The sequence below is a fragment of the Calliopsis andreniformis genome, chromosome 7, assembly GCF_051401765.1.
Source record: "Calliopsis andreniformis isolate RMS-2024a chromosome 7, iyCalAndr_principal, whole genome shotgun sequence".
Lineage (NCBI taxonomy): Eukaryota > Metazoa > Arthropoda > Insecta > Hymenoptera > Andrenidae > Calliopsis > Calliopsis andreniformis.
The window spans coordinates 2555360-2699538 of record NC_135068.1 but is presented as its reverse complement, the minus strand read 5'-3'; the positions used below and the strand labels follow the sequence as shown (position 1 = coordinate 2699538).

General features: G+C 38.2%; 2 protein-coding genes and 1 non-coding gene across 3 annotated transcripts; all 3 read right to left on the bottom strand.

Annotated features, from left to right (window-relative positions):
* Positions 1-8031: 8031 nt before the first annotated feature.
* Positions 8032-11930, bottom strand: LOC143181365 (uncharacterized). The gene is made up of 11 exons (XM_076381748.1): positions 11923-11930; positions 11839-11854; positions 11738-11792; positions 11080-11137; positions 10995-11017; positions 10821-10924; positions 10509-10739; positions 10070-10436; positions 9352-10008; positions 8817-9297; positions 8032-8737 (listed from the first exon to the last, which is right to left on the bottom strand). Exons 1-11 carry the CDS (start codon positions 11928-11930, stop codon positions 8032-8034), a joined length of 2706 nt encoding a protein of 901 aa, XP_076237863.1.
* A 14970-nt stretch (positions 11931-26900) lies between these two features.
* Positions 26901-116750, bottom strand: LOC143181679 (homeobox protein rough). Its single transcript, XM_076382213.1, has 4 exons — positions 116529-116750; positions 114035-114299; positions 71849-72083; positions 26901-27114 (listed from the first exon to the last, which is right to left on the bottom strand). Exons 1-4 carry the CDS (start codon positions 116748-116750, stop codon positions 26901-26903), a joined length of 936 nt encoding a protein of 311 aa, XP_076238328.1.
* A 15633-nt stretch (positions 116751-132383) lies between these two features.
* Positions 132384-132456, bottom strand: Trnar-ucu (transfer RNA arginine (anticodon UCU)). The gene has a single exon. It is a non-coding gene; the product is annotated as a tRNA-Arg (tRNA).
* Positions 132457-144179: the final 11723 nt, after the last annotated feature.

The following is a 144179-nucleotide window of genomic DNA, read 5'->3' as shown; positions in this document are numbered from 1 at the left end:
GCGCCGAGGATAACCTCGCTAACGACCCTGGGCGCACTGGGCGTCGAAGCAGATGCCAAGGCAGACGATGTGCTCGCCTTCGGCGCCTCTTCACCAGTAGCAGTGCTGTGAACACCGTGGCCTGGTGGTCTACCACGGTGTTCTCCCGGTCGATGGATAACGACGCAGGGGAGCCCGGTCGGTTACTCCTATCCGCGCCGGTACTGAGCGATCCGAAACCCTCTGCATCGTAAACTTTAGTTCCGTTCGTCGTCATATTCCATGATCCGATGCCCCATCGCGGGTGGGCCCGTACCCTGTACTGCGTACTTACTTGCATGGTCGAGGTCGTTTTCCGTCGCGTTGCCAGCTCACCGCGTTCGCCCTCCGCGTCCAGCAAATTGGCCCTCTCAAGCGAGTTCCAACTACTGGGGCCGGAGGTCCAGGGACCCCACGTGGAGGTGCGGTGAGTGAACTTGAGCCAGTCGGACCCTCAACTTCGCCGAAATTCCTGTCACCTGGCGAGCAAGCTCGTCAGTGCCGTGGTGTTGGTAGAACATCAGCTCCATCGGAGTTCTCGCCAAAGCAGACGTGCCCGGACGAGACCCTTCCAGCCCTCGTGTCCCCTCTCAGACCTAACCCAGGCCTTTTTTTTTTTTTTTTTTTTTAAGTTTTTCCCACAGTTTATTTAACTCTTAAAGCCTTATTCTAACACTTGTGTCCAGCACACATCTATAAACTTAGTTTTAGGGCCTAGGGCCCCTAAATTGAATCCGATTTAAAATGCCCCATACATGGGGGTCGGGATATCCCCCCAGGGACCCCGCGCACTTAGGGAGGAGTGAAGTCCGATATCTGGACGGTGGACGTCCGATATCTGCGTCACTGATTCTCGGTTACTTAGGCTTCTCCTCGTCGCTCCGCTGGGTATGCAGGTGGACATGCCTGCCCGCTCGCTCGCCTGTCGACTCGCTGAGGATCGCTGCTGCGCCTCCACCTCCTTCGTACGTCCTCGCCAAGCCTCACGCAGTGGCACTATTTGTGTTCTTCTCACACCCGCGGAGAACTCGCTAAGGCGTCTTTATCGCACTTACACTAAGTCTTATCCTAGGCTTATTCTATCAGCGTCTCTATCGCAATTATTTTAACCGGCACTGTGTGTCCTTACTCACTTGTTGCCTCGAGTCCGCGTATTCACTCGCACCGATAGGGGGTCCCCCACTCCAAAAATTCGGACTTAGTTTTATTTTACTAAGCCGAGGTACACATATAGTGGGCTTCCTCACCTATGCCTGTCCTCCTCGCACCCGCACTAAACACCTATATACTCTATTGAGCTATCTTTGTCTAAGTGTTCGCAGAGTAACGACTCACTATGCACTTGGAGAGAGGTGTTCCCTCTCGCTCTCAAGGGTCAATCCCCACTCCAAAAATTCGGACTTAGAATTTTTTCGCACTTTAGAAAACGATGTGGACTATAAGGCCTCTCTATCCGTTCTCAGACCTAACCCATTTTTTTTTTTTTTAACGTGGAGAAATGCCTAACGTACACCCCGGGGTGGGGGAATCCCGGGGTACTATGGGGCTTGCAGCCACTGAAACTCCACGGTGGCCATCTTCAGCGCATGAGGGGGACTCCGGGAACTCTTTCGAAAACTATCGGAGCCCCCCGCGCTACCCCCGCCGCTACCAGCGCGGCGGAGTGCCTACTTCTGTGGGGAGTCGAACCTCTCCATGTGGCCGCAGACGCCTCGCGCTACGCGCCCAGCGCTCGCGACCACTTCTTTTCCCATGTTGGGATTGGCGCCGTCGAGAGGACCAACCCCACACCAAGCTCGACCAGCGTCTGTTGCAGTAAGTCCTGCGACGCGGTGGAGTGGTTGAGGTAGGCCTGGAAGATTTTGGCCGTGGGGGTGAACTTCAAGCCGTTTCCATGGCCTCCCCACGGCCGGACCCTCCTTCCTGCGTTTCGGGCTCTGGTGTCCGGGTCTTCTCCGTTGTCTGCGGCGATGGTTCCCTCGGTCCCGAGGCGGCCGGACAAATTTGTCCGGACGCCCCGGTTGAAGGGCGGAACTTTCCCCCCTTCTCGGCGGTGGCGGCGCGCAGGCTTTTGCGCCCAGCCTATGGTTCGCTGGGCGGCCCAGGTCCGTGCACACCGGGCACTTCGGCGGGGCCGAGTAGTGCCGCGCCATATGCTCGGTGCTGCCACAAGTGTAGCACCTGGCGCGGCGGTCTGCTTCGACTGGGCACTTTTGCTGCACGTGCCCCAACTCTAGACATTTGTAACACCGCTGGGGGCGTGCAGCCAGTGCTTCGACCTTGGCCGACGTCCAACCGACCCGTATGCGCCCAGCGGCCACGGCTTTGTTCATGGCTGCGACTGGACACCGTATCCAAATGGTGCCCAGCCCGGACGCGGATCGGCGGACAATGCCGGTGCGCACTTCCTCTGTGCGGCAACCGGCGATGCCTGCTACGACGGCCGCCACCGCCTCCGCGGTCACGGACTCGTCCAGGCCGCTTATGCGCGCTTCGGCGCATTTTACGGGCCTGGACACTTTGACGTCCGTGCCGCGGAATACTTCTGTGAGCCTCTCCGCGAGGCGATCAGCGCAGGGCGCGCTTTCTGGGCCGGGGACCTCGAGGATCGAGGACCCCGTGCGGCCCTTTCGGTATTTGATGTCGGCTATACCGACATCCTGCAGGCGTACGCCCGCCACCGCGCGCGCCATGACCTCAGCGTAGGTCATGGCGCTGTCAGGGGGCAGGGTCAAGCTGACCGCTGCCCTTTTTGGTGCGCGGGGCGGACGCACGCGCGGCGCCTTTTTGGGCGCACTGGTCGGCGGCGCGGGAGCAGCGCGTGCTCGCTCCGCGGCCGCAAGCTTCCGCCTCTCCTTCCTGCCGACAACTCTTGACCAAGTGTCGGCAGAGGGGCGGGAGGGAGCGGGTGTGACCGGCTTTGGGCCGGGTTGTGGCGGGCGCGCGCTCGTGGCGGCCTTACCGCGGCGTTGGCTGCGGGCCCTCGACGGGGCCGTGGTTGTCGCAGCGCGGGCACGCTGAGGTGTGGCGCGGCGGGCGACAGGAGGGGCGGCGCGGCGGGTCGCGGCTGGAGGGGCGGCGCGGCGGGTCGCGGCTGGAGGATCGGCGGCTCTACGTTTCGCCGCCTCCCTTTCTTTCTTTCTCTGCCGCCTTGCTCGCCTCCTCTGCGTTGCGGTCAGTCCCCCGGATGTTGGTGCGGCCGTAGGTGGCCGCGGGGTAGCCGCAGGTGGCCGCGTGTGTGCTGCAGCAGGAGCGTGACGCGGTAGGTCGCGCGGCGCGCGTTCAGGCCGCGCCCGCGCGGTAGAGGCGTAGCTCGCCGGGCCGCGTGCGGCGGATGGAGGTGGAGGTGGTGGTGGCGCGCCCAGGCGGGCCGCGAGTCGCTCCTCCATCTCGCCACAGACGCGGCGTATCAGGCCCTCGACTCCGGCGAGGGGGTCCTGATAAGGCGGGTCGGATTGCGGTCCCGATGATCCGCGAGTGACGGGCCGGTGGCACTGTACCCTCGGCGATGTAGGCGCCGGAGGGGTTGGTGGCGTTGGTGGCCGCGGCGGTGGTGGAGGTGGAGCTAGCGCAGCCGGAGGGGCTTTCACCCTTGGCGGCGATGGGCGGCGTGATGGGGAGGTGCGACCCATGAGCTTCGCCTCGAGCTCGGCTACGCGCGTGTTCAATTGCGCGACTGTGCGCTCGAGCTCGGCCTCGCGGTCTGTGGTCTTTGACTTCTTGGCCTGCTCTGCCGCGGCCTGGCGGATGGTTATGGCCGCCATTCGAAGCTGCCGCACCATGGATCCTTTTATATTGTTGCTGCACTTAGCAACTTTGAGGATCGTTCCCGAGCCCTCAAATATCCGCGCACCGAGGTCAGTTGTCGGGGCACGACGCATTTCCTCTGCGAGCTCGTCCTCCCGTATTGGCTTGCAGGATCTGGAAATGGGCGGCGCCGGCACTGCGGGATCTTCGGCGTCGAGCTTCTCCCTCAGCTGACGCTCCTGAAGCGTCAGCTGAATAAGCTGACGCTTGGCCTCGGCGAGGCCGACGTAATCTCCTGTGGTCGGGGGACGACCCCGTTTTTTCCCCGCTGGTCGTGGGGCACGGGACAGCCGGACGAACCGGATGGAACCCGCCGAGCTGGCGGAATCCCATCCGTCGTCGTCTGTAATTCCGGCTGACGCGGATCGCCATGGGGACTTTTTGCGGCTGCGACCGGAACTCGGTCCCGGCAGCCGCTCTAGTCGCACCACAGGGCGCGCGAGGATCACCTCGCTCACTACCCTGGGTGCGCCAGAAGTCGAAGCAGACGCCGGGACAGACGATGTGCCTGCTCCGGACGCCTCTTCACCAGTCGTAGTGCTGAACGGAGTGGCCCGGTGGTCCACCACTGCGTTCTCCCGGTAGTCGGTTAACGACGCGGGGGAGCCCGGTCGGCCACTCCCATCCGCGCCGGTACTGGGGGATCCGACGCCCCCTGCACCGTAAACGTTGATACCTGTCGTTGTCATTTCTCATTAACCGATACCCTCTTGCGGGTGGGCCCGTACCCTAAACGCCAGTCTTACTTGCCAAAGTCGCCGCCGATGTTCCATCCCGTTGCCAGCTCACCGCGTTCGTCCTCCGCGTCCAGCAAATTAGCACTCGCAAGCGAGTACCAACTACTGGGGCGGAGGTCAAGGGACCCCACGTGGAGGTGCGGTGAGTGGTCTTGAGCCAGTCGGGCCCCCAACTTCGCCGAAATTCCCCTCACCTGGCGAGCAAGCTCGTTAGGGTGTTGGTAGAACATCAGCTCCATCGGAGTTCTCGCCAAGGCAGACGTGCCCGGACGAGACCCTTCCAGCCCTCGTGTCCCCTCTCAGGCCGAACCTAGACCTCGATACTCTATATTTCCCTCTGAAGTTGGTGATAACCCTATTCTATGACCTAACCTCCAGCACGCACCTTATTATTACCTCTAACTCTCCCGAGGTTCCCCGGAGGAGGGGGGGATTTCCGGAATCGTGTTCCTCGTTCGATTCCGGTTCCAACGAGCCCTCACACGCTGGGGTCAAAACAGACCCCTATGGGCCTGCGCGCCCTTACGAAGTGACAAAGTCAGATATCTGGACGGTAGACTTTGTCACTTCGTAAGGGCGCGCGAGGCCTTCCTCGCTGAACACATAAACTAACAAAAATATATTTCTAATAAAGAAAATATTTTCCTCAGTCGGGACGCCTCTATTTTATTTGTTCAGTCGGTAGCCGTTCACTCCCGTCGCTGGTGGACGCGCCTTCGGCGTCTCCGATCGATGAGTAAGCGCCGCCTATGTCCGTCCTTCTCTCGCTCCCAGCTCACTATATGAGCTGTGGTATTGAGCCGTCTCTTTCTTCGCGCACTTTCAGTGTCTTTATCGCACTCGCGTGTATACCTATACCTAGCAGTATTAAACTGTCTCTATTTTATCGTGCACTATCAGCGTCCTTATCGCACTCGCGCATATACCTATATCTAGCAGTATTAAACTGTCTCTATTTTATCGTGCACTATCAGCGTCCTTTCCGCACTCGCGCATACACCTATATCTAGCAGTATTAAACTGTCTCTATTTTATCGTGCACTATCAGCGTCTTTCTCGCACTCGCACATACATCTATAACTAACAGTATTTAACTGTCTTTCTCTTCGCGCAGTATTCAAGTGTCTTTAGAGCACTTGCACTCGCGTTTTGGGTTTCCCCACTCCAAAAAATTGGTACTTATAAAAATTTTTGACGGGTTCCCTCACTCCAAAATTTTCGTACTTATAAAAATTTTTATAGATCTTCGCACGTCTTACTCGCATGAGTACCCGAGCCGTTCTCAGGCCGAACCCAGACCTAACCCAGACCTAACCCAGACTAACACAAAACATATGCGAATTTATGCGAGTTTTAACGGGGGGGAGGGGGGGGGGGGGGGGGGGGGGGGATCACCGATGTGACTCCCAGGCCACTATCAGACGAATTCTGTCCGACTTCATGCCGAAACATGGAGACAATAATCCGTTCGTACCCTGTGCCCCAACCTCCGGATCACTCCTGCTTTACTGGCCCGGGCCTATGCAGGGTGTGCCTTTGGCCGAGAGTACGTCTTTGTCGAAGCCGTGCCATGATCCCTCCCTAGTTAGAGCTATGTGGTTTATGACGTTGGACGAGACGACTCCTCAGAAGCAACCGACCACTGCGAAGAAATCGACACTTGACTTTCGTCGATTATCGATTGGAAGTCCTCGATTGGAAGTCTTCCTAAATTAGTGCAAAATTCACCCCATGGCGACCTAGGACCAGCTATCCTGGTACTGAATTTGAATTTGAACTAAAAGAGTGGTTAGCTCTTCGTACGTGAGTAGAGCGTCACCAATTACGCGTCGAAGATGAAATTTGACTGATTTTACTCCGGTTTCCCATTTCCCGCTGAAGTGAGGTGCGGAGAGCAGATTGAACTTCCAAACGACTCCGTCGTTCGCAAGGATGTTAGCGATGTGAGCCCATTCGCGGGATGAGGCTCGGAACATTCTTTTCAGTTCCGCGTCTGCGCCTACTAGATTAGATCCGCAGTCACTCGTAATTGTGGAGCAGAGTCCTCGTCGTGCGACGAATCTCCTGTAAACAGCAATGAAGCCCTCTGTCGAGTAGTCGGTTGCGACTTCGAGTTGGATGGCGGAGGTACTAAAACAAACAAATATGATGAAATATCCCTTATAGGTTTTTGAACCTCGTCCTTGATGAGTCTTGAGCGTAATTGGTCCTGCATAGTCAATTCCAGAATGAAGTAATGAACGACTTAGAGTCACTTTGGAAGACGGAAGTTGCCCCATCAGTGGCTGGCTCACGGCTGTCCGATGATGTGCACAAACAGCGCACTGACGTATAAAAGACCGGACTGGAACCTGCTCACCGATAATCCAAAATTTCTGGTGGATAAATGATAACGTCAATTGCGTCCCGCCGTGCAGCGTTCGACGATGGTGGTGGTCGATTACCAGTCGGGTCAACTGAGAGGCACCAGGCAGTATTAGTGGATTCTTTGTATCGGACGCCAAATGAGAACAGTGCAGCCTGCCTCGTAAACGCACAAGGCTTTGTAAATCGAGGAACGGCGCCAGTCGGAATATTGGATTGGATGAAGATAGTGGTTTTTTCGAGGTAAGCGTTCGAATCTCTGAAGCAAAGTAGGCCTGTTGAGTGAGACTGGTCCACCAATGGAGAGCGGATTCTAACTCCGCCGGAGTCAAGGGATCGGCAGAAGAAGGAGAGCCGGAGGATTTTCGGAAGCGGGAGATGGATCGACGAAGCCATGCGGTGATGCGCAGAAGTCGAGAGATGAATAACGTTTGATCATCTCGCAGATTTCCAGTTCTGGTGGTCGTGATGAAGTAATGCAGCTGACTGGTCGTTCCTCGAGATTGTCTTCAGAGTTGATGACGGAAATGGAGGATGGCCACGAGTTTGAATTTTGTCGTAGCCATTGGGGTCCAGTCTACCAGAGTTGCTCTTATGGAAGTTTGAGTGGAGAGACCCCCCTGGATGCTATGTTCGCTGGATTTTCCTTTCCTGGGATGTGATGCCAACGAGAGTTTGGAAGCTCTTGGATAAATGCGACTCGATTCCGTACGAAATCTTTCCATCGAGAAGGATGTCCCTTGATCCAGGTGAGAGCAACAGTAGAATCGGTCCACAAATGAATTGGTGTATTTGGTAATTAAAGAATATCCCGAAGTTTAATTATTTGTTGCACTAAAAGCACGGCAATGCAAAGTTCAAGTCGCGGAATGGTCGTAGGTTTGAGCGGGGCCACTTTTGTTTTTGAGCTAAGAAGAGAAACGTGGATTGTTTGCGAGTCTGTATGAACGCGAAGATGCGTCTGAAAACCCGTGAATTTGAACGGAAAGGGAGGACGCAGTCACTCTGATCCAGCGAGGAATTGTAAGCGTGGCGATACTGTCGCAGTGCTGCATAAAAGTTGTCCAGCGAGATCGTAATGGTTCTGCAATTTCTTCATCCCAATCTAATCTAATTGCCCAGAGCTCTTGGAGAGCTCTTGGAGAAATATTTCTTGGAGAAATATTTTGGCGGTGATGGTGGTGATTGGAGCAATCCACCCAAGAGGTTCGAATATACGTGATATGAAAGAAAGGACTAACCGTTTAGTTAAAGAGTTTGCAGAAATGAACGCCGATGGTGCAACAAAATTAAAGGAGTCTGCCTTGCTGTTCCACAGAAGCCCCAGCGTATGATGCACTTCGCCACCTTCGACTGCTAACGTGGTAAACGACGCTAGATCTGGAGATGAGATATCTGAGAGAAGCCGTTGGGTATTTGAAGTCCATTTTCTTAGTTTAAATCCGCCCGCCATGAGCACTTCCTGCAGTTGGCACATCTTGAGCTTGGCTGCATCGATGTCTGAAGCGGTGGACAGAACATCGTCAACATAAGTGTCGCGACGAATAATCTCAGCGGCGAGAGGATAATTCGCGTCGAATTCGATGGCGAGCTGTTGTAAACAGCGCAGTGCGAGGTACGGGGCGCAAGCTAGGCCGTACGTCACTGTACACAGTTTATATTCTCGCGGTTGTTCGCGCGGCGAGCTGCGGCAAAGGATTTTTTGTAACGGCTGATCGTCGTCGTGAATGCGAATCTGTCGATACATTTTTTCAATGCTGCAACGAACACGAATTGATACCTTCGCCAGCGAAGAAGGATGTCGGACAGATCTGTTTGTAATTTTGACCCGGTGTGAAGACAGTCATTCAATGAGATTCCTAGATTTGTTTTTTGCGATCCGTTGAATACAACTCGCAGTTTGGTAGTCGAGCTAGTTTCGCGAACAACTCCATGCTGCGGCAGATAAAATTCCCAAGGATTTGACCGGTTGCACAGGTCACATAGTCGCACTCGATATGATCGAGTTCACGATATTCACGTAAGAAACTTAAATACGCGTTTTCGAGAGATGGATTGAAATTGAAGCGTCTTTCTAATCTAATAAGAGCTCTGAGTGCTGGAGTGCGAGTATCGCCTAGATTATTTACCATTTGTTTGACGGGCAGACGTACGATGAAACGTCCGTCGCGACCGCGAAAATGAGTCGACACAAAGTGCTTTTCGCACTGAGCTTCTTCTGGCGTTAATGCGGATGAGGGTGCTATTGATATTTCTTCTTGAGTCCAAAAGCCACGAAGCAAACCGAGAAGTTCGACATCAAGCGAACATTGCAACCCGTAGACAGGCGCGTGATTATTCTTTTCCGTGCACGTCGAAGGTCCGAGTGAGCCTGATAACACCTATCCGAGCGTCGTCTTTTGATCGATAGGTGAATCCGCTTGACCCTTCCGAATACCGTCCTCGATAATCTGAGCATAAACTCCAGCTCCTAATATTAGATCGATCCTCCCGGGCGTAGAAAAATGAGGGTCCGCAAGCGGAAGACCGCGAAGATGCGGCCAATGATTGGATTGAATGTTGATAGTCGGCAAATAGGCAGTTAACTTTGGTAATATGAGCGCGTCGAAATTGATTGATACTTGTGGATTAACGTTTGATACCATTTTGATTGCGATGATGCCGTTAGAGATTCTTGGAGTTTCCGCGCCGATACCGAGTATTGGAACAGCGGCGGATCTTCGGGGAAGCCTCAAGAGCTGCGCGATCGATTCCGATACAATTGATACTTCGGACCCTTGATCAAGGAGCGCGCGAACTTTGTAATATTCTCCGGATCGAGATACGACATTGATGATTGCCGTAGCCAGTAGCGCGGATGAGCTACGAAATGATTGAGAGTGCGCAACGATGCTGTTAGAAGTCACTTTTAACGCTGGCGTTTCCTCAGGGGACAACTCGGCATTACTTGTGGATGGTGCTCTAGCGTGATACTTCAGAGGTGAAGTCGAGGCAACTGGCTTCGTGCAGGTGGTTGACATTGTTGCAGTGGAATCGCGGTTCACAGAGTGCAAGGTGGAGTGGTGTTGCAGTGGAATCGCGGCTCACAGAGTGCAAGGTGGAGTGGTGTTGCTTATGGCAGACGCGACATCATTTTAAAGTACGACAGGCTTTTACCGAGGGAGGTCCAAGACAATTAAAACATAATTTTCTTGAGATAACGAATGTTTGACGTTGTTGAGTGTTCTCGAGGAACTTCGGACACGAGGAGATATAGTGGCCAGCGGAGCAGAATGCGCATTTTTGTTCGAAAACGGCGGTTGTGTGGACTCTCGCGCTCTGAGAAGGTCGTACGAAATTTGAATTTGTCAACTTAGGCTTACGGAAGTTAACCAATCTTTCAAGGGCGTCTAACGTATGAATTCGGTTTACAAGGAAAGTCTCGAGATCGGCGAAAGAGGGTGTGGTTGATTTGGCGCCGAGCGATTTCTCCCATTCTTTTAGTGACTCCCCGTCCAATTTTGAATCCGGCTCGAAGGACCATTTAGTGTTTTGAGATTACCCGAGGTTGAGGACCTTTTAATTGTTAATATCGCTGGTGACGTCGCAAATCGCAAGAGATGGAGACAAAGAGCGCAGAGATAATGGAATTTGAATAAATTGTATTTCTTCAAATACTGAGCGCGAATTCGCGGAATCAATACAATATATAGAGGTGTAATCCCCATAAGGGGGGAGCGCTGAGTGGATGTGTGTGTGATTGTTACTGATCGAGTATAGATAAGTGAGTGAATGAATGTGTATTGGTGAATGATAGAATGAGATGATGGGCTTCTATTACATGTGATGAATAATGAGATGTATTAACCGAAGAATTAAAATAAACAGAAATAATATTTAAGTTTATCTCTAAACAATATCAATGTTTAAAAAATCATGGAGGAATTCCTGTGAAGTCTCCACTAGAAAGTCTAAATCTGTTTCTTGATGATAATGACGTGTTGAGGATGTTAGAATCGCTGAAAATTCAGGGATCTAACGGGGTCCGGATTGGGTGGCTGAGAGAAGGGTGTCAAGAAAAAATTGTACACGTAATCAAATTTGAGTCGGCCCTAAAAAGGGCTTAAATACGACGTTTATTGATCAATTTGGTTCCGTGGTCTTCAACCAGAACTTTTGGGGAAGGGTCCCTTGGTCTGACGTCGGCCGGTGTCCCTTAGCGACGCTGGCGTCTGGAAAAGAAAAGAGCGGCAAAACCGCACTGGTCAGCGAGCGTATTGCTTTCAAGCCAAACCGTTGTCTTCCCGACTCCAGGCTTCGAAACGAGCCTACGTGGAGGGGGGAGCAGTACCTTGACGTATCGTTAAGGTAGTGTAGTGGACTGTAATACCGACGTTTCTTCGCTCTGAAGAAAGCGTCGGCAGACGAGTGTGCAGAGAGGAGGGATCCTCCTTTTCTCTGCTCAACCTGCCTTCCAAGAAGGCTTGCCTCGTACGAATCACGGTTGTAAGCCGAGATTCGCGAGCGTTCGACCCTCGGTACTAGCTCTAGCTAGCCTTGGCGGCTGATAAAGGCCAGAGGTTGTAACACTCACCGTTCACCGCAACGTACGCATCTATTCGTCGTACGCGGGCTGCTACTAAACGGGCGATACAACACGGGCAACGCAGAGGTGATACACTTACGTTTACCCTCTCTGTTGGTGCCAATATCGGGGCTCAACCAAGAAGAGGTCTTGATTGCTCCTCCGACGAATAGCAAGCTCAGGGAATCGAGGTAACCACCGATTCCAAGAGCGCAGTTACTCGTCTTTTAAATTATCGCGACTAAACAATCGCTTTTCCTTCGCACGTGTAATACGTGGTTCTCGAAGGGAGCTATGGCAAGCTGTAGTGCGGTATTACAGCGTAGAAGGCGTCACGAGCTAAGGAACTTGGTGCCCAAATTTCCTAACTCAGCAGACTCTTCTATAAATGCTGTTCCTTGCTACCGTGCGAGCGTTCGGTGCAAGACTGACTTCGACATGCGAGCGCGAGACGCTCCGCGAAAATCGCGGAGTCCCCGAAAATCCGCTACGCGGCGCTCGCTTATCATTGTCTCTCTTTGTCTAATGTACTGATTTTGCTCTCTCTCTTTGTCAGGCTCCGATACCCCCACTCGGTATCGGGCTTGAGATTCAAACAGCTGATCGTAATCGCTCACTTGTTCGAACTTCAACCGCATCGGATGAAAAACGAGTCGCAATTCAAATGTATGGAGTTTATTGTCAACGCAACTGAATTTCCTACCGAAGGCGACCTTCGGTCGGTCACAGTACGTTAACGTACTGTGATTCTCGCGGACGAAACAAAGCTTCGAAATTTAAATGTATTTTAAACAAGGAGGTGTCAACGTTGAACCGTTGTCGCGGTAGGACGTGTTAACTAGTGCTCGCGAGTATCTGAGTTTGTTTATATAAGGCTATGTATCATGAGGAAGCATCGTGTCGAACAGCATAGGCTGGACAACCTCGGGGCCCCTCAAGACTTTGCTAGGCAAGTTGTTACGTGGTGATACGCCGCGCCTAGGAAAGGTGCTCCACGAACCTCCGGTGAGGCTTCGTTCACTCATACATGCACCCACTCATCTCCCAATCATGCTACACCAGAATTGACGGCAAACGCAGAGGTCGATTCAGCCGAAGCCGGTGTCGGGCGGTATCTCGTCGTCATGTTATTAAATCGACGCCAGTTCATCCACGAGCCCCATAGAACTCTCGTGGTGAGAGTCCGCATCTGAGCTGAAGTCAGCCCAAGATGCCACAACTCCCGCTCACTCTGGGACGACCAGACTCCTCTCCAAGATATCGTAATGGAGGAAAAGCCGACATTGCTCCTCGGTACTCCTGTGTGCTCAGCAACCCTGCACACTAGATCATCATTTGAAGCGTACTTATCCACCTTTCGACTGTGCGCAAGGTTCTATGCTGTTTCGCTAGAAACTACTTGCGCGTCAACCACGAAAGCCACACCATCCTTGGCAATCGTAAGGTCAGGCCTGCGCCTCCCTGCAGAGGTCGAGTAGGATTGCTCCTCTTCGATTTGCCATCCCTTCTGTCTAAGAAAGCCAGCGACTTGACGGCACAGGTCGTTATGCCGCAGGATTCTCCTTCCGTGCGATCGGAAGCAACGCTGCACGCAATGTGCCGGGGTCTCCCTTTCGGGACAGCCGGCACGGCAACGCACATCGCGCCCCTCACGACCTCGAGAGACTCTCGCTCTAGACGGTAAGCAGTTGGCTCGCACGTGATGGTAATGCACGTAATCAGCCCCAGGAATGCCAGAGGAGCCTTCTGACACCCAGTAGGACGACAGCCGACTTTGACCGGACTCGCGGAGACCGGCGCCATCGACTGAAGCGTGCAACGCGTTCGCACAACTCCGTCTGAGCTCAGCGGTTGTGGTCACCCTGTGCCCACGGTAGAGCATCCGGTTTTCACACCGTACTAGCTGGCGAGCCACACATGTGGACTCGGCAGCTGCCCTAGCCGCAGGCAGTGAACTTCGGCACAACCGCTGCAGTCGCTTAAACCTCAATATAGGGATAAGGATCTTGAATTGAGGCAGTCCAAGCCCACCTTCGGTTATCGGCGCATGAAAATATCCAGCAGGAACATCATGGGGAAGCCGAAGCCAGGCCCGTACCGAGGCACGAACCTGAATGTCCATCCTTCTTAGGGTCTTAGCATTCACGTTCCCCACTACACAACGGTGGTTAAACCGCGGTAGGAGGAACTCCCGAAGCAGCCGCAACCTCTGTTGAGGCTTAAGCGGTGCCCGGGTTAAGCGGTGGAGCGCTTCACCTATTGGGATGGGCTCGATGACGTCCCTAGCTTCACATGTGGCTCCCAAGTAGCTCCAGACGTCGGTCGGGGACCTCTGCGGAAGCATATCGTCCCCCAGTTGGGTGGGTTAGCACCCTCACCTTCTTCTCGCGCCCGGAGGCTACCAGCGAGAGCACACCGGTCTTCTTGGCATTGATTTCCAAGCCGAGCCTTTGAAAGGCAGCATGAAGCCGATTTAAATTCTCCTGCATGCCTTGAGTTGTCGATGACAGGAGTACAATGTCATCTGCGTAGGCCAGGGCATTGACGCTTTCGCCACCCAATCTAAAGCCAACATCCTCCGAGAGAACCTCCAGCGCTCTATCTACGACCAGATTGAATAGCTGGGGCGATAGAGGATCCCCTTGCCGAACTCCGCGTCCCAAACGTATCGGCTCTCCCAATTGACCACAAAGGTGTAACCTGGTCTCCGCGGCGGAATAGATTGCGCGTATATAGGCGAGGAACCCTGGCGGGAGTTCCGCCTCCTCTATTGCCTTAAATATGGCCTTGTGTGAAACCGTGTCGAAGGCCTTCGACAGGTCCACAGAAGCCATATGAAGAGTTCGGCGCTTCGCGCGAGCCTCTTGAAGAACGGTGGTGAGGATAGTGACGTTCTCACACACCCCATCCACCGGACGAAAGCCGCGTTGGCGCCGGTCGGTGACATTAAGCGCGACCAATCTATCCGCCAAAATGCGGTGGAATTGCCTCAACGCAACGGATCCTACACTCAGGGGCCGGTAGTCAGAAGGTGCAGGCACCTCTGGTGTCCCGGATTTCCTGATGAGGACCGTTCTGGTGGCGTTGAACAACGAAGGAGCCTCTCTTTCAAGGAGCAGTATGTTGTAAAGGAGCGCCCGCAGCACTGCTGGAACTTTGTTCCACTGCCGCGGGGTAACTCCATCTATCCCGGGAGAAGAACCAGCCCTCAGAGCATGCTTCTCAACGTCCGAGGACGAGATAGGCTGCCAAAGGGAGGACTTATGGGGCCCACAAGAACGCAAAGCGTTCAGGCCCATGGCCGCATCGACGCCCTCGAGATGAATCCCTCGAGCGAACGATCCACTGGCTCTCTCCTGCTGTCTTGGTCCTCTAGAACACCTAGGGAGGCCCGCCATGTCTCCATCGGCGTCACTGGTCCGCTCTAGGAGCGGGCGCCAGTAGGCGTCGAATTCGACAGGGGACGGGCGATTCCGGTCGGTGTCTCCTACGAGGATGTGGTCAAGACAGCTGCGCATGTTGGTATTGAAGAGTCTTTGCGCGATGGCAAATTCTCTCCTGCGCTTCTGCTCCCTATTCTCTCTGGTTGGAGGACTGCGTCGTCGACGTCTAGATGTCGTTCGGAGGACCCGCCTCGCCTTTTGGGGAAACACATCGCCGAACCACTTGTTGATGGAATCGGTTACTGCGTTTCCTTCCAAGGCTGACTGCGCGATGTCGCGCAGCCTATCAGCCTGAAAGCTTTCGATCCTCAGTGACTCCTGCATAAGTTCACTGATCTTCGATCGAAGCCTCTCCAGAAGATCTTCAGGAGGTGTAGGACTGGGAGGGGGAGCGCACGGTGTAGACTCAGTGGCCGTAGAGGGTCCGGCGACTCCTATCATCATCGCATCGGACCCTGCTGTGCCCTCATCGGGTACGGTTGGCGGATTCAACCGTCCCTCCTGGCAGAATCTCTGGACCATCTCGCGATAAGCCTCTTGTCGACGCTTACCCTTAATGGCCTCAAGAGTTCGGTGGGGGAATTTCTCCTGCAGGTGTTGATTCATGAATCTTATTCCCCCGGCTAAGGTCGCGGCAGCCTCAGCACGTGTCATGAGCCTACTTTCCTCCTCACTCCATCGGGCTTTCACCCTTTCAACGTCGATAGCGCTGTTGGCCTCGACCAGGTGGGTACGTCTAATGTGTACCGCCAAGCCTATTTTGGTCGGGAAGTCCCGTCCGCAGTGCTCGCAGACTTCACAGGCGGCCGACACGCGGTCATCACCCCGACTGCTAACACTTGGACCGGCCTCGGACCTAGCCGATGCTCTGCCGCTACCGTCAATTCCAGATGTTTCACTCGCTCTTTCACGCAGTGCTCGGGCCATTCGAGAACCCGGGCGTTGGATTCTTTTATTTGTACCTTCCAGTTTAGCTGCGTGAAGGGGGACAAATCGGAATGGCACCCGATAGCCCCCCAAATAGCCTGTTCCTTTTCTGGGCCCACAACGTGCGTGGAACTAGGCGCTTGGGCCGAAACCCTTTGGGCCGCTCCGCTACACAACGATCTGCGAGGCTCTTGCGCCCTGTCATATGAAGGGGTAAGCCATTACCAGCGGAGCCACTAGGAGGCTCGTGTGTAACTTGTGAGCGCGAGAGGCTATGTAATTGCGTCACGCCACCAGGGACCACATTGCACCAGCCCGTGCCGCCTCACAAGCCAACTACCAGCGACGTATTACAACACGCCGCCTTCCCCTAGTGCGAGACTAAGTTCCAGCGGCGTATTGCTTTGGCAGAGGCAGCCGGCATAACGACTCTCCCTTTAAAGTGCCAGCGGCGTATTGCGTTTGGCGAGCATGCACATAAGACGCCCAACTCCGCGGCGTATTGCTATTTTTGGGCGGACCACGAGTCCCAGCCAACCCGTTTTGATACTCTATTTTTCCGCTCAAATAAAAATAAGCTCCATAGTCGAAGGGCGGACACCAAACCCCTTCGAACTATGGAGAAGCAACTCCATAGCCGAGAGGCGATGCCCGCCTTCCCGAACTATGGAGCTCATAACATGTGGCACTACAGTGCACGCTCAACAGATAGTAAGTCAGGGAGAGTCGCTGCTTGGCCAACACAAAACCAAGAGCAATGCAGTCCAGTAACGTATGCTCACTTGTCTCGGATACTAGATCGGGCAAGCCCGATCCGACACCTCAAACGACTAAGGGAGTCATAGTTACTCCCGCCGAAGTTTGTTTATATAAGGCTAATACAAGTAGTTCAAGTGAAGGTGAGCGGTTCACCATACTGGTACAGCCTTGCTGTGTCGGTATTAAAAGAAGAGGATAATCATTACAAATGAGTGTCTCTGACTACAGAGAAGCTCATTTTCAGAGTGCAAACAACACTGTTAAAAACACCATAATGTCTTCCTTGAAGGTTTCTTACGCACAAGTCACTGAGGTTGTAGAAGTTATCACAGTAAAAGAATACACTGAATACACTACCGATGGCTATCGGAAACATAACAGGGCCCAGTAATATTCGTTTTGTCTCAATAATATCACACAGTAGAGTCTGTTTATATCTCAGTAATCAGGAAACAGTCGACAAGCTTCTCGAAACTCACAAGGTTATAAATATAAACAATCACACCTTGCAGCTCCGACCCTTGGTGTCCAAAGCTAAACGAATAATTTTATCTAATGTGTTCAGCACTAATAGTTAGAGAAAATTAGTTTTGGAAATTAATAGTGTTTATTTCACCCAACGGGTTCGTTGTTAAAAGTCACTGTACAAAAAACTTAAATATGTAAGCAAAACAAGGTTTGAACAGAGAAATTGATTAAATTAATAACCTGACTTGAACAGTCCTTGATTATTGTTTCTCGCGTAAGTGAAATCACTGGTTTCGCAGCTGCGGTTACCGTTTTCTTACGACCGGTCAAGAGACGCACGACGTCGCGAAAAAAGGATTCAGTGCGGCAGAGAGAGAGCACACAACACACGAGTCGTCTGGCTCCTTCGTCAGCCGGTCGGGCGAGCGAGATGGAGATCGACCTGGAAGCCTCGTTATTTAAACTTGATTGGTTAATCCCAGAATCGATTATCGATACCCAAATCGCCGCCGGACGGTGCTGACATCTGACTCAGCGATAGGCCAGCCGACTCGGGAGCTCATTCGCCACCGAATGCTGCCGGTCGCGCGGTTGCGCAGTAACTTTGTGCGCATCCGCCGCCGACCCACACAGCCAATCCGCAACATAATGTATGCCCAATAATCACCATTTAATCGCACCATTTAATCGAGGAAAAACTCGCTGAATTAAATGTTACAAGAAAATCACAGATATCCTTTATAAGAGCCGGGATGTCCGAACCAGGGTACTTGCATATACTGAGCTTTAGAAGACAGGACTATATCGAACCAGAGGATGTCAACAAACTACCAGAAGTTATACAAATTAATTTCGAGAATACATTGTTCTGGATATATATATCTAAGGAGAAATTGTCGTGTTTTCTTTGCAAAGAAGAAGGGCATCTTGCCAAATTTTGCAAAGATACAGAGAGTAACAATCCAGAAGTTTCAAATACTCCTCATCAAGAAGGACCTTCTCCAGAAACATCTACAGCCTCATCTCCTCAAGAAAAACTTCAGAACGTCAATATTGTTGTGCCAGACAACGCCCATCTGAGTAACATAATTGCGTCACCCGAGAACGCTCTAGAAAGACACGTGTTCCGCTAAGCACGTTCCGCTAACTCAGCATCGACACCTCAACATTGTTACTAACAAAACCATATATGGTAATGTGCAACCTCACCAAAAAACGCCGAACAGAACTCGAGAGAGTCGGAAATCGAGGAGTTCGAGAAAAGCCACGGCTGAGAGCTGGTCGAAGCGATCACTGTAACCTTCCGAACTGTTTAGTACTTCTGCTCAATAAACGGAGTTTTGTTGAAATCACCCGGTGGATTCTAACCCTTTAACCGCTCGCGAACCCTAAGGCCATATCCAGTCCCTGGTCCTGCGAAGTCACCACGCGGGGCACAACAATCCTGTTTAAACAAAATCAATAGACTCGCATTATCGCGTATAAAGTGTTTGGGAATTTTTGCATACATTTGACAAAGATAGAAACAGTCTACCGTTGAATGTTTGCTCATTACAAAATACTCTCTTATCGTATCTTGTTTGTCACATGCTACGTCATTGTTGGAATCGCTTAAAATAAGAGATCCAACGGAGGTCCGGATAAGGTGAGATTGAGGGTATACGAAAGAAACGAATACACAAGTTTTAATCTTTGTCTGCCCTTAAAAGGGCTTGTAAACGACGTTTACTGAAACTTCGAACTATTTGGGTCGGGGCTGTGGACTCCTTGCTCCTCTTTGGAAATGGGGCCCTTGGTGGTGACGCCGGTGCTCCCTTCAGCGACGTCGACGTCTGAAAACAGAAACGCGGCGGAACCGCAGCGGTAAGCAAGAGTGTAAGTCCAGCTATACCGAAGATTCCCGACTCCAGGCTGCGCTCGCGAGCCTATGTGGAGGGGATAGCAATACCTCGCCTGTAACGCGAAGGTAATGCAGTGGACTGTATTATCGACTCTTCTTCTGGTGCGAAGAAGAAGTCGATGAGCGAGTGGCTTGAGAGGAGGGACCTCTTCTCTTCGCCTTGCACCTTATAGAAAGGCTCGTTTCGTACGAATCCCGATAACTTGGGGATTCGTGAGCGGAGGGACACGCTATAACTAGCGAATTGCTAGTCCTGGAGGCTGAGGACGGCCAGAGGCTCCGCGACTCCGTTCACCTCACCGTGTGCTTCTATTCGTCACACGGGGGTTGCTTCTAAACGGGGTGGCAGAGCACGAGTAACGCAGAGGTGATAGGCACGTACGTTATCTCTCTCTGTTGTAACCCGTCTCTCAGGGATCCAACAGGCAGCGGCCTTTGTTGCTCCGAGACGAAGACGAGACTCAGAGAATCAGGGCAGGCCCCGATTCCAAGAGTGCAAATCTCGTTCAATTGTCCCCCAAGGCAAACCAGGTGCTCTTTCGTACGTAGTATACGTACGAATCGAGCAGAGCAGAATCCTAGTTTGTCGGCGACAGTGTTTCAGCTTTTGATAGCTAGTGAGATTTCAATTGTCTGGCAACCAAACTACTTGAAATCTGAAGACTGGCTAGCTGAGATACGCTTGACGAACGGTCGCACTGACTGTTGCAAGCTTGGTTGTCGTAAGACGACTGGGGCGAGAGCCGCGCGTGTCTCCGCGAAGCGGAAGACGTGCCAAATTTTACCACTACGCGGCGCTCACAAATTATCTTTTGTTTCGTGCTAATGTAGTACGATGTACTCTCTCTCTCCTTCAGGCTCCGATGTCCCCACTCGACATCGAGCCTGGAGTTCAAAACCGTTGCTCGACAACGCTTACTTTGTTTGAACTTCAATTTTAACGATAAAAACAAGTCATACGACAGCTGACCGTGTTTTGCTGCTAGGACAACGGATTCTCCAACCGAAGGCAACGTTCGGTCGGTCACGTATATTAACAAATCACGAATCTCGCGGACGAGCCAAATGCCCGTTATATAACCGCTTTTTAAACAACCTACGTGACAAGATTCTACAGTTTCAGCGTTAGCTACAGAGACAATGTAGTGATGTGTTATATGTATATTCAGGAGCCAAGATCGTGTTCCTAATCATAACAGCATCTTATTAATACTATATTAAGTGATTGTATCATTATTGGTTTACAAATCAATCATCAGTCGAATCATGTTGAACAATAATCAATTTATATCGACCTATGATTGAAGCGTAACGAACAACAATTGAACCACATTGAACCATAATCAATTTATATCAAACCATCATTGCATCACATCGAACCACAATTGAACCATGATTGTACCACATGGAACCTTAATTGAACCATGATTGTACCACATCGAACCGCAACTGAACTATGATTGTACCACATCGAACTACATCGAACCATGATTATACCACATGGAACCTTAATTCAACCATGATTCTACCACATCGAACATCAACTGAACCATGATTGTACCACATCGAACCTCAACTGAACTATGATTGTACCACATCGAACTACATCGAACCATGATTGAACTACATATCAAATAGCAATTAAACCATATCATACAATGATTTATTATGATTAATGTTATACTTCAAATTGTTATTAAATAACAATCGAATTCTATTGAACAACAATTAAATTATTACATTAAAGTAATTAAATCATTATTACTATTGCCTTGAAGGAAATGTGGGAGGGAAAGAAAAAAAACAAACATATGCGTTGATAAAATGAATACATATATTATGCAATTTCTCTTAAACATTTAAAGTTAATAATTGAATAGTTAAAAATACATGTTTTTGCGCTTATTTTATTAGTTCATTTTGCGTACAATATTTGTTAAGGGATTGTACTCGATTACACTCGATCATGTAGAATAAGACGATAAGCTGTAGTATTTGCGGGAATATTTTCACCACAAGCACATTCTATACGCACATCTACAGTACTGTTCTTGATTGAATCATTTTAGTGCGAAAAATCAATCACCACGAGAGGACCATGTTGTAGAAACTCATCAATCGTCAGAAACGCTTGTCTATTGCTACATCCGTAATATGCTTAGAAAAATGTATATACATGTTATATAAAAGAGCATATTTATTTGTGTTGAAGTCAATGTTTAGATCGTCATATGGATAAAATTCTGAATTGAGATAAATTTTCACGTTGGATAGCTTACAGTTATCAAACTCTGTAGCATTTTCACTCATTATATTTTTTTTACCAGTTTGCAAAGCAAAAATTACATATCGCGGCTTTTCCAATTGTGTAGCCGTTTTAACAGACCAAGAATGCTTAGTCGTGTTTTGTAACAGAGGATACTCATACAGATCCCACGAACGAAAACGCATGCTCAGATTTCGTCCACTTTCTAAAGCACGTAGTAATGATAGTTTAGTAATATCATTCAATATCACATGTGGTATGCGCCATTGTACTTTAAATAATTCGATTTCAGGTTGTAGCATTGAAGATCCTACAAGACAATTATTATCATTGCGTGATCGTATTAAAATTAACTCGTGACGAGCATTAATTACTATGTGTTTATAATCTTCACAAAATCCCAGTAAAATTTTTAGTGGTACGCAAAAATTGAAGTGGTATTTTACATTCTTCTCATCGTTCCATCTAATGTTCCATCCAGCATTCTTCATAATTTTATCTTCATCGCATGTAAATGATATGTAGTTCTTAAGTGTGCTAGTTATTCCAACGTTTCTATTGCGATCAATTTCCACACCATTCAGTTCATATCAATTTCATCAAACATGAATGCTATGCAATTATTTCCCAACTTTATAATTGATTCATCATTTGGATGTTTTATCACCACCTTGCCTTCCACATATAGAAAACTCTCACATGGTAATGTGTATAGATCTTGTTGTTGTATAGGTATTCTTATCTCATCGTTATATCCAAACGTTGAGTTAGCATACGGGTTGTATGTATGAGTTTCAAACCTGACGATACGATCGTCGAACATGGGTTGCTCAGCAGTATTTAAAATATCCATTTTTTTCTTTTTAGTAATTATGTACAATGAATCCTAATGATTTCAAAAATGCGATATTCACTACACTTAGCTTCTCTCTTATTTTCTTTTCAATGTATTTAGGGGAGACCTTAATGTTGTATGCAGTTTTATTTATAAGGGAAAACGTTTTTTGATGCTGTGTTTCGTTGAATACAAGCATCTCATTTACATGCAATACATGTATTATCGACGTCGCCGTACGTATAACCTTACAGTAATTTCTTCTCCACGAAAATCAATTAATCGTCCAGTGTGATCTATGATGCGTATTGTTAGGTCCGTAATGTTCTGTGCAATGACTGGAAGGTAAATGACTTGAGCAGGTGTTTCAGGTATTTTATATCCTGGTGGTACGTTGGGGGAAAATTCATGTATCGTATGTGCGCACTTATCATTGTTGTATGCGCCAGTAGTTATATTGCATTCTACTCGAATAATGTTTACATCCATGATATTAATTGGGCTATCCGATTCATGCCACTGTTACGTACGGAGAATATTTTCCGTCTACTCTCCCAAATATTCAAGTCTCTGTCTGTTAAGAGAAAACGCCCTAGCACTCTCGTTTTTTTTCCGTTATCTTAATGTAAGCGCGACTCCGAGCAGCTGGGTACCAACCACGACGCTGTACCAACCGTGAGAAATTTCCTTATATGGAAATTTCTAACGAACCCCCACTCATTTTTCGGCCTATATAAACTCAGAGATTTTAGCCCTAACGGGTTCAGAACAGTACCGTCACGTTGATAGTCAAGTTCGTCAGAGTTGGTTGCTATCCAGTTAGATCGGGCTAAAGTTCCCTTTCGAGTCTACAGTTAACCTCATAGAATCCGCGAGTCGGCATAAATTCCTACGACCACTCTGTAAGTCCCCGCATCGCCAGTGCGTTAACACCGTGCATTAATATCATACACTTTACGCGACAACACTACACTGTACACTTGTACGTAAAGACTGATTTAGAATATATTTAAGTGTTCATTGTAATTTTGCGTAGATTGCTTACAAACCTATAACTACCTTAAGCGATCCCATTCGAAGTCGACAGATCCACCACGATACACCTTAGCCGCTCAAGTTGTATCAATTAGTAATTTAAAAGGTTATGAGGCTTACTAATATTTCCTGCGGCTCTCTGATTTTACATCAGATTCGTTCGCATACCCCTACTTTCAAAGAAAATTGTATTCAACCTAGTAGCTCCTCGATTTATTCGAGTTCGTCCACGGAAGCTAACCTATCCTGCAGCTAACTGATTTTATATTAGTTTCGTCTGCTTCCTACAGCTACCTGTAACACCAGGTTCGTCTGTTCATTATTCAACTTCCTTACAGCACTCTAATTTCGCATCAGGCTCGTCTGTTTGAATTTGCCAACCTCCTCAACAGTACCTCAATTTAATTTGAGTCTGTAAAACTGATCCTAGTGACTCCTTGACTTTGCATCAGGTACGGTCACACTCCTGCGGCTCACCGATCACAGATCAGTTTCGTCCGCAAGCACACCCATCCTCAGTGGCTTCATGATTTTACATCAGGTTCGTCCTCGCCTACAATAATTGTCGCGACGTATATTGGGATGGCGAGGACAACGAACGTAGTCAATAGCTTTTGTCTGTAAGGCTTTATTTGACGGCGGCAGAATGATTAAACGAAAAGGCGCCTGCAAAATACAGCAGTGTTTAGATCACTTATGATGAAGCGACAGTGACTTAACCTAATTATTGCACGTGTACGAGACGCGAAAGAAAAGAAAAAAAATAGAAATAAACGTACCTTTTTACTACACATAAATCTTACGAACATAACATGTTTAATTTTACACTATTTACACGTCTTTCTCGCCACCGACACGTTTTGCGCGCACATGCGGCTTGCATCCTTCGAACGGCTTACCCAAGAACGGAAGTCAGGATTTTTTTTGTTTCTTTCGTTACGCCCGACTTCGGTCGAACCTTTCGGCGCGCAGTTTGAACTTAAAGTTAACTTAAAAGTAATTAACTGTCAACAATAATCCCAACGGCTAACCGATTTCGCATCAGTTTCGTCCGTTGTACCAACTAACACATCAACTACTATATTCTTTGGAAATATTCCTACCCTCAACGGTTTCTCGCGCTGCTCGCATCCCGTCTCGTAACAAAATGTTGAAGCAATAGCCAAGGATTATTCATCATCTGAGTCACCAAATATCCTGCCATTGCGGTAAACTACAGGGTGTAACAAAAATGTCGCAGTTCCTTAAAAGGGGTGATTCAGGGGGTGATTTGAAACAACTTTTTCCTTAGCGAAAATGTAAGATGAGGCTTCGTTAACGAGTTATTAATGAAAAACACCGGCCAATGAGAGCGCGAGTTTGCCGCTCGAGCGACTGCGGTAGCGTTGGGTACGCGCTGGGCGCTACGGTTGTACTCCGAACAAGAAAGTCGACATGAGTCGAAGGAAATAGCATTAGTGTGAAAATATTTGCATAACGTATAAACGTTTATGGCAGGGTAGAATTTTTCCAAAGAAGCTCTTTGTACCCCCCACGTAGTTTAAGCACCTCAGACCTTCCTTGTTCGGACACTCCGAGATCATGTCTCCTTCGAAACCAAAGCAATAAAGCCATAAATTACCTAAACGCGTGCCCTAGCATAAACCATTTCGACGGTCGATGACCAGGATCGGTACAGTGACCCAGTGACACAGGTTTACAAACTACAGGTGAAGTTTGTTCTCTTCTTCCTTTATTTTTCGTTGTATTACTTTTTCGTTTATACGTTATGCGAATAAGAGATTTACATATTCGTATTTTTACGTTGCACGTAGTTTTCCTCGATTTTAAGTAATTATTCACTTCAAGTGATAAACAGAAAAAGGACTCGGTGTTATTTATTATGTCGCTTTCAGTTTTCATACTAATGCTATTTTCTTCGATGTATGACGACTTTCTTGTTCGGAGTACAACTGTAGCATCTAGCGCGCGTACCCAACGCTACCGCGGTCGCTCGGGCGGCAAACTCGCGCTCTCATTGGCCGGTGTTTTTCGTTAATAACTCGTTAACGAAGCCTCATCTTACATTTTCGCTAAGGAAAAAGTTGTTTCAAATCACCCCCTAAATCACCCCTTTTAAGGAACTGCGACATTTTTGTTACACCCTGTATATTTGCTGGATTTTCAAGCTTTGGGAAGCAGACATGCGCGTTTCATGACGCCGCAGAAGTCGCGCGTGCGCATTAGCTCCATTCTGCCAGTACTGTATATCTGATATAGCGGCGCCCTCACTGTAATATGAACTTTTATATCTCAAAAGCAAGAAGCGAGCGCTAATTTTTCCTTTCAGATTCTTAATCTACACATCAAAATCTACAATGTAGCAAAGGCGCAAAAAAATTGATGGGGAGACCCTAAACCTAAACAATTACCGCAAATCCTTTATAACGACGCATATGATTAGATTCTTTAATTCTGTAATTATTATATGGGTTCATGTCATTGTTATCATAGTTGTTACTTACTGTTTATCATACTTTCTTCACTATTGCATTGTAATTAAGAGTAATTATATAATTCAAGTTAGAAATTATTATTAAGAGTTGCCAGTAAAGTCATTTTCTAATATGTGGTGTACATGCACCCGCGACATGCACGCGAGGTGACCGCGACCAATCACGACCGAGGATCACAACGGGCGATCAGTAAGATAGGCGGGATCGTGATCTAATTAGGAGACCAAACAATGCAATGTAAAAAACAGCAAAACTAGGTCAACGACACCAAGATATCGGCTCGGAATCGAATGTAACAGGTAGGCGAGTCAGTCTTGTCCTACTCAGCAAGGAGAAATAAACTGCGAAACTAGAATACAAATATTCGTAATTCACCTGTCTAAAATTCCTGAACCTACAAATAAAATAAAGAAAATCATTAAATAAACTAATTATCGTAAAACATAAACCTGTAGATTTTAATCTTTAACCTAATATGACCCGAATTCTCCTTTTCGCTTCATGGAAAGCCACTCTTCCATAAGCAAGCGAGTTATTCAAGTGGCCTGTTTTAGATGCACCACCTTGTCTGTATGTAGGGGAAACCTTTACAGGATAGTTTCCTTCTAGATATTTGTAACTTCTTAATTTAATTTAAATTTAAATTGGGCATATTAAAATGAAATTAATACAAGATAGTCTCTGTTCAGATCGAGTGTCGTAGAATTCTGCTGCATGAGTATGAGGTGACTGCCTTCTTAAATCATTCACTGTAACAGTCCTTGCTTTCTTCGTCATTTTGAAATCTACAGTTCTTTAAATGTTCCCACCATCTATATTCGAAACTCTGTATACATCTACATTTTCTATGTTATATATAGTTTCGTATTGTTTTTGTAAATTTTTGAATTTTAATGTAATCATACCATTAATTTTCTTATCTTTTGTATATTTATTATCAAAAAACTTTTTACAATTAAGGGAGATTAGATCTTTTTTGTATTTCCTGTTTTTACACTTTCATTAATTCTTCTTACACAGTAGACATCTCTTTTGAATGATTAAAATACATTTAAATTATTATCATATTTGTTACATAAATTTCCACGTAAAATATTTATATAATTTCTACATACACTTAAAAGTACTGTAAATGTAAACTGTGTTTCTCAAAATAATTAAAAATAAATTTATAAAATATAATGGGGCTTTTTTAAATTAATAAATTATTTACATTTATTTCTCTCGAAACTTTAATTATTGAATTGTACTGAAGAATAATCGATTTAATAAATTCAAAACTTCATACAGAAGATAGTATATTCGGTGTATTTTCTGATGATCCACTTGCAGTATTATATTGCGGCTGTTTAATTAGAGTTTCATTAGCAGAGTCTACTGAAGCACAAGAATGGTTAGCTGTTGATCTAAATGTTTCTTTATAAAAACAGACCTCACAAAATCCATCTCTACCATAAACTGGCAAATTTAGTAGACCACTTGAGACTGCAAAATTCCTGTAACATATGAAATATTTTAATTAGTGTTGAAAACTGATATTGTTTACATTTTGATAATTAGTTATAAATATACTGTATGTATTCAATTGTTTATTACAGAAATTACATTTTTCAATACAGTAACGCTGATAACTCTAGTTATCTTTGTCTTTTTTGTCTTTTCATTAGGCATACAGGTTCAACATAAGTATCCATATTTAAAAGCGAAAGTTTTTTTTTCTTATATGATATTTCGTTGTTTAGTATAAAGTAACCCAACTTTTTCTTTAACACGCCACTGTTACGTTATCTCTTAAAATTCTGAAAATACTTTTAGTTATCAAAGAGCTATTATTAACATGTTTAGTATAGCACATTTTTATTTTTTCATTTCTGCTTTAAATTCTTTCGAATGTCTAAAATAAAATAAAAAGGAAACAAGTACAAAATCATTTAATATTGTAAAGTAAGAAAATTATAAACGACAATTTTAAAATTGGATGGTTTTGAGATTGCCTATTTCAAAACTGTGTAGCCGTGTTCAAAATTAACCACTGGTAAAAAAGATCATATTAAATCATAACTTGAATATTCAATTAACTGAAAATATAAAATGATTACTTTCGACCCAAATGCTTCATAGTGTGTCGTAAAATGCATGCACTATTTGCATTTTTTACAGTTTAACCGTTTAATGTACTTTTTTCTTTTTTATTTCGTTCTAACTATTTGAAAAAACTTAGAACTAATTATTTAGAAAGTAGTTTGCATTAAAGATCTATTTTCAGAAACTGTGTTGGTTTTTCGGGCACTCATTCTTTTTCCAATAGCTGGACGGCGGCCTTGAAAATACCTGTACATATAAACCTGAAATGTAAAGGTGCAGGATAAGATAGGCAGGTTCTATTATACTTTAAAATTAATAGGTTACAATTCTTTTAGAAATCACCTTTACTTTACATACTCTCTACAACTGGTTATTATCAATTTTCAATTGCAACTAACTTGCTTACAAGAAATATGAGATGGGTAGGTTGCTGTATGTATTCGAAAGTAATTAATTATTACAGTAATAAATAGCGTCGTCATCTATAGTTAGTCTATGTTGATATGTTAATAGCTATTTAATACTGAAGAGAATTTTCGAAATTCTAAAACTTAGGGAATAGTAGCACGTTAAAGAAAATATTTGGTTATATAGGAAAAAAATTAATTTTCTTTTTCTTATAACTAAAAAATGAGAAATTGTATTGAAAAACGCTGCCTTCGTTGCTAGGTATGGAATCTTATACACACGAATATGTACGTACGAAATTCTTTAAAAAGTCGCTACCATAATTTATCTTCCATTCGTACGCACGTTTTTCTATTCTTCGCGTGCGTTGTTTCTAATGTCCGTATAGTTCGACAACTAACCGCTAGGAACGTCTCTATCGAATCTGCCTCGCTTTTGTAACAACTATAGATAATCTCCCTACTCGTATCTAGTCGAACGTAGTCTGAATAGTTTCGAGAAAGACTCATTTAAGGGGATAGGGAAGTCATGTGACGTTTCAAGATTGACCGGTCGTTATCTGCTGTTACAATTTTCGTTACAAGAATAATATTACTTATAGACGTGCAGCTGTCGAATAATGGTAATGATGCTACTCTCTCATTTGCTTGCGAGAGCTAGAGTGTTTTATCTCCGATCGCCGTTAGAAAAAAAAGAAAAGAAATACGAAATGCGGCCAATCTTATGAAAAAATAAGACAATGGAAGTACAAAAACGAAATGTCGTTTTTACTGTCATATTATAACGAAAGGCAAACTTTAACATCATTAGACATTTTAATTACTAATGATGAAAAATCAAATAAAGAAAAAAATTGAATAGAAAGCGTACCAGACAATCATTCACTTTCTTGTTCGGAATACAACCGTAGCGCCTAGCGCGTACCCAACGCTATTGCGGTTACTCGGGCGGCAAACTCGTGCTCTCATTGGCCGGTGTTTTTCGTTAATAATTCGTTAATGAAGCCTCATCTAACATTTTCGCTAAGAAAAAAGTTGTTTCAAACCACTCCCTGAATCACCCCTTTCAAGGGACTGCAACATTTTTATTACACCCTGTTTAACGTGTGGAATTCATCCTCAGTTTTTCTAAAACATAAACTTCTGCGTATCCAATATCTTCTTTTCCTTCTTCTAATATTTTCATCTTCATTAAGAAGCAACGCTATTAAACATAGTTCTTTAGTACTAAACTCTCATATTTGCTTGCTTTTGAATAATACCGATATGTTGTTGGTACGGTGTTGACGATGATCCAATGTCAATATGTTACTGTTAAATATGCGGCAAACATCATTAACGCTGGACAAATTAACATTGTTTCTCTGATGCTGTACTATTAAGCGGGCAACGGGCTTTATTCTCTCGCTCTTAAAATGTTGAGACTAAACTGTGTAGTCTATAATCAAATGTTTGTAAATAGTAAAAGTTAATTTTAATTGTAGAACCTGTGTTGATTAGATATTTTTGTACGGACCTTTTTTCTACCAATCAGTATACATATTCCGGATAAAAATCGTAATTGATGAAATAAGTGTTGATGAGAACATTTATCAGTCAAATGAGTGTCGATGTAAACATTTGTCGACGACTTGAATACAATGGTATATGAACAGTATTGACGAAATTGGGCGTCAGTAAAACTGTGTCGATGTAATTATTGTGGGTGCAATGATTGTCAGCGATTTAATGCTAACCCATTTTGATGAAAGTAAAATATGTTATAGAAATCACCATTGTGAACAACTTTCTTCCTAGAGATATAATCACCAGTCGGCCTCAGTTTTCGAGGTGTATCCAAAAAATTGTTATTACTGTAGGAACAGAAAAGAAGTGCAAGTGTGAATGTGAGAGTAAATGTAGGCGTGAGTGAAGGCAAGAAGCCAACGTACGCAAATAATAACAAACATAAGAAAATAGCCGAATATGAAGAAGCATTACGCGGTGACATTATTAAAAACAAAGGCCCGTGCGTTGAATTCAGGTGTTGACAACCCGCGAGGTCGAGGCATGACCGCAAGGCGAAGGAAAGAAGCGCAACCGTCGTGGCGATAAGTCGAAGCGAGGCGATAGGAATTTAGCGTAGGGTTATTATAATTGTAAGATCCAGTTTCGAATATAGTGATTAAGACAACATAGTGCAATTCATTTTATATCGTCAGCCACTACACCTCCAAATCTCTGATCCTACACTACTATCGCATCCAATTTTGCTTATACGCATGTATCCTTGGCAGCATATGAGTTAACTATCGAACTCAGGCATTGTCTTCGAAACCTTTACATATTGTCAGTGGTATAAGTTAACCCAGTGGACAAATCTAAAAAAAGAAAAAGATCTCCTAGGTGACCAAACACCCCATAAGAACCCAGTGGGTTAGGTTGTTGATTTAGGTTGTTAGGTTAAGTTGACTCAGTGAACAAGGGTGGGGACACGAGGGCTGGAAGGGTCTCGTCCGGGCACGTCTGCCTTGGCGAGAACTCCGATGGAGCTGATGTTCTACCAACACCCTAACGAGCTTGCTCGCCAGGTGAGGGGAATTTCGGCGAAGTTGGGGGCCCGACTGACTCAAGACCACTCACCGCACCTCCACGTGGAGTCCCTGGACCTCCGCCCCAGTAGTTGGTACTCGCTTGCGAGTGCCAATTTGCTGGACGCGGAGGACGAACGCGGTGAGCTGGCAACAGGACGGAACATTGTTGACAACCATGACACGGCTTAAAATTCACCCCCACGGCCAAAATCTTCCAGGCCAACCTCAACCACTCGGCCGCGTCGCAGGACTTATTGCAACAGACGCTGGTCGAGCTTGGTGTGGGGTTGGCCGTCGCGGCAGAGCCATATAGGGTACTCGACCGCCCAAATTGGGCGGGAGATGCCCTTGGCTCCGTCACGATAATCGCCGACAGCTCAGCGGCCCTCTGCGCCTTTGCGCATAGCCGCGGCTATGTCTCGGCGACGTACGGCGGCCTAGCGGTGGTCGGCATATACGCCCCGGCCAGTGCCCCCCTTGCGACATTCGAACGGCTGCTGGACGAGGTCAGGGACGTCGTGTCCCGCTCTCCAGTCAGCCGCACTCTAGTCCTGGGCGACTTCAACGCCAATGCTACGGCTTGGGGTTGTCCCGGGACAGACGCGAGGGGAGAAACGGTGCTGGAATGGGCGGCGGGCGCGGGGCTCCTCCTGCTTAACAGGGGCTCCGCAAGCACATGCGTGCGGTGGCAGGGCGAATCTATCGTCGACCTTTCATGGGCGACGCCCTGCGCCGCGCGCTGTGTTACCGGGTGGAGGGTGGAGGGTGGCGGAGGAGGTGGAAACGCTTAGCGACCACCTCCATGTGCGGATGCACATATCCGCCGAACACCCCCACCCAGCCCGTCGCCCCAGGGGCGGTCAGCCGCCCCGTAAATGGGCCGCCAGAAAGTTAGACGAGGACGCGCTGATGGCCGCCTCCCTCGCGATGGCCTGGCTGGAGCCGTCGGCTGGGCCCGTCGCGGACGTCGACAGCGAGGCAGAATGGTTCGGGGAGTCTCTGGCGGCGGTCTGCGACGCCGCCATGCCCTGGACCGGAAAGCCTCGCAAGTGGGCCGTATATTGGTGGTCGGGCGAAATCGCCGCCTTGCGCGACGCAAGGGTGGTGGCAGCCCGACGCCGTTACACCAGGGCCCGCAGACGTGCAAACCGCGACGCCGCGAGGGAAGAAACGCTGTACGAGGGCTACCGGCAGGCAACGGTGGCCCTCCAGGCGGCCATCAAAAAGGCCAAGTCCGAGGCCTGGCACGAGCTGCTGGACTCGCTAGACAGTGACCCATGGGGGCGTCCGTACAGAATTGTACTAGGGCGATTGCGACCTGCGGCGCCTCCGGTCACTGCGAATCTAGACCCCCCCACTCTCCGGCGTGTCGTGGACACCCTCTTTCCGGTCGATCCGGAGGAGCCACGGCCGCCAGAGCCGGCTGACTCGACCACCTGGTCCGCCAAATTGGGGGTCAGCCAAGGGGAGCTCGCTGCCGCCGTTCGACGCTTGGGGGTACGCAACACCGCCTCCGGCCCAGACGGAGTGCCCGGACGTGCCTTGAAGAAGGCACTGCGTGTCCTCGGGCCCAGGCTGCTAAGCCTATTTAATGGCTGTTTGCAGTCGGGGCGGGTACCGCTTCTCTGGAAGCGAGGACGGATGGTCCTCGTCCCGAAGAAAGGCAAGCCCGCGGATTCACCCTCCGCGTACCGGCCCATCTGCCTCCTCGATGAAATTGGCAAACTATTCGAGCGCGTGCTCGCTCGCCGACTCGAGGAGGCAGTGTCCCGTGACGGTCCCGGCATAGCCGACTGTCAGTTCGGCTTCCGTGGGGGAAGATCGACGCTAGACGCGATCGATCATGTCAAATCCCTCACGGACACGGCCGTCTCCCAGGGTTGGGTCGCGTTGGCGATCAGTCTTGATATCGCCAACGCGTTTAACTCCCTGCCCTGGGGGGCAATAAGGGTGGCACTCCGAGAACACGGGGTGCCGCCCTACCTCCAGGCCGTGATGTCGGATTACCTGCGGGACAGTGAAATCGAATTCCCGGGCTGGAACAGCACCCAGCGGAGGGTGCTCAGCCGGGGCGTGCCTCAGGGTTCCGTTTTAGGACCACTCCTATGGGACCTGTGGTACGACTCCGTGCTCCGCGGGCCCCTCCACACCGGCACGAGCGTTGTCTGTTACGCCGACGACACGCTCCTCGTTGCCGTGGGGAGAGAATGGACGAGGACCGTCCGTCTGGTCGAGATGGCCGTGGCCCTGGTCGTCGCCAGGATCCGAGGCTTGGGGCTTCGGATCTCGTCGCAAAAGACGGAGGTAGTCTGGTTCCACGGGTTGCGTCTGTCGCGGCGTGCCCCCCAGGCTCGGATCTGGGTCGGTGATGCCCCCATCCAGGTCGAGGGAAGGTTCTAATACCTCGGCCTGAACATCGATAGCCGCTGGCACTTTGAAGGACACTTTGACCGCCTCGTCCCCCGGATTGTGGCCGTGTTGACTATGCTGGGTCGACTTTTACCCAACCTCGGGGGACCAAACCTGAAAGTACGCCGCCTATATGTGGGGGTAGTGCGGGCCATGGCCCTATACGGGTGCACCGTTTGGGCCTGCAGCCCGGTGGTCAGCCGAAGCGCGCGGCGCAAGTTGCGCAGGGTGCAGAGGCTAATGGACATCCGGGTCGTGCGTGGCTACCGCACCGTACCCCACGAAACGGCGGCGGTCCTGGCGGGTGTCGTCCCCTTCGACATCCAGGCGGGGGCAAGCGCCGATGTTTATCGGCGGCTGTAAGCCCTCGGTCTGGCTGGGGACGCCCCGCCGGACATGGCGGTCGTGTCAGAAATGAGGCGTCAGTCCCAAAGATCCGCCCGCGAAATAGGGCGGCGTCAGCTCCAGCGGAGTGACGCCGGCCGTCAGCGGGCGATAGGGGCGGTCCTGGCCAGCTTTGATAGCTGGCTGGACCGTGAGCACGGCGGGTTCACCTACCGGATAAACCAGGTGCTCTCCGAGCACGGTTGCTTCGAAGAGTACCTGGAGAAGATAGGCGTAGAGGAGACGACCAGGTGCCACCAGTGCGGAGCGGAGCTGGACTCCCGCCTTTGCGACTCAAAGGCGGGTCCTCCGGAGAGAGATGGGTGTCGACCTCTCCCTCCAAGTCGTGGTGGTCGCACCGCCTGGCAAGCGTTCGCCTCCTTCTGTGAGGCAGTAATGTCCCGGAAGGAGGCGGACGAGCGCGGGCGGGAGGTCGCGAACCCCGTCCGCGCAGAAAGAAGACGGGCGCGTCGGGTAGCCCTGCCACAGGCGGGGCTGGTCCCCCCTGAACTGCTCGCCCGTCCCTCGGCCGCAATCCGCCTCGGATACGCAATCCGCCCGGCAGAAACCAGCGGTTCCCGCGCGCTAAGATACCCAGCTGCGGACTCGGTCAATTGAGCCCGTCTGCCGTGCGCGCGGCTGCCAAGGCCTGAGGTCACCGGGTTGGGGACCCGGTGGCCTCCTCTGAAAAGGCCCAGAAAGGGCGTCGTCGAGGGTGTGGCCCTCTCGGCGGCGCCAGTTCGATAAGGGAAATGAAGAGCTCGCGGGCGCTGGGCGTTGGACGCGTAGCGCGAGGCGTCCGCGGCCTGGTGGGGAGGTAAAACTCCCCACCCAGAAGCCCAGAAGGCACTCCGCCGCGCTGGTAGCTTCGAAAGAGTTCCCGGAGTCCCCCTCGTGCGCCCATGACGGCCACCGTGGAGTTTTAGTGGGTGCAAGCCCCACACTACCCCGGGATTCCCCCACCCCGGGGTGTGCGTTAGGCATTTCTCCACGTAAAAAAAAAAAAAAAAAAGGTGAACGTTCACTTTTTCCGGGAACTCTTTCGAAGCTACCAGCGCGGCGGAGTGCCTTCTGGGCTTCTGTAAGTTTGTCCACTGAATCAACTTAGACCCGTTGGGTTCTTATAGGGTGTTGGGTTATCTGGGGAACTTTTTTCTTTCACACTTGTCCACTGGGTTAACTTATACAGTGGATAATAAGTAAAGGTTTCGATGACAATGCTGGAGCTCCATACTTAACTCATACACTACCACAACGCATACGAATAAGCAAAATTGATTGTATAGTAGCAACAGTTTTTTACAAATATCTCGAAAACTAAGGCTGATCAATGATTATATGTATAGGAAAAGGTTGTTGAAAATGTCGTTTATAATATATCCAAATATAAAAATTGGTGTGAACAGCTGACCCTTTTATGCAGAGTTGGCAAAGAATTATTTCGTCTGTTACGAATAGAATTAATTTATTTATTATCATAATATACATAAAAATATATAAAATATATAGTATGTAAAAAAATCTGAGCATTTTCTCTCAGAGTACATCTCCAGTAGTTCGATCTTCCTCGCTCTAACGGTGTTACTAAAAGAGTGAAGAGACATGTTACTAAACCACTTGCCGATGCACGGGCTGCTACATACGTTGTTTTTTCGACTATTATTGATATTTCCATTAGTACATAGAAGAAGGTTCGCAAAGTTATACTTAATCTACCTTTGTAGCGAAAACGGTTCCTAAGATACTTTTAAAACGCTTAAAGTTTCAACATGCTCATATTCGTTACGTCCTGTATAGTCTCGGCGAAGTCTCGCTAGTTCGGCCTCACCACTCATTGTGCGTACATATTTGATGCGAGTATCTATCGAGATTCGTGTAGTCAATATTTATGGGTAAAAGTAGCATTTATTATTGTGGAGTTTATTCTTCATTCTTATTTTTTGATCGCAGAGTTAAGTATGAACTGGTATATGTACACAGAGTGGACCACGCTATTGTATCAGGTCATAACTTCACTATCAGTGCACCTACGAAAAAATGCCAAACGAGAAAGATGAATGGCTCGAAAAGTTCTACATCTGTAAGCTTTTAGTTTTTGTTTAAGTGCAACGGTTTATGTGCAATTAACAGAGTTGCATCGCATTTTATATAGAAGTGCATATTTTTTACTGAACAAATTGATTTTTCTCTTCGTTCTACGTAAACAATTATCAGGGTATAATGACAAGAAAACGATTAGTTCTCAAGATATTTTCAAAAAATGTCTTTATTGAAAAAAATGCTCAAATGCTTCATGACAATGTTATACCACAAAAAAATAGAAGGCCCCACAAAAAAATAGAAAATTACAATATAAAAATAATATGTGAAGTCAACATAAGCTGCAAGTACATACCCCACAAATAATAGAAGATTGCAACATATCCCCACATAAAAATAGAAGATTACAGCATAAAAAAAATATGTGAAATCAAAATGAGCTGCAAGTACATACGATATGAATCACAAAAAAATGGAAGATAATAATTACAATCTAAAAAAGGATGTGAAATCAAAATGTGTTGCAGGTACATCAATGTGCTTTCCAGCAGCGTGTAAAGGCGACAATGTATAACACAATGTAAGATTCGGTGCTTTCCAACTGCGCTTATTAAGATGACATTACTACATATACACAGTTAAAATGCTGTGTTCAACAGAGCTACGCTAAAACTCTAATGACACTCATATAAACTGACTGCTCTGCACTCTGGGGTGAAATGAAGAAACTAAATAGCGTTTCAGCTGCAAACTGAGATTGTGTAACACTGTTCCACACAATGTAGACTCGTGTTCGATGGCTGGAAAGCATTCAATTCTTAAAGAATAAGTAGCATATTTCCATCGCAATATGTCAAAACTGCACTCGATGCATTCCGTTACTCATATCGCGGACATTTTAATAATACGAAGATAAAATGTAACATTTAGCCATTTGCCTAGATGTCCGAGGCCTGGAAGTCGAATACTTGGCGTGGCCAATATCTAAAATTATACTTTACAACCTATAGCAAGCCCGTGCGCATTGTGTCCGATCGAGGAAGTTGTTTTACTTCCCGAGAATTTGAGGATTTTATGAATGAATGCAGTATACAACATGTAAAAGTAGCGACTGCTTCACCGCAGGCGAACGGTTAAGCGGAACGGATGAATCGTACTGTGTTACCGATGATTGCCAAGTTAAGTGATGATAGAAAAGTTCAGTGGTTTAATGTTCTCGAAGATGTAGAATATGCTTGTAATAATACTGTAAACCGTTCTACTGGGGAATGTCCTAGTATACTTTTGTATGGCGTGAAGCAGAAAGGAAATGTTAACGATAGTTTAAGAAATTACTTGGAAGAGAATGACGTTGTTGTTGAAAATAGGGATCTGCCGAAAATACACGATATTACAGATAAACGCATTCAGAAAGTTCAGTTGAGTAATGAAAGTCAATACAATAAAAAAGACAAAACACCCATAAAGTATGAAATGGGCGATAAAGTGATAATTCGAAATTTTGATTCTATACCCGGTGTATGTCATAAATTAACGCCATGGTTTAAAGGCCCTTACGTGATATTTAAAGTTTTAAGAAATGATCGGTACGTTATTGAAAACATTCCAGGGCATTAAACGTCACAGATGCCATACCAAGGCACTTGGGAAGCTTCAAATACGGCGTTGGCTACCTGCTTAAGCTAAATGTATTAGTGTTAAGTTAAGATATATTACTCTACTCATGTTATTCTAAGATTTTATGTTATATCACTTACTGTATTTCTTTTGCATCAATTACATATATTTATTACTGTAAGCTATGGTTAATCGGGACGCTTAACCGTCAGGATGACCGAAATGTAGGGATGGCGTTGGGCAAGGCGGCTGTGCACGCCTATTCTTGTTTTCAAGGAAAGGGTCGAGCACAATGACAAAAGCCGACATTACGTTGTGAACCGTTGACAAATAAACACGTTATCGGATTTATGAATTTCAATTCGTTCCGACTACAATATATAATTCATGATTTAGATTTAACGGTTTAGTCGGAGAACAGATTTTCTTTAAAGTTTCTTCTAAAGGCAAAGGAAGGTGGAATGTTCTCCCCTTTACTTTTGGAAACATATGTTTATGTGGCATATTTTTATGCATTACTGTAACCATTCTTACAATCGTTTGAAACGGTTTAGCTTCTTGAATGAGAATTCGTTCGAACTCATTCAACACTGCTATTTCTGGAACTGAACATGTATCAAGGTTATTTCAAATACATCTTGGTGGTATGGAATCCTTGTGAATTTTATCGTAACAGTATTGGCAAATAAAACGCATGTCACCACGTGCAAATGAAGATGCTTCTCCGTTCTACAGTATGTCCCACGAAATCCTGCACAGTCGATTATTTGATAACCTATTAAAGATACGAAAAAACTTCTTATATGAAATTGAATGGCAAGAGGGGGCTGATTTATTGGCCGTAACAATTTTTTTTATCGTTATTGTTTACAGAGATATGAAAGTTAAGTTTGGTTTTTTAAATAGGATTATATATTTTTTATTTGATCAACAGATAGTGCATTTCAAGACGAATTCAGCAAACATTAATGTATACACCCTTTTTCAAGTAGTTTTTAAGATATTACGCATAAAAGTTTACAGCGGGCGAAGAGAAAATCCTTAACGTCCCCGAAGAAGAAGAGCAAAATTTTTAGCAACACGTGTCGAGTTGTCGCTGCTAGGACCAGTCTAACCACCTTAGCAGAGATCCGGGGCACGCGTTTAGGTAATTTATGGCTTTATTGTTTTAACTTCGAACGAGACGTGATCTCAGAGTGTCCGAACAAGGAAGGTCTGAGGTGCTTAAACTACGTGGGGGTACAAGGAACTTCTTTGGAAAAATTCTACCCTACTATAAACCATTTCGATGGTCGATGACCAGGATCGGCACAGTAACCCAGTGACACAGGTTTACAAACTACAGGAGAATTGCATTTAATTCATTAACCTTTTGCACTCGGAGATTCTGATTTTCCACACATTTTGTCCCCTTAGAAGGGACAACCGAGTCCAAAGGGTTAATGATTATTATTTTTTAAATCTAATGCAGACTACTTTCAACGTTTCTATCTTCAACGTTAATTCTCCAATTCTCCGTCTATTTTTTGGACAATTTGACAAAATATTGCATAGCTGTTCCTCTATTTGATATAAAAGCAGAAACAGTAGTTCACGCAATGGTCACACATTTAATATTGCAGTACGGTGCGTCCCGTGTAATCCTAACGAACAGAGGTACTAGTTTTATAAAAAGCTTGATTCGAAATTTAATATATATACTACGAATACATCATATCACAACTTCAGGTTACCGATTACAAACAAATGGAGGCGCCGCCAAAAGCCCAACTAAATTTGTCACATTTTTTGTTCTGTTTTATTGATAACCCAGCCAAAAGCAATACTGTGGTATGGTTTTACGGCCTGACACTTTTCGTCCTTATATAAGAACATTTTGAACTACGAAAGGGTTCATTCGATAGAAAAAAGTACAACGCAGCGCAGTAAACTCGCGATTTCGTTCAAAACACTCTCTAAATTACATAAAAATGCTTAAATTTCTATAGCTGTCAATGGTAGATTTTTGCTCTACTTTATAGCGCTCGTTTTACGAAATATCAGTAGAATTTCGTTAAATCGCGAGTTGACTGCGCTGCATTGAACTTTTTTCTTTCGAATGAACCTATTCCCAGCTTAAAATCATCTTATATAAGGACGAAAAGTGTCAAACCGTAAACCCCTGTTTTTGCCTAATTTTGTCGGTAATGTCGCCGCACTGACATATCTGATCGTACCCTCTTAATATAACCTGCCTACTACATTTTAATTGTAATTCCGAAAACTCGTAGCGTTGCAATCTGCTCTGAGACTTCGCCGGTAATATTGGCGGTGACACTACATGATAATGGGGTGCTAGCACCCCAAAAATCAAGGACAGAAAAATACATAGGATGTTAGGTCTATTATTATCTAGTCGGTGGTTCTATATATACGTTTCTTCACCACATTGGATAATGTAGTTGCGTTGCAAATATGATTGATAAAACAATCACGACTGTCGATATCGCAGTTTTCTGTGGCTACAGATTTACCTTTACACGGTGGTCTCTGGGACCCCCGAAATTTATGACCCTCGAAAACAGGCAGTTTGGTAGCTTGGTGCCATCTATAGTCACTGGTATAAATTATATATTTTCACTAATGCCTGTTTCTTCGCAACAGCGCTACGATCGATTCGGAGTAGGCCCGAAAGGAGTCTGCCCCTTAAATACTGCGACATTGGGACCAGTCGTTGGCCAACTAATTTCGAATATACATCGCAGAATCAATTCATACAGTATATCCCACGAAATCCTGGACAGTCGATTATTTGGTAACCTATTAAAGATACAAAAAAAGTTTTTATATGAAATTGAATGGCAAAAGGGGGCTGATTATTGACCGTAACAATTTTTTTTATCATTATTGCTTACAGAGATATGAAAGTTAAGTTTGGTTTTTTAAATGGGATTATATATTTTTTGTTTGATCAACAGATAGTACGTTTCAAGACGAATTCAGCAAACATTAATACATACACCTTTTTTCAAATAGTTTTTAAGATATTACACGTAAAAGTTTACTGATTTTCGGTACAAGAAAATCTGCGAGATCAGGAAGCACAGTAAGAGGTCTCGATTCTCGACCACACTTAAAATGCTACGGGTTAAACGGGTGCCTCTTGAAAGAGACTGGGGTAGGAACAACAGGCCTAAATTCTACATAATAGTTTTTTTCACAACCGTTACCTTTACGGCATGCAGAAAGATATGGCCCATGTATTAGTAAAGAAATAAAGCTAACGGATGAAGCTAAAGCGTTGCTCGTACTTTGAAGTAATTAACAAATTGGCAATACATTTGAATGGAAAATACTTATGATGGCAAGATATTATGTACCACAAGAATTTAATATTACAATTTGAATATAAATTCGTACAAAAGGGGTAGAGAAACTTTTTCAGATGTGAATGGTATTACTACGGTGTATACAAAACTATTGTGTAGAATTTAGGACTGCCGTTCCTACAGCAGTCTCTTCGTATCAGTTTCAAGGGGCACGATTTAACCCGTAGCATTTTAAGTGTGGTTGAGAGTCGAGTCTTCCTACTGTGCTTTCTGGTCTCGCAGATTTTCTTGTACCGAAAATCAGTAAACTTTTACGCGTAATATCTAAAAAACTATTTGAAAAAAGGTGTATACATTAATGTTTGCCGAATTCGTCTTGAAACGTATTATCTATTGATCAAACAACAAATATATAATTCCATTTAAAAAACCAAACTTAACTTTTATATCTCTGTAAACAATAATGATAAAAAGAAATTGTTACGGCCAATAAATCAGCCCCCTTTTGCCATTCAATTTCATATAAAAACTTTTTTCGTATCTTTAATAGGTTACCAAATAATCGACTGTCCAGGATGTCGTGGGACATACTGTATACATATATGATGACGACAAGCCAGATATAATAATTTCTTTTTTAATAATTCTTTTAGGAGAACGCGCACACCATTGTGTTCACCTATTTAAGAAGAATGAATTACGTCTGCAACTGAATCGTAAATTGAGCCAACTGTTTTGATATACATGATTTATTGAAACTACTGTTTTGATATACATGATTTATTGAAAAATTACTTTTTTTGCGATAATTCCGAAAATATGTATTTTTTACAAGTTTTTATAGAAAGTTTCATGTCCACCAAAAAAGCTCTCTCATAAAATTACAAAAAATTTAATATTTAACGTATTATCTTTGAAAAACCGATTTTAAAAAAAAATAAAATACTCCAGTTTAATAAAAAAAAAATTTTTTCAATAAATCTTGAAATACTCATTTTTAAAAAATTCTTCAAGAAAAAGGGCCTACCAGTATTGACACTAGTATTGTCAAAGCATAGAGCTTCAACTTTATCAGCAAGATTCCATTCTTTCAGCATTTCAACTATAACTTTTGCTGTATTATGTCCTGTTCCTCTTTCTAATTTAGGTACTCCTAATAATTGTTCACAGTTCAAACCAGTAACAATAATTGGAAGCCTTACAACTTTAGCCGAATCAGTCACTTCTTGAAGAAGCTTCCCATCCCAATAAACTGTTAATGTTCGAGATGTTTGCGAATTTGTTTCTAAATTTTCTCCAAAAACTTCTGTTTTTGAAACGTTATATAGGGATAGTACTGGGACAAAGATTGACAGTTTCAGCAGGAATACCAAGAGTCTTCGTAACAGCAGACAAAATAATAGTTGCATTCCTATCTGTTGTATTTGTTCGATCTAGTGCCGCAATAACTTCTGGGCTCATAAGGTTTATTTTTCGCGTGCCAGAATTTTTGGAAATTTCATCAAAAAAATTAGAACATGTTGGTTCCAAAGGATCCAAGTTTTCACGAAAATTTTGACTGAATGGTTGACTTGAAACCGAACAGTTTGAAAGTGTTCTGCTAATTTCTACAATGAAAAAAGAAAATAGCGTAGATAAAACAATGTATCAAAAATAAAATAATGAAACATTTTTAAAAATTATTGCATATGATTTAAAATCAGATATAGATTAAAATTTTGTTTATTTAGTCATTTAATAAGATTTAAGTAATTTTTTTGAAATTCCAGAATGAGTTCGATTATTTAAAAAAGAAATTAATTACGAAGCATTTCTTTTTTTAAACAACACATTATAGAGAAATGCCATTTTGTATACTTAAATTCCATTATAGAAAAATTATTTGAGTTGAGAGTGTTACAAATTGTTTGGATAAATTAAAATAAAAAACCTTGAAGATAAAATATGCGCAAATAAAACTCCAAAATGTTCATAAGCTTGTTATTAATAAATATAAATTAAATTTATGGTCAAATATTTAATATAGAAAAATGCTTTACTTGAAATAAGTCAGATCATAGCCTAATAAAAGTTTTAAAGTAGGTTTTATAAATGAACAAAAATTCAAAAGTATGAGCTAATAATCCGTTGATCAAATAATATTTTTTCATTTACAATAAATAAAATCAAAAGCATTAAACATCATTGTACATAAAAAGTATAAATTATCTTCTACGGATTCATCTGATTCACTATTTGTTTCACCTGACAATAAATCGAAGGGTATGAGACCTCGACGTTTATTTTTTCTTTCACTATCAAAAAATAATTTCTGTGCAAGTGTTAGTATTTAACCCTCGATGCGGCGACGAGTTAGTCTCTGTCAGACATTCGTTGACCAACAGTTTCAGGGCAAAAGAGTTTCCCCACCTCGCTTTTTAACAACTGGTAATTCCATATTTCATCCATCCGAATGTCTCGAAAGGACTTCCATGGTAAGCGTGATGCGACCCTCGCAGTCTTCGGTCTCGGGTACCGATGGCTCTTTCGAACTTGCATGGCAATACCTGTGATCATAAACGGTCACATCTGCGAGACACTGGTTACGGTTTCCTACACTAATCCGATACGCCTTTGTTCTTTTCCTATGAATTTCCTTGCGACTTTTTCGACCCAAAGAAGAGACTAAAAAAAGTAAAAGACCTCCACTAAAAAAAGTAACCGAGGAAGACCCAACCTCATTGTTCTCAACTAACAAATCAAATTCGAGTATTTCGACGAAGCTACAACCCCAGAAGTCACGCTGGAGGGATGCGAGGGCACGAGGAAAGATACTTCGGAAAACATCGTCAGTGGAGGTAAATTGGTATGCCAAGCAGGCAACGTCAACGGTTATCAATATACATTGCCTCCAAATCCTGCACAAGCAGTGGTTAAAAATACTCCGCAATCTGTTGTGAGCGTACCTTTACAGAACCAAAATAAAAGTCAACCGATTAAGCTAAACGTATTGAATAACGCCAATGGCTCTCAGGGTAATATACAATTGGTCGTAGACTCAAGAATGGGAGTTATTCTAGGTTCTGTTGCTTAACCCCCAGGGACTACCATCACAACTGCTTCAACATGTTCAATGTCTGCTTCGGCATCTACATCTGCCTCAACATCCACGTCTATGGCACCAGCTGTATCAACAGCCACACACTCTCAGACCGAAAATTACAAATATACTCGATCCGGCTCGAAGGACCAAAATGTTGCGATATGATCAGCGAGAATATGTTAAGTTGGAGTTATCCGCTGATCCTCGCTTCCTTGGTTTCAATTAAGAGACGAAGGATAGTTGAAATTTGAATTTATTGTGATGTTGGGACAGAGCTTCTGTCCGTGTGAAGTAGATAGTTGGAATAGCTCCTTTTTGATACATTGTACAGGCTTTTATACATTTTCGTGTAGTTTATGTTAACCAATCAGGAAAAAGTCGAATTCTTATTGGTTCGGGTCTAGCTTTCGTTGTCGCATTGTCAGGTCGCGGGAAAACCTGACCTACGATTGAACAACTTAATTACGGTACGGTTTGGCGCAGCGCGATGGTGTACAATTTTATGGTGTTTTGTCGAAAGGTAATCGAATGGCTTTATAGAGGTAAATAACAATTCTTCACAGATGTTTGGAACTCCTTCAAGTTTCAACAGTCAGTATCGATCGTAATTTCGCCGCCGAACTGTGTAACATCTTGTTTTTATTTACGGAATGCTGCATAACGTTTCAAAATAATCAGTTGTTGATAATTAAAAGGTCAAATGCTCGTTTGGTGAAGTTATCAGTGTTAGTGGCCGCGGAGTGTTATAAATGCAAGGTGGCTTCCTGTGGTGTTGTATACCTGCGAGCAGCAGGACCTGTGCTGTCCGCTACCCCAACGACCGAGATCGACACAGTGACCCAGTGGAGCAAGTGTACAAGCAGCAGGTGAATTCCTCTCCGAAAGGATGAGTTTTACCGATAGTAATGTTTACCTACTCATCATCCAATAAGGGTGAAATTGAATTTGGGAGTCATATGATGAACTTCATTCTATTTAAACGTTTTTTGCTTTGGTCCGTTATAATTCAAATAATAAAAACCGATGTTCCCGTACTTTTTACGGATTACAGCAACTAATACGTACAATTTTCGTTCATTCGTTATGAAATAAGTACTTTTGTACAATTTTCAATGTTTTGATACCCAGTAAAATAATGTACAATCTGTAGGAACTACGAAAACATTGCTTTTCTTACTATGGCATTACTTTACTTAAATCGGCATTTTTAAATTCTTTTCTCTCGTCTTTTATTTTTTACAACTTGGATAATTTGAAAAAATTCCATAATATGTGTCAGAATAGCTAACGCGTCCCCGATTTTTTTTATAATGATCCATCTAATAGTTTAAGAGAAATTGCGGAACAACGTAGAGATCTTGAGTTTCTTGTACAAGATTCGAACACAGCGAGTAGTAAACACTATGCGTAGCTTACGCCCAGTCACTGGACGGCCAGCGCTATCCGCGCTATCTGATTGGTCCATGTTTTTCGTTAGTGACTCGTTAACAAAGCTTCAAAGAACATTTTTGCAAATTAAAAGATTGTTTAGAATCACCCCAGGAATCTCCGCTTTTCGGCTCCGTTACCTTATGGGACACCCTGTATTAGGTAATAATTTATAATTGATAATTGTTATAATTACAATTATATAATTATTGTAATAATAATGAATATATATGAATTAATATAATAATTATATCATTACAATATATAAATTATATATTTATTATAATTATATATATTATATATGTTATTTATTATAAATTTATTATAAATAAATTATATATTTATTATAATTTATATTATGTTACGAGCCGAGGGCTAGATGGTCTGACCGAGGGTCAGGGTTTTTGGAATATTGTTATTTTTTCGTGGACGAACCAACGGGTAACTTTGCACTCGTTGGGAGCCACCTCACGGATGTGGACGAACCAGTGCGCAACTGCCAACACCGGGAGCCACTTGTAGGTTAGGAAAAGAACCTTCGCAAGGATTGCGAAGATGTTAATATAGTCTCGTAACTTTTAAATTTACAATATATATCTCGGGCGGTAAAGATATATTATTTGTGGGATCGTTTACGCTTCTTATTGGATTTAGGAGAGGTTTTGATTGAACTAAGTCCAATTTAACAAACCTTATAAAACTGTATATAATTACACGTTTGAGTTGACTCGAAGGAATACAAGTGTTTATGATTTTACGTGTCGCGGAACTAAGTCCTCTCTCTCTCGATTACGCACAGAGGTATGCGGGGGACGCGTCGTTAAGACTACGTTACAGTGAGTTTTACGTACTTTACTCAAAGATCTTGCTTTCCAGTCTAAGCCACGTACTAATCTCGAACTGGATTACGAATGAGCCCGCTAGATCGAGTTTTTTAGCCTTTTTATAGTCAAAAATCTATGGGAAAAATGGTGGGGACTCGGTTGCATCGCAGAGTTTCCGAGAAAAGTTGAAAGATATTAGTTTCAAAGAATTCTATTAATTGGGTGCAACGGAAATGCCTATCGACCCTTACATGGTGACTTCCAGGCAAAGTCAAAGGTCAGCGGAAGGAGCTTTGAATCGAGCCCTTTCATACTTACTTTACGTAACTCGTCTGGACTCGTAACAATTAAATTAAAGTTAATTAAATTATGTATTAAATTAAATTATATATTTATTATAATTTAATATTATAGTTGGAATAATATAATTATTAAAATATATTATAATTATATATTTATAATTATACATTTATACATTGTTTAATAATTATATATTATAATTATACATTTATACATTGTTTAATAATTATATATTATAATTATTATAACATATTATAATATATTACATCATATACTTATAATATATTATAATAATTTAAGAAATAAGATTTATTCGTTTGTGAACTTACGTTGACGAATATTTTTGTTGGTCGGACAAATACTGTTTTTCAATTACAATTTCGCTGTGTTAATGATTTCTTATCGAAAATAAAGAAAAGCTTGATCTATTTTTTTTGTGTTTACTAGACATCAAACCCATCTAATGTACCGATATGTTTATATTCATAAGATAGTATTTTACGTTTCGAAGACATCAATATGTTAAAATAATTTCGTATTGTTTCATTCAGCCAAAAACTTTTTATTAGATGTTGTATATCCACAACGAATATCCGTAAAAGAAACTAAAAAGAAGCGTGCGTTCGATCTACTACGTCAGGTTGGGAATTAAGTTAAACAACGGGGTAGGGGGAACACTTTTGGTCTGACCACTGACTATCTGTACATTACGTTAGAAACATTCCCCTTACCCTAAGTACCCTTCAGGCACCCATAATTGTACTTCCATACACTTATACTCGACCACAATTCAAACTTAATTTTCTCGGAAACGAAGTACAATATTAAAAAAGTTAATTCCACATTTTCGAATTGTTTTTTTATGTAGAATCACTCCCTTCCCGCTTGTGCCAACAGTTCTGGGACACCCTATATATATATATTACTTACTTCCAGTTATAATTCTTCACATTATAAATCCACAAATTATACTCCTCATAAACTTTTATTTAATAATGAACCCTATTTACCATCTGCCATTACTTAAGAACCAAAATTCCACTACACTTACGACGATTATGTACGATCATTATAGCATAAACTAAATACTGTTTTTAAAATAGCCTGTGAAAGAATTCTGGGCTTTAAAATAAAAAGTAAACAATACTATAACAAAAAGAATAATCCTGTTAAGTTTAAAGAAGTCGAACTTGTTTTAGTTTATCAACAAAATACTAAACCAAAAAATTATTTCCTAATTTCGGAGGCTCTTGTAAGATTTACATTTATGCAACATATACATTTAGGTAAGAAGAAATGAAAATAATTAAAACATCATTTTTCAGATGAACGCTCCTGCTATTGATTCTTCTTTCTTATCCCATAGAATTAGCCAGCGTTACATTAACACCCAACTTTATCATTTAAGCAGAATATTTTTGTTACGTATACTTTTGCATTCTCTAGACATTAGTATGTACAAATATTATCGCGTTCTATAAATTTGATTTAAATTAATCAAAGCTACATATTGTTGTTGCTGTTATTATAATTAAGAAGGTGGTCACGTGACTCCTCACAGACCAATTTAATGTTATACGAATGATTTATGGTAAATGAAATAATTCGTTTGAATAAATTCAACAAACAGAAAATAATATATTTGCCAAATACGAGGTACCAGGTGCTTGTTTGAACGTTGGCTTCAATCTGAGCAAGTGTTCCAATCTCAGTAAACTTCTTTTCTCCTAAACCTCGTTAGAGAACTAAGAATGGGGAAAAATGCTCAGACAAAGAGGCGCATGAAAGAAACAGTGCAGTATAAAAAGAGCAAGCTAAAAGCTAAAGCTCAAGTATTTGGTACTAACTCCTTCGCTTCTTCTCAACCCCGATAACCCAAGCCCAACCTGAACCGTGTACCAGCAAACAACAACTACTGTGTATGCAACCGTCCGCTATAAAACTTGCAATCATGGTGTGTCTTGAGCGAAACCACGAAACTCATGTACACTGTGTCTCAACATTACAGATGATATAGTCTCGCTATTACAAAAAACGTGATGCAAATACCGTATAATTAAGCATCAATTCCAACAGTCCATTCGACCCCATGATTCGAAAAAAATTCCAATTAAATCCTGTGTATCTCATTCCAACTTTTGCCTTTGGTCGACTTTTTGAACTTATGTATAAGGGGCCATCGAAAGCACCGTTTCAATTACACACTATCTGAAATTACTTTAATGAATGCTTCGAAACCTATTTGATATAGATGAAAAGTGTAAATTGGACAATAGGGTATCTTGAAACGACAAATCAATCTGTTTGAACAATTTTTAAAACCAGCTATTTGTTTAAAAAATATATTAAAAAGTGATGTTTTTCTTTATTTTCTAGATTTATTTTAATTGACTTTTTTATAAATTCGCATGTAGATATTGTATACTTAAACATAAGATACGGATATTTTGGAACTTTGAATTTTTACGATGTAAAAAAAATAGATTCAAAGTTTAGCTGCGTTTAGTCGTGTATCTGCGTAAATCGTGTACTAATAGAAATTATTTCCAGAAGAGTAAATAACCGTATGTACATAATTATATGCATTATTAATTGTCCATCAAACAAAAAAAATACCATACCTAAAGATGATTGGTCGGATCAAAATCCTACTGTAAAGCATCCGAAAGATTTAAAGTATAAATTACCTAACCCTGAATCGATTAGTGTAGTAAATATGTATAGTTGTTGGAATACTTTATGTTACTATTTATTAGTTATGATTAACAAATTGTAGATAATGAAAATCTTTACAAGGAAAACATTTAAACTGAAGCTGTTTTCGAGAAATGATTTTGACTGATTGGGAAAAGTGGATATTTCTCGAGCGGAAAGTTGTGACTTCTAATATTCAGAGAGATTTTTTTTATAAATAATGCTTTTCTTATATCATTCCTAATTAATTGTACTCAATCCTGTTACAACCTAAAATCATTTTTCTCTTACACAAGATTTGTTGAGTTGCATAATGTATCTAAAAAGAAAATGCATATAAATAGATATAGTACATAGAACGATGTCACCTGAACAATCCAATTGTGAGATTCAGTTATTGTCACTCCATATAAATAAAATATTGGAAGACTACAGTACGAAGACTGTCACCATCAGCATCGAGACTTTGACACATATCCAGAACAACTACTGGATTATATTCTGTAGAAACTGTACTCTGAAGATCATTTGCAAAGGGAACCAGGACTACATGGAAGATATAATCTTACATCAAACAGGTATGCTGTTGTCGCTGGTGTGGATGTTCGAGATTATTATAACGATCTTTTTGTTTTATAAAACATTCAAGTAAAGGAGAAATTGTATTATTAGTAATAACAAATTTTTTTAACTATAACTTCGATTCAGACATCCATAATAAATACTGCCAGAAGTAGCAATTTCTTTGGATGAGTCAGAATGGACCTTATATTCGCCACATGATCAGTCTTTCCTACTGGTTGTTAGACAATTCATTGTATAAGGATTATACACTAATAAATTTATGTTAAAATTTTCAAAATATACAAGGTGAAAGTTATAAAGTGTTACAGACGAATATCTCCAAAAATATTGATTATACACAAAAATGTTTCAGATGAGAGTTGTTCAGCACCGAGAGAGATATTATGTGGTAGAACTTTCATTTTTCCTGGTGAACATGCAATGGTGAGATGGTCACGACAATTTTTTCAAATAGAACCATACTTACAATTACAATTGTAATTGCAATTACGTTAAAGTATTAATATATTTATTTCAATCAACTTTTCGGCATTTCCCTGCAAGTTTGACCTTGAATGACCTTGTGCAGATAGTTTTCAAGATCGTCTTAAAATGAGCTACAATACTAGCAAAAAATAAAAGTATACCATTTAAAAAAATGGTCGTGACCTTCACCTCACCTTTTCGCGTCCACCGGGAGAAATAAAAGTCCCGCCACATAATATTCGTCTTGGTGCTTAACAACTTTCATTGGATACATTTTTGCGTATAATCAATATTTTTGGAGATATTCGTCTGTAACGCTTTATAATTTCCACCTTGTATATGTATCGTACTATAAGAAAGTATAGTAACGTAAGATAGCAACGTAAATATAATTATGACCGTGAATTGTATTTATTTTTATTAAGATTCTTACTTCATGTACTCACGTAACTTTAGATTTTGTTTAGACATAACAAGTAACAAGAGTTAACATCAGAAAGAACTGAGGGAAAGTTTTATAAATAATCAATTCTAGAATTTCCTTCGGATGAATTGTTAAGTCTTCATAAAACAATAGTTAACAAAAACAGATATAATAACTCTAGTATATTTTTATTTACACAATAATCAACGTATCTGTCGAAAAAAGGATTGTGATTTTGTAGGGTATCTAAATCCCTTTCATTGTGATTCCGAATTTGAACGAAGCAGAAGATTTATAGAGCTGTGCTCCGTTCCGACATTTAACTACACAATAGAACGAATAACGGTACACGAACTCCACCCTACAAGACATGCGAGTGTAATCCTATTTAAGGCTATCTAGTGATGCGTCACAGAAATCGCCCCACTTTCCCCTGAATTATACTCAGCTTGTTTCCCCATCCCCTATCGCTGATGATTATTTAGCCCCTACTGCTGAAGGCCTTACCATTATACAGTCAATATGCATTCGACTCTATTAGAGTGTTTCTCAAGCACCTATTAAGCCAAAGATAAACACGAACTGTATTGAAACTTATTGATCGTATACGAGTGGATTTTCCAAACCACTTGTGACAATTCCAACTTGACCATATGAGTTTTCCCAGGCGATTAAGGTTTACATCCATAGAAGGCGGATGGCGTTTAGATTTTCAAACGTTGGAGCTAGCAAGTCATGTAGAATATATGTACTTATATGTATATTTTTCCTACTATTATATGCATATTCTTATACCAAATCTTTAACAATTATTTCCAGTTATTATAACAATTTCTTGTAATTTACTTTTTCTGATTTATCGAATATGCGTGCATAATAGGCTTATATGTATATCTATAACACATACACATACAAAACGATATCATTCTGAAATATTATTTCTCGTTACTTGATTCTTGAATTAAAAACAGGACTATGTAATTAATTTCTTCACTATATCATCATTAAGGTATTAAATAGTAACGATAATGTAACGTATAGAACATTAAAAATTGAAACTTTATAATATTAAATATTGTACTTGTGACATTACAAGGAAGTTCTTTAAATTTGTTTCTACTGATGTCATACGTGATAAAGATACAGGGTACCCCAAATGTTCCAATAAAATATTGTTATATGTTATAATTAATCAATTTATTGATGAAAAACAATAAAATTTTTGTTAATCATTTACGTACTTTCAGTATTCTATATCAAAACCCTTGCCACTCTTAATAATCCAAAAGAAATTAAATTTAGTAGACATAAAATTTAAACAAGTGTCATATCTATGTTTTACGTTAATTTATACGACATATCATTTCTTATTAAGATTGTTTTGTAAACTTGCACTACTCTGTGTGTACTGCTTTGATAATAATACTCGTCTATAATAATATGAAATTTGACATCCAAGAATAGTACTTTAAACACCTTTTCTAAACTTTTTATTAACTAACCATAAAACATTTGCAGAGCGATAATCGTTTGCTTGCGTTTGTTGTGTCATCAAAGCTCGTTTAATTACGACGCCGGTCATTGACTCTTCACGTCATTGTCTCTTTGCTGGGTTATTTTACAATGACCCTGTCGTGTCGCTTACGATGGTCAATCCTACAATTTTCAGTTGAATTGGGACTGAAAGAAGGGGAAAATTGCCTCCTCGACTCTTAAGTCTATCTTGAGGAAAATCTGCACAATGTCACTGTTCCAAGCCAAGTCATATTTAGTAGACACTGTTTCAGATCTCCTGGACCTGAACGCCTCACAACAACGTAGCTCGCTAGTACGCACATTTGCAACGTAACAGCGTTATTGTTGAGATTCCCTAACAGTGAAATATTTCAAGCAATAGTTTTCGATACGTTAATTAGTCAAATATTTTTGAAAATTATTTAATGATTATCGTAATGACCGAAATTTGCTTCGATACTATTTGTAACTTTTGTTACAAACAAATTTTCATTTCCATTTAAAAAGTTGAAAACGACCTCGACGTTTCGAAAAATACAGATGATAGGACCAAATAGAATACTTCACTATCTGTCCTTCGAACCACACAGATTTCACCTGAAGTAGTTTTCATTAAAGTTATTACTTTAGGAGTTGCCATGTTATGCGCATTCACATACTTGAAGTTAAAATATCTCTTAAATTGATAGTTGTTTCACATAAATAGGTTAATACTTTTTTACCCAGATTTACGAGTTGCATCATAAAATCTCACAAAAAATATATAATTCCACCTAGAAAAATTAACTTGACCTTTATATGTCATTTATATGTACTTATAAAAAAACTAATTATGTCAATTTGAAACATTTTTCATTATCCTTTTCGTAATGTTTGACGAGATATGTCGTGACTCGATAACCGATTGTTTAACGCTTCTGATGAAATATTTCGCAACTCGATACTGACCGTCTAACACGTCTGAGATATCTCACTAATTAGCAGTAGCTGTTTGACTCTAAACGAAATATTTCATAACTAATTCTATTCGTATGGCTGAAAGAAAGTAATAATTGCAGATCTTATTATTTTTTCGAAATTAATTATATTTATGTTGTACATAATGTAACTCGAAACATGATATTACACATAAAGCGTACACAAGGACATTCTAAATATGCGTGGCTCAGGTAACTAGATATAAGACGCAAAATATTTCGGCTAGAATCAAACAGTTAGTATTAATTGGCGAGATATCTCATCAGAAGTTACCAAAGGATTAAAATCAATACGTATGCCATAATTGAAGTGGTTCTAATTACGTATTTCACTCTGTATACATGTACGTACACATGTATAAGGTGTTTGCGGTAATATGGAGCAGCGTTTTTTACGCAAACGGTAACTATTGTAAAAAATGAAAGACAAAAATGTATTGTTATTTATGCAGAAAAGGACCCACTTCACCGATTTCAGTGGCTTTAAAATATATTAGAGAACTCAACATTCCAAATAACTTTCCAAATAACCAAATGACTGCGCCTATAAATTTAGTGATTTTCGTCGAAAGAGAATCTTAGTATCGGTTTCAAGGAGTAATGCCTAAAGGCCGCTTCCCATTGCTGTAAGTTCGGGCCGCGAGCTCGTTCGCCGTGCACTTGAAACTGTCGACTCTACGAGCAGAAGGGTCTGAAGTATCCAGCGAGCCTGCACCGTGATCTGCTTAATCACCAAACGAGCCCGGCAGACCCAAAGCGACCATGCACCTATGTTGGCCTAGTGGGAACGTCTTTTCGAATAAAATTCGCCGAGCACGCACAATTTATGACCGAACGAGCCCGTTACAGCAATGGGAAGCGACCTCAACACGCGCCATCGGGAGGGAACAATAGACCGCCCGCAGTACCTGCTGGTCAGAAAGGTTCTCTTCCGACGAAAATCACTAAATTTGTAAGCGCAATGTCTCGAAAATTAATTTAAAAAGTACATAAATTAGATGTCGTTGCATTCGTCTTGAAATACACTATCAACTGATCTGTAAAAAAATATATAGTTCCATTTAAACAACCAAACTTGATCATCACATCTTATGTAATAATAATGTTATAAAAAATTCGGCTTCTAAAGCTAAATTTTCTTCGCTTATTCGGCCTGGCTCGTAGTAGTTTATACCAACGCTTCTTCGTACCGAAAGCAACGGGTAATCATTATTTTGCGTTCTGTTAATCTTTTTATATCTCTGGATAATAATCCCGACAGACCAATGTTCATACTAGACACGGCCCGAACTCCATTTGTTGCAACTTCGGTATTTTTTTTAAAAGAATATTTAATTTATTAAGAGCAGTTTTCAGTGACGTGTATATAGGGTGAGTCACCTAACGTTTGCAGCTCAAATATCTTTGCTGTGTTTTAAAATTTGCCAAACATCTCAAGGAGAAAGTTCAATGGATCTCATACAGTATTAAAAGAATTTTTGCTTTTTTGTCATTTTTTTAGACGTATCAAGGTCAACTCCATTTTTTAAATGGAACAAACTCCTTTTTAAACACTTACAATAATAGTCCCTTTCATTACGAATTCAGTGACTATAATTATTCAAGGTCATTCAAGGTCACGGACAGAGAAAACCTACAACATTCAAAATATGAAAAAGACAATGGAGCGTAAATGTGTACTGTGGTATTTTAAACGACAAAGTAATCGGGTCACACTTCATTACCGGAACGAGGACAGGACAAAAATATTTTCAATTTTTGCAAGAAGATCTGCTAATTTTATTAAAAAATTTCTCTGTACAAAACCGTCATGATATGCGATACCAACATGACGGCTGTCCTGCTCAATATGCACGAATAGCAAGAGAAACGTTGCATTCTAGATTTCCAAACCGATGGATTGGACGAGGTGGAAGAGTTTCATGGCAAGCACATTCGCCTGATTTTATCCACTGGATTTCTTTTTGTGGAGTCTGCTAAAAGAGACCGTATACATGAATGTTCCAACAACAGTCAATATTCCTTCAGAGCGTGTTTCCAGTAATGTATCGACGTAAACGGCCATCTTTTCGAACATTTATGAAACACAGATATTCCGTTTTCATATTTTGTATCTTATACGTTTTATCTGTCCGTGACTTTGAATGACTTTGAATAATAATATACACTAAATTCCTAATGGAAGGGACTATCATTGTAGGTGTTTAAAAAGAAATAGTTCTATTTATAAAAATGGAAGTGATCTTGATATTTCTAAAATAATAATAAAGAACAAAAGTTTTTTGGCATTGTGTGAACTCCATTGAACCATTCAACATCGTCCTTAATACATTTGACATATCTTTAAAAACAACAAACATATTTGTGGTGCAACTATTAGGTGACTCACCCTGTGAATCTTCTCTGGTAGTAGTTCCCTTCAATGGGACTAAAGATGCTAATTCTTCTGTGATGTTGAAACTAGAATCTGTTTCTCTAAAAAAAAAACAGCAAACTGTGTCATGTCACTGATATTACAACTTTTATCCAGAGTTAAAGAAATTCACTCTAACTTAGAAATACGTGCCTACAAATTTTCCTGAATACTTTGTGAAAGATCATTAATCCGTGTCACGACTGTAAATCGCGATAAACTTATTTTCGTAATTATATGCTTTTTATCAAGGAGAACAACATTTGTTATTGCTAGTAACCATTATTTTACTATTTCTCCATCACGGAATAGTTTCATTGTTTTTACTAAAATTTGACTAACTACGTAGCTTGTACAAACTGCCGTCTCTGCAGTTAATGAAACAGCTCTGAATGCATTCTGCATTCAGAATTCTTGTCCTTTCACAACTGTCCTTACAAATTGTTAAATTTTGAAGAATATTTAGTTTTGTAATACCGCTTAATATTATATTTCTTAAGAAGAGATATTTTTTCGCCACACATCATACAAACATCATTGTCTTTTATGTAAAAAAAAAAAAAAAAAAAAAAAAGTTTCAAGTTAAACTGACAACATTCGACCTCAACGTTGCATTTTCCAGATTTTGGACTTATGATTAAACACAAGATTCTATTTGTGAAAGAAAACAAAAAAAATTTGCAAAGATGCAATTTAAGAAATATGTATATACATGTATAAAAAAAGTATATATTACCATTATAAGTTTATAATGTGCTGAATAAGACACAATCAAGATTAAAACAGGGCTTAAAACGGTTCCGAAAATAACTGTTTCAAACTGTTATACAGGGTGTCCCAGCATCGGTGGTACAACCGAGAAGGAGGTGATTCTACATAAAAAACAAATCGAAAATAAGGAATAAAATTTTTTCATTTGAGGCTTCGTTCTCCAGAAAATCCATTTTGAGTATTCAGCGAGTACGCGTACACTTAACTATGGCCTAGATAGATGGATCTATCTACTGGATGGATAGATCGATAGAGACTTTTGTTTATGTTTTCACTTCTGTACATTCCTGTTGACATAACTGTAACGTCCCTAAAGCGATGCTACGTTGTCCATGGAAGAGCGGCTTTCCGATGGACGAAAAGTGGGGTTCGTGTGGCGTGCGGTTAAGGAGTTAAAATCCAAAGCTTAGATCTTTCTTGACAATAATTTATTCAGTAAAACCCTATTCTAATTCTAACGTAAATACAATACTAATGCCTATTCTAATTCGTTAAATATTTATAAGAACAAATAAGGTTAATTATTATGTACAGACGAGGTTATGTTGATCGTAATCGTTATGCGATATACTTCTATCATTTATCTCGATAACGCGAGAGTTAGGTTATGTGTCTATGCTTAAAATTCGTGAATAGAAGTTAGGTTATGTGTCTAAGCTTTTACATTCGTGAACAAGAGTAATTATGCTCTTATTAATTATTAATCCGTATTAATTGCGGTAAAGGATCCTCTATTTTAGACGATACGCAGTGTAAGTGTGTGTGTGTGTGCAATAGATCTTGTCTCGTATGCCCTGGTCGCTGCCGAAGTTATAGGTGGCTATAACCTAAGAGCGGTCTCAAGGTTTCATGAAACATATAATCTTTGCTTGATTGCCTAAGCATCCGTAAGCCCTTCGTTATCCTTTCTACATCAGTCGCTACCTTGGAGAAAAGACTCTTCAGGAGCGGTCTTAGAAATGCGTCCGACTAGGAATGGCTTCTAGCGCTTGTTGGCAAGCGATTCGTCTGCTTACGGCAAGCACGAACTCTATATTAAAGGAGCATCAATTACTATTTGGTAGAACGGTCGCTACCCCTAAAGGAGCGGTCTCGATATTTAGTATATCAGCTACCTCCAAGATGTCGCCCGTACTGCACTTGCTTAGAATCGTCGTAGTGCACCTGTCATAAAGTTACTCAAGATTGAACCTGTAAAGGAGCATCGAATACTCTTGATCTCTGGAAAACGGTCGCTACCCCTAAAGGAGCGGTCTCGATCTCACTGGACGAGTATCTCAGCTGCCTCCCAGATCTTCGTCTATTCGGAACCTGATGCCAGAGAGAAGTGTGTTCCTGCTGCTTTCGCAGCTCCTTATATACCCGCCAGTCGGAGTTCGCACATGCGCAGTTGTTCTAATTCTAATGGCGCTCTTATTCTAATAGTGACTGTTTTAATATGAAAACGTACGAAATATGTTATACTTATAAAAATGTCTATTAGTAAATGGATGAACAGAATACGCGCTTATATACAGTAATAAGATAGAAATAGAAAGAGATAGACATATTTACAATAAGATGGAGAGAGACAGCGATAGTAGAGAGAGATAGAGTGAAATAGGAAGAGACAGAGACAGAGTCGTGGGGCGTTACATAACGTTCTGAGAACTTCTCACAGTTTGATTTGGTATCTTAGTATGTTATTATCTTCGGTTTTGACCAATAAACTGGCCACCAAGATCTCCAGATTTGACACCCCTTGATTTCTATCTATGGGGTCATGTTAAATCAAAAGTGTACGAAGAGGAGATTACAAGCCTTCCTCAACTAAAAGCGAGGATCGTTTTAGTATTTGAAGAATTAAAGGTACAGAATACATTAGAATGCGTTCATACCAATTTAATTCGGTGAGTACAGTTGTGTATGCAGCACAATGGGCAGCATTTCCAACAATTTTTGCATTAATAAAGTAAATTAGTAACTAAATTACATGTCTTATTTTTATTTAAATTCACTCTAGTTTCATAGACAGAAATGAGTAATATAGCGCATCATCTTGATACTAATGATATTAGTACTACTTATAAGTGACATATGACTTGTATCGGGATCCATCCATCTAAATCATAGTTACGTGTACGCATACTCGCTGTATATTCAAAACCGATTTTCTCGAGAACGAAACCTCAAATGAACAAATTTTATTCTTTATTTTCGATTTGTTTTTTTTTTATGTAGAATCACCCCCACCTCGGTTGTTCCACCGATGTTGGGACACCCTGTATATATAAGGGTACTGACTGAAACAGTTACGAAGAACTTTTATTTTGAATAACTGTGATAAGGAACTAAAATTTCGGACTATATCTCATTCAGTTACGGTTCTACGTCAGCACTCATGTCGGTTCTATAACCGTTATTTTTTCGGTTCTACATATATTGCTTCCAAAACAGTTACAGAATCGATTCTCGTACTGATTTTATTACGGTAAATCAAATCGTAACATATCAGAGGTGAAATCGTAACATGTGAAAACTGTCTCTTTGGTTTTGATCACTATTGCATATGTCATTTGTAGTGTTTGAGCTATCTTCACACAGAGACACTAATTTCAATATTGTATCATGTCGCGTTATTTCCTTGACGATGGAAACGGAGTGGGAAACTCACAGGGCACACAAGCTCTCACGTGCACAATGCTAATACGTCCAATATGTGTATACAGGGTGTAACAAAAATGTTGTAGTTCCTTGAAAGGGGTGATTTAGGGAGGGATTTAAAACAACTCTTTTTTTAACGAGTTATTAACGAAAAACACCGGTCAATGAGAACGCGAGTTTACCGCCCGAGCGACCGCGGTAGCGTTGGGTACGCGATAAGGGCGCTACAGTTGTACTACGAACAAGAAAGTCGGCATGCATCGAAGGAAATAGTATTAGTATGAAAATATTCGCATAATATTACAACGTATAAACGAAAAAGCAATGCAACAAAAAAATGAACGGAGAATTGGAGAATTAACACTGAAGATAGAAACGTTGAAAGTAGTCCGCGTTAGAGTAAAAAAATACTAATAATTAATGAATTAAATGCAATTCACCTGTAGTTTGTAAACCTCTGTCACTGGGTCACTGTACTGATCCTGGTCATCGACCGTCGAAATGGTTTATGCTAGGGTAGAATTTTTGATTCGAGTGTTCGTCGGACACTCCAATCAAAGTGCTCCGGTTTTCTGCTAAGGTGTTAGACTGGTCCTAGCAGCGACAATTCAGCACATGTTGCTAAAAATTTGTCTCTTATTTTTCGGGGACGGAAAAGACTTTCTCATACTAATGCTATTTCCTTCGATGCATGCCGACTTTCTTGTTCGGAATACAACCGTAGCGCCTAGCGCGTACCCAACGCTACCGTTTCAGCTCGCGGCAAAAACTCGCGCTCTCATTGGCCGGTGTTTTTCATTAATAACTCGTTAACGAAGCCTCATCTAACATTTTCGTTAAGGAAAAAGTTGTTTCAAATCACCCCTTTCAAGGAACTACGACATTTTTGTTACACCCTGTATATATATGTATCTGTGGGGGTACCTGTGAATAGCGTAGCGGAAAAATTTGTGCATCGTCGCAGGCAATGGTCACATTTGCCAAACAGATGTTTTATGACTTTTGGCGATCGACCTTCGAACGGAATTTCCCAGAGCCTGCGAAGCGTTGGGTTTTTCCAACTTCGCGTTGTCGCTAAGGGGTACCATTACTCCCACCAGTACGCCTTTTTAGAAATTTGACCTGGTCATCCAGGGTGAAGAGAAAAGCGAATCGGGTTGTCGAGGAGTTGAACTTGAGGATTGACTTGAGCAACACGTCTTGCAAGTCTCACATTTTTACGTGACTTAAATAAACCCACTTTGTTGATTTTTAAGTCCGTGCTTTATTTTTCCCGACACGAATATCCCATATATCTATTTTTATAATAATTTTCTAAAAAATATACTTATGTACATGTAGGATGTTAGATGTATATATCTTTATTAATAATAAAATTAAGTGACCACACTCGCCGTTGCACACTCTTGTCTCTTGTCTCTACGCCTCTGCATATGAATATGACTCTTTCTTGTGTGAATTGACATCTCTATATGAGATATTTGATTTCTATTAAGAGTGGACTGTTTTGGATTATACCTATTGGTTGATTAAGATTTTTAATTATGTATTTGGCATCAGTAATTATTTTGCATGAGTTGTGTCTACTATTCTTAAAACATGTTAAGGCTTTTATGATTGCTACTGCTTCAATTGATTCTATTGTGTGTTCACTGTTTAGCTTATAGGTTTTCGATATGTTTATTTCTGATATTGTAAAATGCTACTCCTGCTTTATTTTTATTTGTGTTTGACTGATTTGTGTTATCTGTTTCTTGTCTGGATCCGTCTGCATAGATGTCTATTTCATATGAGATTAGTTTTTTCGTGTTCGAATTCTTTGCGTTTTTTCCTATTTCTGTATTTGTTTTAATTTGTATGAATTACATTTGAAAGGGGTATTCATATCGAATTGGTAAGTTTGTGTTGTGGAGTTTCTGTATGATAGTTTTTAAATGGTTCCATTTTTGAAGTAAAAAGAAGGAACTGTATCTCTGAGTTTTGTTTTTTCTACTTGGATTTTCAATATATCTTAATTTTGGTTTCAAAGTTTCTTTAATTCGCTCTCGATCATTTCTCGATTGTCAAATTTTCTCTGGTTTTCTTGTTCACTCTCATTCACTGACTCTTTCTCTTTCACTCGTTCGCTCTGTTCCATTTGCTGCTCAAACATGCTTTGATATATTGTTTTATATCCATGGCAACGTTTATTCAACATTTTGTCATTTTTCTGCCCTGTGCCTTCTACCTTTCGTCCGCTTCTACAACATTTTGCTTAAATTTTGAGGAAATTCGTATTGAATGTATCCTTCGCTAACAAGATTTTTACATTCCAACCAAATAAAGTGTCAATGCTTGGCGGGCCACAGGCAAAAAGTAATTAGAGGATCGTATGCGGCCCGCAGGCCACAGGTTGCATTTCACCCTTCACTCCTCTAAGGGTTGCCCAAATAGTAATATAGCAGTTACGCAAGGAAGGGGAGAGGTCAGACACAGTCAAACAGTTGATCGGACAATTTACGACACTCGACAAAACTACACAATCCAAAATTCAGTTAAAATTAATGAATATCAATGAATAACAATAATCTTGTCTATTTATGGTAATACATAGGCCAATTCAAAACACTCACTACGAGACAGAAAGGATTAATACTTCACGTAAATTGTCTGTTCAATTCACACATCCACACAGGACGATTCTCCCATCCGCGAATATTGAAACAAGTCAAAACACGTCCAATGAAATTTTGAGTAGAAACAGTTAATGTGACCACCCTTCGATTAAGCTTCTGGTCAAAATCTACACATGCAAAAACTGTACACACTACTAGAACTCTTGGTGTAGAATCTGGAGGAAAACCGCACATAGAACGGGAATATCGTGAAAAAAGATCAAGAGGCATGGTCGTGCGGCGATGCCAAGTCTATGCAGAGCGTAGCCGGCACTACTGTGTACATTGTTTGGAGTTTTGCATAAGGAAAGCTTTACTCGTGTATATTTATTGGATTTGTATCTCAGATCTAAAATTCAAAGGTATTATCGCAATATAATGTGGGTACGATATTTCAATTAAGCCTAGTCTCATAAAAATCAGTGTATTTATTACTGAAATATCATGATGCAATCCTGAAAAGTGTAACTTTCAACATCATTTTCCAAGATTTCCTTCTCCATAGTATAGAGGGTGTAACAAAAATGTCGCAGTTCCTTAAAAGGGGTGATTCAGGGAGTGATTTGAAACAACTTTTTCCTTAGCGAAAATGTAAGATGAGGCTTCGTTAACGAGTTATTAACGAAAAACACCGGCCAATGAGAGCGCGAGTTTGCCGCCCGAGCGACCGCGGTAGCGTTGGGTACGCGCGCTAGATGCTACGGTTGTACTCCGAACAAGAAAGTCGGCATGCATCGAAGAAAAAATAGCATTAGTATGAAAACTGAAAGCGACATAATAAATAATACCGAGTCCTTTTTTTGTGTATCACTTGAAGTGAATAATTACTTAAAATCGAGGAAAACTACGTGCAACGTAAAAACACGAATATGTAAATTTCTTATTCGCATAACGTATAAACGAAAAAGCAATGCAACGAAAAATAAAGGAAGAAGAGGACAAACTTCACCTGTAGTTTGTAAACCTGTGTCACTGGCTCACTGTACCGATCCTGGTCATCGACCGTCGAAATGGTTTACGCTAGGGCACGCGTTTAGGTAATTTATGGCTTTATTGCTTTGGTTTCGAAGGAAACATGATCTCGGAGTGTCCGAACAAAGAAGGTCTGAGGTGCTTAAACTACGTGGGGGGTACAAGGAGTTTCTTTGGAAAAATTCTACCCAAACGTAACCCAAACCATTTCGACGGTCGATGACCAGTATCGGTACAGTGACCCAGTGGCACAGATTTACAAACTACAGATGAATTGCATTTAATTCATTAATGATTATTATTTTTTGAATCTAACGCAGACTACTTTCAACGTTTCTATCTTCAACGTTAATTCTCCAAGTCTCAGTTCATTTCTTTTGTTGCATTGCTTTTTCGTTTATACGTTATGCAAATATTTTCATACGAATGCTATTTCCTTCGACGCATGCCGACTTTCTTGTTCGGAGTACAACCGTAGCGCCCAACGCGTACCCAACGCTACCGCAGTCGCTCGGACGGCAAACTCGCGCTCTCATTGGCCGGTGTTTTTCATTAATAACTCGTTAACGAAGCCTCATCTTACATTTTCGCTAAGGAAAAAGTTGTTTCAAATCACCCCCTGAATCACCCCTTTTAAGGAACTGCGACATTTTTGTTACACCCTGTATACGCATGCCCGGATGTTCGTCACGTAAAAGCGTGGGCACGCCCATACATTATGGGAGGTGTATTTGGTACGTCATAGGAGGGATAGCCAGCCCGGTAAATCACTCGCTCATTCTGTCGGAGCAGGTTAGACGGTCCCATAATGCCGTGACATCAAGTAGACGTACTGTAGTGGTCATTAGAATTGCACCACATTATAAGTGGTATCACGTTTAATTTAACTGTCATTGATTATTAAGGATCAAATTTCTTCTTTCTTTTTGCTTTAAATCATCATAACAATATAATTACTTTCGTATTCAACAAATATTTTCAGTGTGTGCTGCAGTTTTATTTTCTGGAACGTCTATACCGATTTTGAAGTAAAGTGGAAAGCCTTATACATATTTTAATGTATTGTAGTGGTCAATAGAATTACAACAGTAGCGAAAATTATAATCCTTAATTTATAATTATAATCCTGATAATTAAATACATACATCTAAATTGTTATAAATACCAAAATTTCGAGTAAAACAGGAGAATTCGGCTTTTAATAGCTAATAACACAGACGATTATTTCTTATATCAGTCAAACCAAAGGCATCGGCACCAGTTTGGTAGTGCTATTTCAGTGGCTACTACTGTGTGCAAAGCATAGCCGGCACGATCGTACATATTTACTGGAGATATGCGCATGAATACCTTTAATCGTGAATATCATTTGATCCGTAATTCAGTTCTAAAATTCAATGGTATTATCTTAATATAATGTTTATACGATCTTTCGATTAGATCTAGCCTCAACAAAGTCAGCGCTTTTGTTCTTGATATCTCATGATGCAATCTAGAAAAGTGTCGCTTTCAACATTCTATTTTCAAAATTTTTTCTGCTGGGCCTGAATGTCCGCACGCCTGCATATCCATCGCGTAAAGGCGCAGGTACAACTATACATTATTCGAGGGGTACCTGGCGCGGCAGATTATTTACCAGTACTCGATGCTTCGTTCTTAAAAATCAAAATTTCATTAATATTTAATCTACATTTCTGTTGGATGACCAACAATCTCCTTCAGTCAAAACTAATAGATAAGTGCGATATTGGATGACCAACAATCTGATTCAGTCAAAACTAATAGATAAGCGCGACTGTCCAAAACATCTTAGTCATCCCTGTACACGAAGTCCGAAATCTTGTAGAAAGATGACTTAGTCACCCTGTAAGTAAGGGCTACAATCATCCTTTCCCCACCAATGTAGCTAGGGTATATAAGATACCTAAAAGTACTGTATTTCAGCATTAGACTTTTTACTTGTCGACCAGTCAGTTGTTTCAGTTACGAGCCATAGTTGTTTCCGGAGTTGTATACAGAAATCTTGTCCAAAATATATTGTATATTATTAAGTACAATTGGTCACTAAATTTCTCACCCGGAATCCAACATTTCTTTAATATCGACTGTAAACGATCAATAATGTCGTCAATAATTTTCGATACTGCTAATTTTAATTATCCTGCATGGGATTCGGTAAATAACAAGAGTCGTTCTCCTTCTTACTTGTGTACAGGCTTGAAGAGAATAATAATATTAACCAGTTAGCTGTGTTTGACGAGTATACTCGTCGTGAAGAAGTCGCAGTATTTCGTGTCATGACGAGTATACTACATAATAGTGACCATTGACTATTTAAATTGTAATTTCAGTGAAAATAAAAACATATTCTCAAATTTCAAGACGTTTAGAATATTTTGTAAACAAACAAATAAAACATATGAATAATTTGAGATAAACTCAGGTGTCCCCGTATGCACCAACTGAAACAGCTTATCAGTTCGCATAACGAATTTATTTATGTGCAATCATAACGTATTTTAGATGATGTGGTGATTTCGTATTCAACAGGAAGGAAAAGACTAAAGAAATATTATAAAAAAATATTCCTGCATCTTTTGGATATTATTTGTTTATGTTCATTCTTACTATGTAAAAAGAATAATGGAACGTTGACGCAAGTAAACTTCTTGATGGAACACATTGAAAAAACTATTGCATCGTATCTAATCAAACCCGTAAAATCAACACAATCTCGGCCTAACGTTACACGCTTCATCGGCAAACATTTATCGGATTATATACCAGGTACTTCATCAACAAACAGTCCTACACGAAGGTGTTTACATTGTTATAAAAATAAGATTAGAAAAGAATCACGATATTGGTGTCCAACGTGCAAAGTACCAGTATGTATCGTTCGTTGCTACAGCAGCAACTTGAATTTTTAACTTTTACAAGTATTTGTTTTCTCCTGCGTTTTTCGTTTATTATGTATGTAGTATATATATATTAATGTTAAGTGAATAAGTAAATATTAGTAACAAAACCGTCTTTTTGATCCAATATTTTAACTGGAACACTTACTCTGTGTTTAACGAGTATACATACTCGTCATCGGTTGATTCTCGCAACACATATATACTGCGTTCACTGAGAGAACGCAGTCGTTTCACGCAGATGGCTTCCATTGCCCTGACTGACTTTTCCACTGAGATTGGTGAAGGATTCAAGAGCCTGAAAGGACACGCCTTGCTTCTTTCTACTCTGTATACCTAGTGTCCAAATGAAACAAATGTTTCTATCTATTAAGAAACAATATTTATTGAGATATCAATGTATAAGAATCCACAGCTTATTTGATTATAAAGAAACAGCAACGGTAGAACTGTTTCCTGGATTTCCTACAAAATGTTCGATGCGACCAGGTAGTTTATGACACGGGAAATCTAGGGTCGTTTATGGTATTGCAACGCAGTAAGAATTCTGACTAGTACCAGTACGTTTTCGGTCGACAGAGACGATATTCAGGAAGATTTTTATTTGCTAACAGAGCCGCATTAATAGTTTCGGAGAAAACTAAAATCTAAAAGAATATCGTTTGCTTGCTCAAAATTTCTTTCACACCGTTTATGCGCTAACACTTGAAGAAGTGACTTTCTTTAGAAATGGTAGGACCTCCAAGAGCCCAACAAGGGGTTCATAGGTAGGGATGTGCTCGGGAGTGACAGAGCCAATAACTAATGAGCGTAGGCGTCAACTGCGCAAAGGGTACGAAAACTCGTCAACCGGCAACTGCGTTCTCCCAGTGAACGCAGTATAGGTGCACGCTCAGAAAAGGGGGCGCCACAGTTAACTGGTTAAACAAGTTATGAATTACTTACATGGCAATAATAATCACTTTTCTATTGTAAACCAGTCGTATATTTTCAATATCTAAGCATATGTATTACTTTAACACAAATCAATGCTTAATCCAGTTACACATAAGGAAAAAGAGAAATGAACTTATTTTGTAGCCACTTACGAAATTAATAAAACACATTAATAGAACATATTATATTGCGATAATACCTTTGAATTTTAGATCTGAGCTACGGATCCAATGATATACACGATTAAAGTTTTTCATACGCAAAACTCCAAACAATGTAAATGATAATGCCGGCCATGCTTCGCCCATACTTGACGTCACCGCACTACAGTGCGACAGAATACGTTGAAACACGTGTGCACTTCCACCCTGTCAAAGTCTAACCCAAAATTGACTATTTTATGCTCAATGGATCAACTTGGACTCACTGGGTCCTTATAAATTGTTAGATTGCTTGAAGTCCTTGTTTTTTAACTTGTTCACTAGGTTAACTTGTTTGGTTAACTAAAAATCTCGAAGACAATGCTCAAGCTCAATAGTTACAGTTACTTCGTCCCTTATAAAATGGGTTGCATGGAAAACAAGAATAAATTGTTCGAAATCTCGCCTTGTATAACATATTTCAAAATCATTGAAATTGCTAAAGCCGTCCGCTTTCTGAATATTTATGTCAGCACGTATCACCCAGTAGTAATTATGTAACACAGTACTGATTCGATTCAGATGAATGTAAAATTTGGATGGGCTTTGGGTATCGTCGACTGTTCTTATGGCGTTGAAAAAAATTCCCTGAAATCGCCATCTAGCACATAGATTACATGTAGTATATTGTTGCAAAATATTTGGAAAATCCATACGCTTGTCTGTTAGATAGTCATTGTTAATGATGATATTTTGGTCTTCGTCGCTCAAAACGAATAAATCCGAGCAATCCATCTGTAGATAATTACAGTGTGATTCGAAACCCCTTGGCAAGGAAACAAGACGAAACTAGAGAATAACAATTCCGCGTTTAAATTGTAAGGTGTAAGCAGATTTAGTGATATTCATTCACGAATGAGAGAATTGTGATGTACGCGTGCATGACGACCAAATGACTGAAGCAGCCTCATTTACACGATACTACTTTGATGTAACAAAGAATAATATAATTAAAGGCAATTTTTTTAAAAACAGGTAGTGGTGGTGGAAATAGTAATAGCAATGGCCGTTTTTTAAGCAATAGTAACACACTGAGTAAATAAATAGTAGTATTGAAGTAATAAAGACAATAGCTGTTCGACGGTGTGTGATCTCTTCCGTCCCTTGCGTCAGGACTACATTGCCATGCGGACAACCGCTGCTCGAGGCCTTCGCGTGGACTCCTTTCTGATAATTTCCCACAGATTTTTAGACGCGTATAACTAATAAACGGAGTTTCAAATGTGATATCGTCTTATTTAGGTGTCTAGAATCTGTTTCGTGATATCGACCAACCTGACGCGAAATTACGTAGAAACAGTAATCATATCTATAGCCGATTTGAATAAACATTCAAACCTTCTCGGCTACATTGGCTCTGTACATTAACATGACTTTCTCCTCCATGTCATAAGCGAACCTCATGTGGTGCACGAATCTAAAAGATCAGAGCCAAACCCCATCAGGGATTCCAAGCCATCTAACGTTACTATACCCTAGGTACCACCGGTCACCATAACCACATATCTCAAAGATATGACCCATCGTAAGGTTTTCTGAGCCAAACATGGCTCGTGCCTGGGGTATTGCCGGCTCGCTCTGATCAAATACTCAAAAAGCACGCTCAAACATGAGAATTGAAGTCGTCAACGTTGACGACTCATGCGTGCACCACAGCTGCTGGGTTTTTCGGCTAGCCTACATGGGAAATGTCCAGCGAGCTGATTTGCTGAACAATTCAGTATATTTCCGTTAAATAAACCCCAAACGTTTACTAATTGGTCACTTAGGTCAAGGCCTACCTCGCTGGACTATGCTCTGCGGCTCTTGCTGACGGTTTGATATGGAAGGAGAAAGGCGAAGTTATTCAAAAAAGGATACTTCAGAGTATTCATTCAGTTATTATTCGGGACCATGCTGGAATCGACATCGTTGAATTCGCGAGACGTCCTCAGTTATCAGTCCCAATAAATTCTGCATAATAAGCCTTCTGAGCCTTGCAAACAGAACTACAAACCCAATTGTATAATACAGTCAATTGAAATTATATACATTTTGCAATTAGTAATCGTGTTGTAACAATTTAACATCTTTATAACCCTAACCGGGAATAAGGAATTTACGCAACTTCACGGTGGTGGCAACTCGCGTTACAATTTAAATAACGTGAAGTTCAACGTGAAATTGTGCTAAAAAACAGAATCACCCCTTAGTTATGCCAAGCTGTTCTGAACACCCTGCATAGTCATCTCTTTCTTTCGCCTAGTGCGCTCCCTTTCTATGTTATTTACTCTATGTATGCATCCTTCTTCGTTACGTTCATAATATTTAGTTAATTAAAATTTCTCTGAGCTATTAGTTTTATATATGTTTTTCATTACACATATTGTAAAATTTTAAGGCAGACTGATTTTCGTCATCTTATGTAATATTTTATAATTACGATTAATTTATATTATTATTGTATATACCAGAATAGAATAGCGACTAATCCGACTTACTATGCATGCGCGTGCTGCAATTTTCGTGCATGTAAAGAGGTGCTCTAGCCGCATCTTAGAGAGAGAAAATTTAAGTATCAACAACATCGCTCTGACTATCTCGAAGTTAGCTGATACAATCCCAATAACTATTAGAGACCGTTTCGCTTGTGACGTGGTCCCAGCAGTTATAGCAACTTGATGCCTAGAGGATTATAGGTGTTTGATGCTCCTTTAGGGATGGTTTCGATGGTGTCCAAATATTCATTCAACTCGGAATAATAAATTCAACGAAGCCGTTCGACACTTGCGAGGATCACAGATTGTTCCGCTCGAAACGAGGTCCCGGCGGTTATAACGACTGAACTCAAATTGGATTAAAGTCGCTTAGAGATACTTAGAGAATTATTAGAATTATTATTATAAGTGAAGCAATGACTTAGAATCTCTCGGAATGAAATCGATCTTCAACATAACCTCGCGCTGCAAACATTACCGACGCTCGATATAAGACGTCTTATCAAGCGTCTCATCATTTTCACGTTGTTCATACTCGCGCATAAAATTATAATTTAACTACTCGAAATATAGTCCAAGCAATGATTATTATTTGCTTGCGATAATTAATGGTTCTTTATACATTAATATTAAAGCGATTTTTAGTACCACCGTATCTAGAACCATATAGGTTAAGAATCGATTGATGCTCAAGTTTAGTTCTCTTAATTATTAGTAACATGAGTTCTTTTTCTGTTAATGTACAATTATTTAATTATTGAGTTTTGAATAAATTGTCAATGTTAAATAGATCCAAGACTTAAATTTTATTCTTTTACCGCACGCCACATGAATCTCCACTACTCTAAACTCGTGAGGAAGACGCTCTCCCCTCGAAACCTATATCTTCCATTCGCCTAGCGGATTTGGATATTACAATAATAATAATAATAACAGTAATTCTTAATGTGGACACTTTGGATACTTTTTACAGATTTTTCGTATTGCGCAAAAACACTGGAAACACTTTTCCAAAACACTGGAAAACTTGCATCCTTTCTCCCATCTCGATATCTGAGGATAAATCCTACGTTGCTCTTGGAAATTCCTTTTTTCTTAAATATTATATAAGACGAAATCTGCATGTTTTTTGTGGTCACAGTCGTAGTCCATAGCATGTTACGGCCAGAATTCCCATACTGTTAGAAATCTCTGTGCTCAGTAAAGTTCTTTAATGAATTGACGTAAAAGTGGAACATAAACAGATAAACTTTGTGATATGAAAATTACATTTTATGAATCAAAATGAATTTTATTTCAAATAAATTTTGTTGCAATTCGCAATAACACGCGATGTAGGGTGTTTCAACATTCCTTACACTCTCTGTATACATATCTACATGAAAACTTATGAGTCATAATTCACACAGCGTGAATGTCATGAATTCATACTCATGAACTCGAGCAAGAACATGTAAAATATAACATATTGCATTACGTTCACAATTATTCCATAGTGTACGGGGTTTCGCCATAAATCGTGATTACTGTATTTATATAAAATTGTTATTTATTGAATTACGCAATTGCGCTATTTTTTCTAATGTATTTATTGTATTTATCGCTCCATCTAAAATTGAGTATGGCAGGGGCCACAAGACCCCATACCTTTCCCAAACATCTTAATGCTTTTGCTTATTAAGGATACTACTTTCAAGCTTTCAAACAAGGATAAACTAACTCTCATCTAAAAGTGATCATCGGTATGGATCCAGAGACTTCTCTTCACTTCCTGCCTGCAAAGAACCTTATTTTAGGCTGGATTTTAAGAGAATGGACTATATTAATGCAGTTTTCAGTGCCCAGCCCGATCGCATGATCTGACATATAGTGTGTGTAAAAAGTATTTGTGCACTCGGACGAGACATTGTTAACTGTTAAATTATTATAATTTCATGAAAATAAGTTGTACACTAACCTTCCTGGTATCACTTTAAAGGGCGAATTCTCTACTTTTAATCCCCAAGTTGAATTTCGACGAAAATGTTTCGACACTAAAAAACAAATGGAAAACTGAAGTTAGTTTTTCTCTAAACAATTGTAACAATTGTAAAAACAGCTTCAGTTTTCTTAAAACTGTTTTTATAGTATACCGCATACATTAACCATTAAAGTCTCACATTTAAAAAAGCCTTCATAGAAGTTAGTGTGCGATTTTTTGTTACCAAGTTATTCCATTTTAAATGAAATGTGTTACTGGTATTGAAATATCCAGAATGCAAATCAACTTGTACTATTTCAAAGTGAAATAACTCGGCAATATGAAATCGTACCTGAACTTTTATAACTTTTATGACTTTGACCTTTAAATATATAGTAAATTCAATTACGAACAAAGATGTTTAAGAAAGCAGGAGCTGTTTTACTTTTTACAGTTTTTTTTAGAAAAAAATTATCTTTACTTTTCCATTTGCTTTTTCATGTCGAATCATCTTCGTCGAAATTCAACTTAGAAATGTAAAAGTAGAGAATTTGCCCTTCAAAGAAGCATCAGGAAGGTTAGTATGCGACTTCTTTTCACGACGTTATAATAATTTAAAAATTGACAATGATTCAGTCTAGTATACGAATATTTTCTACATACACAGTATGCAAATTAGCCATATTAAATTACATTCAGCAACGCTGCATAACGTTACGCGCTTGGTCTGTATTTTGTGTTAAATATGTCTATTACACACATCCTATAAACGTTTCTCAACTTAAAGACATTTTGAAAACATTTTAAGCACGTGTTAATATGCAATTTTTGTAAGTACTTTGTTAGTAGTACCGCGTCGTATATTTTTTAGATTCAGATCAAATCGTACGATGTTCGCATCAAAAATGGACGTAAAATGAATATTTTTAAGACTAATGTTGTAAGACAAATTTTTATGGTATTAATTTAAATCGGCTGAGAAGATTTAATAGAAAAATTGTACTAAATGACGTATTATAATAAGTATGCCAACAGTAGTAGTATGGTACAAAATAATTTTAAATAAACATTTATAAAAACACATCTAGATAAATATATTCTACACGTTAGTTACTTTTAAAGATGTCACATTATTGAAAATGATTATCAGGAATAATATAGGTAATTACCGATAATGTTGATCCAATTGTGCTTTTTCGATTCTTTTGTCTTTGGCGCGTCGATTTTGAAACCAAATTTTAATCTGTGTTTCCGTAAGGTGTAGAGAAGTTGCGAGTTCAAATCTTCGTCCTCTAGAAATATACTCCCCTCTACGATATTCGACTTCCAATCTTAACGTCTGTTCGCCACTAAAAGTTGTTCTTTGTCTTCGTGGTCTCCCTTCCTTTCTTCTTCTACGAGCTACTACCCAACAGAAATAGTAAATGTGTATTATCATTATTATTTTTGTTGTTGTTATTACTGTTATACATTGTATAATTGTTTTAAGGCAATCACCTATAACGATTTTCCAACCGTTCTTGGTTAAATTACAGTACTGTTTATAAATATCTACACACATATAGTATGTATAGGGTATAAGTATGACTATGTGATAGGACATTTTGGGATTCAATTAGGGTACCCTACCATCCCTTAAAATATTTCAACTTATACCTGCTTGTTACACCTTGGATATTAGGTTGGCCAGCTTGTTCTTAGTTATATCTACTTAAATCACTCTTATGGTTAAGTCCTTATTCATTTAGCAAAAATGAATGCACTTTTCAGCTATTCATCGTATATAAAATTACATTTCTTATGTACCATGAAACATGACTTATATCACTATATGATGGTACAGAGGGAGCAATGTTATTTGGTAATAGTGAATTCTTAAAATGTCTATATACTAGTACCGGGTTAATTGATTGGTATTCTCCCGGAACAGCTGGCTATTGCTATCCCCAGCACTTATTCGAACTAGCTCAAAATTATTATTCTTTCAGCCCAGGCATAATTATAAATACAAGCTCTAAGGAAGTTTTCGAACGCCCCTCGAATATCTCCGTTTAATGACTTTTCTTTCTGAAAGTCTTAGCAGAGGAAAGATGCTAATAATTGGCAACTGTAAGTTAAGTTTGTGATATTGTTCGCAACTATTTGAGTTAATATCGCTTAATAATTTAGAACTATCACTATATGAAGACAAGGTTTATTATATACAGGGTAAATCACCTAACGTCTGCACCTCAAATATTTTTATTGTTTCTAAAGATACGTCAAGTATCTTAAAGACGGAATTGAATGATTTAATGGAAATCACACAATATCCAAAAAATTTTTTTTCTTTTTCATTTTTTTTAGAGATATCAAGGTCACCTCCATTTTTCTAAATGGAACCACCTCTTGTTAAACACCTACAATGATAGTCCCTTTCGTTAGAAATTCAGTGACAATTATTATTGATGGTCATTCAAGGTCACGGACAGAAGAAACATACAAGATTTAAAATATGAAAATGGAATACCTGTGTTCCATAAATATTCGAAATGATGGCCGTTTCCGTCGATACATTGCTGTAAATGTGCTCTGAAGGAATGTTGAACCGTGACAAGTACATCCGAGGTAATATTAGCACATGCTGTGGTTACACGCTGATGCATATCTTCAACTGTTGTTGAAGCGTTCACGACACCGTCTCTTTTAGCAGTCCCCACAAAAAGAAATCCAGTAGATTTAAATCTGGCGAATGTGCTGTCCATGAAACAGTTCCACGTCGTCCAATCCATCGGTTTGGAAACCTAGAATTTAACGTTTCTCTTGCTACTCGTGCATATTGAGCAGGACAGCCGTCATGTTGGTATCGCATATCATGACGGTTTTGTACAGAGAAATTTTTTAATAAAATTAGCAGATCTTCTTGCAAAAATTGAGAATATTTTTGTCCTGTCCTCGTTCCGGTAATGAAGTGTGACCCGATTACTTTGTCGTTTAAAATACCACAGTACACATTTACTCTCCATTGTCTTTGTCATATTTTAAATGTTGTAGGTTTTCTCTGTCCATGACCTTGAATGACCTTGAATGATTATAGTCACTGAATTCGTAATGAAAGGGACTATCGTTGTAAGTGTTTAAAAAGGGGTGGTTTCTTTTTAAAAAATGGAGTTAATCTTAGTATCTCTAAAAAAAATGACAGAAAAGCAAAGATTCTTTTGGTATTGGATGAGCTCTATTGAACCATTCGACTTTCTCCTTGAGACGTTTGACGTATTTTAAAAGACAATAAAGGTATTCGAGGTGAAATGTTAGGTGACTCATCATGTAGAACTATATAAAAGAGGGGTCACCTCTCCGATTTTGATGATCTTGAAGTGTGTTGTCAAGGTCAACATTCTGAACAACTGTTCTCTATACATGTACCCGCCGCTTGGCTTTAGTTTTTGAAGTATACTACACACACATTACTCTTGACCATTTGAAATAAATTTAGGTTAGGTTTAGTACACTTTTATCTTGGTTTTCAATTATGTTTAAGCTAGAAATGTTACATCTGGTCTTAATCTGGTCCCCTTTTTTGTCGTCAATAAGCGAGAAACTCTGATGCATTTTGCAATATGTTATGCAAACAATTACAACCAACATTACCGAGCTGAGTCGGCAAAACAATATGCAAGCGTTCTCCTTTTTGGTATTACAAATTATGACCCAAAAAGGAATATTGTAAGAACAAGAACCGACAACCCGCAGGAAAAGGTGAATTTTGAGTTCTATTGAGTCGAGTCATGTCAACAGCGAGAGGGTATGGTAACGTTTAGCACTAAACCGCGTAAGAGTCGAAGAGTATCACGAGTGTACTCCGTGAAGTCCGAATCCCTTTCTTTAGACAGTGTTGAGAAAATTCGCAAATTCTGAGATAAGTGCGTGCAATGAGAAAACCACGTCGAGAAGCGACCGCGAACGACTAGCAACTAGCTAAACCTACGAGTTGACGACATTAAAACCGTACAGGCAGCAAGAAGGAGTTAGTATGTAACCTGTATCTTGTGAAATATATGAAAATGTTGAACCAAAGCATAGTCTACCAATCCACTTCTCCTCTCACCTCCTCCGTGTTTACTTATTCATTTTCAAAAAGAAGTTAAAGTGTTTTAGCACTTCAAAACAGCAAAAACCCATTTGGTCGATCTCTGCCATTTGAAACAACCGCCCGTCTAGTTAGGATGCAATAAAGAGACAAGCAATAAATTGGAGGCGTTCGGAAAATTATGAACTTTTGCTTGTATTTCTAAAAACACATTAAATTTCGTTTATACGTGAGCCCATAGTAAAATAATTATCGAAATATAATAGGTATTGCCTTTAGGAAAGTTCACAGCTTCAATGCGTAGACAGACGAAGTTGTAACCCCACTACTTAAAAGGGGCCTAGCTCAGACAAACTGTGATTCATTTTTCTCTCTTAATTAGGAGAATATTGTAGTACGCATCGTAATTATACAATTCGAACGTCAACAAAACGTTCATTTCATACTGGGCAATTAATTCATTGGACCATATTTTATTGATCGACTAACAGGACAAAATATGTTAACTTTTTGAGTGAAACTTTACCATCTTTATTAGAAAATGTATCATTAAATATTCGTACACTGTTCTGGTACCAACCTAATGGTTGACCTGAACATTACGCACGTATTGTAAGGCAAATATCTAATAGAAAATTTCTCAATCAATGGATTGGTCGTGGTGGACAATTTCTATGATCTCTACGCTCACCGTACTCCTTTAGATTATATTTTAAGGGACAAATTAAAAGATGCAGTGTATCATGAGTCACCGACAACACCTGAGAAATATGAAACACAGTATTCGTGAAGCATGCATTACATTCGGTGCGGATATGGTTTAGAGTTTAGTTTCTTCATTAGTTAATAGATTGCGTCACTGTGTTAATGCCAACGGATATCACTTCGAACAATTACGTTCATTGCGATAAGCTATTAAGTCTCTCATGATAATAAGCATTGTATAATGTTAGTAAACATTTTATAACATTTTATATACACTGGCTGTATACTTATTGAAAATAATATAGTCATTTCTCTATCTCTATAAAAACAGAGTCGTGCAGCCGCCTTCCAGGCCTTTTTTTCCTTCTGATCATTTTACCAATGGGTGAAAGTTCGAGGGACCATTTGGCAACAAGGTCGTAGACTAGCCCCTAGCAGGAAGAGCAAGTTCCCTTTCATAACTTTATTGGATGTTGAGGCGAGTATAATCAACAGATTCAAACTTAATTTCGAGAAACGCAAGTTTTCCGTCTTGTCCATCTTTTCTAGAAAATTGATTGTCCTCGCGAAAGCCACGATACTAATTGTAAATCGTGTTAATACCGTTTCCATTCTTATCGTGTAGCTTGGTGTACATTGCGTTAAATGCAATTTAGATTTGATAAACTTGTTTTGGCGCCTGTCTATTACATATTGAACTCTTATACCGATCCGCATAGTTTATATTTCCTTAGCGCCATTGTTTCACAGGGAGCCATCCCGTGCGACCTCCGAGGGTCACTAAAGGTAAAAATGAGAGCCAGAGCGGTCGATCTGTAGCGACCCAAATTTGTCATTAAACATGGAGATCTTCAATCAACCCAATTTGCGAATCTCGTGACTCTTCCTGTAGCCAGGCGGCCCTAGATTGATCATTTTCTATCTCACCGTGCACGCTTTTTAAACGCTGGAATTTTGAAATACAAAAATGTATAATCCACTTTAAACATACGGTCTAAAATGTTCAAAATCGGACGCTTGTAAAATAACATTTTTTAAAATAACTCTTCGTTTTTGAGAAAATCGATTTTAAAGTTGTGCCTGCTATGCGTTTTATCATTTATCTCTCTTATCGCTCGTGCTTGCGTTTATAAACATGATTAACGTTGTAGTTTACTCGTGGGTAATGCTCCAATGCACTAGGCGAAAAGAAAGGAACAGATTTCGAGAGGAGAACAGCTTCCTCACGAATTTGGGATAGTGGGAGTTCGTGCGGCGTGCGGAAAAAGAGTAAAATCTATAACTTGGATCTGTTTAACATCAACGATTTACTCAAACTCATTAATTAAATAATTGAATACTACAGAAAAAGGGAATGAATGAAATGAAGTTTAATCAATAATTATTAACTAAACCCGAGCACGGTAAAGCGTGGGCTAGATAGTCTGACCGAGGGTCAGGGTTTTGGAATTTTGTTATTGTTTCGTAGACGAACCAACGGGTAACTTTGCCTCGTTGGGAGCCACCTCACGGATGTGGACGAACCAGTGCGCAACGGCCAACACCGGGAACCACCTTAGGTTTTAGGTAGGTTTTCGTGGACGAACCGACAGTCAACATGGCGAGTATCGGGAGCTAGTAAGATGGAATAAAGACTGTGGACGAACCAGCGAATAACTTTGCACTCGCCAGGAGCCACGGGACGTGGACGAACCAGTGCGCAATAGCCAACACCGGGAGCCATTTGTAGGTTAGAAAAGGAACCTTCGCAAGGATTGCGAAGATGTTAGTATAACCTCGTAACTTTCAAATTTATAATATATCTCGAGCGGTAAAGGTATAATATTTACCTAACCTTATAAAAATGTATATTATTACGAGTTTAAGTTTGATTCGAAGAAATCCAAGTGTTGATAAGTTTAAGTGTCGCGGAACTAAGTCCTCTCTCTCTCTAGATTACGTACAGAGGTATGCGGGGGACGCGTCGTTAAGACTACGTTACGTGACTTTACTTTACGTACTGTGCTCTATGATTCTGCTCGAAGGAGAACTAATGCTCGATTTTGCTTCCAGTCTAAGCCGCGTACTAAACTCGAACTGGATTGGAAATGAGCTCGCTCTCTTGGCCTTTTTATACTCAAAAATCTATGGGAAAAATGTTGGGGACTCGACTGCATCGCAGAGTTTCCGAGAAAACTTCCGAGTCACTTGCATGGTGACTTTCAGGCAAAGTCAAAGGTCAACGGAAGGAGCTTTGAATCGAGCACTTTCATAGTTACTTTACATAACTCGTCTGGACTCGTAACAATGCATTCTAACTTGCTAGAGCCTCTAGTCGCTATAGCCGCAGAGACCTTGTCTTGAACGAAGCGGTCTGTGGTCTTTTGCAATTGTAAAATGCGTTCGTCGTTACTCCGAGTTTTATAAATATTGAGACGCCTTCACTACCAATCCCCAAAGGAACATTAAACACTTATAACCCGCTAGGCATTGAGTTGACCATATTACGAGCAGAGCGGTCTTTAACACTAGAAAGACGGGAGCTTAGTATATACCTATATTGCCTGAAAGCAGTCAAAATGACTGCATTGTGAAAAAATAACTAATGCGCAAAGAAATTTGTTTAACAGTAATTTTTAATATATTTTATATCACTTACAGTCATATAACAAGTTATTAATAAGTATTAACAATAAAAAAAATGTATTTCACACTCAGAGATCCTCCTTCTCATCTGAATGACGTTACAGCGCGTTCAAAGGGAACAAAGCGCGTGGCCAGGCCTGGCATAAAGATTCGAATAACAAGTACGAATAACAATAACAATAACAATAACTTTAGTTATTGAACAACTGCAACTTATCAAGAATATGTCGAAATCGACAATTTATCATGAACTTGTATGTTATCATGTTATTCCAATCCAGAGCCGAACTGGTCTTTTCCAAGCAGTCAAAATGACTGCTTTTCGGCGATATAGGTATAACACATATATATTCCGGAAGTGAAGGACGGGGGGGGGGGGGGGGGGGGGGGGCAACAACAATGATTAATTAACCCATTTATATGTTGTAGAAAAAGTCACAAAATTATAAGAAGCTGTGTCATTATTTAAATCATTATTTTCTTAATTGAAATTCAAAAGCAGTCAAAATGACTTGCTTAGGCAATCTAGTGTTAATAACCACTGGGAGTGTATCAGCTGCCTCCGAGATAGTCAAAAAGTTTTTCTTACCGTCCAAATCTGTTCTCTCTCCACGAGGTGTGGCTGGGGCACCTCCTTATATACAGTCAGAGCAGTCGCTATCCTATTCTAATATTTACAATGATGACTTCAATTACTCATAATATAAAATATTATAAAAGGTGTGAAACTCAGTACGTATATCTTAAAATTCTACAATACGTGTAATGAAAAAGGTATAAAAAACTAGTAATTGGACGCAATTGTAATTAACTAAATATTACGAACGCAATGAAGGGGGTTATACATGAGTAGACTAGCTATCCTAGAAAAGGAGTGTATTAGGCGAAAAAAAAGACGGTTATGTACATGGCGTAGAAACTGGTGGATCATTTTAGGGCAATGGCGTAGGCGTAAGAGGCGTCGTCACAGGTGTAATGTCCCTAAAACGATGCTACGTTGTCCATGGAAAGGCGGGTTCATGTGACGTGTGGTTAAGGAGTTGAAATCCAAGGCTTAGATCTTTCTTAACAAAAATTCATTTAATAAAAAGCTTATCTTAATCCTAACATTAATACAATATTAATGCGTATTCTAATCTAGTTGAATATTAATGAAGTGCAAGGGTAAATCGGGATCAGTGTGATGAGCGGTCAAATGAAATGAATTTGTAGGCGTTTATACAGTAAAAACGATGCTCGTCTTTATTCGTCGTATTTGCTAGTCACGACGGCTGCTCATACAAGAATGATTTTTGACTATCTTTTAGCCATGAGGACGCCTTCGTCAGTCTCGCCCTTTTCTGTGTTTATGGTACCCCTAGAGGTACCCCACTTGACTATCAATAGAAAAAGCGTGTTGACAAAAAGCACATGACCTACTCGAGCATTCATTGACTTCGAATTTTCTAACAGAAATTATAAAGGAGTATGAGATTATATTATACGCAATTATGTAAAAGGGAGGTTATGTTGATCGCGATTATCATCTATCTATCAATTATCTCAGTAACGCAAAGGTTATACCTCTACGCTTGTTATGTCGTACAACGAGAGTTTAGGTTAGGTAATTACGTTATTACTAATTATAAATATATTAATTTATATAATTCGCGGTACAGGATCCTCTATACGAGGCGCAATGTGAGTGTAGGTGTGAGTATGTGCAATTGATCTTGTTTTGTATGCTTCGGTCGCTGCCAAAGCTATAAATAGCTATAACCGCGGAGCGGTCTCAAGTCTTAAGCCTTTCGTTATCTCGGTTATATTAATCGCTATTCTCGAAAAACTACTCTTCAGGAACGGTCTTAACATCTGTCAGACTGGGAACGGCTTCCAGGACTTGTTGGCGATTCGTTTGCTTGCGGTAAGTGTAAACTATAACCTTAAAGAAGCATCAATTACTATATTTGCTAGAACGGTAGCTTCTCTTAGGAGAGTGGTCTCGATCCAACAGAGCTTAGTATATCAGTTGCCTCCAAGATGCCGCTCGCACTGCACTCGTTTAGAATCGTCGTAGTGCACCTGTCATAGAGGTTACGCAAACTAATTGTAAGTTTTCTGTAAAGGAGCATTGAATACTCTTAATCTCTGAAAGACGGTCGCTACCTTTAAAGGAACAGTCTCGATCTCTGGATGAATACCTCAACTACCTCTCAGATCCTCGTGTTCTCGCAATCCGATGCCACAGAGAAGTGTGTTTCCTGCTGCTTTCGCAGCTCCTTACGTACTCGCCAGCTGGAGTTCGCGCATGCGTAGTGACTATTTCTAATGGCGCCCTTATTCTGACCGTTGGTTTTGGATGAAAAACGTTATACTTATATTAAAATATAATTTAAATTTGTAATATATGACACATAACAAAGTACAAAAATATTAATAAGTATTTAGACTAATAAAATATGCAATAATAAATAATAAGACAATATTAGCAAAAAGAGAGCGAGATAGAGAGAGATGGAGCGAGAGTAGGCCGCGATGCGTTACACTAGCTATCGCTTTACTAGGTTATATTCGATATACGTAAGCTATCAGTATCTATTTGTTTATCAATATGGCAAGATATACCAACTGTGAATATCTGGATATGATTCATGCACTGGGTGCATGTGGTGACAACTTTGCGGCTGCAATTCGTTTGTACAGGGAAAGATATCCAAATCCAAATCGTCATCCAGATAGACGCGTTATTCAGAGAATAAAGCAAACACTCCTTGAACATGGTTGTGTTCCCATGGACGTAAACCGTAGGAAGGAACACCAGAATTACGTTCCACAAATTCATAATAAAGTAGAACAAAAAGTTTTACAAAATATGCTCGGTAATGCTGAAATTAGTATCAGAAGACTTCCTTCGCAACATGCTGTTAATCGTTCTACAATTTTTCGCATATTACGAGATAATAGGATACATCCATATCACATCTTCGGGGTGCAAGGACTTATGGAACAAGACTACATTTCACATATGGCATTCTGCTATTGGCTTTTACAGTAACACCTTAACGATCGTCACTTTTTATTAAAAATTTTGTCGATCGATGAAGCAGAATTAACAAGGGATGGAATGTACAGTATTCATAATTCATGTCAGTAGGCATTCAAAAACCCCCGTATGATTTCACAAATGCATTTTCAACACAGATGGAGTTTGAATATGTGTGTTGGCATAGTTGGTGATAACATTGTAGATTCTTACTTCTTTCCAAGCACTGTAACCTCATCGTCATATCTACATTTCTTGCACAACAGACTGCCTAAATTTTTGGAAGACATTCCGCTTGCATTACGACGAAATATTATTTCTCAAGACAATGGTGCACCAGCACATTTCAATCTTGAAGTAAGAGATTTTTTAAACGCACAATACCAATGTTAAATAGTTCGTGGCGGAAAAATACACTGACCACTGCGATCATTAGACTTGACGCCACTCGATTTGTACTTATGGGATCACATTAAATTTATTGTCTATTCCGAAGACATAACGAGCATTGACCATTTACGACAGAAGATTGTAACTAGATTCAAAATTATACGTATAGACGTGAACACTATCAGCGATTTTTATGATAATTAGTACACTAATGAAATAATTGAAATCATTATCTAAGAGTTAAATGCACGCATATTTGGCACATTTACAAGATCTAGTTTCTCGAAAACGAAGTGTTATTTAAAAACTGCTATTCTTCATTTTTTACTTATTTTTTCTTGTAGAATTCCCCCCTACTCGGTAGTACCACACTTTGCGGGACACCCTGTATGTCGATGATGGAATATTATGCTCCACAAATAAGTTGGTGCTAAAATCAGTAATAAATTAATTCCAACAAGAATTTAAAATACAAATAGAGGATCCAAATTTCTTTGTTGGATTGCAAATCAAACGGAACAGAAAGAATAAGACAATTAAAGTGCATCAAGAAACGTACATTAAGAAAATTCTCCAAAAATTTAACACGGAGGATTGCAAAACAATATCTACATTTGCTAATGCAGATTTGAAGCTAAGTAAAACAAAAGTAAATTACGAAGGTGCAATCAAAGGTCCAATATAAAGAGGCTATTGTTAGATATAGAGTACATACATAGTAAGTAAACTGAGTCAATATATGGATTCAAACGATGGAAGTCACTGATCAGCAGTAAAACGTGAATGAGATATCTAAAGAGAAAGGTAAACTCAGGCATGATTCTTAATACAGATCCAGAAAGATCACTTCAAGGATACTATGATGCTGATTATGATGGAGATTTAGATAGTAGATCCAGTAGTGGATATATTTTAACTTTGTATGGTGGAACCATTGCATGGCCTTCGAAGATAAAGAGAACTTTGGCCTTATTTATGTACCACTGAGGCGGAATACATCTCCATAGTTGAAGCTGCAAAAGAGGCAATATAGTTAAACAGTCTGCTCAAGGAGATTGGTTTTGATGTTAAATCAGTTCCAATACGTTGTGGCAACCAAGGCACGTTATAATTATCTAATCCAGAATATCACTAGCGTACTAAGCATGTAGATGTTATATATCATTTTGTTAGGGATGTGAATATGAATAAATTTATAAAGGTGAGGTATTCAGAGACAGAGAAACAATCGGCAGATATACTAACTAAACCTTTATCGCTGGCGGCCTTTACGACATGTTTAAGTCGAATGAATTGCTTTTAGAGCATAAAATAAATTCTTTGCTAGATTGTAAGAAAACAGCACCAACAGCAAGTAGGAGTATTAAAGAAAATGATTTAAATCTGTATGCTCATGGCGCAGTTTTCAGAATCGCTCTCATTTTATATCATTGTATATTGATTGTCTCTTTTGTTTTTCTTTCTTTCTTTCGCTATGAACTGTTTTTGCGTTTAATTCTCGTCACATGCATTGTAACAATTATTCTGTTTAAATATAATTTCTATAAAAATATTGCAATGTTACGGATTAGTATGAGCATGTAACATAATAATGTTCGGATAAATCATACTAGAAATAACATGGTTGAGGCTTTGGACCAATCTGGTTTGTTAAAATGGAAATAAAATCCTAATTGCTTATTGAATTCCAGTTAAGATCCATTCATGTACAAATCCAAATCTTCGCACTTTATAAGAAAAATACGTTCAAAAGACAGTATAATTTGCTTTAAATTATAGTCGTTGCAAGTATGTATTAATAAGATACAAACATTAAACAAAGTTTGTGTACATTTTCCAAATTATAATATCCTATAAATGTAACAATTTCTATGGTAGTATTGGGCGCCAGGTATTAGAATTAATAACATTTTTAAAATAAAATCAAATAGAGATTTATTCAAATACGCGCTCAGATTAACGTCGTTCAGAAATCTGACTGTTGTACAATTTAACCAAATTCTTATATGTTTGGTTTTTGTGGGGTGAAGATGACCATTAGTTTTTAATGCGTAAGACTGTACTTTGTCGCATTCAAACTTTGTGTATAAAGAGAAAGTAGGAATGATTAACTAAATAGTAGTGGCGTGTAAGAAAATCGCGAACTCGATGATCGGAACGGGAGAGGAAGAGATCAGGTCAGGTCGGGTTCCTGAAAAGTCAGGATTTCCGAAAATGTCGGGATTGCCGAAGAAGTTGGGATTCGTTCCTGAAAATTCTAAAAACTCAATTATCGTTTCGAAAGTTGCTTTAATGAGTATGACCGCGGTTTCAAATTTTTTATTTATGATACGCTTTCGAAAACCACAAAAAATGTATTTATTTATTTAAAATCGTTACCAAATGCCAAATTAAAGTACCAAAATTTAAATTATTTAAGTCTTTTAATGATAAACTTAGAAATAAAAAGAAGACGGCACAAATCGAGCAGGACATAAAACAGAACTTAAAAACGGGGAAATACAAACATTTTGAAGAAAATAGTATACCTCCGAATAATATTACAGAGTGGCGAAAGAAATTTGTGAAAGATTCCTCATATTAGCAGAAGTTTATAATCTTCCTTTATTTATTCAAAATAAATAAATTGTATGTGATTTTTGAAAATGCACCAAACATCGAAAATCCGAAAACATGGTTGTACTCATTAAAGCGATTCTCGAAACGACAACTGAGGTCTTGGAATCTTCAGAAACCAATATTCTCAAGAATTCCGCCTCTTTCGGGAATTCCGATACTATCGGGAACTCGACTCACTCCCAAGAAATATTCTCATCCTGTCCAGTCCCGACCTGATATTTCGAGTTCTCGCACACCTTTACTAATTAGGTTGAGAACAAATCGAAGTCTGTAAAATATTGAGACAGCTATGAACCGGCGTTTACAAAAGATATAATATTATCGGTAGACATACAGTATAAAACCATCGATGGATATATAACAGTAGTAAAAGAGATAAATTGCTTGATTGCAAAGTATAAGAATATATATAAAACCAAAAAATATATATAATATTATATAATAAATTATATATATAATTATAATAAAATATATATATACATAATTATAAAATAAAATATATATATAAAACCAAAATATTTTGTCGGTTCATAATAAATGCTAATAGTTCAAAGAAACCACCTTTCTTTTAATACCTTAAGCAGCAAAGATTAGTTGATTTGTCATATAAAACTTTCTTAACTGTTCTTAACAATCAATTTGACAGAAACCGTTTTCGCTTAAAAAATGTGTGGAGTCCTTTGTCGTGAATAAATAGTGAGTTTATGGCGAAAAACACTTTATTTATCCTTCTTGTAGATACCGTTAAAAAATGTCCATTGTCTGAAGGTACCTTAATATCAGTAATTTAACAGAAGTTACTAAATCAATTTTGTTTTAATTCATTTCGAAAAGAACATCATGTTTTTGAGTCATTTTTTCACATATTTGTTATATATTTCTCCATATTCATAACAATATATTCTCTCATTACGAAAGCAGAGGAAAGGAAAAGGATTTCTGTTTTACTAAAGACAGATAGATCTAGTATATATTTTGTTTAATTATGAGCCGCACTGGCAGTTAATCTCAACATGTTTTCTAAATATTACTAAGCCATTTAAAGCAATTCCATTATAAGACACAGTACAAAGCTTCAAAATAGTAACAGTTATATTCCGCATTTGTATCTTTTATTTAACATGCTGGTGATTCTTTGCTTTATCGTGACAATGGTTTAAGGGGCAGGCGAGTAGAGTTGAGTTTGAGGAAATGTAGCGATATATACTCCACATTGAGATGCGGCCAACTGCGTTTCGTAATCTCATCATAATATCGCTACGACGTGGCGAAGCGGAATAAATCCTTTCAAATGCGCACGTGTACGTATACCTACTTGTTGTAATAACACATATCAATATCAAAGTTTCAGTTGAAAAGCAAATATTCCAAATATAAATTAACAATAAATTAACGACAAATTACCGAATGAATTTCGAGCGTAAAAACAAGTAAATAACTGGAGATTTTTTGTGGCGACCATAGTCCAAACCGAACTCAACTACTTGGTGTTTTTATATCTTAAATGTTTTCTTTTGGGAGGGGATTTCACTTATTTTTGTTATTGACACGTAGAAAATTATTATTTCTATATAATATAGCTTATCCACGTATATTTTTCTTGCTTATTATGGGTATAAATTAAGATTTCTTATAGTCTATTGTGATATGTTGTCTAAGATAAATATATAACCGTCTTTGGCACTACGTGGCCAACGCGTCTGGTGAATATTCCAGCCATCAGCATGGATCCATGTAGAATTCTTTTTCTTGAGAGACAAGTATAATGTCCTTTATGAATAGTATAGCATTAATAACTTTGTATATCTCTGAAGCTATTTGTAATGTCGTAGTAGGCATAGTTTTGATGTTATACTTATTAATTTTTGAAACGATTATTAATAATACCTAATTACTCATGAGCAACCTTTCCTCCAAAATTTAACATTGTGTTAACTCACTTTGTATTGTTTTAACAATTTCTCCTGCGTTATTACACTGTTACTTTTTTTATTATTATTCTTATGTATATTAGCTTTTATTATTAACCTTTTTATTGAAAGTTTGACGGATTTTGACAGTTTCCTAGCTGCGTACCTGAAGCCTTCAAGCGGCAAAAATATGAAAGTCAGAAAACCACCTAAAAGATAGTGTCACGCGCCACTTAATTGTTTGGTGCGAGACACTACCGCATCTCCTGATATTTTATTATTTATATATGGTTCAATAATATTATTTGAAGAAATTCGTGATATTAAGAGATGACTATCAAGCACATTTGAAGTAAATTAAATAGATATAAAAATTTCGTTCAGATTCATATAATCAATCTTACTATCTTCAAAAATCCAACTTTTTAAAGCATTAAATGTGTTTCCTAAGTACCAATATTTAATGCCAATTTCCTAGTAGGCATTTTATAAAAGATGAAAGTAATTATCATAACTAAAATAAAATCGGTCGTGTTCAGAATAATTCAACGCTTATTATATATCTTTTCATTTTTTTCATACTTTGAAATAAGCCAAAAGTACTACTTAATGTCCATATGAATAAATAGGGTCATTGAAACATTGACAATTACTAATATCGATATTAAATGAAAAAATGTTATATGCGAGGAGATTAGATATATTTTAATTTACAATACTAATTTGTGAGCGTTCTTACACGCATATTTATATAACATAAAATATGAGAAACAAAACATCTAGAGACGCGGTAGCGTCTCGACGCCAAGTACATGAAGAACACCCTGTACATTGTACATGTTGACTGTCGCTGCCGTGTATCTTTACTCGAGAATCGGCAATTCCAACCTTACCTGAAACTTATTTCATTGATATCTCATTACACAGGCAATATTTTCGAAATTTAAAAGTATTTTTCTTATGTAAACCGCATTTGAGCTTTCCAATAAGACCAAAATCAATAAAATCGATCAACCTACGACAGAAATATCGTAATATCATGTCATGAATCAGTCGAAAATTGTATGATTTTTCTTCTGATTCTTCTTATGATTCTTATTCTTCAGGCAAATTTTTGTCAACATAATACGTATACGCGTTACACGCACGCATTCAGCCAAAAAGAAATAACATATGTTTCGTTCGTCGACTCTCGGGATCATTCGGCAGGCCTCGGTGGCCGTCATTGGAAAGAGAACCTGCCAAGTGTCGAATGACATTTCGGACGCACCGGCAGGGAGGTTACCTGTAGCAGAAGGTTATAGAACGGACAAGCATCTTCATTCGCACAAGTTTTTGAAAATTAGTGCCATGCTTGTGCGAAATATATTCTAACAAATTGCAGTCAGAATTCTGATTTAAAGCATTATCATTTCATTGTTTTAACTGCTATCAGTTTGTAATTAAGCAGTTGATAAATTTCTCTTCTATAATGGAACAGAAATTTCAAATATTGATATAATAAATATTCGAAGAAAAATTACGATAGAAATGTATGGTTATTACAACAAATATAATTACACAAGTACTATTATCAGTATCAATTGTGTGGTACACCTTGCACTGCCCAAGATGTTAAAAAAATCATTTGAATTTTAAGACATAATAAAACATAATTTCACAGGATGGATAAATCTGACAGATCCTTACAATAATTGTGATAGTTCAAATACAAACATAATGAAGAATGTTCATATTGGAAGCAATAATTGCTTCCAAACAAATTCTTATTGCAAAATGACTTTTGTTCGATCACAATAGTAGTGGAACAACAAAAGTGGAAAATTTTTACATCAAAGCAATACCTACTACTAAAATACAAATGGGAGATCACTGTTATAAACTTAAGGCAGCGATTTTCCACCATGGTAAAAGTATTGCCGATTGTCATTACAGAAGTATGGTACGGGGTAAGGGCACAACGTGGGTATCCGTTAATGATTTACGAGTAGAAAAGCAAGCTTGGCCATGAGATGCTAAAAATGCATACATATTTTACTTCGAAAGGTGTTAATTATGGTTGTTATTACTAAACTGCGGATATTTATGCACGATAAATATGCAAAAAGCATTTTGTATATTTTACTGTATAAAGTATAATATTAAAAATTATCTGAGGTCATTCCCTATGCAAATTATTTTTGTAAAAAGAAGTGAGATCCTAACAAAAAACTTCAAAAGAGTAAAATGATTACGCCAAGTACATGAAAAGGTCGGTACTGTGTCACAAAAGGATGTGAAATCGAAATGAGCTGCAAGTACATAAAAGTGCTTTCCAGCAATGTGCAAAGGCGACATTATGTAATGTAATGTAAGATTCGGTGCTTTTCAACTACGCTTAAAATGACACAACTATGCACAGCTAAAATGCTGTGTTCAACTTAGCGTGGCCAGGCAAGGTATGTATTCTCAGATCATCAATACCATACCTTCTCTTGCAGGCTTTCAGATAATTTGTGAATTTAAAACTCTGACAATATGAGTAGTTTCATTATGTTGCATTTTAAAATGCAACCCCCTGTAATCTTTCTTTATTTGTGAAAATGAGAGTGACAAAGAATCAGCGGATTCAACAACAAAAATATTACAGTGGTAATATCTCTACCACAAACACGAAATTTATCACAGATGTATGTAAGCATTCCCACACACAACCATGATACAATCAAGAAACCTCATCACAAACAAAATTCTGTACCGAAACGAGTAACAGAATATCTTACGCCAGTATTACAAGACACGAATAGAAACGGTCTATAGACGGCATTAGCATCAAAAAATATGAAAAAGCTCTAGGAAACATTATTGATCCAAAAACTATAAAATTCCTCTCCTGAATCTCGAATGAAAGAATATGTTTGTATCTAGATAGCAAATACAAAACAATAGCGATTAACAACACAAACATCGACATTCACCCAATGTTAATACCACTACAACGCATTATTTTATCAAACGTAGCCCCAATAATCCCAAATAGTACTATCGAAAACAAATTCACGAAACATGGCCTTAAGCTATGTTCAAAATTACATAACTAAAAGCAGGCATCATAGATTTAGATTTTTCCCATATTCCAAGCTTTAGGTATCAAGCTGATGTAAACTCTGGAGATAGCCAAAAATTCCAAACTCGTTTACTGTTATCCTAGATGAAACAATACACAGAGTATTCATCGCAACAGACAATCTAGAGTGCTTCATATGCAAGCAGAAAGGACACGTTGCTAAACAATACCCAAACAACTTAGGAATGACTCCACCTGAATTACAAATGAGCACAAACCTAAATCCTCCCACATAAAAAAAGCGAAACAACACACCCCAAACAAGGAAAAAATAACAGAAAGAAATGACAGAATAAAAGAACCAAACATGGGCAAAACAAACAATAAAAGATCACTCCCAACAACATCAGACGACAACTACACTAATTTGGTCAAATTAAAAGACCTAGACTTCAAAACGCCCTTCCAAAAAATACCCACTAAAAACATAAAGATATGGTAAAATTATTGTAACACTATTGGAAGATCGAGGACGTATATTATTAAATACAGGAGAACATTCCCATTTTACCACCAGTATTAGAAGATTGAATGCAATAGACTTGCCTATCAGCAGCAACAAACTGGTCCAACACTTGGAATAAAATACCATAGAAGATTTACCTACATAGCAACGACTACTTACTGATCAAAATCATCTTTGACGACCGCACCTCCCCTCCACTAAATAATCGTTGCAATTAATCGTTGCAAACACGCTCCAACAGGAAACAAGCTATGAAATAAACCCAAATTATATTAAGCAAACCATAGAATCACTAGAAGATATCATTAAAACAACATCAGAGGAAGCTTCCAGACCAATAAAATCAAAACCCACCAGGAAACACAGTACACCATAGTGAAATGATGAATGCCAAACCACAGAAAAGAAATCGATAAAGAAATCGACCTTAAATCGATAATATAGCTATTTATAACTGCATATGATGCCAACACGTGTTCCTTGATAGATGGAAACAAAGCATAATTATTCCCATTCCCAAGCCAAATATGAACAAGAGCAAACCAGATAGCTACAAACCGATAGCGTTAACACACTATATGTATAAACTACACGAAAAAATTATAAACAGATTCTAGGAACCATCTAATTCTTTTAACACCCCAACAATCGCTATCTATTTCTTTTCTCACCTACTTCTATCCTCATCTATTCTTTGTATTCTTTTCTATCTTTATTTGTTCTATTCTATTCTTTTTTTTCTTCTATTTCTAACTCACTTCTTTTCCTATCCTTTTCTGCCCTCAACTGTCACTCTACTTCTTTCTAATCCCACTTCTTTTTCTAATAAAGACTACCCTTTCTTCTAGTTTTTTCCTTATTCCTTAGTTATAAATTATTAGAATTTGTTATAATAAGTCAAGTATTGTTATAAATTGTATTAATATCATATTTTACTATGTTCTTAATATAAATTGTTATAAAAATCAGTCTAAATCATACAATAATAGTTTGTGTCAACAATGCGGAAAATAGAACAAGATAACCTAAATTGCGCAGGCATATTTCTAAAATTCTGGGTATAAAAGGAGGCGCACAAGCGGCAAGGAACCGATTCGTTTCCAGCTATCATGGGTTTAGCACGAAAACCTTGGAGATAGGTGATATACTCGTCCAGTGTAACGCCCCACGACTCTGTCTCTGTCTCTTCCTATTTCACTCTATCTCTCTCTACTATCGCTGTCTCTCTCCATCTTACTGTAAATATGTCTATCTCTTTCTATTTCTATCTTATTACTGTATATAAGCGCGTATTCTGTTCATCCATTTACTAATAGACATTTTTGTATTACGACACACATTATATATTATAGATTTTAATTACATTCTCATATAAGTATAACATATTTCGTACGTTTTCATATTAAAACAGTCACTATTAGAATAAGAGCGCCATTAGAATTAGAACAACTGCGCATGTGCGAACTCCGACTGGCGGGTATATAAGGAGCTGCGAAAGCAGCAGGAACACACTTCTCTCTGGCATCAGGTTCCGAATAGACGAAAATCTGGGAGGCAGCTGAGATACTCGTCCAGTAAGATCGAGACCGCTCCTTTAGGGGTAGCGACCGTTTTCCAGAGATCAAGAGTATTCGATGCTCCTTTACAGGTTCAATCTTGAGTAACTTTATGACAGGTGCACTACGACGATTCTAAGCAAGTGCAGTACGGGCGACATCTTGGAGGTAGCTGATATACTAAAGATCGAGACCGCTCCTTTAGGGGTAGCGACCGTTCTACCAAATAGTAATTGATGCTCCTTTAATATAGAGTTCGTGCTTGCCGTAAGCAGACGAATCGCTTGCCAACAAGCGCTAGAAGCCATTCCTAGTCGGACGCATTTCTAAGACCGCTCCTGAAGAGTCTTTTCTCCAAGGTAGCGACTGATGTAGAAAAGATAACGAAGGGCTTACGGATGCTTAGGCAATCAAGCAAAGATTATATGTTTCATGAAACCTTGAGACCGCTCTTAGGTTATAGCCACCTATAACTTCGGCAGCGACCAGGGCATACGAGACAAGATCTATTGCACACACACACACACTTACACTGCGTATCGTCTAAAATAGAGGATCCTCTACCGCAATTAATACGGATTAATAATTAATAACAGCATAATTACTCTTATTCACGAATTTTAAGTATAGACACATAACCGAACTCTCGCGTTATCGAGATAAATGATAGAAGTCTATCGCATAACGATTACAATCAACATAACCTCGTCTGTACATAATAATTAACCTTATTTGTTCTTATAAATATTTAACGAATTAGAATAGGCATTAGTATTGTATTTACGTTAGAATTAGAATAGGGTTTTACTGAATAAATTATTGTCAAGAAAGATCTAAGCTTTGGATTTTAACTCCTTAACCGCACGCCACACGAACCCCACTTTTCGTCCATCGGAAAGCCGCTCTTCCATGGACAACGTAGCATCGTTTTAGGGACGTTACACCAGTGATAATAAGACCGCTCCTCTAGCAGCCAGCGACTGTTCCAAACAGGTAAAAAAGGTAGTTGATGCTTCTTTTGAGATTAGTCTTTCGCACATTGTAGCAAAGGAATCCAAACTGTCAACAAGCACCAAGAAGCAATACGATATCTCGAGGAGTTATGGGACCGCTCTTGATAGGTTATTTCCTAAAGGCAGCAACAAAGATTCTGAAAGTGGCCTCGAGGAAGCTTAGACGAAAGAATTAGATAATAAATAGCGTATGCGATGCAAGCGTCTAAATCGAGGATCCTCGTATTACGAATTAGATTATAAAGTCAAATTCTTGATTGTCCAGCGATAGCGACTCATATTATTAGAATATCTATTTTTTTAATTATATTACTATAGAGATTCATATTATTGTTACTGTAACTATTAATTGTTACGTCCCGGCGGTTATAGCGACTAAACTCCATACAGGCTAAAAGTCGCTTAGAAATACATAACACACGTAGTCGATAATGTTTCTTATTCTGCGAATATCAGGACTGTTTCTACATTATTTTCAAAACTGAGGCAGCGACTCAGAATATGTCAGATCAAGATCAATTTTTGACATAATCGCTTCAAATCTCGCGTCTCCCACATTACCAACATTCGATGAAACACATTATGCTATTTATACTTTGTACATATTCGCGCATAGAATCATAACCTTAGTACCTATTTTTTGGGAAATTATTATTATAACGTCACAGCGTTAATTAATTGCTCTTACGTATTACGCATTTATTTTCCATTCTGTAACACGAACCGTAATTTATATAACTTTATATAACTTTCATTTTATAGCCAATAATTTATGTAACATTCATTTTCATTTTGTACAAATTCTAAAGTCTTATAAATATTGTATTAGTTTCATAATCTTTAATTTTAATATTTTTGTTACTCGCAATAATGATTAGTTAAGATACGTAAGTGACTTTCTTTTGACAGTTATACTAACATTGTAAGTTGTATTGTAAGTCAAAGAAAGAGAGCATCGAGCACAAAGATCGACAGGTTAAAACAAAGTGGAGAAAGAGTTCATTTCAATCAGAGTAACCAAAATTTGAGGTTAGATTGGTAAGTGCGAAATTTTTTATTTTCCTTTAAATAAGAAATTTATACTATATGTTACATCACCGTATCACTGTATCAAGATTCCGTTTAAAGTGTTGTATCATTGTCAATTTTCCATAGTTACTGTTATCATTTCTATATTGTTTTTGTATCACTTACTAATATTTGCAACATCCATTGGCCTAAATTACTATGTCAATTTTTCAATCATAATGTCCAGAAGTTAACTATTTAATATATATTAGCTATTTATTCAAATCGAAATAGATATATCAATCTTATTTTTTTGTTTCCTTTTATAAACCTCCACTATTCGTAGTAATTCAAACTCGATGAATGGTCCCGTATGATACTAGAACTCGACGATTCCAAAATACCTTTATCTCTAATCAAGTCTAAAATAATTTTTTTTGTACTATTACCCGTGCGCTAGGGCAAAAATCGAAAATTCCTATCACTCACTCAGGCACTCTTATGCGCACGACACGAAACAATTCTTTCAGAAAATTTATCTAAAGATACACCACAGAATTTAAACCTTTCCACTCGGTTATCTCCCCTAAAGGGACAAAATGAATGCAAACTTAGAGTGCAAAGCATTAAATTCTGCCACAGATACATATAACTTCAATAACAATTTAGGTGGTAGCGTATAAGTCAACTATCACACAGGAAAAAAATTACACTAATATTGTTTTACACAGGCAAGTTAAAATAGCTTGGCTTAGACCGTATTATGCCAACACGGCCGTATCTTTTGGCTGTACTAAGTTTACCTTCAAGCGATGTCAACTGTTCATGTACTACTGAACAGAAATGTCGTAGATACGACTTACTACTGTAAAGCCAAAACAGCTTGAGTGTCTAAGCTACTGCAACTTAACTACATCTACCCCAGCAGTTAAGCTAAAACGGCCGAAGTCTTCGACAATTGTAGTGTTACTTTTTTCCATGAAGTTAACCCAGTGGACAAGTCTAAAAAACATTCCCTAGCCGACCCAACATCCTATGAGTCTAAGCTGACCCAGTGGACCTAGCTTAACTCTCTCACATTCTATATTTGTCCACTGGATCAACTTAGACCCACTAGGTCCTTACAAGTTGTTGGGTAGCCTGGGGGATTTCTTTTTCACATCTGTTCACTGGGTCAACTTATACCACTGATAACAAGTAAAGGCTTCAAAGACAATGCTCGAGCTCGACAGTTACAATTAGTCCACTCCTTATAATACTGATTGCCGGACTCGTGCTGTATTTATGGTGTTAGAATCGCTGAATATAGGGCTCTAACGGAGTCCGGATCAGGTTATATAGATTGGGTGTCGCAAGGAAAGCGTACACTGTCAATTTAATTTTCGTCTGTCCTGAAAAGGACAGACCTTTCATTTTTAAAATTATTCCCAAAAAAAAAGAAAGGGGGACGGTCTGGGGCTGATCTTGGGCCGTTCCTGGTCTTTGGCGTGGCTGACCCTCCTCCTTCGACTGTGCTGGTCAGCGACGCTGACGTCTCGAAAAAGGAAGGGTAGGCGAAACCACACAAGTTAGCTAACGAATATTTCGAGCTGAACTATCAGTTCCTAACTTCAGGCCTCGACGACGAGCCTATGTGGAGGGAATAGCAGTACCTTGCCGTAACGCTAAGATAGTGCAGTGGACTGTGTTACCGACATTTCTTCGCACTGAAGAAATCGTCGGTTAACGAACGTACAGAGAGGAGGGATCCTCCTTTTCTCTGTTTAACGTATCTTACAATAAGGCTTGCCTCGTACGAATCTCGGCTTTCGCTGAGATTCGCGAGTGTGAGACTCACTAGAACTAGCTGCGGCTAGCCTTGGTGGCTGATAACGGCCAGAGGCTCTTCCATGCGCCGTTCACCACAACGTGTGCATCTATTCGTCACACGTGGGCTGCTGCTAAACGGTTGGCAGATTGCAGGTAATGCAGAGGTGCCGCACTTACGTTAACCCTCCCTGTTGTACTGCCAATTATCAGGGCTCAACCAAGCAGTGGTTTATAGTTACTCCGCTGACGAATATCAAACTCAGGGAATCAGGGAAACCACCGATTCCAAGAGTACAGTTAGTCGTCAAAATTGTTACTGCACTGCGCTCTCGATACTCTGTCGTACGTATCCCACGTGTTAACCGATCAGAGTAATTATATGAGTCGCAGCAGACAGACACTCGGCTTAGAAGGCGTTGAGAGTTCAAGAGTTTGGTGACCAAGCTACTTGAACTCGTTAGGCTTTTCTATAATCGCTGAACTCCTTTTGCGATCTATCGAGCGATCGGTGCAAGACTAACTGTCGAGCTCGAAAAGCCGCTACGCGGTTCTCACTTATCATAGTCTGTCTGTCTAATGTTACGGTTTTACTCTCTCTCTTTCGGGCCCGGTATCCCCACTCGACATCGGGCCTGAGATTCGAACAGTTGATCGAAATTGCTCACTTGTTCGAACGTCAACTGTAATAGCTGAAAAACAAGCCATACTTCGAATGTACCGTGTCTGTTGGCGCAACTGAATTTCCTACCGAAGGAGACCTTTGATCGGTCACGTGTGATAGCAGACAACGGTTTTCGCGAACGACACAAAGGCTCGAATTATTACCACTTTTGAAACATATGAAAATAGCAGAAGAACGATCCTCGCATAATAACTCATGCACTGTCACGGATGCAAACGTATAAAAGTCACTCCACGGGAATACCATCTAGAGTACTATCTCGGATTTTGTTCAAATTTGGATATATTGTAATCTTTACTGATAATTAAACGTATATCGAAGGATTTTTCAAAATTTTGATTGTTGATTTTATAACTACTCAAAATATAGTGCTAACTTTTTTCAACAAATTATAACTCTTGAACCACTAAATGCTCGAGAATATGCTTCTAGGTAACTATAGTGAACATATAAGAGTACTAAAAAAGTATCTCAGGTTAGAACAAGTTTTTTTAAACACTTTTTTGTAATTGTTTTAAACAAATGCGATTTTTTAGTAATGGGCGCGAATTTAAAAATTTGAAAGAACTTGAGAATATAGTCCATAGCCCATATGGTGGACATATTTTCAGAAATGTGGACATCTGAAAAATAACCAAATGAAAATTGATTGAAGGTGACGGTGCGTCTCTTTGAAGCGAACCACGTGCTGCCTGGTCGTACGGTACTAACGACTAGGTGGCTATACTTAGCATTAATGTAGAGAGTATACGACTGCTGACAGGTACAATACGGTCAATAGATATTAAGAACTCACTGTTTGTTAGTGATACTTATAGTTTGGAACTTCAAGTCGCCACTGTTCAATGGGAATCTCGAGAAGGTGGTGAGTACTCTTCCATCAATAGGATGGAATGTGATAGAAAGGTAGGTTATTGTATAAGTATTCTATTATATCAATGGATGTTCAATTAAATGTATAAAAAAGTATACAATAATAAATTACTTAATAATATTAATAATTTTTGAATTTTGTCTGTTAGAGTAAACTTCAACCGACAAATCAAACAATATGTCTGTTGGTATGTATAAATGAAAGTGTCTTGTTCTGGGAATTGTTTTAGCTAATGCGCATCCCTCTAGTAGTAGTACTGAATGTTCTTTATATTCTTTAACTGAGCAGAATTTAAAATTAATATTCTCAATGTTAGCAGTTGCCCAATCGAACAATTTCTATGATATTGTGATCTGATCTTGTAGTGGTCTTTGTGAACTGGATCGAACTACCAGACGTTTCAAGCAAAAAAGTACCACTCTGCATGGATTCCAAAATCATTGAAATAAAAACTGAGTTTAAATAAATTACATTTATTTTTGTACTGCGAAGAAGCCCTGTCAGAAAAGTATTTAATTTTTGTAATGCCAGTACCGCATCTTTCTATCAAAAATTGTATTAAACGTGTTTAAAATAAGTCACCAACTATACTACCATGTTCGTGATAGTCTGATACAATGACAAAGTTGTCACGTTTTAGACTGTTATCCATTCGATGATAAGCAACGAATATGTGTATTATTGCTTGTTTGTTAGACCAATGGTAACTCTGAATTTCATCTTGAATAAGAAATTAATAATTTTCTGAGAAATCTTCAACAACAACAAATTCATTAGACTCTAAACTTTTGTTTGCAGATTTGAAATAACTACTCTGATGCTTAGCAATAAATTCTTCTGCTGAATATTCTATAGATTCTAGACTAGATCCATCAATGACTACAGGAAAAAGTTATGATGCAATTCTTTTCGAATAAATCGTGAAACTTCTCACGGATAGACTCAAAATCTGAACAATGTTTGCAATTATTTAAGTAGCAAAATTTGTTAGATACATTACAACGCACAGTTCATAGGATCTCTTTATACGTACATGAAAAATTAGATGGAAGAGTAAAGTTTTGCAATTGTGCATCGGCAAGCATCAATTTCACATTATGATGTATGACATATACCCACACACAGACTATGTGCTGATACACATTCTTTAAGACGAAGTTAGGTAAATTTACTAAATCTAATTTTTAACAAAGTATGCTGAGTTTTAGAAAATGAATCTAATTTCTTTAAATTATTTAAAATCAAACGTTCTTGAAGGTGCTTTTCTAAAACATCTCTCTCAACTGAAATAAAATCTTTCTTTCCGGGCATAATTCTACTGATTTCGTTATTCTAATAAAATGATCGCACGATCGTAGTAGTACTAGGGTAGGATAAAATACCCTTTTCTACGTGCAATTGTTTTGCCGTAGTTGCCATGTGTTTAGTACAGTTAACAGCATGCATGATTTGTCTAATACTCCACGATTTTGGAAGAATGATAAAAAAATATAATTGGTCATCATAATTTGATAGCGAATTGTACTTTTTTCTTAACTGCGGTCAAATTTCTTCATGGAAATAATCGCGTTCATCATCGAAAAAATCTTCTACTAATTGTTGTCTTATTAACGTCTGCATGTTATTTAATATTTGTATTATAGAAGCGCACGGCGACAAATATATGGAATTTATTGGTGGCTAGTTCAAAAGATAAAATATCCGATATATCGACTCCATAATTAAGGATTTATTACAATTTATTTGATTATTAATCGTACTTTCATCAGGATCGGTATCATTAACTCTCGGACGGCGAATGTTGGATCAAAAGTGACCCTACATTCGCTAGCTCTGCACACAAATGTGGAACAGTCCGCTACCCGAGGATTAACTGAAACTTCAAATGCCACATAACTACTGTTAAAAGTTCGAAGGTGTTCTTCTGCATGAGTGTTTGAAACTGTTGGACGTACTACACACATGAATACACTTAAGTTAGCAGTTATTGCAAATATACATACCCACCTCAAGGTTCTGACACATATCTTGCAAAGCTTCCATAACAGATCTACAACCGTTGTGATACCTGCAATGTCCCGGAATTACGAAAAGATTGCAGCACTTTGTTCGCATCAGTACAGCTTTCACATTAGGGATAAAAACGAACACAAAATTCAAAGTAACGATGTATTACTAAATGCGTTTTGCCTGTTCGAGTCCTTACTTCGATCTGATCGAAGAAAGACTACGAAAGTCCCAACGTTCATAACATTGAAGACCATTACCAATTAATGACAGAGGTGCTTGGCGACCCAACCCAGGTAGTGACATAGAAATGGAGCCAGTAATTAGTGCACCAGACAAAAGGTGAATTCTTAATATTTATTGACCGTATTATACTTGGCAGCAGTCGTATACCCCCGTGTGTTCACTATAACTACCCAGAAACATATGTATTCTCGTGCGTTTAGTAGTTAAAGAATTGTAATTTCTTGGAAAAAGTTAAAACTATACTTTGAGTAACTATAATACATTTAAATGTCACTAAGACTACAACCTATCCAAATTTGAACAAAATCCGAAATAATACTCCAAAAAGTGTCCGATTTCCCGTGGAATGACCCATAAACTAAATTTCATGTGATAGTAGCAACAATTTTTTGCATATAGCTCGAAAAGTAAGGTCATGCGGCGGTTATCGGTTATATGTATATGAAAAGATTATTTAAAATGTTGATATTTACAATACATTCTAATTTCATAAAAACTGGTCAAGTTTACCCCTTTATGCACAATTACTACAATATTTATTGATATATGTTATAAGTATATTATACATATATGTACAAATGTACCAGACAATATTTATTACACATATGATTATAGCAGGACTGCATACTTCAACATCACAAGGAACGGTCTGTGATCTGAATAATGAACTTCAGAACGATGAAAATATTCCAGGTTAATATTATAATTTGTATAAATTATAACGTTTTACATTACTTTTATTGTATATATATATATATATATATATATATATATATATATATATATATATATATATATATATATATGTAATGTAAAACGTTACTTTTATTGTATATATATATATATATGTTACTTTTATTGTATATATATATATATATATATATATATATATATATATATATATATATATATATATATACAATAAAAGTAACATATATATATATATATATATATATATATATATATATATATATATAAACGTTATATATATATATATATATATATATACAAGATGTAACAAAAATGTTGTAGTTCCTTGAAAGGGGTGATTCAGGGAGTGATTTGAAACAACTTTTTCCTTAGCGAAAATGTTAGATGAGGCTTCGTTAACGAGTTATTAACGAAAAACACCGGCCAATGAGAGTACGAGTTTGCCGCCCGAGCGACCGCGGTAGCGTTGGGTTCAAAATTGACTCCGTGATCGACAGGACAGGGACCGTTTAAATAATTTAAATAATAATTTGCATAGCTTAATTAACAAATTTAAGAGAAGAGAAAAAAGTTTACACGATTATTACTCGAACTACAGTTAAACTTAACATTGTGAAAATACTTGAACCGATACATAATGTGGCGCTAAGAATAGTCATAGAATTATACCGCATATGCCCTACCAGTAGCATCCTGTTCGAAGCAAAAAGGACTCCACTGAAACAATAAAAAAAATAATAAGTATGACATTCAACATACACACAGAAAGTGAATAAAGAGTATATCATACGACAACGGGCTCAAGAAACCAGAGGAGCAGGGTTGGTATTGTGGCGGCGACAGGCCGGCGCCACGTCCCTGTCAATTGTTTAGTTTAAGATTGGAATGCGTCTGAATGAATGAGCGACTGTTAGCGTGAGGTATGATTTCGGCAGGATGTTTGAAAGAGCGCATCGAGTGTCGCGTAAAGGTCGCTTCCCATTGCTGTAACGGGCTCGTTCGGTCATAAATTGTGCGTGCTCGGCGAATTTTGTTCGAAAAGACGTTTCCACTAGGCGAGCATAGGTCGCGTAACGACGCTTCGAGCCACTCGAAAGGGTCGATTTTTACGAGCGTCCGAGCATGAGAGGCGTTCGGCGCTGGCAGCCACGGCTATGTAGCATCCGAGCATCCCCGAGCACCCGAGCATGCAAACAGAGTGAACAGAGTGAAATTTGTAATTTTCAGCCTCATTTTGTATGCTATTTCGACAGATTACTTGCATATGCGCACTTATTGCGTATCGGTACGAGTTCATACATTAAAAGCAGACAAAAACATGTTAATTATTGTTGAAAGCTGCAATAATTATTGCTGGAAATTAAACAATATTTGTTTAAGATGACATAATTACAGCACAATACCTACATAAATACGAAAGAAAGGTTGTGCTTCTCAGTCATATCTATTGCTCTAATCGAGCATGTAAAAATTTTAGATATACAAAATGGAATTTTCGTTTATGAATTATAGTTTGTTACGAGTCCAGACGAGTTACGTAAAGTAACTATGAAAAGGCTCGATTCAAAGCTCCTTCCGTTGACCTTTGACTTTGCCTGGAAGTCACCATGTAAGGGCCGATAGGCATTTCCGTTGCACCCAATTAATAGATTTTCTTCGAAATTAATATCTCTCAATTTTCTTGGAAACTCTGCGATGCAACCGAGTCCCCACCATTTTCCCTATAGATTTTTGACTATAAAAAGGCTAAGAAACTCGATCTAGCGGGCTCACTCGTAATCCAGTTTTGAAGTTAGTACGTGGCTTAGACTGGAAAGCAAGATCGAGCATTAGTTCTCCTTCAAGCAAAAATCTTTGAGTACAGTACGTAAAAACTCACTGTAACGTAGTCTTAACGACGCGTCCCCCGCATACCTCTGTGCGTAATCGAGAGAGAGAGGACTTAGTTCCGCGACACGTAAAATCATAAACACTTGTATTCCTTCGAGTCAACTCAAACGCGTAATTATATACAGTTTTATAAGGTTTGTTAAATTGGATTTAGTTCAATCAAAACCTTTCCTAAATCCAATAAGAAGCGAACGCGTAAACGATCCCACAAATAATATATCTTTACCGCTCGAGATATATATATATTGTAAATTTAAAAGTTACGAGGCTATATTAACATCTTCGCAATCCTTGCGAAGGTCCTTTTCCTAACCTACAAGTGGCTCCCGGTGTTGGCAGTTGCGCACTGGTTCGTCCACGTCCCGGTGGCTCCTGGCGAGTGCAAAGTTACTCGCTGGTTCGTCCACAGTCTTTATTCCATCCTAGTGGCTCCCGATACTCGCCAAGTTGAGTGTCGGTTCGTCCACGAAAACCTACCCAAATCCTAACGTGGCTCCCGGTGTTGGCAGTTGCGCACTGGTTCGTCCACATCCGTGAGGTGGCTCCCAACGAGTGCAAAGTTACCCGTTGGTTCGTCCACGAAAAAATAACAATATTCCAAAAACCCTGACCCTCGGTCAGACCATCTAGCCCTCGGCTCGTAACAAGTTGAAAAATATATAGATTTTGTAGATAATATATAAACATTATCACGTTATAAAAATATTCGGACACATCGCAGAAAAGATCTGAAAATACAGTTCCACGCGAGCATGCGAGCACGCGAGCACGCGAACAGAGTGAACAGAGTGAAATTTGTAATTTTCAGCCTCATTTTATATACTAACAATAGTGAATTCACATGCATTGGAGCGGGCAGAAAGTGAAAACTGTCGGAAGACATTTTCAATCGAAAGGCATTGGATTAATTTAGGAGCAATGAGTTTTGCTCCAAATTACCACAATAGGCGACACACTGTGGGACGGAAGACCCTACCCTTTGCCGACCGCCTGCGGCGGCGACAGCGATGACGGTGCATGGTCGCTTTGGATCGGTCGGGTTCGTTTGGTGATTAAGCAGATCACGGTGCAGGCTCGCTGGGTACTTCAGACCTTCCTGCTCGTAGACTTGACACTTTCAAGTAGACGGCGAACGCGCTCGCGGCCTGAACTTACAGCAATGGGAAGCGACCTTAAGGGTACGACTGATTAGTTTAGAGTGAGAGCGATCCGTGAGAGAGAAAAAGAATGAGTGTTGGGAGTGTGTGAGCGCGTGTGAGATTATAAGAAGGTTTCGAATGGGGTGTGACGGGACCAGAACGCGAGAACAGAGTGAACCTCGAGCACGGTTACGCGGTCGTCGCGAGACCCGGTATAGCGTAAATAAAAACTGATTTTAACTGAGATTCGAGCGTGTAATGTACCCACTCCCAATATCCAGTCACCTCCACAGTATCATTATCGGCACGGCGGTGATATCAGTTCGCAGGTTTTTTGTTTTGGTTGGCTTCGAGCGTGAATCGCTCAGTTCAGTCCGTAGAAACACCTGGAAAGTTCATTTTGTGACTCCGCTTGGATTTTCGGATAGTTTGTCTTGGTTGTGTTAAAAGGCTGTACAATCTAATTAATCGTGTCGAGCTACACAAGTGACAGATTAAGATCCAGTTCAGTGTAAGGTGTCAGGCTGCACCCGCGAATGGTACTTTTGTTTACGTGCCGTCGCTGCACCCAGTTGTGAGGTTCATAACCTCTGTGCCTTGCTGCACATTTGACTGCTACCGTGCCTTGCTGCACTCGATTGTGAGTATTGTGCCTTGCTGCACACAGTGCCTTGGCTAAACTGTGCCCTGCTGCACCATATTTATTTGTTTAGTTCTCCTAGCTGAGAGACTGTCGCTTGGCGTGATCACTCGTTGAGACTCCCGCTTCACGCTCCCTCATCGCTCAGTATATCGATTCAAAATCTTGGTACCCGCCGTCCCACCTACTACAACTTGATTAAACAGAAAGTGTCTTTCACTTCCAACACTCCCAACTTGAAATACGTATTTAATAACATAAAAACTTATGCACTCCGGGACAAAAAGATAGCATATATTTTTACGTTTTACTTTTACAAAGTTCTAGGAATTATAATGCAGATATTGTCGTTCGCGCACCGGACCAAACGATAGCACATGTAGTGAATTTATGCTTTCCAGTTACACTGAAACTAGTAAACTGCGAACAACGAACTTAAAACATAATTAATAAAGTGCGTAATATTATCCTACGTTGTATATATATTTAAAAAAGGTAAAATATTGTCATAAATGCCTCGGGGAAAGAGACTGAGTACATGTAAAATTCATACTATGCTAAAATTCAAACTAGAACAATATTCAGTAGCACTAATAGCAAAAATTATAAATAGTAATCGAAAAGTAATAACGAATTTATTGGAAGATCTGTAAAGCTATGGGAAAAAAGTTCTGAGCGTTTACAAAATCCAACTATCCAGGAACGACGTACAATATTAAGAGCAGCTGTAAATTGTAGGATGACTTCAAGGTAAATTGTTTAAAATTGTTGGTGTAGAGTTAGACACTAACGTGAAAAACGTGAAACGTGTTTTACAGAAATACACACATATGAAACGAAAAAAAAAGAAAAAACCTTGGTTAACTGTGCAATATGAAATCAACAGACCATATTCTGCAAAAAAACATTCAAATGGGGGAAAAATGGCGGAGGGTGATAGTTATAGACGGAAAGAGGTTCAATTTAGATTGACCTAACGGTCTAAGTTCCTATTATCACGATTTACAAAAAGAAGAACACTTTTTGAGCCGTCACCAGGTGGAAAGAAGTGGTGTAATGATTTGAAGTGGTTTTGGCTACTGTGGTAAACTGAAAATGAAATTAATTACAGGAAAGATGTATTGCAAAAAGTATCTGAAAATAATTTGAAAGTAGTAAAAATTCCACACAATGGAAGTAGAAAAAGAGTATTATTCTCGAAAAAAATTCATATTTTTTCCTACAATGAACTCACGAACATGAAGAAAAATACTACCATTACATGAGTACTCTTCATATCAAGGAATAACATTCCATCAAATGGGGCCGATATGTACTGGGTATAAAAAAATTAATGGTTGTGGCTTTTAGGGGTGAATCTACATCTCTGGATAGGTGGATATTTGCAAAAATACCCATCGGTAAAAATTGTTTATAACATTGAAAATTAATGTTAATTTCTTTTTATTACGTAATCGTATTCAGAATGTTTAGTAGAGAGAATGTTTGAAAGGAATCATATGCCGCAAACGAACAATTTAGTGAGGAAAAGTTGTTAAAGATGTGTATGTACACATATACGAGTATAGAAAGAACCTTATCGGAACATATGGTACATGTACGTACACTAAACAGAAAAATATAGATTGCTGATCAACGATTAATGAAACCTACTACTAAAGGTGCGAATTTTTTCATTTATTACTTCAGTTTTTAAAAAGTGGTTAAGCATTTTATTAGAAGTTACTTTTACATTATTTTTGGATATTTTGGATATTTATAAATATACATTTTTATCTCTTTCTTTGCGGCGAAATGCAGAGTGCACATGGCGGATAGTAGTCATTCAGCTGTAACTAACGCACGGGCTCTTATGAAAAATTTGATGGCGTCAGGACAGTGAGCGTTATCTTTCTTCACATTACTAAACTTACTAGTTGAATTGTGACCACGTTCGACGTGATCACCAGTGGACGGGGAAGGAGGTCCTGACTCAGTCGGTTCGCCGGGTTCGCGATTACGAATGAACGAGGTGTGTAAGAGGTTAAACAAGTTTATTGACTGTCCTTCCGTTTTCTGTGGCGAACAGTTCCGCTTCACGTAGATCGTGACGCGCGGCAGGGGCCGATGCCCCTGCGAGATGGTTTCGGGTGGAGCCGCTGCTCCCAGGATCGTCGGAACGCGAGGCAGAGGCTACTGCCTCTGCTGGTTGGAGTCGGAAACTCCCGGAATCGGTCGAAGTCGGTGACTCCTGGCGTTGGTCGCTCGGACGGTGGAGTCGGGAACTCCTGCTGTCGCTCGCTCGAAAGGTGGAGTCAGGGGACTCCTGAGGTACCGCGTTATTTCTTTACAGCTGGGGCTGTTTCAGGGATATGGAGTGGGACGTAGTTGGTTCTGCAGACACGGGAGGCTGCACCTCCGTGAGTCTTGACCGAGGGACTCGGTGCCCGTAGCCTTCCGATATGCACCGGTTGGTTATCACGGAGATTCAAGGATTGTCTCACGGTAGCTCCCGTTTACGACCCGTGGATAGGTGAGTGGTTCAACGGTTGCACCGGCCAGGGGGACCCGCAGAAGGGTACAGTAATGTTGCGGACGAGAGCCGTTTCGTCTACACGAACGAGATCTGTGGTTTATCCCCACTACCTCGTTTGATATGTGCCGCCGAGAAACCAATTCTTGGAACCATCGCGTTCGAGCTCGACGCCCGAGAACAAGGACGTCATAAAAAACAACGATAGCATTAGGGATTTAAATAGGAAAAATTGAAGTTTCTTATTCGCAAACGGATTTTCACGCAAGTAACACCAATCGATTCCTTGTGCTCTCCCGATTAAAATGGTGTCAAACACGACATGATTCCGATTATTTTTAACAAAGGTACATAAAACTTGGTTTGTGGAACAAAAGATCATGCTCATCACGTTATGTAAACAGACCCGGGCGCGACTCTCGTCTGTGAGTGGTACAGTAATGTTGCGGACGAGAGCCGTTTCGTCTACACGGACGAGAACCGTGGTTTATCCCCACTACCTCGTTTGATACGTGCCGCCGAGAAACCAATTCTTGGAACCATCGCGTTCGAGCTCGACGCCCGAGAACAAGAACGTCATAAAAAACAACGATAGCATTAGGGATTTAAATAGGAAAAATTGAAGTTTCTTATTCGCAAACGGATTTTCACGCAAGTAACACCAATCGATTCCTTGTGCTCTCGATTATAATGATGTCAAACACGACATGATTCCGATTATTTTTAACAAAGATACATAAAACTTGGTTTGTAGAACGAAAGCTCATGCTCGTAAACAGACCCGGGCGCGACTCTCGTCCGTGAGTGGTAGTCGATTTTAAGCACGACCAGTCCCGAGCGCTGCTCTCGTCCGTGAATGGTAGTCGATTCTAAGGCACGACTAGACCCGAGCGCGACTCTCGCTCGCGAGTGGTAGTCGATTCGACGAACGCGGCTCTCGTCGTAGGGCTAACTCCCTATTATCTATTCCCTCATATTTTTGTGTTTAATTATTTAATGACTGAAATTATTAAGAAAATGAAAGCGTAATACAAAAAGTATGTATATAAGTTCCGTTTTAAATGTTTAGAAATTTGTATTTTTTTATTTTTAATATCTTCTTTCCGACATCGATTAAATATAATATACATAAATTCTGTTTATGTCATTTTTAGCTCGTAAAGAACTGATAGAAAAGTAACTTTGACGATTCTCCGTAACCGTCGCAGGGTTCCAATGTTTATTATTTAAATATCTTTATTATAAATAATAGGAATCATGTCGTATTTGACATCATTTTTATCGGGAGAGCATAAGGAATCGATTGGTGTTACTTACGTGAAAATCTGTTTGCAAATAAGGAACTTCAATATTTCCTATTAAATCCCTAATGCTATCCTTGTCTTTTCTGACGTCATTGATTTCGGGCATCGAGCTCGAGCGAGACCCTTTTTTTTGCTTCCCCGGTCGTGTACCAATTATCTCGGCGACCGAGAGCAAAGGAAGCCGAATCGACTACCAGTCGCGGACGAGAATCGCGACCAGACCCGAGAGCGGCTCTCGTCCGCAACATTACTGTAGTCGATTTTAAGCACGACCAGTCCCGAGCGCTGCTCTTGTCCGTGAATGGTAGTCGATTCTAAGGCACGATTAGACCCGAGCGCGACTCTCGTGCGTGAGCGGTAGTCGATTCGACGAGCGCGACTCTCGTCGTAGCATGTTGGAATGCTACGAAAAGTTCTCCAATTCACTAACTCCCTATTATTCTCTCATATTTTTGTGTTTAATTATTTAATGACTGAAATGATTAAGAAAATGAAAACGTAACACAAAAAGTATATAAGTTCCGTTTTAAATGTTTAGAAATTTTTATTTTTTTTTATTTTCAATATCTTCTTTCCGACATCGATTAAATATAATATACATAAATTCTGTTAGCCAAATCTTCATTTACTGTCATTTTTAGCTCGTAAAGAACTGATAGAAAAGTAACTTTGACGATTCTCTGTAACCGTCGCAGGGTTCCAACCTTTATTATTTAAATATCTTTATTATAAATAATAGGAATCATGTCGTATTTGATATCATTTTTATCGGGAGAGCACAAGGAATCGATTGGTGTTACTTGCGTGAAAATCTGTTTGCAAATAAGGAACTTCAATTTTTCCTATTAAATCCCTAATGCTATCCTTGTCTTTTCTGACGTCATTGATTTCGAGCTCGAGCGAGACCCTTTTTTTTGCTTCTCCGGTCGTGTACCAATTATCTCGGCGACCGAGAGCAAAGGAAGCCGAATCGACTACCAGTCGCGGACGAGAGTCGCGACCAGACCCGAGAGCGACTCTAGTCCGCAACATTACTGTATTTACAAAAATGTGTACAGCGAGAGAGAGTGCCTCGAAGCCGTGTTCGCATATGTGATACGCTCGCTGTCGGTGGCTGGCACGCTCTGCTCTCTCTGGGCCATCGTAGTTGCTTATCAGGTTGCGTTTTTGCCAACTTCCTAGCAGCTCCTCAACTCCGCGTTGAGTTCGTCTGCGAATTTCAATCCTAGTGACTCCCCGATTTCGCATCGGGTTCGTTCACGAAGTTTCAACGTCCTACGGCTCCCTGATTTCGCATCAGGTTCGTCCTCGCCGTCAATAATTCTAACAGCTCCTTGACTTCGTGTCAGGTTCGTCTGCGCACCTTACTAATAAACTAACCTCGTATTCCTGCATGAAAATTACAGACCACTCCCGCTGACCTCAAGAATTACAGTCGGCCCCGGCTCGTAACATAATAATGAAGTTTTATAGTTCATGATAGTCGACAATAGCCTTATAAACCCACCATCTTCTTTATTGATGTTGCATTTGAGAAGTGACTTTCATTGTTTAAAAACGAAGAGTTATTCTTACAAATACAGATGTTGATTCTCGTTTGTTTTAATGCCTTACAGTCTTGGATTGCCTAAAACGTCATTGAAAAAACGTATGCTGAACTTGTTTTCTGCACTATAACAATCTGCGACGATTTCAACAATCTAATTAATTAGACAATTTCCACCACAACGTTAAGAATAAAGTAAGTATTAGATCAGATATGCGTAGATGACAGTAACCCTAACCTAGAACCATATCCTAACCTCAATTTCTTAATTCATACGATCGCGCCGGCAACGCGCAGCACGCATGCGCATAAGCAATAAGACCCTCCCATTCACGCATGCGCATAACATCAGGACATCATCCGAGCAACATCCTATGACGTGCTTCTCCGCACACGCTGACGACAGGATAATGACACCACGACCTTATCAGCAGGCAAGTCTCTCGATATGTATGCGCGAACACTATCACGCGCATGCGTCAAGACATTAGAGTCTATTAGGCGCGAGTATCCTGCTACGGTTCTCACCCACGCATGCGTGACACAACACATCTCCGCTAAGGAGAATCACTGGTTTCAGAAGACGGAGACAACCTTTGAAGATAAATACGGCGGCGCCAACAACAGCAAAGTGTTCTGGAATTCGAGGTTCCGGAGAACACGCAGTCATACTGATCCTAAAACCTCTCCGAGACAGCTTTAACCAGTTCCTTGGTTCCTTCCGATCGAGGCAGCTTTAGCCAGCTCCTTGGTTCCTTCCGATCGAGGCAGCTTTAGCCAGCTCCTTGGATCTTCCAGCTCAAGGCAGCTTTTAGTCAGCTTCTTGATTACCGACCGAGGCAGCTTTATCGATCCTTATCGATCATAATCCAACACTGTCATCTGCCGAATCAGATCTCATAAGCCATCGTAACCCGAAAGACAATCGGTTGGTAAATAAGCAGTACTAGTTACCATATCAATTAGTGAAAATACTTAACAGACGTTTGTTCTTTTCTTCTTGTTCTAAAGACTGTATTGAGTTAACTGTATAGATTTAGTTAATAAATTTTGTGATATGTTAGTCTAAAAGAAATCCTAGTCTATGAAATATATTTCTTAACCGCGCGCCACATGAATCCCACTCCCTGCTCACGGGTAAGCCAGTCTATCCATGAACACTCTATGTACGACGAAGTCGGACTTTAACAATACCAAAACAAAAATATAGCATTCAATTTAAAAAAACATAAGATGATCTTGGTGTGACTTTAAAACAGTGAAGGTAAACAATGTTCTTTCACAATCACAGTCTACATAAGAAATGATGACAAATGTTTGTCTACACTTTTGTGCTATAAACTGTTACTCACTTACTAATTGTATCAAACGGCGTTTATTGTTAGAATTTCTGCTAAATAGGTTTATAGCGCTTTCACGACCTACATAGCTCGCTGTACATAGGATCGTTACAGATAGAGCGGTTCACCTATGGACAGGGAGTAAGATTCGTGTGGCGTGCGGTTAAAAAATGAATTTCGTAGACTAGATCTTCTCTCATATTAATATACAGGATTTTTCTGGACAGCACGGTATAAATTTAAGGAATGATTCTAGATACCAAAATAAGACGAAAATCTAAAATAATCATTTTACGTTTGAGACTTCGTTTGTTAGTTATAAGCGTCTAAAAATCTGGTGGAATGCATCAGAAATGAGCTCGCGCGGAGGCCTCGGACAGTGGTTGCTCGAACAGTAGTATTATACTGCCAGTATAGTAGTATATAGGGACAGTAGTATTATAGGGAAGAGGTCACTTACTGCTGAACAGTTGATCGAAAATTTTACAACACCCAACAAGGCTATAGAATCCAAAATTCAGTTAAAACTGACGAATATCATTGAGTAACGATAATGTCTATTCGTTACAATCCATAAGCCAACTCAAAACACTCACTATAAGATAGAAAGGGTTAATATGTCTGCTCCTCTTCGTGTAAATTGCTTGTTTCACTTCACATATTCGCACAGGTAGCGCATAGCGCATACCGCTACCGCGACCGCTCGAATGCAAACTCGCGCTCTCATTGGCTGATGTTTTTCGTTAATAACTCGTTAACGAAACCTCATCTAACATTTTCGCTAAGGAAAAAGTTGTTTCAAATCACCCCCTAAATCATCCCTTTCAAGGAACTATGACAATTTTGTTAAACCCTGTATAATATTTTCTACAGTGTTACATATTGCAAAAAGAAAAGTCCATTACATTAAAATTATTTATTCATAGAAATTTGTGACAAACATAAATGTTCAAATAAATCCCCTCCTCCCTCAATCGCCATAACAAAATCTTTTGCAGCTTTAACATCAATGCTCAATATACAGGAATCAGCATACCAAATTTCATGAGATTCTGGTAACCTAGTTTAGAGATATACAGTAATGTTGCGGACGAGAGCCGTTTCGTCTACACGGACGAGAGCTGTGGTTTATCCCCACTACCTCGTTTGATACGTGCCGCCGAGAAATCAATTCTTGGAACCATCGCGTTCGAGCTCGACGCCCGAGAAAAAGGCCGTCATAAAAAACAACGATAGCATTAGGGATTTAAATAGGAAAAATTGAAGTTCCTTATTCGCAAACGGATTTTCACGCAAGTAACACTAATCGATTCCTTGTGCTCTCCCGATTAAAATGATGTCAAACACGACATGATTCCGATTATTTTTAACAAAGATACATAAAACTTGGTTTGTAGAACGAAAGGTCATGCTCGTAAACAGACCCGGCGCGACTCTCGTCCGCGAGTGGTAGTCGATTTTAAGCACGACCATTTCCGAGCGCTGCTCTCGTCCGTGAATGGTAGTCGATTCTAAGGCACGACTAGACCCGAGCGCGACTCTCGCTCGCGAGTGGTAGTCGATTCGACGAACGCGGCTCTCGTCGTAGGGCTAACTCCCTATTATGTATTCCCTCATATTTTTGTGTTTAATTATTTAATCACTGAAATTATTAAGAAAATGAAAGCGTAATACAAAAAGTATGTATATAAGTTCCGTTTTAAATGTTTAGAAATTTTTATTTTTTTATTTTTAATATCTTTTTTCCGACATCGATTAAATATAATATACATAAATTCTGTTTATGTCATTTTTAGCTCGTAAAGAACTGATAGAAAAGTAACTTTGACGATTCTCCGTAACCGTCGCAGGGTTCCAACGTTTATTATTTAAATATCTTTATTATAAATAATAGGAATCATGTCGTATTTGATATCATTTTTATCGAGAGAGCACAAGGAATCGATTGGTGTTACTTACGTGAAAATCTGTTTGCAAATAAGGAACTTCAATTTTTCCTATTAAATCCCTAATGCTATCCTTGTCTTTTCTGACGTCATTGATTTCGGGCATCGAGCTCGAGCGAGACCCTTTTTTTTGCTTCTCCGGTCGTGTACCAATTATCTCGGCGACCGAGAGCAAAGGAAGCCGAATCGACTACCAGTCGCGGACGAGAGTCGCAACCAGACCCGAGAGCGGCTCTCGTCTGCAACATTACTGTATACGTCAAGGGGTTAAGAAAACCATGGTAAAAGTGGTGCACGTCATTTACTTAAAAATTGCTTCACACTATGTGCCGTGTGTTTGGGGTTGTTATCAACTTATCTTATAGACTCCAATCATTTGACTGTTAAGCAAAGGGTAATAGCACTTCAATTAGCTTCAATCTCTGTGCACTGATATTGGTCCATATCAGTTCTGTGATATGGACTCCATTAATTTTATGAATAGAACCAACACCTTCCAATACCATAGCTCCCCAAATGTTTATCGACTCTGCTGAACCTGAAACTACTGGTTTTGTACATTTTACAGAAATTTTTCTTTAATTCGCTATCGAACGTAAGTCTTTCCATCACAACCCATCCTGCTGAATTTAGATTCACCTATAAAAACATTTTGGCCTATTCTTTGAAATTCCAAGGACGATGCTCCTTGGCAAACTTATAAAAAATAAGAGTCTTTTTCGAGATATACAACCCATTAAATGAAATTCGTTTAATCTTCTGCGTATAGTTCATACACTTCTGATATTTGATGATTATTTCACGTTTAAGGTTTCGAAACTAATTCCTTAAAATATTAAAGTAAAATAAGTCCGGGACAGTTCGATCACCGAGAGAGATCGGAAAGTGTGGATAGTTTAAGACAGATGCAAAAGAGGGATCTGCATCTCATGTAAAAAAAAAGGAAACCAATTAGCCTGTTGTAAATTTCGTATTCACAAGTGACGTATTTAATATTTAACTTGGAACTTACACTTACAACTTTATGGAAGCCTGAAAATTCTTTAAACCAGTTACAATGTAAGTGGTATTTGAAAGACGATTTGGAACACGAGTGCGTGAGACCCTGGAAAAACTATTTTAAAAGACTAATTTTAAATGCGTAAACTGCGATCGTTGGTTTCATGACGGATGCCTCAAATACAATAATGTATACGATTTATGTGGAAAGTTGAAAAAGGAACAACATAAGAATTAATTTTCTCAATTATTATACTTTTTCTGAAAACCATGTTTTTCAAATTCAGTTAAATTTCATCCGATTTACTTCAAATGAGTGGTGATTCCTAATACTATTCTCTTCAGTTGCAAGTAGGGAATTTTCGATTGAATATTTAGTTCCTACATAATTAAATTCTTACAACTTACAGTGGTTTGTAAATGCAATTGAGTAACAACGCAAAAAACTGGAAACACTTTTTTATTATATTCTGTTCATTAATCGACAAGTAAAATGAATTAGTTTCTTGTAAAGAGTTATATACCTATTTACTTTATTCATATATTGCTCGAATATTCTGAGCATGTTTCTCTCGAATGTTCTATGTATGCGTTACCGATTTCACAGCATCGTGAATTTTCGCGAACTAACGTTTCCATGCCAATCTCTGCCCGAGTCGTGCTAACCGAGACATACTCTACCCACGCACGAATAAAATTATTGTGTCTCTAATAATTCTGAGTCTTTTGCTTCATACTCTGGACAACTATTTGTTCTTCACAGTACTGATTCTGCGATCTTTCTACGTCTAACTTCTACGATTCTGGTCGACCATCGGCACCGCGCTCAAGCAGTCCTACGAACTGTTGCAAAATCGAACAACTATTCTCATTCTTTTTATTTTATATTTTACTGAACTAGTTTTATTAAAGATTGTAGTTTAAATGAATATTTCAGTTATTAGATTCCAGTTAGTTTTTAATAAAAGTGAAATAAATACCATCTGTTTAAAATGTACGTAAATAGAAAGATTCACAATGATTCTGGAGGTTAGTTTTATCATTAGTAAGAATAATTGTCATACAACATATGATACAAATAGAATACGTATACAAATAGATATCTATTTTAATTTGAATAATTTCGATTTCTGATTTATTTACACTAAATCATATTAATTATTGCGCCGATTTTTGTATCTACATACATGCAGCAGGCGGTAAAAGAGAGAGAATACTCACAGAATGCAGAGAAACCTTGTAAATAATGTTCCGGTGTCGAATGGTATGGTAGATTATGAAAATGTGGCGGAAATGCAGGCGGATATGTGACCTGCGTTAAGTGTAAAGGATGAGTGGGCACTCTTGGTAAAAGTCCATAAAGGAATGGCAACCTTAAACTGGTCAAAGTCGTATTTTCTTGCTTTTTATCATCCGTTAACGCGTTCATCCCGTCGATATTCTGTTTTTCTACAGGTTCTGACAATACTTTTCTTATACTGGCTACCTATGAAAGGAATTATTATATTAAATTGTATATTATTATTTTGTAATATCTTCTGAGGTGATGATACTAAAGCGAGTCATAAAATTATGAATTATTAGCTTGTTGCTTTAGTAACTTACTGTTAAGTTTTTATAATGCAAAACAAAATTTCGCGTTCAAACTGGACAAGAACTTATGACCCACTTAATATTTTATAATTCCATTTTTTCTTTAAATGTAAGAACAGGATTATACAATATTAACAAAGTAGGTATGTCAATATTATTGAACTATCTTTTAACCCATACTTCGCAATAATGGCAAAACTTGTTTTTTAGATGTTTAACAATTGAATTACAATGTACAAACGTTTTTCACAAAAGGATGGGTATTATAATATACAATATGCGTCTACATATATGTAACATATTTTCATGAGGTATGGCGATTTCTGAAAGTTTACACTAAAGAAATCCAAAAAGATTAAAAAAGAATTAATCATATCAAAAACATCAAGATACTTTCAAGTTGAAGATTAACCTACATATAATTTAAAAAAATTCAATATTTATGATATTTCATTATCACTCTTACCAATGAGGTATTAAAACGAACACTTAAAGATTAGTAATTTTCACTCTTATGAACTTTGATATAACGTATATAGTTTTAATTATACGAAGTATAATTTTTAAAGATTGTCTTGAATTTTATACACAGAAAAGTATTATAATACGTATTCTGTATTTATGTAAAATAAATTATAAAACTGTACGTATTATGAATAACCTAGTGAAAATTCAAATCGGTATAGCATTTTTCATATTGTAAAATACTATAAACGTTTCTTTTCTTGTCTTCATACTGCATTATCTTCTTTCATAGAAATCCTCAAAATGACTTCAGATAACTTTTTGATTCACTATAATAAGTTTCTTACTGATAGACTCTTCGTTTTAGTACTAATAAATAGTTGATTGACAGTTCATAACTCCTTTTTTAACCGCTTATACACCTCAGAGGAATCACCGTACACCGCTCAGACGAATCTGGTCCCATCGATACTCTCTATCTCTTTCTTACACGGGAGCCATTGAATGAAAGAGAGAGAGAGAGAGAGAGAGAGAGAGAGAGAGAGAGAGAGAGAGAGAGAGAGAGAGAGAGAGAATAGACAGAGAAAGAGAGAGACAGAGGAAGGGAGAGAGAATGTCGATGCAGCCAGAATCTGTTGAGTTGGCCGTACGGTTACTTGCAAATGTGCTATGTTTAAAAGAAGTTTAAGTGAAAAAATGAAGTACTGAAATGTATTTTGAACCGTACTAAGAAAATCTCAGAACACGTTATCACTTTTGGCACAAGATGATGTAACATCACCCTTTAGGATGTAATATTTATATTAAGCAATATTCGACATTAAGCGCACCTAACATCACCTACCAAATTACAAATCTTTTTCGAGCAAACACTAAGTAATATATTTATATCAAATTAGTCTTAATAGAAAGAGACATTGTTACATCTAAATTTATCACAACGAAATAGATTCACGCACACTGTTATGCTGTCAAAATTACAATATATCTCTTAGTTTTATACGCCGTCAGGGCAAACTTGTCAACAGAATGATTCTTTATGCGTATATGTACATATATTTGACTGCAACTTCTGTCCATTACCGATTCCTGTCTACAGTTTTTTTTAAATAGTATGTGTGAGCGATACTATGTGCTAAGTAATATTAGGTGTACTTAACCTACTTTCCACATAAATCAGTATCAAATAAAAAATATGGCATAAAACATTACACTTGCAATTAGCACGATTTCAGCACATTTCCTTATTTTTTCTGTTAATCTTTTATAAAATTTTGTAAGAAGTTATTAGTATACTTGCGAAAATACATTCTTAAAAAACACCATTGAAAAATCAAACTCTAGAGGTCGATTAGATAAAACAGTGTACTCATTGCTATAGATGTTGTAGAAGTTACTATCTTATTGTTAGCAGTATAAATATTTTCTATACAAGGTACAAATGCATGAGAGAAAATTGAAAACTATAAATTATGTGTGGTGCTTAGGTAGTGAATAATAACAAGCACTGTAAATGATTGAATTAAAAAACTAAGTCTAACTCGTGTATGTGCCTCAGGGGGAGCAATTAAAATCTGAGTACTCCATTTTGTCGAACCTTCCTCTATATGATAATAAGGAATAAGCAACCATTATTACATGAAAAAAAATTCCTTACTTGTGTAATTTCATTGGTTGGAAAATCATCAGAAATCTCTGCACCTGACGTTGTACTTCTGTCACAAGATACACCATCCGAAGACAGATCAAGGTTTGATCTTGATTTAGATCCTTCACGGTCCTCATTACCGTTTCCGTCGATCTCTTTTGTCTCCAAGTGACCGTAGATTCGGGCGAAAAATCGTCGTGGAGATGACGGTCCTTCTGTCTTTGTCGACATTTAATCGCAGTCGCGTGTCACCAACGTTTCGTGGTTTTTCAAGTCTACTACAATGCTGCAAAAAACTTGGAAAATCCCCCGTCGAACGTTTAACGACTCAAACAAGCAACGCGTCTGTGTTTTCCATGCCAAACTCTCGATTTTATTCTTCTGCGTTCTGGGGCTTACAAATGTTGAACTCGTCATTGCCTGAAGGTGATTTATCGTGGAGAAAACAAAGCTGGTGCAAACATGATCTTGAAATAGCAAAACATTCCCAACGTAGCTTATATCACTCCGAATGTTCTACGCACAATAAATCAATATTTAATGAATCGAGTGTCGGAGTATTTTATTGCACGCAATTTTAAAATCCGAAGGAATTTGACGTTAGAGCTTCTGAAATGATTCAACGTTTACGAAACAGGTGTATATGTGTCCTCAGTGTACATGTGTGTATATGTGCACATACATAGATGTATGAATAAGTAACGTACACGATACGAGTTAAATTGTGTCGGACCACTTTCAAACTTGAAGTAACTTTAAGATGGAGAACGAAATGACTCGATAGGAGGTAGCACGCGCATCTGAGTTGGTTTGCTTGGAACGTCCGCTCTCTCCTCATGGTTAGTATGAAAATTGAGAGAAGGGATGTTCTGTGGCCGTGCTCCCTACCCCATGGGTGTTCCCCACTATGATATGAAACACCACCCCCAACCCTTCAGTTTGAGATAATTCTGTTGTTATCAATGTAACGCCCCTCTGTGAAAGGGCACCTGCAGACGTTTCTGGCCACTGGAAGACAAATTTTTCTGACGGCTTTTATTATTTATAATTGCGCCGTAAAATCGAGACAAATGTATTTAGGCATGATTGTTACTAATGGTATCGATGTGTTTTCGATTCGCTTTCATTTAAGCTTCGATTTAATAAAAATAGTAGATGATGTATTTAAGAAGCTGAATTATGAATACACAAGACTATTTAGCAAATACGTTCTAGGAATAAAAATTTCATTACTATATAAAGTATAACGTAATAAATGTGTACAATTATTTATCTTCTACAGGTCATAAGTGGATTAAAGTAATATAATTCAAGAACAAATTCAATATGTGGTTTCATTTCTGCAATTATTTTTATAAACCATCATGCTGTTTTTATTTAATATTGTCAAAATGTTCATAAAATTATTTTCATTTCACATTTATACGTAAATGGAAAGACTCATCACAAAATACATAATAATTATTTCGATTAATGTAAAAATCTTTATGTATTTTTGCTGCCTATTTTTAATGTAAAAATACTACAAAGATATTTATGAATATTTAAACTCATCACCATCCATATATGACTTCTCGACGTGACATTTTGATATTATTGATAGCTTGGCTCGTATTTTCAATTAAAATTCAAAATGTTTAAGTGTCCTTTTTCGTCGTAACTACATACTATAAAATATATTTTTACAGAAAATGTTTAAATACAATTCATGTATAATGTTTGATAACAAATTTGTTTCCTTAAATAATTAATACGAATATGCCACAATTCAGTATTGCAAGCTCATATTTATAAAGTATTACATATTTTAGAGTAGTAACTTGTATAATTTTAAAATCGTTTCTGATTTCATAGAAATTTAATACTTGCAATCATGTAATTTTTTCAAACATACAATCACGTTATATTTCATATCCTAGTTTATGTTCATTAATATTTTATTACAAGTAACTTGCATATTATACCAAAATATTTTATAATTTTAATTGTTAAATGATATAGTATCTGCATATAATATTTCCGGTGTTTTTATATTCTACAATATATCAAAAATTTACAAAATATACATACACACTCTTTTACGATTAACTGTACAATTATGTATTAACATTATTTATATTAACATTTACAATTTTAGTAAATGTTATTTTTATTTTTAATTTTATGTTTTATTTGTTTTATTTTTTTTATTTTAATGCACATATTTTGTATGATTATGACTAGACTTCAGTAAGTACTTTAGTAGACCTTCCATCATTGTACCATAAACTGAGGAATATTGGTACTACGGAGAAACATTGGCAATTATGAGTTCATACATTTTTTAAAACTATATATGTCTTAGCGATATGTCTTGTGTTTAATACTATTTACGTTTTAAGACTGTATTTTTGAAGTTTTGGAAAAAGTTTGTAGATTTGAATATTTAAACATTTGATTACCGAAGAATTTGAAAGTTGATATATTTGAAACTTCAAAGATTTAAAAATTTGAAGCTTTAATGATTCAAAGATTTGAATTTCAGTGTATTTATTAAAATTGCAGCACTTACAATTGTGGAACCAAAGAAATTAAATATGCATATCAAATTTGTCAAGAGAACAATTAAATTTTGAAAACTAAGATGTAAGTAAATGAAAAAAATAAATGGATTAGGTATTTGAAAAAAGGAATTTAAATACCAATGTAATCTTAAATCGGTTCAATTTGAATGTTATTATATGATATCTCGTAACGATTAATTGACATTAACATTATTATATATATTTATAACAAATGTGAACACTTTAATTTTTATGTAGATATAAACCTGTAGCAAAATGTTATAAAAACTTGCCAATTTTCCCCAATTTATGGTACATTATCATAATTAATACTGTGCTGTAATTAAGTTTTAAAACATCCCTAACTAGCTACAGATAACTAACAATTTAATACTTACAGCACCGAAAATTATAGATTTCCTAAAATATTGTAATTTAACTCTACATAGCTACTTTACGAAAGAAATTTTAGCCTTTTATATCAAACTTCTTCAAGACTATAATCTCGCAATATCTTGCGTATTTACGGCCAACCGCACATTGAACAATCTACACTGGAAGTCTTCTCATGCATCAATCGAAACTGTTCCACCCCGAAGGGGATTTCCGGATCCTTATTGTGTGCTATTTATTTTCTTTTTATTGTTATTTCCTCTCTTTATGTTGGGGTTTTCTTCTTAATTTACAGAGTGTGAACTTAAACTCTGGGTTACAACTTACTTTTAAATGCAAATTTTAAGTACCCACAGCAATTATTCTTATTAGAATGAACGTGGTACGTCTGTTAAGTATTCGAGATTTCAGAAAAATTTTATTAACGTTTTTAACAAACAAAATATATTTAGAACCACGTCACTTAGGTGCATTATTTTACTCTACTTCATTCTCAAACATTATTCCTTTGTTTATTGTAAAATATATTTCCACTGAAAAATAGATTAATTTTGTTAATTCAGGGAAAAATACAATATCTCTATGAACTATTGCAAATTATGTTATATAATTTTGCGAAAATATTATGTGGAATGTCTATAAAGCATGAACCAATGAAAAGTATTGATATTGCATATTTTCATAACATATAATCATAACGACAAGAGTAAAAATGAAGTAAAATATGATGCGAAACTTCATAGAACTTGTTGCATATTTTACTCAATTTGCTAGACTACGAATCATATTGCAATAAAGTGCTATTATTTTGGAACTCTTCAAAATAAACCAAATAGAAATCAATATCAAGGAATAACTTCGAAAGTCTATTGAAAAATATGAGCTCTATTATTAACACATTCTCAGCCGATGAAGTATATTCACGTCATTTCATAAGCTTTTCTTGATTATCGCTGAAAATGAATTATCATCAAAGAGCAATTTCTTACAAGCCCGACATTTAAAAAAAATTTCATACTTGTTATCAGTATTAACGACAAAAGTATGCGGTAACTAGCATTGGAAGTTAACAAATTCACGGCTGCAAACGTGTTCATAATAATTGGACATTGTAAATGAAGATAATTTAAGAAAATCGAAAATATTTTGTAACATTCAGCCTACGTTTTATGGTAACCTCTAGTTATAAGTAACTCTTGTTATGCCTAATAAAAGACGTTAAAGTTGCAAACTGACTAAAAATAAGTTGATACTTGAAATTAAAGCCATACATGTTTATTGACCGCAGCTTGCAATAGTAGCGACAATTGTATCCGTTACCAGACGAATAATCGTAATATTGACAATAGAAATCGCACAAAGGGAATTAGAGAGAGCTTGACGTAGAGTTGGACACGCGCATGCGTCACCCTCGACGAATTCCCGTTGGTCCTTCTCTAATTACATTGATTTCTGTCTCGTTCGTGATTGGTTCTTGGCTCGACTACCATTATACCGCCCTGTCGGGAGTTAATCGCGATAGGTAATTTTCACGCAAACACGAAAGAATTGAGATTATCCTTGCAATACAGACGAGGTCGGAATTTCTCGTAGTTCAGTCAACCACAAGGAACGTGGCAGGGATACTTTTCATTCATCATTGCCTTTCAATACTAAGTAGTTCGTTCCATTTCTTAAGGTTTTGCCAAATCTTTTTGGTCCAATTGTCCAAACTCCAAATCTTATGTTTTTAAAGATACAGAGATGAGTATGAAAATGTTCTATTTCCAAATTACGTATTGGAATTTTCCTTTGTTCCCTGAACGAGAATGTGTAGGGGAAGGTTGGAGAAAATAGGATCCTTATTGTTAAATTTTAACTACTTGCTCTGTGCTACATATGTACACGGATTAGACTTAATTATTTCGTTTAATCATATACAGTGAAATGTCTAGCATAATGTATAACTATTTTCATTTCTAATATTACACTGCGAATTTTTATACAATTTCATATTTAAAGAATTAGGACTTAAATAAAAGCTTGCACTCTATTTTTCATATTTGTAAATATTTACTATTACACGTATTCTGTAACTTTTTATACATTCTAAATTTCCATAAATGTATACAAAATCGCAATCTACTAATAATCGTTGACCGTTTTCCGTAAAATTGTGTTTCTCTATTTGATTCCAAGATTTAGAATAATTCAACATTTTTTTAAAATTGAGTGGAGGTTTATTGAAGGAAGTAGGCGTTACAGTGTCGCATCATCCAGAAATCTGTCAGACAAGACTTCTCAGTGTCTAACTGTGTACATTTTAAAAGTCTAGAGAAGGGAAAAAAGGATAAGGTTCTTAGTTAGTAACTAAGCATAAGCAAATGACATATAATGATGACTAACATTTACAGGAGATAGAGACATCTAGAATGTGCAAAATATTATAAACAACTATACGCTGGCATTTGCAAAAGATAACATGACAATCGATGGGTATGCAACATCTTTAAAAAAAGTCAAATCACCCCGTTTTGTTCATCTGGTAGGATAAAATGTAAAACTGCTCAATTCTTATTTGTAAATGATTTATACACAAGTACAGTGCTGGATTAACCAGTAAGAAAATAAACACGGACTTAAGGCATCAGGGGTAACGCGGGTACCACAAAGATTTTCTAAATTCTAAAATCTTTTACATAACGCTTTTACATTACACTGTTAAATAGTTGTGAGCATGCATGTGCTCACTCACCTCACCTCACTGTAAGTTTAGTTTCATTTCGTAAACTAAAATTTTATTTTACAGTTCACGTTTTTGACACTATTCATTGTTGAACTTCTTTTACTATCAGTTACAGTGCTATGAAATAAAAAATACATTATGTTATATAAAAAAATCAAATTTGACTTTTTGTCGAACAAATATTTTTTTTGGTTACTCTATTTATTACAATCTGTAGCTGATTGAATATTGACTGACTTTCGTCAGAATAAAACGTCTTTTTGTCGAACTATCGGTAGTGCTTGAGAAATCGTGTATTACGTTAAAGTGAACATCGTGTATAAGGGAGTTTTAAAAGGTCTTAATCCGGTACTGGTTGGATACAAAGTAAGGTAATTCGTTACTACAAAAAAATAATAATTGATGTCTTAATAGCTTAAACAAAGGACGCAAACATTAACACTTTTCAGTCCATGGTTTACGCTGAGTCATTTCGCGACTCAAATATACATTCATTTATGATAAAGTCAATGTTATCATCTAATATTATGGCATATACCTAGTTGCAACAGTGAACCGAAACATCAAAATAAGCGCGACGTCATAGCCACGTCGCGTCGGTGAATCGCAAAGTATTAAACATTTTTATTTTACTTTACAGTACTGGACAAATGAAGTTAGACAAAGACGTTTTTCATGTTTGTTTATTGTCACAGTGATATTAAGAAAATTTCGTCATGCGAATTGTATACTATTAGTTCCACGTTAGCTTACATAAAGGTTACATACAAATTCTTACATTTTGTAATACATAAAGTAAGTTCTGTTTATATTTAATGAGACAAATGTATTCAGACGTTTCATTTACAAGCATGAAGTATAATTTGAAGCTTCAGTTTTATGAAAAGGTTACATTATCCTATCTGAACTTAATCTATTCTAGGGTGGTTCGAGACAAAGGTTCACCAATAACTTTAAAAGAGAAAATTATAGATGACTTAAAGAATGGTGAATTGAATTCCGAAGTTTCTCATCGTTTAAACATTTCGGAACGGATGATATACTCAACAAAATCATTTAGCAAACATATCAACGAGTAGTCGACGCAAGAAAACCACAATTAGACTGGTTAGAAATATTTGTCGTCTGTCACGTCTAGTAAAAGAATTGGTTAGTTAACAGAAACAATTTTCTGTAATGGAGCAGCCATCCCGAAGTGCGGATTTAAATTCAACTGAGTATCTCTGGAATCATTTAAAATGGTACTTAATAAATTATTTGAAATAATGTGTCACAAGTGACAGAGTATTCGACCAGATGAAATTCAAGAACATTTAGAATCTATTCTCAGAATGATGAAAGCTAGAAGATATGCTACTTCTTAAATATTAGTTGTTTTACTTTGTTTATGTTTTAAAATTATGCTAATGTTTAGTTCTGTATAATTTAATGAAATATTAATATAGACCGAACACTTTGTCATTCATAATTTTATTTGTCTTTAAGAAAATATATTTTTTATTAGAATTTATTAATTCTATTAGAATGACTTATGTATTAGGTATACTCTTCCATTTTCTATTAGGTATACATTAACTGGTTAATGAATCGTTAATAGTATAACTAATTCAAATAGCACAGTAAAAAGTGTTGGCCCGAATACATTTATCCGCTACTGTATATCTTTCATTGATGCTCAGTATATGTTTCTAATAATATAATAAGTAATTGACTGCGGATGTTTATGTAAATTTAATATGCCAAAGTATGCAAAATATATTCAAAAGCTATATAAAATACGAGGGAGAGTCAATAATAATCGGGAACGTATCTATAAATTTTATTTCCATACAAATAGGAAATTGATATAAACATCATTGTTTAGCATAGTCTCTTTGTGTTTCAACTCACTTGAGTCATCGTTGAAAAATTTGTTTACCCCTCCAGAAAATAACATTTTTGGCAGAGTAGTAAGCCATACATGCACCGTTTTCTTTACTTCTTAATTTGTTCCAGAAAATTGATATTAATGCCTATGTTTTATTTGTCTTGAAGTAAAAGTTAGAGCTATACTGCGGCTAATTATTGACTTACCCTTATATATGTAACACGTATGCAAAATAAAAAGTAATTGTACAATATTTTACATTGCGAATGCAATTTGTCGTAGAGGAAAGGGGGGAGAGCAAGATGGAGACTTAAAAAATATTGTTATAGAGCATTATTATGAGACCAGTTCTTCAAATAAAGATTACACTTGATCTTAATTAGTTTTAAGTAGCTGGTGACGATTTTTCAAAAGCCATTTTGTTTTCGAACGTAGTTTAGGGAACTTCAAAAGCAGTAGCTGCCTTAGGATAGTTCATTTTCCTTTCTACAACAGCAATCTGTCTTTCTTTTATAAGTTCGTACCATTTTACCTGAAAATTAATATCCATGTAGAAATATCCCCGTCTTGCCCCAAATGTTATACGGAAATCAAGGGTAATATTTTTATTTCTTTATGAACAACCTCTATAAATACAAAAAATATTCTTTAGATTGAGCGATCGTGTCGACTTCCATTATTTTTTTCTTCAAGTTTGACATATCTCTGACACATGATAATAATACTTACAAAAAATATTTTTGTATTTATATATTTGTTAATTAGCATAATCAACCAAATTGTGCAAATTGTAGATATATGTCTATATAAATGTACCCATCTTTTATTTATCTACAGTATGTACATACGTATAATAAATCTATAATCCGTATCCCAAGTGTTGAGATGATATACAATATGTAGTTATATACATATTTTCATTTATTATTTGTTGTAATTTACGTTACAATATGTAATTATTACACTGTGGATGTTTATGTAAGTGCATATTTCTATAAAAAGTAGATAAAGAAATGAGACCGAGATACAAATTCGTGTCATTATTTTGGAATTCTAAAAAAACTTCTTTTTTTACAAATTCTGCATGTTGCATATATTTTGCATGTTACATATATTTTGCATATTTAGCATATTTTTTGTATATTTTACATATTTTTATAAGTAGTATCATATACTTAGATATTAATCTTTTCCTTGATGCTTATTACACCATATACATATGCGAACGTGCGAATTATGTCTGCATATACACTGATAATTCTACATATATAGGGTGTCCCAAAATTGGTGTTACAAACAGAATGAGGATGACTCTACATGAAAAAAGAAGACGAAAATATAGAATAAAAAATTTTAGTATAACACTTCATTTTTTGAGAAAATAGACTTTGAATTTGGACCAAGTACAAGTACGCCGAACTATAGTTTCAGGCGTTTAAAAGGTTAACAGAGAAAAAGGAATGCTTGTAATGTACCGTAGAGACAGTCAGTTCAAGTATTCAAATTTGGTCATATTATATGGTCAAATGTGGTCATAATTAAAACACAGTTTCCTCCAAAACGAATCATGATATCAAAAAAGTTTATTCTATATTTCCAACTTATTTTTTCGTCTAAAATCACTGACTTTCCGCTTGTATTACCAGTTCTGGGTCACCTTGAATATATGTGTATGTACATATCATATATTGTATTGTACATACAGTATGTCCCACGAAATCCTGGACAGTCGATTATTTGCTAACCTATTAAAGATACGAAAAAAGTTTTTATATGAAATTGAATGGCAAGAGGGGGCTGATTTATTGGCCGTAACAATTTTTTTTTATCATTATTGTTTAGAGAGATATGAAAGTTAAGTTTGGTTTTTTAAATGGGATTATATATATTTTTTTGATCAATAGATAGTACGTTTCAAGACGAATTCAGCAAACATTAATGTATACACCTTCTTTCAAATAGTTTTTAAGATATTACGCGTAGAAGTTTACTGATTTTCGGTGGAAGAAACTCTGCGAGACCAGGAAGCACAGTAGGGAGTCTCGACTCTCGACCACACTTAAGATGCTACGGGTTAAACCGTGCCTCTTGAAACTGATACGAAGAGACTGTAGTAGGAACGGCAGGCCTAAATCTTCCACCGAAAATCAGTAAACTTTTACGCGTAATATCTTAAAAACTATTTGAAAAAAGGTGTATACATTAATGTTTACTGAATTCGGCTTGAAACGTACTATCTATTGATCAGAAAAAATATATATAATCCCATTTAAAAAACCAAACTTAACTTTCATATCTCTGTAAACAATAATGATAAAAGAAAATTGTTACGGCCAATAAATCAGCCCCCTCTTGCCATTCAATTTCATATAAAAACTTTTTTCGTATCTTTAATAGGTTAGAAAATAATCGACTGTCCAGGATTTCGTGGGACATACTGTATAACTATGAAGAACATATTGACATATATACATACATATGATACGATTATCGCATGACTCAAAATAACAATTAATTGACTGCCATTTACCATAGCAAAATTAAGAACAGCATTACTAATACAGAAGTAAGTAAAATTATTTACAAATATTACTGAAGTAATAACTATAACTAGTGTTTGTGGAGGAAAAATTAGAACTGAGTGGGAGTATTTCCTAAAAAAATACAAGGTTTGATTCTTTATCAGAACTTAATAAAATTTTATATGCCTCAACTGTTGAAGAAACAATCGAAATTAATGCAAGATATTGAAAGAAGTACGAATGCGAACCAATTACGGCCTGTGACGTTGAACGGGCATTTTTTACATATAAATTAATCTTTAATGACAAAAAGCATCAACTTACAATTCATAATATAGAAAAACTTATAATAACATACTGTAGCGCAAATTACCATAAATAATAAATAATAGTGAATATCAAGAGACGTGGCAACATCTCGCGCCAAATAGTTGAGTGGTGCGTAACGCTAGCGGTATATTTTTTCTGTGACCAAACTGTCCACAAATTTTGGTAGCGATTTATTCTTTTGACGCAGTGTGTAATGGACTTTAACAATTACTGCATTAAGTATGACTGTGCGCGCGAAATGAGCCCTCACACATGTAAATTGGGATAGGAAGAGCTGAGATATTGAAAGATTAATTTTACGTGCAGGAATAATTAACATATGCTCAATTTCATCCAATGGGGACATTTTTTCTGGCTTTCATATTTTTCCCCTAGATGGCTTCAGCTACGCAGCTAGAGAGCTGTCAAAATCTGTCTTTGAACGAAAAGGTTAACAATAAAAGGTAATATATATCGTTTTAAAAATTAATAAATATAACATTAAAACTGTGCCTACTACGGCATTGTAAATAGTTTCGAAGACATACAAAGTTATTAGTGCTATAGTTCATCATGGCGAATCTATTCATAAAGGACATTATACTTTTGTCTCTTAAGGTGGAAATATTCTACATGCTGATAACTATAACATTCGTCAGACGTGTTAGCCACGAGGTACCAAAAACGCTTATATATTTGACTTAGAAAATATATCACAATAGACTATCAGAAATTACAATGCGTATGTACAAACAGTAAGAAAAAGGCGTGTGGCTACGTTATATTGTATAGAAATAATAATTTTCTACATATCAATAGCAAAAATAAGTAAAATCCCCCCCCCCCCCCCAAAAAAAACATTTAAAATGTAAAAACACCAAGTAGTTGAGTTCGATTTGAACTTTGGTTTTCACAAACAATTTCCAAAAAAATTAACCCCCAAAAAAGCATCCAAAAGATATTAGTAAACCCTCCAAAAGTAACTTAAAAAAATATTAATACACAAAAATGAAACCCAAAAAGTATTAAACTTCAAAAAAATGTAATAAGAAAACACCCCACGAAATGTTTATTACCATTTAATTCGAAAAAAGTACTGAAATCAAGGTAGATGCACCGTTTGTAGAGTATGCTCTACAACACGTTAATTAGAAAATCATGATAAAACATTAATACCATAAATGGATTCACAAATAACGAACATGCGTGAAAATCAGAAAAATTAAACTTAAGGTATACTTAGTGGGCCATTTCTATCAAAATCATATACATACGAAATTGGTGTAACAAATAAAACTGAAAAAATATGTAAACCCTAAAAAATATGAAGCCCGCCAAAAAACATTAATCCATAAAAATGAACTTCAAGAAGCAGTAAACCTCTGAATGATATCAAGAGCTCCCCAAACAATTATCGAAAAGATATTAAACTTCAAAAACATGTAACCTTTACAAATAAGGTGTAAAGTTATAAAGTGCATATTCAAATAATGTTTTCAAATAATGTCGTTATTTGTATACTACCGAGGATACTATACATGAAGCCACAAGTCGGTTGTCCGATTTTGATACAATATACAATTAAGTAATATATAATAAAATTGTATATATGTACAATTTGTATACATATAAAATTTTATTCTCTATTTTACATAGATTTTACATAAATGCATATATTTTGCATATTTTAGCATATTAATTTTGCATAAAGATCCACAGTCTAACAATTGTGGTTTTTTCAATATTGTGTGTTCTCCCATTTCAGATATACATTTCTTAGGTCATTCGTTCACAGAGCGCACGTCAGCGCTGCATAGTGTACGTAGCAGGTAGAAGGATAGAAAAAGAGAGTATATCCGATGTCTTTGTGAATTACTTCTTAACATCGGTATCTTCCTACAATAACTTTGTATAAGTGATATTAGTATGTCACTGACTATGCTCTGACATTTCAAATCATGGATGAATGGTTACGCGAACGAAAGGCCGGTCATGTCATATTACGCAATAATTGTATTACATCTCATGCATATGTATCATATATACGTCAAAGTTGTATGCATATGTAAAATCATCAGTGTATGCACAGTCATATCAGATGTAACAACTGTTGGGGACTCACAAAGAAGTGTCAGTGAGATATAGATGTATCAGTAAAATGTGTAGTAGTAATAAAAGTAGTAATAGGTGTGACTCATTCGGCCAATAAGAGACATGCGTGTGTGTCGCTTCATGCGTTTTCCGTAGAGTCAATTAAACTTACTGACATGTGCAAGATATATGCAGCATTTGCAAATTAAAACATATTTATTTTGAATCTGTAAATGAGAAAATGAATTTTTAATTCGGTCCCGTTTCTTTATCTATTTTCTATAGAAATAAGCATTTACAAATTTTGAACTGATTATTATAGGTTTAAACTGAAAAATTTCCGAAGTTTCAGTATTCTATTAACATTACCGCCATTTCTTTTGATTTTCAGATAAAAAAATTTATAACAGTAAATTTAGCATTGCGTTCTATACTCTTAGATTGTACATATTTTGACGTTTTACCCAATTCTTTTTCTTATGCTGAAGTGTATAGCCATTAAATGTTGACTAAATTATCTCATGTAAAACAAAACCGAACACATGGGGTAAAATAGAACAACTAAATATGGAGTTACTATTTCTTGCAATAGTTTTTAATTTGTAAAATTAAAGATTTTATACTTTTGTGTCGTTTTAAATAAGTATTCCGTTGTACCCCACTCTTCAATAAAGTGGATCTTTCAATACCTTCGAAAAATCTTATCTTTCTTCGTAGTCAAACATTTTTCTTAATAAAATTTTCCATTTCAGTATAATCTAAACGCTAAACTCTACTTAAGATTTCGAATGAAGTCCTATGCTTTTTTCATCTGCTGATTTTTTTTTTTGTCATAAACTAAAGTCAAATGTTCCATTTCACCTCACTTTTCCCTACCTACATATACTATTCTATTTTGTGGCTGCATTGTCGATTTTAGTTAATGCTATCAGTACATGGTACTTCAAGTCTAATCATGGTCTATTGCTTAAATATACCTACACTTAAGTATCTATATAACTTAGTTTTTTTTAGAAATTTCGATTAGCATTTGGAATTCTATTATTGATAATACATTCAGATTATCTATTATTAATAGATTATTAATAATACATATTAAATTAGGTTATATACTCATTACGCTATAATTAGAGATTAGTTGGATTTTTTTTTTTTGATAGAGATAAAATATTTGCAATATTTTATTTGACACTACAGTATAAATTCTTAAGATGGTTATTACAGATTATTGCTAATATTTCAGTTATACGCTTTTTAATGAATTTTTTATCGTAGATACACGCTGTTACATTATAATAGCTTCGATTAAATAGCTATACACACAGGTATGTAAACACCTAACGACTAATAATTCAACTCCGAACTTCATTTCTTCAAAACCGGATGACCATTTGCGGCTGAAATAGACATGAAAAATATTCAACAAAAAAGGTTTATCATCTCCTAAATTTGATCAAAATTGATAGGGAACAGTCCTGATCCTCCTTTCTTTCCAGAAAAATATAGAATTATTTAATAAAAACTATACTATTTAAGTGATTCGTCTGAAGAAAATTACCCGTTTATTTGTATTATAATAAAATGTTTTGTCTATACTATTCAAATAATTCGTAGTTTATATTCGAAAAGTTGTCTAAATATGTAGACCTCACAATTTCGATGTTTATTTATTTATAGTAAATTTTTTTATGATAAATTATGTTTACTCTTACGTAGGGTCGCAGCAACATTAGTACATTTCCTGAAGACCTAATAGGGACGAATGAGTTTTAAATATTTAATATGTAACGAATTAGATATAAGGTACAATATTATGTAACGGAATACAATACAAGTATGAATTGAGATAGTGACCCGAATGAACCCTTGGAAACCGAGACTCTATTGGTATGACCAAACCAACTGCCGATTTAATTGCTCGTGGCATGTGATTCGAATATCGCATTTCTCAAAGATTGCCTTAGAGCGGTACCTGGCGTACTGAAAAGCTGTATTTAGAATTTCCTTCAGGTTCAAGTCTGCGAAGTCTCTCGATCAATTTCGCTAGTTCACTCGTAAATGCAAGAGAAGTCTCAGTTTAGTCATATTGAGTCACATTATAACAATGTAACATTAGATACCATACTGCTCGATAGTCGTAATTCAAAAATTATTTTTTCTGAGTTATGTCATCTTTAAAATACCTACATGTGGAATACGCATATAGTATTTTGATAAACTGCATGTAAATAATGATAAATATTACCTATATCGCTTCTAATATAACACAAAGACATCCTAAAGACGTCTTCAAGACATTCGGTAAAGTCCTAAAAATATCCAAAACGCATCTCTGAGACGTCCGAAGTCATGAATCAGAATGTGTTTAGGATGTCCCAAAGTTTTAAGATGTCCATGTAGTGCGTCTTTAAAACGTCTTATAAATATATAAACATATATTCCTTGAGAAAAAGTCAATATTTATATTCTATTTTAATAACTTAAAAACGACAAATTTTTTGGTTATGTCGTTATTATAGCAAGTAACTCAGATAGCACATGAGTGTCTTGTAGACGTCCAAATTATGTCATAAAACATTCAGTCATAAAATGTACATAAGATAGACGTCTACAAGACAGTCGTGTATGCTATCTGAGTCACTTGCTATAATAACGACATAACCAAAAAATTTGTCGTTTTTAAGTTACTAAAATAGAATGTAAATATTGACTTTTTCTCAAGGAATATATGTAAAACCTTAATTTTAAACAATTACACTGAACTTTGATATTATTTAATTATTAATTGGTATTATTATTAGCGTTAGTATATATATTAAAAAAATTAACGCGGCTTTATATAGTTATCTTTTATAAGAAGATATAATATTTCATTACCAAAAACGTTGCAGTTATTGGATATGGGATAAATTATTTTAAATTTCTTTTCTATATAAAAAATCTGAACAATATGAAAAAACTATAAAATTTGATAACGTATAATTCTTTGATCTTCATACAAACTATACCTAAATTATATCAAATATTTTTAATGAACATTAAATGTAATTAAACTATTTAAATAATCTAATTTTTCTGATATTATTTTAAATATTTTTAATTGCAATAAATTACAATTCAATAACTTTTTTTAATATGTAGAACTGAAGTAATTTGTCATTTCAATAAATTATGTGTAAACTAGTAAGATGCGAACATACATATTATCACGTGAAGTCACGTTACATCTATAGTAAATTCATAGTATTAACTAAGGATTTTCCCTTGTTTTAAGTCTAGTTTGCTATAGCATAAAACAAACTGGCTATAATATGTAACGTAAGTTCACGTGACAGTAACATGTTTGCACTATAGATTTATAAGACAATGCATAAAATAAATTCAAATATAAAGTAATAGAAAAAATAACTCATTCATCCCTTGTGGGGATCGAACCCACGACCTTTGGATTAGAAGTCCAACGCGCTATCCTCTGCGCCAAAGGGACATGTCGGTAATTTTTCAAATAGACACATGTACGTCGTTGGTACCTATTTGTAAAAATTTTTCATTTTTTTTATTTGAAATTTATATTTGTATATGCGAATATACAATTTTTAATATGAAATTTTACTAACTATGAAACTTAAAATATAAAATATGAGTAAAAGATTGAAAAACACATTAAATAAAATGTATCGCACTTAATTCGTAAACTTAATAAAATAAAATACTTAATTCATTATATTAAATTGAATCTAATTAATTAATAATATGACTGATATAATCATTGATTAAAAATCTACCAAAAATGTGTAGTTTATTAATTTATATAGGTACGTATAGAATTATAGGAAATAAAAAATTTTAATTGGAATATTTTATTATATCTGTTGTGATCATACGAAAAAACAGCTTGTGGCAAAACGGTCTAGTATAAAATGCTCGGTTTAAATATTACGCTACTTCAGCTTGATAGATAATTAAAATCACCGTAAAATGAAAAGGGGTTATAAAGTCCAGACTTTGTTTTTAATTTTAGAACTATACATGTAATTAAATTTTTATTTAAATGCAAACTTTGGAGTATATAGTAATGTATTACATTTTCCGCGATTATGAAAAATTTTAAATGTAAAAATACTTTCCTGTCTCTATCTCTGAAGCTGTTAATTTGATTCATGTTGAGGCGATTCTTTCACAATGAATGTGAAAGATAAAAGCTAGAATATTTATGTCAGGTTAACAGTTGAATTTATTTCACTAGTTTTCGAATAAAATCTGAATGCCTAGCCGCGTCTGTCCAATTGTTTTTAGACATGATCTTTTATTGCCACTTTGCTATGAATGAATCATCCATCCATTTTATCAAAAATAGAAACCTGCTCTACTTCTTTTATTGTTCACTTTGAATAAAATACAGATGAAAACAATCTTTACACCCTTCACTATAGATAATAGTGGATTGACTGTGGACCAGCCACGGTGCATATTTGAAGTAAAAAAGTTTAAATTTGTCCTTAGATTGTCAGGCATATCTGGTCGAAGGGAAAATATTACCTACATACGACTGCTTTATTGCAACGTCATAAGTGTCAGTGTTGTCGATCGATAGGATGAAAGATTTAACGTATTTTATTTCGTAACCAATTTTCTTAACTTACTGCCCCAGTTGTATTGGATTATTGTATTGAACCTAAATTCTATCTTAAGAACATTTTTTCCTAGATAAGAACAACCCCTCCAAAGTTTACTTGAAACATTTTTTTGAATAATAAATAGTTTAAGATATACATACTTGTAGAGTGTCTCACAGCTTTTATTAGAGACTTCAAAAAAAGGCAGAAATATATAATACACAATGTTATAAATGTTTGATTAGAAAGTTTCAACAAAAATATGAGATGAAAAAAAGATTATAATAGTGCTCTTCCAATTTCTACACCCGAGAGTTTTCTGAAAGTTAAATCAAGTATGCATTTTATTCCCAAACTCAAGAATACTTTTCATAATTCAATGTGGAAGATTACTTTCAAAAGATAAATGCTTTTAGCTTCTCTATGAATTTACAAAATTATACAAAAACTGGTGGTTGACAAATTGTGATAATCATTTGTTGTTTCAAAGTTACAACAACAATTTGAGATCAAGTAAAATAGACTGTTCTACTTATGAACCAGTTCAAAAGTATGACTAAAACCAGGGGTTCCTTTCGGAAAGATTTCATTTTCCACCAGATGGGCTATAAAGGTAATTATCTATCCATTGTAAACAGTTAGCTCGCAATCAAACAATAATCATTGTTTCATTCTAGACAACTACGTCGTATTAGATAAAAAGTGATGATCTGTAGTCACGCAACCTAATACTTTGTCTGGTGAGGGCACAGTATAGGTAAACAGAGTGAAATAGTACACGTAGGCGGATCAAAAATTCGAGATGATTACTATGTTTACTGTGTAATACACCCTGAATTTCGTCCTTTCCAAAATCTTCAAAACAGATTAAATTGAAAAGGAATAATAACTTTACTCGCTATGGTAACGGGTTTATAGTGTACAGATCGTGCTGCCAAAATAAATTCATCTCCAAATGATTTATATGTATCTATCTTATCAGAGATAAGGCCGAAGGAAACTGATAGTAATTTTACCAAAGAAAACAGAAGCAGTAGAAATAGCGACAAGCATATAGGAAATAATTACAATTGGTATTGCACATATATTTAGGGGAGATCAGCATAAGACGGTAAATGAAATTTTTCTTTGTATTACTAATATATTCCGATTTCATTTATAATGTAACATTCAACTATAGTATACATATACGGAGTGTAACAAGTATACGTTTCAATAATTTAAGAAGTAGTAGGATATCCCAATTTCATCACAAAATATCTTATGACATAATGTCAGACCTGCCTTCGTTTTGCGGTAATATTAATTATAATTATGCAGTAATTATAAAGTAATATTAATATTAATTAATAATAATATTTATTATGCCTGTACGATAAACTAATAGTGGGAGAATTTTATAATTTTGAAGACATATGGAGAGGAGACATGGAGGAAAATACCTAGTTTCGATACGTTATATTGTATCTCTTATGGTTTAATTAAAATACGTTTTGCTGTACCTATCTGTTTATGGTGAGTACTACAAGCCCCTGTCAATTCAAACCTCTTTTCCAGCACTCTAGATATTGTATATTGGATACATTCGTACATCTCTGTCGTATTCTCTGTCTTTCAATTATGTTAATGATACACAGTAATCCAAGCAATAGGGATGCTAACTTTCCATTGTTTTCCGGAATAGTTTCTTTGACAACACACAGTGATTTGAAATGGTTACTTGACCGCAAAAAAAAAAAAAAAAAATTCAGCAACGTCCAATTATTAAATTTTGAATATTGTTGTGCCAGACAACGCCCATCCGAGTAACATAATTGCGTCACCCGAGAACGCTCTAGAAAGACACGCGTTCCGCTAAGCACGTTCCGCTAATTCAGCATCAACATCTCAACGTTGTTGCTAACAGGAGCATATATGGTAATGTGCAACCTCACCAAAAAACGCCGAACAGAACTCGAGAGAGTCGGAAATCGAGGAGTTCGAGAAAAGCCACCGCCGAGAGCTGGTCGAAGCGATCACTGTAACCTTCCGAACTGTTCAGTACTTCTGCTCAATAAACGGAATTTTGTTGAAATCACCCGGTGGATTGTAATCCTTTAACCGCTCGCGAACCCTAAGGCCATATCCCGTCCCTCGTCCTGCGAAGTCACCACGCGGGGCACAACAATATCGTTAAATTCATAAATCGTTAAGGATCCTTATTTGGAATGTTATTTGTCTAGAAAAAATGTTTAAACTGCATAATTTTTATGTACAAATCTATAATCTTTACTGTCCTTAAAACCGCCATTTAGTGATTCATGTCTCTTCTTCCAAAAGCAATAATTTTAACATTAAATTATTTTCAGCTTTATAGGTTTTATACAAAAAAATACATCCTTTGTTCGTGAAATAAAAGAATTGAAAAAGACTTACAGCACTGCCGTACTGCCAATTGCCTACTCAAAAATAACCAACTTCTTAGTGCAGTGGAGTTAAGTCGAATTAAATTAAAATTATATGAACTTGTCTTTGTTACTCTTTAGGTCCTTAACATGTGAATAATATATATTTTTACAAACAGAATATTCCACTTCAGTCTCTTATATACTGTATATCGATTGCATACTGCGTAATACGATCGAACTAGACAAAGGCAAACGGAAAAAACGCACTCTTTCTCCTTTTACTTCTTTGTTACAAATAAGGCTAATCACCCTTACACTCTACTAGTTATTTAATAATACGAAGATTACAAGATATTAGGTATTACCTTTCGTTGGATAGTTAAAGCTTTCAACATCTTCAAAATTATCAATACGTTTTTAACGTAAACAATATAATAAATTATTCGGTAAATAATTTTTATTATTATAAACGGTTTATTATTCGGTAAATAATTTATTACAAACTTATTAATGCGAACGATTCTTTGTATATGAATTCATAAAAATACGATTTTTGATTAAATTTGTGAGTATTGCAGCTTTTTATTGCAGTTCTAATTGATAAGAATTATGTTACAGAGTATTTATTAGCATAGGAAAGAAGTAAAAATTCAAACAAAATCTAGAACTATAGTACAATTTTTTATTATTTACTAAATATTAGATATTTGTAACATTTAGTGATACATAATGTCATAATAGACGCCTTCATTTATGAGACGAAATTCTTGTAAATGACTCAAAAATGCTTTTTATAAAAGGTCATTTTATTACATTCAAAGTAATACATATTGATTCTTGTATAACGTCCTTAAGGCAAAGCTACGCTCTCAATGGAAGAGCGGCTTTTCATCGTCCAAAAGGTGCGGAGGTTCGTTCGTGTGGCGTGGTGTTAAGGAATTAAAATCTAAAGTTTAGATTTTATTATAACAATGATTTATAAAATAATAATCTTATTGTAACTTATCTATAAACTGAATATTTAATATGATTATCATTGAATTATGATGAATAACATAGAACCGCCTATGTTTAGCTGAACGAGAGTTGCAATTACATTCTCTATATATTTAATGCTATTTATGATGCAAGAGAATTCTCCATCGAGACGCTGTGTAAAAGTGTGTGTATGCAATGGTGTTGTTATATAAATTTATGATCCGTGGAAGTTGGAGAGAAATAGCTCTTTATTAAATTATAGAACGCTTATTTGCAATAAAATTGAATATTCGCCCATGAAAAAGAAGGCGTCTACAAAATAAAAAGAATTTAACATTGTAACAACTTTAATTCGTTCCACCACGTGATGATCTAACCTAACATTTTAATGAACAAGAAAATGAACTTCCGTCTTAAATAAAACATATGGACATATTTATTATTCACACGGTAACCAATAGTGCTTTACTATTATAACTTTCTTAACAACAAAAGAAAACATTTTCTTACTCGCTATCTCACAAGCGGCTCACATGCCACCATAGTATCTCCTGTAGTTGTGTACGCAAGTAAGGTAAGACTCTCGCTCTTAGTAAGTTCTCGATTTCAAGTGCGACAACTTAACTTAAATTTAAATTTAGTGCTTGCTGATTAAAGTAGACAGAGAGGAATAGACACATGAAATGCAAATGACAAAAAAAATAATTAATCTTCAACAAGTGGACTTCGTCCCGAATGCCTTAGTCGCTGCCAGAAATATAGATTGTTGTAAACTCTGGAGTGTTCTAAACACTCCTTAAGATGAGAATCCATGCAATAATCAAAGCATCTGTAGATCCTTCGTTATTCGACTTTATCGGTCACTACGAAGCGGTCTTGATCTATACTTCGTTCACTGGGAGAACGCAGTTGTCGGTTGACGAGTTTTCGTACCCTTTGCGCAGTTCACGCCTACGCTCATTAGTTATTGGCTCTGTCACTCCCGAGCACATCCCTACCCATGAACCCCTTGTTGGGCCCTTGGAGGTCCTACCATTTCTAAAGAAAGTCACTTCCTCAAGTGTTAGCGCATAAACGGTGTGAAAGAAATTTTGAGCAAGCAAACGATATTCTTTTAGATTTTAGTTTTCTCCGAAACTATTAATGCGGCTCTGTTAGCAAATAAAAATCTTCCTGAATATCGTCTCTGTCGACCGAAAACGTACTGGTACTAGTCAGAATTCTTACTGCGTTGCAATACCATAAACGACCCTAGATTTCCCGTGTCATAAACTACCTGGTCGCATCGAACATTTTGTAGGAAATCCAGGAAACAGTTCTACCGTTGCTGTTTCTTTATAATCAAATAAGCTGTGGATTCTTATACATTGATATCTCAATAAATATTGTTTCTTAATAGATAGAAACATTTGTTTCATTTGGACACTAGGTATACAGAGTAGAAAGAAGCAAGGCGTGTCCTTTTAGGCTCTTGAATCCTTCACCAATCTCAGTGGAAAAGTCAGTCGGAGCAATGGAAGCCATCTGCGTGAAACGACTGCGTTCTCTCAGTGAACGCAGTATAGTCTCAGTTACCCTCGAGATGTCGCCCGAACTGCTCTACTTAGAGTGCATTCCGAAATTAGCTGAAACTGGTAACAGTGCTAAAGCTGAACATTCGAATATTTATCTGTTCCGAAATTACATTCTATAGTTGCAGCATTGACGGCAGGATTGTAATTCGGAACAAAAATAACGACAATTTTCAGCAGGTTCAAATTTCAAACTGTAGTGGAGTTAAGAGCTGTATTTATATTATTTAAGCATAGATGTTTCAACAAGTGCAGCAACAATTTGCAGCTTAGTAATGAAATAGGTAGCTTCATTTGATGATGAATACAATGAAAATGAAACGGATAATAGAGCTACTGACGAAAATATGTTATTAATAATTAATAATAATTTGTATAATAATATATATTTTTATAATAATAATTAATGTGTTATTAATTCTAACAACATGAATTGAATAATGTAGAACTTTCACGAAAGCTTATAACAAAGCAAAGAGCCAGGGCCCACACAGTCCTGCCGTTGCGTCAATTAGACGGATAATGGGATAATGTGAAACTGTACCCTATACGTTAGCGTAGGTAAATAGAAACAGTCTTCATGTATGCATTGCTGAAGCCACACCACTTCTTACAGTTCAGCGGGAATATCTGGAAATGAACAGTTCTAATTTCGGAATGCAGCCTTAAAATCGCCTGATGTATCTGTCATATAGGTTACATAAGCGTTTGGATCTAAAAAGAGCATCGATTACCTTTAATTATTGGCGAATGGTCACTGCATGTAAGGAGCAGTCTCGATTCCACTGGACAGATCTGTTATCTGCGCCCAGATTCCAAATGCTACTGACTCTCACGGACATAGGATGTTTGCAGTGGTGCTCACTGATAGGTGTCATCGGAAACCGATACCAGAGTGGACTATGTCTCCTGCTTTTTTTGGGCTGGTTGAGTCCTTATATGACAATGGCTGAGAGGCGGTTATGCCGACTGCGCATTATCGTGACGTAACGTCCAGAGGGATTCCTGAAGTGATGTCCATCCAGAAGGCGTTGGTTGTTCGGGAAAAATTTTCAAAAAAACCTAAAACAACAGTGTATGAAATAAGGTATGAATTATCATCAAACTTAAGGTGTAGTTAACGTGTGGAATGAGCGGCAAGGCTGGTGAGAGACAAATAGTGGTGCAGCATGCTCATGCAAAGCATAGGTTATTTCACACATGTTGGGGTGGAGTTGGTTACTGAGTGTTTCCACTGATGCAAGAGAGGGGATACGGGTTTTGACTTTATAAGGAATTTGGTCCAAGTTCAGCGGGTTAGTAGAATTAACTAATGGGTTACTATGAGAGGAAGTGTTATATCTGGAGTTGAGATCTAGTATGAGTTGTATGATTCTAGGAAGTTTGGAAGTTTATCTGTGGAAAAGTCTCGAGGTAGTCCAAAGATATATTTAAGGGCTTTATTTTGCAGGATTTGCAAGGACTGGATGTAAGTGGGAGGAGCGGCTGCACACCAGACTTGGGACCCGTATAACAGGGCTGGTCTGATACATTGAGTATACATACATGTATTAGTATACGAAGATCTAGCTTTAATTCAGAGGACCTTTTAATTAGTCCAGAGGCAGCACCTATAATTTCATTGGTTTTAGAATGTCTATCCAAAATTGCTGATTTCCATGTTAACTTTGAGTAGAGAGTTATCCCAAGATATGTTACGGTATGGGACTCCGAAATTGCAGTTCCTAGCAAAGAGAGTGGGGGAGGAATTTGTATCCTTACACGTCTTGTGAAATAGATTTCCTGAGTTTTGATGGGGTTGATGGTTAGTTTCCATTCTGTGAAATATTGATGTAATTCTAATAGAGCTTTTTGTAATCTAGATTGAATGAGGGAAAGACTCCATGAGACAGTAATAATTGCTGTATCATCAACATATAAGGCCAACAAAGTGTTAATTGGATTGGGTATATCAGAAATGTAAATTGAAAATAGTAGGGGTCCGAATATGGATCCTTGAGGAACACCAGCTAGAATGGGGAACTTTGAAGTTTTACTGGACCCTATTTGGATATAGAATTCTCTATTTTTAAGATAACTATTTAGGAGGTATGTTATCCAGTTAGGGAAACCTAAATGGATGAGTTTGACCAGGAGGCCTTCGTGCCAGATGGAAACAAAAGCCTTCTCTAGGTCAAGTAGTACCATAGCTGCAAAACGATTGACATTAAGCTCGTGAATGATAAATTGTGAGACTCTAATAAGTTGGTGGATAGTGGAGTGATTGGATCTGAACCCGAATTGAAAATGTGGGATGATGTTGTTGTTGTCTGTATGCGTTAGTATCACTTTAGCTATTATTTTTTCGAATACTTTAGAGAGTGTTGGTAAGAGACTAATTGGGCGGTAGTTAACTGTTTCTGTTTTATCTTTACCTGGCTTAGGAATCGGGATTATTTTTGCTATTTTCCAACAGGAGGGGAAATATTTCAACTGAATGGCGGCTCTGAATAGATAGTAAATCTGTGTATATATCTTCCCAGAAGCTTTTTTAAGAACGTCAGGGGGATGTCGTCTGGTCCCACGGCTTTCCTAAAGTCCAATCTGGAGATGAGCTTTTTAATGATGACAGGTGTCAAATATTTATTGAGGTCCTCTGATATGGATTGTTTTCAAAGAAACAAAAATTAATTGCTCCTGAATTAAATGTTCTGTACTAGAGGGGTTGGAACCTGCTGCCCGGTTATGGGCTGTTTGGAATTGTATAGCTAGCGCGTTTAATTTGCTGACTTTTATGTCATATGATTGATCAGAAGAGTCATGTAGTTGAGGTATAAGTGTCTTGGCTTTTGTGATTTTTTTATATATCGGCCGGATCAACTTGGGGGGTAGTAATGGGGGCAAATAAAAAATCACGTTCTTTGGAAATTACTCGTACCCTATTGAATAAAAAATCTGACAAAAAATCAAAGATATTTCAGACACCAAAATACATGGTGTAGAATTTTTTGAGATTTTTAGATATATAATTGAAACAGTAAAAAATAAAAAATGGAAAAAAATGCCAAAAAGCGTGGATTTCGCATTGAAGCAATTTAGAACTACATTTCAAAATATTTTAATCTAAAATATCTTTAAAAATAATTTTTGGAGTGCTTTTCACGATTCCGTTTTTCTTATCAAATATATTGTCACTTAAATTCATATCACATAAATTATGAACGAATTACAACCTTAATTGTATATTTTGCTGTTGTTTCTAGTGTTCTTTTAAATCAATCTCTCTCTTTCTCTCCCGCTCTCTTCGAAAAATGTATGTGTAGATGTTCACCACAGGTTCAGTATCTAATGGAAAAAGCTATAAGGATCATTCCACTCTAGATCTACTAGCCCACTCTTGGCCAATAACAATTTTTTACAATAATTACATTTTGAAATACATGTTTGATTGTTCGATACTTATTTGTGGAAAAAGTATTATAGGGGAACATTTTGAAATGTTCTCAAAAAACATATAAAAGTAAATGTTGATCATTATTAAATGATTAAAAATTAAAAAAGAATATAATAATGAGTACAAAAAATGATGATCCCAAAGAGGGGCCCGAATCTGTGCCTAAAAAGTATGCAGTGGTTAGCAGGTAGATGCTTTGTCGCTGCGCCATTGACGCTGTTGGAAACGCAGTATCGACACTTCGAAACATAACGAGCTCGGCAGTTTTCATCGGACGAGTTTATTTACTTTCTGTAATTGTTATGTTATTTTCCTGAGTGTAAAAGCTTTGAACGTTGAACAAAACACTTGTCTTTTAAAGAATGTACGAAAATTTGATGTTATATGTTCCATTGACGCGACAGAAACGACGAAAATATCGGTTTTTGTTTTTTTTTTACTATGGCGCACCAAACCGAAAAATCTGAAAAAACTCAGAGATACTAGTATAGGTTTATTAAAAAGGAAAATATGTAAGTTTATAAAACGGAAAATATGCAAGGAACGACGGAATAACGTTCGCACCTCGTGGCCGTTTCTTCGCGACGCTCGAGAAACAATGTCCTCTGTCTCCTGATTTCTGACTACCCCGGACACATACACATTCACATACACAACGCCTCTCCAACGGTTTTGCCTCGCGTGTTTTTTTCCGCGTCGCTCGACTTCGGCGATACCTCGCAACCACATACGTGTTTGCACACGCACACGTACACACACATACACACACGCACGCACACACACACGCGCGCGCGCGCGCACACACAACGGGATTCGTCCATCCTACACTAGTAACAACAATATGTATTTACTGTAAAAATATGATTGTAGTTCTGAGATTGCTTCAATGCGAAATCCGCGTTTTTTGGTATTTTTTTCCGTTTTTTATTTTTCACGTTTTCAGTTATATGTATATCTAAAAATCTCGAAAAATTCTACAACATGTATCTTGGTGTCTGAAATATCTCTGACTTTTTGTCGAATTTTTTATTGAATAGGGTACGAGTAATTTCCAAAAAAAAAATGATTTTCTATTTACCCCCATTACTACCCCCCAGGTTGAGATAGAGGGTTGAAAATTGGCACAAACTAGTTTTTTGTGATAAGCTATCGAATGGCCCATCCCAAACCAAATTTGGTTTGGGGGCACTTTTGACCTCCTTATTCGGCTAGGCCATTTGTCCCATTCAATAATTCTAGTAGAAGTTGCAAAGGGAGTGTTATGGGTATATGTTTGGGTTAGCATAACTGGTTTATGGTTAGAGCTTAAATCGTCAATCGTATTGCATGGAAACCGAAGTTGAGAGTTGGTAAGGAAGATGTCAATAGTCGAGAGAGTACATCTTGGGGTGAAGTGTGTTTATGTTGGTGGAAATATGAGAGTATGCGGAGCATTGTCCGAGTGAGTTTTTAGTATTTCGCCGTTGTAATTTCGTGATGGATTGTTCAACGAAGGATGTTTTGCATTGAAGTCTGCTACTAGAATGCACGGAACGCGAAAGGATGTAATCGTGTCTATAGTGGTAGGAATAAGTTTGATAGAAGGAGGACAATACGCGGAGATAAAGATTAAGTTAGGGTTTCTGATTTTAATTGCAACAGCTTCAACCTTATCAGTATTCGGTAGTGGTTATGGGGTGTAAGCGAGGTTTTTGTGTACAGTTTCTCTGGCATAAGCACCAAACAAATTTTCATTTACTTGTTGATCTGATGCAATAACTTGTAAAAGGACTGCAAATCTGCGAATCAGGCACTCTTCGATCCCTACAATTTCCAATGTCTTTTCCTAGGTTATCAAAAAATTTCCTAGCTGTGTTGCCACCGTTCGTAGTCCCTACTCCTTGCTTTACTGGTCAATTAATAAGTCTAACTCATTTCAAAATTTTTCTTGTATAATTCGTTTTCTTTTCGTTTGTAGGCGCTCAAAACAAGGTTGGAAGCGGGTCACTTCTTAAAATCTAAATTATGAGATACATATAAAAGGCATTCAAAAAGTTTAATTTTGACATGTAGTGGCGATAATCCGAATTCATAAAATTCTTCTTTAGAAATGTTGGGCTCTAATAGTTTTAAAGTGTTCGTCTGGATAAGTACTGTACTGTAACAAATCGTGCGTCTTAGTACATAAAACGTTCACAGATACAGCGGTTTACCTGTGAACAGGGAGTAGGATTCGTGTGGCGTGC

What these genes read in the sequence shown, in the direction of transcription:
- LOC143181365 (XM_076381748.1), bottom strand. An exon ending in CAAGGGACCCTTCCCCAAAA is followed by an intron (nt 11,018 to 11,079) that starts GTTCTGGTTGAA and finishes AGCCCTTTTTAG; the next exon opens with GGCCGACTCAAATTTGATTA. An exon ending in CGAGGACGGTATTCGGAAGG is followed by an intron (nt 9,298 to 9,351) that starts GTCAAGCGGATT and finishes AGGTGTTATCAG; the next exon opens with GCTCACTCGGACCTTCGACG.
- LOC143181679 (XM_076382213.1), bottom strand. Translation starts at nt 116,750, where the DNA reads ATGTCGACAAAGACAGAAGGACCGTCATCTCCACGACGATTTTTCGCC. An exon ending in CAACCAATGAAATTACACAA is followed by an intron (nt 114,300 to 116,528) that starts GTAAGGAATTTT and finishes TTCCTTTCATAG; the next exon opens with GTAGCCAGTATAAGAAAAGT. An exon ending in ACAAGGTTTCTCTGCATTCT is followed by an intron (nt 72,084 to 114,034) that starts GTGAGTATTCTC and finishes TCTGTTGGGTAG; the next exon opens with TAGCTCGTAGAAGAAGAAAG.